This window comes from Hyaena hyaena, unplaced genomic scaffold (genome assembly GCF_003009895.1).
Source record: "Hyaena hyaena isolate Hyena2069 unplaced genomic scaffold, ASM300989v1 scaffold_160, whole genome shotgun sequence".
Lineage (NCBI taxonomy): Eukaryota > Metazoa > Chordata > Mammalia > Carnivora > Hyaenidae > Hyaena > Hyaena hyaena.
The window spans coordinates 2,114,602-2,256,809 of NW_024080793.1; the positions used below are offsets into that span (position 1 = coordinate 2,114,602).

At 45.1% G+C, this 142,208-nt stretch overlaps 4 protein-coding genes, 1 long non-coding RNA gene and 1 other non-coding gene across 18 annotated transcripts in view; 1 reads left to right on the forward strand and 5 right to left on the reverse strand.

Moving 5' to 3' along the window:
• The window catches only part of PDLIM7 (PDZ and LIM domain 7), an 18,086-nt gene extending 16,537 nt beyond the window's left edge, over positions 1–1,549 (reverse strand). For 7 of the 8 annotated variants that reach the window (XM_039239751.1, XM_039239750.1, XM_039239749.1 and 4 more), the window contains exons 1-2: positions 1,460–1,548; positions 401–507 (exon numbers count right to left, since the gene is read on the reverse strand). In XM_039239751.1, the coding sequence (XP_039095682.1) occupies positions 401–496 (96 nt within the window). In that variant the 5' untranslated portion in view covers positions 497–507; positions 1,460–1,548. Of the gene's footprint in view, positions 1–400; positions 508–1,459 lie in introns of all 8 variants that reach the window. The other variant, XM_039239752.1, reaches the window with a different exon arrangement.
• A 7,059-nt stretch (positions 1,550–8,608) lies between these two features.
• On the reverse strand, positions 8,609–13,899 carry DOK3 (docking protein 3). The gene is made up of 5 exons (XM_039239707.1): positions 13,786–13,899; positions 12,502–12,807; positions 9,935–10,034; positions 9,651–9,823; positions 8,609–9,532 (listed from the first exon to the last, which is right to left on the reverse strand). The coding sequence occupies exons 1-5, from the start codon at positions 13,849–13,851 to the stop codon at positions 8,834–8,836; spliced, it is 1,344 nt and encodes a 447-aa protein (XP_039095638.1). The 5' UTR covers positions 13,852–13,899; the 3' UTR covers positions 8,609–8,833.
• Positions 13,900–17,060: 3,161 nt separating this feature from the next.
• DDX41 (DEAD-box helicase 41) lies at positions 17,061–22,517 on the reverse strand. The gene is made up of 17 exons (XM_039239787.1): positions 22,314–22,517; positions 22,122–22,232; positions 21,716–21,875; positions 21,564–21,638; positions 21,394–21,454; positions 21,131–21,267; positions 20,667–20,739; positions 20,393–20,546; positions 20,179–20,315; positions 19,180–19,342; positions 18,867–18,998; positions 18,502–18,573; positions 18,271–18,367; positions 17,982–18,131; positions 17,826–17,897; positions 17,600–17,710; positions 17,061–17,416 (listed from the first exon to the last, which is right to left on the reverse strand). Exons 1-17 carry the CDS (start codon positions 22,338–22,340, stop codon positions 17,280–17,282), a joined length of 1,869 nt encoding a protein of 622 aa, XP_039095718.1. The 5' UTR covers positions 22,341–22,517; the 3' UTR covers positions 17,061–17,279.
• Positions 22,518–25,006: 2,489 nt separating this feature from the next.
• Positions 25,007–56,494, reverse strand: FAM193B (family with sequence similarity 193 member B). 5 transcript variants are annotated; one of them, XM_039239785.1, is made up of 12 exons: positions 56,209–56,294; positions 55,149–55,618; positions 43,467–43,529; positions 41,774–42,016; positions 40,748–40,976; positions 39,139–39,526; positions 36,815–37,016; positions 35,660–35,899; positions 28,613–29,633; positions 28,387–28,462; positions 27,442–27,539; positions 25,007–25,389 (listed from the first exon to the last, which is right to left on the reverse strand). In XM_039239785.1, the coding sequence occupies exons 4-11, from the start codon at positions 41,885–41,887 to the stop codon at positions 27,443–27,445; spliced, it is 2,367 nt and encodes a 788-aa protein (XP_039095716.1). In that variant the 5' UTR covers positions 41,888–42,016; positions 43,467–43,529; positions 55,149–55,618; positions 56,209–56,294; the 3' UTR covers positions 25,007–25,389; position 27,442. The 5 variants fall into 5 exon arrangements, with proteins under 5 accessions (XP_039095716.1, XP_039095715.1, XP_039095713.1 ...); XM_039239784.1 differs by lacking the exon at positions 43,467–43,529; XM_039239782.1 differs by lacking the exons at positions 43,467–43,529; positions 55,149–55,618 and having other exon boundaries at positions 56,209–56,494.
• A 132-nt stretch (positions 56,495–56,626) lies between these two features.
• LOC120236791 lies at positions 56,627–70,636 on the forward strand. 2 transcript variants are annotated; one of them, XR_005529771.1, is made up of 4 exons: positions 56,627–56,922; positions 67,302–67,489; positions 68,371–68,500; positions 70,336–70,636. It is a non-coding gene; the product is annotated as an uncharacterized LOC120236791 (long non-coding RNA). The 2 variants fall into 2 exon arrangements; XR_005529772.1 differs by having other exon boundaries at positions 67,302–67,369.
• Positions 70,637–83,540: 12,904 nt separating this feature from the next.
• Positions 83,541–83,647, reverse strand: LOC120236808. The gene has a single exon (XR_005529775.1). It is a non-coding gene; the product is annotated as a U6 spliceosomal RNA (small nuclear RNA).
• Between the last annotated feature and the right edge of the window lie 58,561 nt (positions 83,648–142,208).

The window sequence follows — 142,208 nt, forward strand, 5'->3', positions numbered from 1 at the left end:
ATTTCCTGGGTGGCAGTGAGGTTGAAGTGAGATCCTGCGGTCAAGAGTGCTCTGCCTGGAGCCTGGCTCCAAGCATTGCTCTCTCAAGCAGCTTAGATACTTCCTGGAGACCTCAGGCTCTCCCGCTGCAGACTGGGCATCCCCCAGGCTCCTCAGACTTGGCCCCAGTAGCTTTGTGGAATGGCATCAAGTACAAGGCAGTGCTGGGGAACTGTGGGTACTCGTCTCCCAGTACCCACCTGGTTGAGAGTCTTTGTGGCAGGTGCCTACATTTCTGGACCTAGATACCTCCTGCCCTATTGGACCTGGCTCACTCCTGCTCAGACTCTTCCCATCACCTCCCACAGACTTCAGCACCCAAAGACTACTGGGGGTAGCGCCTCCCCAAACCTTGGCTCACCCGGGAGATGGAGAGGGGCACATTGAAGTCCTTGCCCCCCTGCAGCCGAAAGCCCCAAGGTGCAGGCCCCTCCAGCACCACCTTGAAGGAATCCATGGTGCCTGCTCCTGGGAGGAAAGAAAAAGTGAGTGGACAGCATGGTGGGTATACAGGCAGGCTCAGCTCTGGATACCAGCCTTGGACTAGCGCCAGGCAGGCACGAGCAGCCTCTGAACACACCCAGGGCACCAGCAGGCATGCACCTTGTCAGGTGTGGCTGGGTTTCTGGCTGGCAGACCTCGCTTTGCAGATACAGGGGCAATCCCTCTCCCCCAGGGACTGGATGGTGGGGGTTCCCTTCACTCAGTCTTGCGGTTTTTTTTTTTTTTTTCATTCAGGAGTGGGCCGCAGGGCTAATTTGACATGGAGTCCCCCCAAGTTAGCCTTAAACCTCGGACAGACTGCGGGTGAGTCAGGGGCCGGCGTTCCTCGCCCCCGCCCCCAGGTCCCGACAGGCAGGCCTCGCAGAAGCCTGCTCGGACTATATAAGGCGTGTAAGCTGACACTGTGCGGAGCCAGCGGAGGGAGCACACGGGGGCTCGGGACGCGAGGGGGAGGGGTGGGGAGGGAGGCGGCTGGAGCGGGTCCTAGCCATTCCAAGACGGGTCGAGGCTTATGAGGACTCTGGGGCGCTGGGGGCGGCACAGAGGGTCCGTGGCCCCTATGTAAAGCGGAGAAGGCTAGGACTCCAAAGTGTGGCCAGGTAGGGGGTTCATCCTGGAGTCCAGTGGGGGTGGTGCCTCCCGCACAGGCCTACTACCATCCCGACATGACTCAGTTTCCCCCGTCCCCCACCCGGGCCCAAAGCATTGGCAGAGTCTCGGGCGCAGGAAGCAGCGCAGGCGCCAATCGGCCCTGCCGCAGCCGGCTTCGCCGCAGGAAGGCGGGGGCGGAGGCAGGGGCCCAGGCCCGCAAGAGGAAGCGCAACGCTGGCCTCGACCCCAGTGCCTTCCGTGGTTCCCAGGAGGCTCCTGCCCTCAGCCTGGCCCAGCCCGAGACGCCCCGCGCGGTCGCCAGTACCTGCTCGGCCCCGCCGAGGCGCTGCTCGGTGGCTGGCCCCAAAGAAACGCGCTGGGATCGGCCACCCGTGTTCTGACCCCGCCCCCACGGCCTCAGTCCGCTTTGAGCTCGCGGAAGGGGGCGGAGCCATAGGTCACGCCCCGCCAAAGCCACGCCCACGAGCGGCCACTCTACGACTGGGAAGCCCCACCCAGTCCTTCCGCCCCGCCCAATCGCGAAGTCCCATTTTACTTCGAGCTGGAAGGCCGGTGCTGCCCGGGATCCCTCGGTGGGGCGGAGCCCGGGGGGGACCTGGGCGGGGTCTGGGCTGCAGGTCGCCTAGTCTGGGAGCCGGCTAGCAGCTCGAGCAGTCCCATGCGCCTCCCTCTGGCCGAGCCTGAAGAAAGCGGCCTTCGGTACCAAACCCCTGGACTTTTTGAATCCTTAGTTTCCTTCTCAGAAAAATGGGACGCTAATACTCGCCTTGCAGCCCCATCGTGAGGATCAGCATTGTTCCCCATAAGGTGCAAGCCATTGACGACTCTAGAATTTCTAAATCGGAAGGACTTGCGGGTGTGGAGCACGTGGAGGTGGGGTCAGTTGAGTTGGGGACAAGAGATTTTGAAGCTAGGTTTGTAGAACCCTCTACAGAAGGCAGAAGATAATGGCAGGAGCGGAGAGTTGGAGGGACCCCCTGGCTTGGCTCTGAGCCTGACCTATGGGCCTTCTCATTCCCTGACCCCAGGCAGTCAACAGCCTTCTGCCCTGAGACAACCCCACACCGATGAAATGGGTTTTGCCTGGTACCCTACTCCACAGCAGGCAGCACTTGTGGCAGGGGTGTAACAGGGTGTCTCTAGCAGGGTGGCAGAGTCCCCACTTTGTCCCCATGGGTCATTCCAGACAGCCAGAGCAGGTGGCAGGGGAAATTGAGAGCCGGGGAGTATGTGGGTGAGTGAATAGGCGTCCACCCCTCAGCTCAATATAGGGCATGGCTGCTGCTGTTCTCCCCCTCTGCCATCATCACATTTCCCTCTTCTGCATCATTCCCCTCAGTACACAAACTGCTGTAAGAGTCATCTTTAAAGAAACCCTCTTTTGACCCGCTTCCCCTCCAACTATTGCTTTTTTCTTCTATTCCCCTTGGGAGTAGAATTTCTCCAAAGAGTTATCTATAGCCTTGTCTGCACTGCTTTCCTCCTGCTCTTTCTTTCTTTTCTAAAATGTTTATTTATGTATTTACTTTGAGAAAGAGAGATAGAGAGCGAGTGGGGGAGGGGCAGAGAAAGGGAGACAGAATCCTAAGCAGGCTCCATGCTGTCAGCACAGAGCCTGATGTGGGGCTCAAATTTACAAACTGCAAGATCATGACCTGAGCTGAAACCAAGAGTCAGACACTTAACCTTAACCGACTGAGCCACCTCCTGCTGTTTCTTGAACTCACTTCAGTCAGGCCATTGTTTCCACCAGTCCTCTGAATTGATTTTCTCTTCTCAGGGTCTCCAGTGACCTCCATGTCATCAAGTCAATGGTGATTTCTCAGCTTTCCTCTTACCCTGCCTGGGAGCAGCACTGGTGCAGGTGCCTTCCCTCTTTCCCCTGGCTTTATGCCTCCCCCTGCCCCACTGGCTATTCCTTCCCCACCTCCTTTGGCAGCTCCTCATCTGCCTCCCAACATGGCTATGCTATGTTCCCTGACTACGTTCATTCTCTGGGACCCCATCTTATCCTGTGACTATCAATAACACCTATATGCCAAGGACTCCCAAGTTATATGTCCAGTCCTGGCATCAGTCCGAGAACTTCAGGCTCTAACATCCAACATCATGCCCAACCTCTATTTGGAGGTTCACTAGATACCTCAACTCATCATATTCCAATTTAAACTTGTGATTTTCTGCCTTTTTCTTCACCTTAGTAAATGGCATCACAGCTCATCCACCTGATCCACTAAAAATGTGGCATTGTCCTTCCTTTCTCTGTTATACCACAGATTCTGCAAATTCCACCTTCAGAAAATGTTCCATATCTGGTCACTGCTGCCACTGTTGTTCTAGCCACTTGTCTTGTGCTGGGCATCTTAACAATCTAACAGATATTCCCGCTTCCATACTCCAGAATCTATACTCCAGAATCTCTGTGCAGCAGCCAAGGCGATATCTTAAGCAGAAATCACACCACATCACCTTCGACTTTTAGCATTCCAGTAGGCTCTTGTTGCACTTGAAATAACGCTAAGGTCCTTAAGATGTACATGGCATTAATTAATAAGCTCAGTCTCCTTCCCACCACTCTCCTCCTTGCTCACTCCAGGCACATTGGCCTCCTCACTGTTCCTCTAACACATCAAGCATATTCTTGCCTCAGGGAATTTGCACTTGTAGCTCCTTCTCCTTGCAACAGTTTCCCCTGATATCTAAACAACCGGCTCTCTCACTTTGTTCAGGTCTCTGCTCAGCTGTTGCCACCTCCAAAGGGCCTTCCCTGATCTCCCTATCTAAAACAATAACCCCCTGACACCTCACCTGCATCGGGCACTTAGTGCCTTACCCTGCTTTATTTTTCCCTGTATTACTTACTACCATCTCACATTATATTAGGTGCTTGTTTCTTCATTGCCCTTTGTCCCCATTAGAATGTCAGTCTCATTAGACTTGTCTGTCCTGTCCACCATTTCCCCAGTGCCTGTACACAGTGGATGCGAATGAATAGATGAAAGAAGGATTGAGAAAGTGAAACAGCAAATGAGTAAAGGAAGAAGCGGCAGTCTGGGGGTCCTGGCAGTCCTCTAGCAGAGGACTCCAGGGTCCCATTCTTTGGATTGTGCAAGGCTCAGACCTGGATGGAGCCACCAGTGTTCCCTGCATTGGGAGCCGAAGGGGAGGAACAGGCTCCAGGCAAGGACACAGTGCCCCCTAGTGTCCAGGATGCCTGCAGGTCTGGGGTGAGGCTCTAGAATCCTGGAGATCTGCAAAGACGTTCTCTTTCATAGACTGGTTGGGACCTCACAAAAACTCTTTTTGCCATAAAGCAAAGAGGCTTAGATTTGTAATGAAAAAGCATGCCAGAACAGAGACCCAGAGTCCTGGCTTCCAGTTCTGGCCATCACCCTAATTCTTTGGGTAACCCCCAGTGTGTCCTGGGACTTGCTGAGCTGTCATGGGCTGGCTTGTCACCGAGGGGTGGAGGGGGTCCCTGCTGTAGCCAGAGTGACTGGGGATCCCCCTGGCTTCAGCTTGCTCGATGGCAGGCAGCCCGATCGATCATCGGAAGACTTTCCCTGTCATGGGTAAAGTCACAGGAGGAGCTTCCGTAAGTGGGGAAGAAATCTATCTCCCCATGATTTCAATGTCCTTCCAGACTTTTCTCTCTGTGGCCAGCACTGCACACAACCCCCTGCCCACAACCTCTTTTCACACACTGTGTTTGGAGATGCCTTCAGACATCCGGAAGTCTAGTGTGCAGCTGGATTCTTAAATCTGTTGCTAAGGGTGACAGGTCTGTGCTGAAATTGTATCTTTGGGAATCAAAAGCACTTAGATGGTCTTTGAGACTGGGAGACAGAATTGGCTCACTTAGGGCAGTGGTTCTCCACCTTGGACTCACACTGAAATCACCTGGGAAATTGAAAAAACAGACAGACAGGCCCCACACAGAATAACGGAATCTCAGGTCCTGGGTGCAGACCCAGGCATGGGCATTTATTTTTATTTTTATTTTTTAATGTTTTATTTATTTCAGAGAGAGAGAGAGACAGTGTAAGTAGGGGAGGGTCAGAGAGAGAGGGAGACACAGAATCTGAAACAGTCTCCAGGCTCTGAGCTAGCTGTCAGCACGGGGCCCGACGTGGGGCTCAACCCACGAACCGCGAGATCATGACCTGAGCTGAAGTCGGACGCTCAACCGACTGAGCCACTCATGCGCCCATGGGCATTTTTAAAAAGGCTCCAGGTGGGCACTTGTGTGGCTCAGTCGGTTAAGCATCTGACCTTTGATTTCAGCTCAGGTCATGATCTCATAGTTCATGATTTCATGAGCCCTGCATCAGGCTCTGTGCTGACAATGTGGAGCCTGTGTGATATTCCCTCTCTCCCTCTCCTTCTGACTCTCCTCTGCTTGTGCACGCTCTCTCCCTCCCTCTCTCTCAAAAATAAATAAATATTTAAAAAATAAAAAATAAAATAAAAAGGCTAGGCGATTCTGTGTGCAGCCAGAGTTGAGCTACACTGTGTCTGAGGCCAGAGCCCAGGCCGAAGTGTGGCAGAAGATGGCCAACAGAGGCTGGGAAGGAGAGATTTGTGAGGAGGGAGGAAGACCAAGTGAAGTGTCAGCTACTGCTGAGTCGTCAGGGAGGCCAGGTTGCTTTTGTTTTGGGGAACAAGGAAGTGGGTGACCCTGATAAGAGCGATGTAATGGAGCAGGGGGCACCACAGGGAGACTTGAGTTGGTAAAAGGGAGAATAGGAGAAAGTGGAAATGAAAGTAATCAACAACTCTTTTGAGGAGTTTCGCTGTGAAGAGGAAAAGGGAATGGGGAGGTGTCTGAAACAGAATGCAAGGTCAAGGGGTGCCTGGGTGGCTCAGTCATTTGAGGCCATGATTTTGGCTCAGGTCATGATTTCACAGCTTTTGGATTTGCGCCCCGTGTCAGGCTCTGTGCTGACAGCTCAGAGCCTGGAGCCTGCTTCAGATTCTGTCTCCCCTCCTCTCTCTCTGCCCCTCCCTGGCTTATGCACACACTCTCTCAAAGATAAGTAAATAAAAACATTAAAAAAAAAAAAAGAATGTGAGGTCAAAGGTTTCCTTTATTTTTATTTACTTTTTGAAGTTTATTTATTGAGAGAGAGAGCACAAGCAGGGGAGGAACAGAGAGAGAGAGGGAGGGAGGGAGGGAGAGAGAGAGAATCCCAAGCAGGCTCTGCACTGTCAGCACGGACCCTCACTAACCATGAGATCATGACCTGGAGCTGAAATCATTGCTCAACCAACTGAGCCACCCAGGCGCCCCCAAAGGTTTCCTTTAAAGATGTGAAATTATGGAGCATGTTTACATGTGACTGGAATTATGATGATGGTGGTGGAATTCACTGGGCTGAAGAGAGGGGACAGCTCAGTGTGCCGAGCTGTGAGGTAAGAGGAGCTGGGGTTGGACTGCGGGTTGGGGAACAGACATTTCTTCCATTGCAAGGGTGGAGGGACATGGTGCAGCTGGCAGTGTCCTTGTCGATGAAGTGGTGGAAGGGCAAGGGCATTCACTTCTGTGAGCTGCTGTTTCTTCAGGATATCTTTGAGATGAGAATGGGTAGGGATGGAGAGGAGAAGGTAGGAAGGTCTTGGAGGAGGAAAGCATCTCTCTGGAAAGCCTGTCTATCTGAGCTTTGAGATCACAACATGAGAGAATGTGGTCAGCCTGGTTACGTAGTTTCCATGGCCATGGGCAGCTGCCAGGGTGCAGGCACAGAGGGGAATTGGGTTCATCTGAGGCTGGGTGCTTTGCCAGACAAATACGATGGAAGGAGAGAGGAGCACAAGGGGTCGCTCCATTGGTGGAGCACAGAATCTAAGTTGGACAAGAATGTGGACAGCGACTGCACAGATGGTGAGGAAAGGGTCATGTAGGTCAATGTGGGTGGAGAGGAGCTTTATGGGCCATGCTAGAGGAAGTGGGCTGGAAGGAGAAAAGAAGGTGGCCAGAGGTGGATGCTTGGAAACAAGATCAGTGTCATGAAGCATAAGGGAGGGAGCATCAATGTCATAAGAAGAAGTTCAGGATGTGCTAAGGCGCTAAGGGCATGGGCAGCGAGGGAGAATTGAGGTCAAGGGGCTGGGGAGCCAGGTTCTTTGGGGGCATGATGCTTTTGTTCATGGGGGCCCCAGGGATAGTGACCAGAGTAGCATGAGAACACTAAAGTCTTCAAGAGGTTTGCTGATCTCCCTATAGAATGTGGGCTTCTTGAGAACAGGACCTCACTGCCTTGAACATGGCTGTGTCCCCAGTGCCTGGCATAGAATAGGCACGTTGTGAAACTGTAAGGAAGGAATGCATGCCTGATTGGTAATTTAAACGCTGTCCTTGACAGCTGAGGAGACAGGCCCAAGTTTCCCCAGAAGTGTCTGCACATTTTTAAATTTCAATGGGAAGCAGGCGTTCTGGTTGTGCAGATCTTTGAAGCCCCTTTCCCCCATCCTCCTCCCTTACTTCCTCCCCAGCTCAGGCTTCTTGGCCTCCAGTTAGGCTCCCTCAAATTTGTTTTCCACACTGCTCCTTCCTTAATCTGTCTCTCTGCTGAAGATGAGACCAAGCTCATTGCAGGGTGGTCGGGCCTCTCCTGCTTGGCCACCAACTCCCTGTCAGCCTCTTGGTGCCATCTGTGACCATTCTTTTCCCTTCATCTCAGGGCCTGGAAAGCCCTGGGGCTCGCTGCCCATCTGGTAAGGCTCTGCCTGCCCTTCACTCTTAATTCAGAGGGCACCTCACCCATCGGCAAGCCCAATTTCTCCTGCCCTAATGTCCCAGTCATTTTTTTTTTTTTTACAAATAGTTTATTGTCAAATTAGTTTCCACATAACACCCAGTGCTCATCCCCACAAGTGCCCTCCTCCATGCCCATCCCTCCCCCCCCCAACATCCATCAGTCCTCAGTTTTTGTCAGCATTCAAGAGTCTCTCACGGTTTGCCTCTTTCCCTTTCTCCCACCACCCCCCTCCTTCTCCCCCTTGTTCCTCAGTTAAGTTCCTCCTAATCCTCTTATACATGCAAACATATATTTGTCCTTCTCTGCCTGACTTATTTCGCTCAGCATAACACCCTCAAGTTCCATCCATGTTGCTACACTTGGCCAGATTTCATTCTTTCTCATTGCCATGTAGTATTCCATGGTATAGATAAACCACATCTTCTTGATCCATTCGTCCATTGATTGTCCCAGTCATTTTTATTGCCTAGGACTACACGGGCCATAATGATCTGCACCCCACCCATCTGCTCGAGTGGACTTGAGCCCACGGGTCTCAGAGGTTAAGTCCAGCTTATGTGTGTCCCCAGAGCCCAGTACAGGGCACTGGTGTTTGCTGTAGTACACATGAGTGAGGGGCTGTGTGTCCATGTGGATCAGTGAGTGCAGTTGCCAGGAGCTGAAGGGAGGAGTATGTACTGTGTGCTACAAGTAGGACCAGGAGCAGAGCTGGGAGGTTTTATTACCAGCAAATCTGTACACTGTACACTGGTGGGGGGGCTCACAGGGCACATAAGGGGGTGCTCCCCAACCTGCCTGCCTTATATCCGCAGGCCAGAGTGGATGCACATGTGTGTCCCAGATGTCCATTGTTTGCCTGTCTTCCTGGCCCAGGGAGAGCACAGCACCTTTCTCTCCTGTTGCAAAGCCATGCAAGGCTTTCAGGGCCGGTCGCAGGGGGCTGGGCCCTTCCTCCGCTCGCGGCTCAGCAGCGTCACCAGCTTGGCCTTGAAGCCTGAGTGAGCACTGGGGCGGCCAGAGCTGCCCACTTCATCACTGTCACCTAGCTCCAGTTCCAGCAGTCGCCGGTACTGGGCCTCCAGGCTGCTGTCGTGGGCAGGGCTAGGCCAGCTCAAGTCCTCACTGTTATGATAGATGGGACTGGCCAGCGGGCTACGGCGGCTGGGACCCTCCTGCTCCGAGTCCCTATCCCTGGGCAGCACGGGACCTGCCTCCAGCATGCACAGGTTCTCATAGAGGTGCTCGGCATTGCCTGGGGGCACACTGGCCCGCTTGCACACTGATGCATAGATCCCAGGCGCTGGCTCATCGTAGGGTGCAGGGCTCAGCAGCAGGGGCAGGCTCTGGGGCCCGGGCTCAGCCAGGCGTGCCCTGCGAGAGCTGGGTGGCTCGGGCCCCGGGGGCACCTCACGCAGCTCTCCTGGTGGATCCAGTGAAGGCAGGGAGGTGGCCCGAGGCAGGGGACAAGGCGGGGACCCAGCCAGCTCTGGGAGCCGCTCCCGCTGGCGTCCGATGGCAGCAGCCACAGCCCTGCACAGGTCGAGGGCTTGGGGGCTGCTGAAGGCGAAGAGGCCCTCGCCAGAGTCACAGCGGCGGCCAGCTTCAAAGGAGAACACGCCCTGGACAGGGGGGAGGGGGTGGTTTGGGCGGATTAGAGGTGGAGGGACCCGGGCACCCCTTCACCTGCCACCCTTCCCAGCAGGGCCAGTGGGGTTGGGTGGCTGCCCAGCACCTCACCTTGTCAGAGCCAAACTTGCGCAGGAAGCGGTAGGGCCAGGTGTAGAGGGCCTGGGGGCTGGAGGGCTCCCTTAGCTGGATGGCGTCTTGGCCTAGCGCCAGGAGGTAGGGCCCCTTCAGCTGGCAGCGGGTGGCAGCCTCGGTCCTCTGCACCACTACTGGAAACTCGCCCTCTGCAGGCAGGACAGTGGTAAGGGCATCAGGTACAGCCCATATAGGTCCCCCAGAGGTCCCAGCCCCGGGTATAGGATGGCTGAGGCTGCACCTGCACCTCCCTGACTCACCCTTCTGCCAGGAGGAGTAGATGGAATTCTCCTCCATGGGGACCAGGCCCCTCTTGGGAGCCTCTACCTCCCCTGATCCTGAGGAATATTCTCCTGTGCCCTAGGGAATGAAAGAAGATCAGAAGTTAGAGCCGTCACCCCCACTCCTTTTCCCACATCCTTTCCCTGGGGTCAATAAACCAGACACCAGGACAAGCAAGAGCAACTAGGGACTTGGGTGCCACTTCCGGCTTTGCCCCTGATACACTGCATGACCCTGGGCACCCCTCTATTTTCCCACCTGCAACTCCAAGGCTCCCCCTTGAGGGTGCTGAGAGCTGTAAAGTAGTGGCACACAAGAGGATGTCCCCACTGCACCTGCACCTGCCTGTATGTGTCCCTAACAGCTTGGAATGACGAAAGGGCAGGAGCTTCAGGGATGGGACACACGAGCGAACTGGCTATGAGGTCCTCCCCAAGGCCTCTTTCTCCCCCTCCCCCTCCCAACCCCTCATCCCATCAATTCCTGAGCTCCGACCATCAGCACCTCCTCCACAACCGCCTTGGCCCACAGTAGCATGCCAGGGTCACATGCAACAGCTTCGTTACTGGTCTTCTTGCTCCTGTTCATTTTCTTCATTTAAAAAAAATTTTTTTTTAATTTATTTCTGAGAGAGAGAGACAGCACGAGCAGGGGAGGGTCAGAGAGAGAGAGGGAGACACAGAATCTGAAACAGGCTCTAGGTTCTGAGCTGTCAGCACAGAGCCCAAAACAGGGCTTGAACCCACCAACCGCGAAATCATGACCTGAGCTGAAGCCTGACGCTTAACCAACTAAGCCACCCAGGCGCCCCTGTTTTTTTGTTTCTTTTTTAAAAATTTTTATGTCTTTATTTTATTTTGAGAGTCAGAGACAGAGAGCAAGTGGGTGAGGGGCAGAGAGAGAGGGAGACCCAGAATCTGAAGAGAGAGGGAGATCCAGAATCTGAAGCAGACTCCAGGCTCTGAGCTAGCTGTCAGCACAGAGCCCGATGAGGGGTTCGAACCTATAGACTGTGAGATCATGACCTGAGCCAAAGTTGTACACTTAACCGACTGAGCCACCCAGGTGCCCCTTCATTTGTTTGTTTTAATTTAAAATATTGTGGTGAAATATACAACATAAAATTTATCATTTCACATTTTAAAGTGTATAATTGAGTGGTTTGGGTATAGTCACAAGACTGTGCAAGGATCATCTTTATCTAGTTCCAGAATTTGTTTCCAAATGGAAACCCAGTACCCATAAGCAGTCACTCTCCAGTTGCCTTTCCCGCAAGCCTCTGGCAACAACTAATATGCTGTCAGTCCCTACGGATTTACCTATTCTTGGTGTTTCACATGAATCGGATCATACTAATATGTGGTCTTTTGTGTTTGGCTCCTTTTACTTAGCATGATGTTCTCTAGGTTCATTTATGGTGTTAGCATGTATCTGTACCTCATTATTTTTTATATGGCCAGGAAACATTCTGTTGTATGGATGGACTACATTTGGTTTATCCATTCATTGGTTAACAGACATTGGATTGTCTGCGCCTTAGTTGTGAATAACACTGCTCTGAGTTTTCTCTTACAAGTGATATTTGAACACCTGTTTCAATTCTCTTGGGTATACACTTACTAGTGGAATTGCTGGGTCATATGGCAACTCTATGTTTAACTTTTTGAGGAACCGCCAGGCTCATTTCCTTTTGGTCCATCACAGACCCTGTGAACCTTTAAAGCTCTCAGTCCGTGGCTCCCCAAAGACTCTCCCCCGCCCCCAAAGGCTTCTCCTCTCACTCACGATAAAGCCCCAGACTCTGCATGTGGCCTAAAGTAGTTTCAGTGGGCTCCCACCATAGTCTCCAGTTTTGCACCCTCCTGGGGTTGCCTCCCATTCCTTACCCTCCAGCCACGCTGGCCTTTCTGCCCTTTTTTTTTTTTTTTTAATATTTTTATTTATTTCTAGGAGAGAGAGACAGCATGAGCAGGGGAGGGTCAGAGAGAGAGGGAGACACAGACTCTGAAATAGTCTCCAGGCTCTGAGCTGGCAGTCATTACAGAGCCCGACGCGGGGCTCGAACGCACGAACCGCGAGATCATGACCTAAGTGAAAGTCGGACGCTTAACCGACTAAGCCACCCAGGCGCCCCGTGGCCTTTCTGCCCTTTTAACACAGCAAACTTTTCCCTGTCTCAGGGCCTTTGCCCATGCTGCTCCCTCTGTTCAGGACACTTAGACCTTAGTGTCTAGATCGCTCTTCCCTCAGATCTTTGCCTGGTGGGTTCTTATTTGTCTCTGAGGACTCAGGCTCACTGTCCCTTCCTGAGAGACCTTCCCATCTAATGTCCCACCATTGACCCCTGGTCCTACCCGGGCTTCCATGTTCTCCATAGCATGTATGGCCAGCAGAGATTCATTCTGTGGGCTTCTGGGCTACTTCCTTAGGCTCATGGGTTCTGGCAGGGACTTGCCGAGTGATAGGATGTGAATGAGCATGGAGATGGGGGTCAGGTGGTCCACCCCTGGCCTCTGGATGCTCTGCCCACCCGCCTTATGCTCACCTGGAAGGCCAGCTGACAGATGGGGCCCATCCACTCCTGGCGATGCTGTGCGGCCAGTAGGTGACTTCGCTCTGTGGTGGTGAGCAGGAAGGCACCAGTGTCTCTGGGGCAGTTCTCACCGTCAGCAGGCAGCACAGACACGCAGTCAGCAAGGCGGATGACCCGCCGTTCCCCACGCCGGCCAGGTCCCGCAGACCTGTCACCTCCTGGCCCCAGGCCACCATCCCGGATCTCCCAGCTCTCCAGCCGTGCCACACCTGATGGGCCTCCTGCATACAGCAGACCCCATACCTTCCGCCAGGACTTCTGTGGGAGATGAGGATGGGGGATCAGACCGTTGGGTGGTGGTTCTCCCAGTAGCTCAGCTCAGCACAAGCTGCTTAGCAAATGCTCCTGGACACTCAGGCCAGCCTCTGCTTCCCCTAGATCCTCAGCGCCCCAGAAGAGGAGGCCTTGCCAGGGCCAGCCCAGCAGGGGGATGTCTGTGCTTGGGGGCAGTCAGGTATGGGCTCAAATCCACCCCACAAATTGCCTGTGAACTCCCTGGGCACTAGTGCCCTCGTATCTCAAAAAGTTATGAGAACACAAGGTTGAGGCTTCTACTGGATCATGTCTCAGAAGTATCTAATAGCTAAGCAGATCACCTGACACTACCATTATGTTGGTACCCCTAACACCCAAAGAAAAGGTCACTTGGGCCAGGGGGATAAGGGCTGGGGCAGGAGGAAGGCCTCAGTCTCATGATGGCAAGAAAGGAAACATGCAAATAGCGTAAAGCAAAGGAAACAGACTGTTTATCTGCCTGGGCAGCAGCTGCAGCTGAGCTGTGAGGGTGCAGGGCCTGCTGCCTGGGGAGAAAGGTGAACTACCCTGCTATGTCCCATAACAGAGCTGGGAGGAGCTGAGTCCTCTTCTACAGGGTGGGGCTCCTCCAGCTCAGCACCCCCCCCCTCCCCCACCTTCTCTCAAGGGGCCTCAGTGCCTCTACTACCCGGGGCGGAAGGCTGTTGGGTTAGCTAGCCTCGCAGCTCTGCCCTGCCCCAAGGTTTGGAGTCTTAGACCCTCCTCACTCTTGGCTTCCCCATCCGTAAACAAGGCAGACTGTCAAAAAGACCCACTCAGCCCAACCCACTCAAGCTGAGAATGGGGTTCTGTTCTACTCCCCAACACCTTGGTTGGGTCCCCCACCCTGACTCCCTTCCCCATTCTCCCAGGTCCTGGTAGGCTGAGGCTGGGGCATAAGCCTACTGTCCTGGGCAGCTGCCTGCCAGCCAGGGTCCCCACCTTTCCGAACTTGACGTGCTGCTGGTAGAGGATGCCGTCCTTGATGGGAGTCTCCAGAGGCTCCATGGCCGCAGCCAGGCCCCACGGCTGCCACTCCGAGGGCCCGAGGAGACTGGTGACAGGCCAGAGGGGAACTCCTCACACTTCCCCTTCTGGCCACTTCCCCCTCCCTCTGTCCAGAGAGGCAGCTGCAGGGCCTGGGGGAGGGGAGCCTGTCTTCAGTAAAAGAGCTAGGAATAGTGGGTGGGGACATCCTATATTTCTCCCTTGGGGTTCAGTTGGTCTAAGGTGCCCACGTGTGCCTGGCAGGGGCCTCGGACCACTGGACAGCAAATGACCTATGTCTGCACCTGGATCAGCTGGCTGTGAGTCATAAGCTCCAACCTCTCCTCCGTGCAGGCAGTTGTATACTCCAGCACCTGACATTCCCACAGCCCTGCCCCGGGACACCCCTCTAGCCAGACTGGCCAACTCCCTGCTTTCCCACTCTTGAGCCCTGGTTGGTGCTCTCTCAGTCCCACTCTGCTTGCCTTTTTTTTTTTCTTTTAAGTTTTTTTTTTAATGTTTATTTTTGAGAGAGATAGAGTGCAAGCAGGGGAGGGGCAGAGAGAGAGGGAGACACAGAATCTGAAGCAGGGTCCAGCCTCTGAGCTGTCAGCACGGAGCCTGATGGGGGACTTGAATTCACCAACTGTGAGATCATGACCTGAGCTGAAGTCAGACACTTAAGCAACTGAGCCACCCAGGCGCCCCCCACCCCCCACCCCCCGCCACCCTGCTTGTCTTTATCTTGGAAATATTTCTAATATTCGCTTGCTCCTCTCTGTCTTCACAGCCCGTGTCCATTGCCAGCCTCACATTTCCCCTTTGAATCATTGTCCCATAGGGCCCACTGTGGTCCTTTCTACTGACCCTAAACCAACCTGTCTCTTCCCTTCCCAAGCCTTTCCTGGTTTCCCCCTGCCCTTGGGTCTAGCCTCAGCTCCTCAGCCCAGCACTCAAGGTGCTGTGTTCTGGCCTCTACCTCCCTTCAGCCCAGTGTCTCCAGGAAACCCCCTACCACTTGCCACTCCAGCACTGGGGTGCCTCTTCCCCTGGGAGGCCCCCCTTGACCCCCATGCTGTCTGAGCACCAGTGAAGCCCAGTCCTCAAGGCAGGATCTGGTCATGTGAGTGTGGGCAGCATGCCCCAGCAGGCCCCTGGAGAGTTCACATGTTCTTTTTTAAACTTTGCTTCTTGCTGGGCACCTTTTTTTTTTTTTTTTTTGCCCCACTTTGCCAGAGACTAGTATCAGGGCTCTGAGTGTGTGTCTGAATTTTGAGGACAACCTCATGTCACTCATTCAATGCCACTTTTAGGAAGGAATGGGTAACCAGGCTGAGCAATACCATTTGGGATCACGTATGGGGTGCAGCCAGAAATCTTTCCAAGAGTCTCTCCACCTGGCTTTGTGTCCAGTGCTGCCCTGGCAGCCCTGAGCTCCAGCAGCCTGACACCATGTCCTTTGCATTCTCATTGCCATTTCAATGATGAGGAAATTGAAACATTAGGTAACTTGCCCCAAACCAAACACCAAGTGACAAACATGGCTTGAGCAACTGCTGTCCTGCTGGGATAAGCATGTGGTCTTGCACATGAAGTGCTGGGCACAGAGAAATCGTTGCTAGTGCTCTTCCTCTGCCTGCCCCTTGCCAGATGCTGAAATCCTGTTCCATTTGGCAGCAGTCTCCTGACCGCCACCCTGTTATTCATATCTGCCCCTCCCACTTACCTAGGAGCTTCCCAGCAGGCGTCTGTCTGGATTGCCTGGATCCTGAGCCCAACAGAGAGCAGGGCACAGAGTGAGGTGAGTGCTAGTGGCCTGAAGAGCAGTCTTGTGGCATCTGCTTATCACCTCAGTGAGGGGAACAGAGTGTTCTCTACTGGGAGCCTGTGTGGGCCGGCAAGTGGGCAGGGGGCCTGAGGCAGGAAGTGGCCTCCCAAGGGGCCCCAGGAGCCTCATACAACTGACAGGAAGAGGGAGGCTAGGGCAAGGCTGGAGATTGTAAGAGCCAACCAGAGACCAGAAAACCCAACCATTTCCCCTTGGCCCACTGTTGGGAGACATTTCTGAACTCACTAGTTGTGAGGTTAAGGTAAGTTTGCATGGACTCTTACCATCAGATGGTGACTGATATCCACCCCACTCAATTGTCTCTGCTTGAGCACTGACCCCCAAGGCACGTTGTTGATTGGGAGTGATTTATTCCGGCCTTGTTATGCTGATTGCACCTTGTGAAGGAAGTTGTAGCTTGGAAAAACGTTGATGCTTAGTAATCTGGAAATAGTGATCAGGACTGAGTAATCGATGACACGAAAAGGTCAGCTATTGCTTTCGGATTTAAATAAAATAATGACCTTGGTACAGACTGATGTACTATTCCTAGGCATGGATGACATTATAGGAACTATAAGCCCTGTGGCTGTTTAGATGTTTTCTTTTGTGGTTATGGGAGCAAACATTGCATTTCCTGAAAAACCTGTTTTTATTAATTTTTATTTATATATATATTTATATATATATATATTTATTAATACTTCCCCTTAAACGATAAACAGGCTATTGACCCCTGCTCACAAAGCACAAACTTTTGCCTTTACTATGCTAAAAACATCCTGTTTGTATTTGAATGTTAAAGATACCTTCCTTCCCCATATGATAAGCGTGAGTATCCTTATCTAAATCATAATAATGTTATGCATATCAATGTTCTGGAGAATTTTTACTGATCAAAGAATTTATCATCAGAATGCCACTTCTGGGTTGTTCCCCATACACCTATGCATATCAATGTTCTGGTAAGTTTCTACTGATCAAAAAAATCTATCATCAGAATGCCACTTTTGTGCCATCCCCCAAATACTAAATCAGAAAATAAAGTTGAGTCTCAGTGCGGAGAGGCTTGGCTGGTGACCAGAAAGAATCTTGTGCCTCTCTCATCCCTCCCTTACCGACACCGTCTATCCTTCAGGGACCCCTGGACCAGCCAGAGCTGGACTCTGGCAGCCCACCAATGCGGTCTCTGCTTGAGTCACAAGTCCAGCTAGCCCGGAGGAGATACCCAGAGCCCCCAGAAGGGGACCCCAGCTACATGGCTCCTTCCACAGCTAACAACCAGCAGGCTGGCTGAGTGCTGGCAGATGCCGATTTCCTGCCACAGAGGGGCTTTGGAAGTCAGAGGGTGAGGCCTGCCCAGGAAGCTGGGGTCAGGTAAGATGAAACACAGAAGCAGGGCTGGGCTGAGACCAGACGGGCTTGTGCTTTAATGACAGCTAGGGTAAAGGGGACCAAAAAATAGTAATTCTGGGGGACACAGGGAGTAGGCAGCCAGGCCCAGCCTGGCCCAGCCCAGGCCAGCTGGGCTGAGGATGCTGGCTTTTGTCCAAGGGGCTGGTGTGTGTATAGGAAGTTGCTGGAGATGGAGGCCTCTTGGAGACAAGGGGTGACAGATGGCTTAGAAGTCCATGGAGCTGTGAGCCAGGTAGTCCTTGCGGCCGATGTTGCTGACCTGCTTGGTCTGCATAGCCTCGAGTTTGGGGCAGTCCGTGATTCGATGGCCCAGGCCGCCACAGAAGGCACAGCCACGCTCTCCTGGAAGGATGGGGGTGAGAGTCAGCATGATTGCAGGGCCAGGCTCCGCACCCCAGACCTTGGCTCCCCCAGGACCTCCCTCTGGCCCTGTCTTCTGATGTGCAGCACGGACTTGTTTTGTGGTGTTCCTGTCATGTCTCCTCCCGCCCCCCACTGGACTAGTGCCTCCTGCTCCACAGTCACCTCCGATGTCCAGCATGGACTCATCTCCGCAGTGCAGCACTTGCAGCACGGGTGGTACCTTCTGCTTAGCCTCTAGCAGCAGGGCTTTGAGGTCCATCAGCACCGACTCATCTGTGGGGTAAGGATGGAACCATTAGGACCAACCCTGGGCCCTGTAGCCAGGACCTGGGTAGCCATATGCAGATGACCCAGGGGACAGCTGAGGTGGCCCTGGTGGCAGACTTACCACACGCCTTGTTGATGAAGGTCGTGGCGATGCCTGTGTTTCCTGAGCGCCCGGTACGGCCGATACGGTGCACTGCAGAGACAGGGAACAGATCCTCTAGCCCACTGCCTATGGGTTGGGGCCTAGCCCGCACCCCTGACCCCCCAAGCTCCTCACCATAGTTCTCGATCTCCTCAGGCATATCATAATTTATGACGTGCTGGATGGCAGGGAAATCCAGGCCCTTGGAAGCTACATCTGTGGCCACCAGGACATCCTTCTTGCCCTCCCGGAATGCTTCGATGGCCTTGGTCCGTTCCTCCTGGTCTGGGAAGGGTTAGGCAGAAGCCATCAGAGTGACAGCAGGAGTGTGGGAAGTAGTGGCAGGCCCACCAGGCAGGGACAGGGTTTAGGTGAGGGGCTGCGATGGCAGCAGAATCCATGCCTATGTGTGCACAACTCTGACCTTTGCCCCCATGGATGGCCACCGCCTCAACCCCCTTGAGCAGCAAGTACTCATGGATGGCATCCACATCTGCCTTCTTCTCCGCAAAGATGAGCACCTGTCCAGAGGACCAACTCCAGTCATGGGGGCTGACTCTAAATGGGCGTGCCCAACCTTCTCCAGCATGCCACCCCCCCTGCCCCCTCCCCTTCATCCCAGGAGTCCTGGGCCAGCCTGGCTGGCTGCACTCACGGGTGGGGGTGTTTTCTGTAGACACTCGAGCAGGTATACCATCTTGGCCTCTTCCTTCACATATTCCACCTCCTGCCACCACAGGGGCCAGGTCAGGTGGGCCTGTGAATGGGCTCACCAGCCGTGGCCCTGCCACAAAACCTGGGCCCCCCAATCCTGGCTGGGAGGGGACCAGAAGCCTATTGTCATCAAGGGCTGGCCACCCTAAGAATGTCTCCTGCTAAAGACTGAGGCTTTGGATAAAACCCCCAGTGCCCACAAAGTGGTCCCTCAACACTACTCTGACTGCTTTGATGGAGTTTAGCCAGATCCAACCCTCACAAATGAGACCCTAGAAGGTGTGCTCATAAGGAGTGCCTGCCCACCTGGATGACATCCAGGCTGGCGGCCCCGGCACGGCCCACATTGATTGTGACAGGCTTTACCAGGGCACTCTTGGCAAAGTTCTGAATCTTCTTAGGCATGGTGGCACTGAAGAGTAGAGTCTGCCGCTGGCCCTGAAAAAGAGTAGGGCTGGGACTGAGGGCATGTGAGGCCTTGGAAGACCAAGGAAGTGGGATGTAGCCCCCTGAATCAGGGCCAGTGGGTGTGCAGTGCAGGGCCTCAAGGCCTGCCAGGTTGAATGTGGTGTCCTAGGGAGGGTGGCCAGAAAGCCCTGGCCAGGCAGGGATGGGGCACCTTGAAGTAGGAGAAGATGGTGCGGATGTCGCCCTCAAAACCCATGTCAATCATGCGGTCAGCCTCATCCAGAGCCAGGTAGCGACAGATGTCTAGGCTGACCATCTTCTTCTGCAGCAGATCCATGAGGCGCCCAGGGGTGGCCACCATCATATGCACGCCACTGGGGATCAAGAAGAGACCCTAAAGTCAGGGCTACCTGCCCATCCCTGCATCTAAGGGCTGGCATTCTGCTCATTCTGCCCTCTGGCCTCCTTCCTGTCTCTCCTCATCTGTCCCCTCATCACTTCTGCCACTGTGCCCTACTTGTAGAACGTGTCTCTCCTAGAAGGGGCTACAGCCTCCTTGACCACTGCTCTGCTCTAGAGCTCCTCCCCAGCCATGAGTCACCTCTGCTTGCATATCCTTCCACGTTCTAGGTCACTCCCCTTGCCCCTAGAAGGGCTTATCTGAATCTCCACATAGGCCTCAGTTTGTGCTCCTGTAGCTCCCTTTGTAGGTGTTGATGGGCTCACTTTTCTGATACGATGAATAATCTTTTCTGTATCTGAGTCTTCCTTGAGACTGTCTTGGAAAGAAGGGCCTGGGTCTGTCCGGTCCGTGACCCCAGAGCCTGGTCCAGGGCATCTGGTATCTCCTGGGGACTGCGCTGTGTGGGAAGGCTGTGGATCCGGCCCTGCCCTAGAGCCACAGCTTCCATGATGGACCACACTGTATGACTCTGGCCTTTCTAGAAACCCTGGGTCTCCCACCTCTGTGCCTTCTGCCCAGAATGCCCTGACCCCGTGACCGCCAAACGTCCCCATTCCATCTGTTGTACTCCCACATTACCTTACCACATCCCTCTATCCCACCCCAACCGATCTCACCATTACAAGAAGCTCCTTGAGGACTAGGTCCACAGAAGGCTTTTGTAAGAGCATGTGGGGCTGGTTAAAGCAAAGGGCCCCATGGCTTGTCTAGGGACTCAGGGGAGGCCCAGAGGGGGCCAATGCTCACTGTCGGATGGTTTCCATCTGCTCTTTGACAGACATGCCCCCAATGCAGAGAGCGCAGCGCAGGAGTGGGGAACTATCCTCCTGTAGCAGGCGGCAATAATACTCCAGGATGCCGTGGGTCTGCCGGGCCAGCTCCCGCTGCAGGCACAGGGGCGGAGGTTACCACCAGAAGGCAGCCCTGTCTCTGCCCTGCCCTCCAGCCTGGTTTATCTTACTGAGGGACAGATGATGAGTCCGTAGGGCCCTTCACGCTTGGAGAAAGGTAACCTCTTTTCTTGTTCTAGGCAGAACATGATGACAGGCAATGTGAACACCAGTGTCTTGCCTGAACCCGTGAAGGCAATACCTATCATGTCACGGCCAGACAGGCTGTTGGGAGAGGACAGGCCTGAGGATCAGTTCTGTAGAATGCAGGGAATGGGTATCCAGGTGGACACCTAGTGCCTACTCCTCCCCATCACCACCCTCTTCAGAGCCTGCCATACTCACATGGTGGGGATGCCCTGGATCTGAATGGGTGTTGGGTGGTGGATGCCTTTCTTCTTCAGGCCTCTCAGGATGGCTATGGAAAACAACCTCAGCATCATCCTTGGGTCTCACCGATACTTTATCAGGCCCCCCAAAGCTGTAAAATTAGGACTGCCCTCTTCGAGTTACAAACGAGGCCCAGAGATAGAGAGAGAGAGAAAAATAGACTTGTCCAAGACTTCTAGGCTGAGTGGAGGCAGGATTTGCACGCATGTCTGTTTAAGGCTACTGTCACTTGCCCACTAAAGCTCCCTGATGGCAGAGCACAGTAAACAGGGACAGCTGGGGCAAATATAATTCAAACCTGCAGAAACCCTTCCTCAATTCCCTCCATCCTCACTACTTGACCCATCGCTGCAGATGCTAAGCTCAGGGGAGGCTGGGACACAAGCTCGCAGTTGCTGGACTATCAAAGCTCCCAGTACCTGCAGGAAATTTCATTTCCTTGAAGCTCTTGATGGGTGGTGGGATACCATCTCCTTCCACCAGGATGTGGTACTTCTTCCTTACGCGTTCATGCCGCTCTTCTGACATGCTCAGGACATAACGTGGGGGTGTCCAACTGTGAGTGAGTGGTGGGGGTCAAGAGAGGTCCCAGGCTCAGCTGGCTCTGGGGTGCCCCTGCCAGTCTCAGCACACACCATTCCAAGTAAAGATGATTGCTTTTCCACAGACTGGAAAGACATACCTGGTTTTGATTGGATCGTCATATGTGATTCCCTTGGCCATTTCCTTCACTGACATCAACGCTGAGGAAACAGATGTGGCTCAGAGATGGCTCTTGCTTCCCAGAGGCCATGCCTGGGATGCGGGGAGGAGGCTCAGCCCATCTCTCCCCCTGCCTGACTACAAGCATACCTCGGCCCTCGGCCACACTCTCCAGGATCTTCTCCTCTTCTTTCAGCTGCTTCTCCTTAGCCGACTCCTTGCGAGCTGAGAAAAGAAGCAGATGTCAGAGACGTGCCAAAGCACTGCACCAAGCTGAGCCTCCCCGCTGCTTTCCAGCACACCTTCAGCCTTCTCTTTAAGGTGCTGGTGCTGATCCAGGAGGCTGACGTTGGACTGAGGGCCCAGAGGGATGTCGTCCTCATCTCCGCGGGGCTCGCTGCCGCTGTCCTGCTGCTCTTCCTCCGCAGCTCCTTTGCGCCTTCGTTGCAGTAGCTTCTGGAGCTGAGGTTCCACCAGCGCCCCTCAGAGCCAAGCCCAAGACAAAGAGGAGTATCGGGCCCAGGGGGCTTACGTCAGGATCCTGGCTTGTGGGAGAGGGTCCCGTGCCCTGAGACATCGAGCTGCCCTACCCTCAGATCAGGCTGACAGTCCCAGGTTTGCCTGGGGGCCACGGTCCCGACTACCGACAGCTCACTCCACCAGACGCCAGCCCACGCCCTCATTCCTCTTCCGACCCGGGGCCCTCACCAACAGTTGCCGCCGCTGTCGCAAAGGCACGTAAGGCACGTAGTCTTCGTCGTCCTCATCCTCCGCCTCAGAGCGGCTTCCTGTGGCAGTCGCCTCATCTGTGCGCCCCCGCTACCGACACACACGAGTCAGGCCCAGGGCCCCACTTTCACTGCTGCTCGCCACCCGCGCAGACCCCTCTCTCGTTCCTACCTTTCGCTCAGGTTCCGAGTCCTCCATCCTTTGCTGCACGCACGCGCACTACGGTAAAACCCCGCCTCAACTTTTGCGTGAGATCCAATCAGATGTGAAGAAGCGGAACGTCGGCACCTAGCAACGACCTCTGAGTGCCGGATCGCGCAGAGGGACAAACTTTCCCGAGATCCTGTCAGGCAGTGAAGCGTCAAAGTCCCCTTGGGCGGCTGCGCATTTGTTGCCAGGGGCGAAGCGTCAGACAATGCATTATGGGACGCTGGAGGACTTGGAGCATGCGCTAAAAGCTCAAACTAGGCCTGGTGGAAGGTGCCGAGTGGAGACCTCTGATACAGAAGAGACCCGCCTACCGGAGGCCCAGCCTCGCCCAGAGCCTGACATCGTGTGGCACGTTCCGGGACTGGGCCAGCTGGGACTCCGCCCAGAACTCCGCGGTTTACCCCGCGGGTAAAGGAATCAACTTGCACTGTGGCTCTGACTGGCGTCCTCATTTGTTTGACAGCAAGTATGTTCAGAGTGGTGAGGGATAAATAATACTGATGACAGTGTGTTTTCGCTGAGGTTCTGTACTTATGTACGGAATGATTATTCTCGTAAACGTTGTGATACAGCTTAGAGTAACTCACTGCCTGGGAAACCACAGGCTTCGAGGAGACCTGGATCTGAGCTTCCAAAGTGTAGAATCTCAGAACAGGGAGGGAAGGAAAGGGAGAGAAGCCTTCTGATCGAGGGCCCTGCAGGAGTGAAAGTCTGGCCATGTGCAAGTACACCGATTCTTCAAGGAACAGGTGGATCACGTGGCCAGCTGCCGGGGAGGGGCAGCCAGAGCTAAAGCTGGATAGGTAGACTAGGACCAGAGCATGCAGCGCCGCGACTGTCAAAAATAACTTCAACTTCCCTGGGTACTTTTATTTATTTTGAGAAAGAGTGACCGTGCGAACAGGGAAGGTGCAGAGAGAGAGAAAATCCCAAGCAGGATCTGCAGGGTCACTGACGAGCCTGAGCTCCCGGCTCCAACCCACCAAACGGGAGATCATCGCCTGAGCCAAAATCAAAGGAGTCAGAGGCTCAACCAATTGAGCCACCCAGCCGCCCCCATTGGGGACTTTTGAAGAGGAGTGATGGGTCAGTACTATTCTTTCCTCATGTATTTAACATGAGCACGTGCTGGGCATTGTGCACAGTGCTGAAGCAAATGAAAGATGAACAAGACACAAACCTGGCTTGTGAGTTTATGTATTAGTCGAGACAGAAATATAATGGGTCTTGACATTCTGGAGAAATATTGTATGACAGATAAGGCAGTACTTTTTGGAAGCATGACAAGGCAAAGCAAACTGATTCTCATCGTAAAATGGCCTTTCAGCTGGAATGTGAAGGATAAGCAGGAAATGATAGAGGAAAGGTAACCTGGAAAGAAGGAAACATGTGAGTGAAAGTTGAGAGACCTGAGAGTGCCAGGCCTAGATGGAGACTGATGGAGTGAAGTGCCAGGAGACAGGGGCCAGTCATGGAAGGCTTTGAATGTCACCCATAAGTTTTTCTCTGTAGCTAAAGTAGATCCTTATCAGATCTGCAATTTTTGAATGATGAGGCAGAATTTTAGATAGTTATACCAGTTCAGCTCCAGGACCGGAGCCTGGTACAAGAGCTGAAAGGAAAGAGGAATGAAAGTAATACATATACGGAGACAGGTTTCACAGCAGAGTTTGGGTACTTCCTTGGGGATTAGGAAAGGCCAGGGGCCAGGGATTGTGGGCCAGTGGGTGATGCTTTTTAACTTCTTTAGAAGAGGAAGCTGGCACTGACTGCCCATGGTGGGGTTCAACCAGGGAGAAAGAGAAGGGGGCAGGAACAGTTTCTGATCCCAACCCTCCCAACCCTCCATAAAGGGCTCTTAGTGACTGTGTGGCCATAGCCTGCACTGCTACCCACACAAGCTCAAGTTAAGTGTCAGTTTGAGAGAGAAAATGACATTGGGAGCAAAGAGTTGGAAACACAAGTGTGTACGAGGAGGCATTTTTAACAAACCTATTATATTAAAATCTGAATTTAAGAACTAGATTCACTGTGGGGGGGGGTGGGGTAGGAATGAGGTAGTTTGCTTTACTTTACAGAAGGGTTCATTATCCTCAACAATCCAGTACTTAGGCTATAGGTCTCATTCCCATTCCCACTGGAAAGTCAGATCCAATGTATAGAAACTTCATTTACTCCACTTCTCCTGACAATGTGAATCATCCAGGTTACAGGTGCACAGTCCATAAGGCCTTAAGCCTTTCCCAGACTCCGTCTCACATCAGCTGCAAAGAGATCAAGTCTCACTCCTCCAACTCCCTGGTTTTGCAGGGAAAACAGACACATTATGGGGAAAGGGCTGCTCAAGTTTACATAACAGAGTCCTCCCAACAGGAGGAAAGAACACAGATGCTGTTATACAGGCCTATGCTCTATTTCTAGTCAGCCAGACTGAGTCCACTAAAGTCACTTTGCTGTCTTAGCGTTAGTTTCCTCATGTGTAAAATGGGATAACAGTTCCATTCAGAACTGCTGCAAGAATTAAGAGGAAATTACCAAACTGCTGACACATAGTATGTGCTCAGTGAGGTTAATGACTAAGGCAGAGCCCATGCTTCTGAGTACATTCCTCACCTCACCCCTGTCCCAGACCAGCAAATCACCAGCACACTGACTCTGTGTCCAAATGTTGCTTTATCTTTCGGCAGGAAAGATCTTCACAGTATCAAAAGTAAAGAATTGAAAAACAAGAACAAAAACAAAACCAAACACAAAGAGAGCAGTGTTGGGCCAGCAGTACCATCAGTCCCCAGCCCACAGGCCAGTCCAGCCCCCGGCCTCTGAGTGAGGAGGCTGCATAGCACCAGGAAGCGGCTCTGCGGAGGTCCTGAGGGGCCCCAGCATGGCACAGCAACCATTCAACTTTTGGTTGGTCCAGGATGGTGAGGAGCAGAGAGGATCTTGGGCAGGTGGGTAGGGATGTGGAGGAAGAAACTGTAGACCTTCGGCTGGCAGTTGGGGTCTCAGGACACCCTGAAGAAGCTTGACCCGGCAGGGGCTGAGGAAACAGGAGAACATGGCTGTACCGTGAGTGAGACCTTTGCCTTAGCTTCCCCACGTTGGCTCTGGGTTTCCATGGGTCCCCATGGGCAGGAACAACTGCCTGCTATTTTTGCTCCCTGGGCTGAAAATACCGAATAGACTTCCTTGATTAACTCCAGCAGAGGATGAAGGTTAAGACCCTCCCCTGTAACACCTCTTGCCAGGTCAGGGTAGGGTTATAGCCCAGCCTCTGGTCTTTGCTCTCCTACCGATGGGCAGGGGAGAGGCAGCATATGCATTCTGACTCCCGCCTCAGGCTCTGGGTACACAGCCCAGCCTACGTCCTGGATCTGTACCAGCACTGCTTTCTCACACATTCTCAGGGCTCCTAATCCCCCTCTGAGGAGGCTGGAAAAGGTCAGTGGAGAGCCCTTATGGTGGGAGTGAGACAAGGAGGGAACATCTCCGGTCTTGGTAAAGAGATCAACCAAAGAGGGAGTCCTTGAGAGAAGATGGCCGGATGAGGTTTCCTGGCTGACAGGGGCGCTGGGCTGTGGGAGATGTGCCCCCTTCTGTCTCAGAAGAGCAACAGATGAAAGTGCCTGGGATCCCCATAACTCCTGGATCCTGTGCAGGTAGAAAAAAAGAGGGAGGAGGACACCCTGGTCCTGGTAGGAGCTCCTGAGGGTGTGGACATTTCAGCTTGGCCAAAGACCAGGGAGCCTAGCCCCTTCAGGGGGAAGGGCTAAGGTGCGTCTAAAGACAGTCCTGACTCTGGGCAGCCTGAGGTGCCATCGGGAGCCCAGCCCCAAAGACGGTCCTAACTTCAGGCTCTCTGGGCTGTTCCTGGGGAGCAGAGGTCAGCATCAAGGGTGGGGAATCCTGACCCAAAAGAGGACAAAGGGACTCAGCTGAGGGTCCAGGAAGTCTGTTGCCCTGGCCCAGAGAGGAGTGGTCCTGGCACTGAAAGAAGAGGAGTACATAGGTGAGGACATCCTCCCAGGAGTCGCTGAGTTCAGCCCACATGCCTCAGTTTCTTGTTGCCTTAAGGGCAAGTTGTGTGGCTGCCAGCCAGAAAAGGCCTGATCCCACGGACAGAGCATGGGGTTAAGACAGGGCACTGCAAAGCCATTAGGCTGCAAACCCAGCACCAAGGCCTGTCTGCCAGCCAGCCTTCTCTCATGCACTATAGTTCTCAGCCCTTCTCAGTCTTCTGTTCGCAGTCCAGACCAGCATCTGATATGTTAGTATTTCAGGGGCACCTGGGTGGCTCAGTTGGTTGAGCATTCGACTTCAGCTCAGGCCATGATCTCACAGTTTGTGAGTTCGAACCCCACATCAGGCTCGCTGCTGTCAGAGCAGAGCCTGCTTCAGATCCTCGGTCTTCCTCTCTGTCTCTGTCCTTCCTCACTCTCTCAAAAATAAATGAAACATTAAAAAAATATATATGATATGTCAATATTTCAGACAAAAGGACCAGGGTAGGTGGCTTGGAGGGGAGGCCAGAGCCCAGCTCAGGGCCAGATCTCTTCTTCAGGAGGCAGCCCAGATATCAATTTCTTCATGGAGTTTGTCGTATTTGTGGAGTGTGCTCACCTACTCCTCCATGGCTAAATGACCTCTCCAAGGTCTTGGTCTACCTCATCTGCCCTCTCACTGGTCCTTTGGGGCTGGCCCCTTCTTGTATGGCTTTAGCTGGGAAGCCTACCAGGCCGGGCAAGAGAGATTCAACCTTGGGGCTAATAATGTCAGGGGTACGGGCAGTCCTCTGGGGACTACGGCTGCTTGAGAGGCAGATGCTATGGGAAGCAGAGGCCTGGTGGAGACAGTCCAAGGACGGCAGCACAGGAAGAACCCTTCAGCGGCACGCGCAAGAGGGCACACAGGAGGTCTGGCCCAGGATGTCTTCAGACGATGTAACTTGTGGTGCTGTCACCGTGGAGGTACAGGGGCCAGGGCTGGCAAGCTGCTAGGCTTGTGCCCTGGATCAGGAAGTGGTCTGGTGGGGGCACAGAGGTGACAGAACTTGGGGAGAGGGAGTACAGGCAACACTTAGGGGTCTCCATACCTCACTGAACTGTGCTGGGAGTGGTTTTCTTGAGGCTAAAGTTGGTCCAGTTCACAGCAACTTTCTGACGAGTTTGCTTTGCAGAATCCAAACAGAACCTATTGGTTTTGAGAGATACCAAAAAAGCACAATCAGAGGTTCCCACTGCTGGACCCCCCTTTTAGACCCATGTGCCCCGGTCAATAAAGGAACCAAATCAGCTCTGTACAAGCCCTTTAGTTCCAGGGCACTGCGATCTAGCAGGTTATAAGAGCTTTGCTGGCTTTCTGGACAGGGTGCCCACAAGCCTAGAGAACATGTGATAAGAGACTGGCACTGCCTCAGGGTACAGTGTTGCTCCTCACACTGTATTTTTACTGCAGCTACACGGGGCCGCCTTCTGCCCCCCTAGGTACAGCATGCTGCTTTCAGCTTCAAACCTCTGTACCTACTAGCTCTGCTGTCACGAAGGCCCTGTTTTACCTTGCCCACTTGTTCTTGTTTCTTATTTCTCAGGTCTCAGCTTGGGTCCCACCTCTACTAGGAGTGCTGCCCTGGCCTCGCCTCCGTTTCAGCTTGGCCTGCCACCTCACTTCTAGCTACCACCCCCACAGCCCCATGCCCTTACTCTTCCAACAGCACTCAACACTATGTTCATGGCTCTCTTTCCCCAGCTAGGCTGTGTCTGATTTGCCTCCACCCTAGTGCTCAGCCCAGGCAGAGCAGAGAATGTGCAAATGAATAACCAAGGTGAATAAAGCTGAAGAAAGCCCTGGTTCTTGGGGCCTGACATGCCTCCTTCTCCCTGTCCCTTACACCTTCCCAGATGCCCTGTCCTGCCATGTGGCCACCTGGGTCCCAGCAGATACACTGGTGGGAGAGAGCCTGCAGAGGCTCTTCCTCTGAGGGCGTCGGGCTGAGGGAGAGCCTGAATGTAGGTGGGCGAGAAGGCATCCCCACACCTACCTCTTGAAGTACTCCACCTCCCGGTCAGTCTCATCCATCTCCACCCCATCCATGTCCTTGGGCAGGAACACATCGTCTAGGAAGACACAGCCAGGAGGGCTCAGTGCCCACGGCCAGGCCTCTGGGGTCATACTCTTGGGGCAGCACTGCCCACACGCAAGGATTACCCTCCACCCTCTGGCCTGGCTGGGTGGGGGGTCAGCCACTCAATTCCTGGTGCACTCACCCAAGGAGGCAGCTGTCTTCTCCTGCTTGTTGCGGCTCCGGCGGCTGCGACCCTTGCCCTGTGGCAAGCTCTGTGGCCTTGCTGGGCCTGAAGGCTGCACAGACTCCTGCTCCAGAGGCCGTGCTTTGGCTTCACCTGGCCAGTTTCGCCAGGAGATGCCCTTCTCATCAGCTTTGGGGCCGGCAGCCCAGCCTGGTCCTGGCTGACTCCCCCGGCTCCCTTCTCCAGCCTCAGCACAGCTGCCCACTCTGGGAGGCTCTGAGGCCTTGCCTGGCTGCTTGGAGCTGGGGGTCTGGCCCTTGGCATTGGGAACCTCGAGGCTGGCAGGGGACCGTGGGGCGGGGCTCACCTCGTTCTTCTTGGCCTGACTGCCCTGTCTCTTGCCCTTCCGCAGCTTCCCAGCTGAGGCCACAGGCTCGGGTGGCTCCTGCTTGCAACTGGGAACCTCCTTTGGGCTTGGCTCCTCAGGGCTAGGGTTGCCTGGCTTGGGTGTCTTGACCCAGATCACCCGGGACAGGTTGGGCACAGCATTGAGTCTCCTCACTAGCCCATTCTCAGGGATGATACCAGGAGGGGGGCCCCTCACCTCTGTCCATGGTGGGTGGGAGCCTCTCATTTCTGTCCATGGTGGGGCTGGCTCACCTGGAACTCGTAACGTGTGGTTCTGAGAGGAGCCCAAAGTCAAAGGGGACAGGTCGAGATTAATGTCAGGCCGTTGCTCTGAGGAGCCATTGAGGTTTGAGGGGGATAGGCTCTGGGGCTCTGGGTCAGCAGCACCCTCCTTAGTGAATCCATTCGTGTCCATGTTGAGCTCACATACACTGAAGCTGGCACGGATAGAGTCCTTGACAGTGTTCTTGATCTCCTGCAGACGGCTGCTCAGGAAGCTATTGACTCGATCCAGCTCCTGGTCAGGCCACTCCAAGAGCCTCTCCCTGGCAGGCCTTGGCTCCCGGCTTCCAGAAATACTACGATTCACCTGCTTTAGAGCTTCTGCTGCCAAGTGGGCCTTCTCCTTTTCCTGCCAATATAAGATGCAGTTTCAGCTGGGGCCTGGCAGCTACCAGGCACAGTGTGACACCTGACACATCAGCCAGGGGCCGGCTCCACGGCTAACTGGCTAGAGGCAGGGTGTTGCCATCCTGGCCTGCTTACCCACCCTGCAGGAGTGAGGATGAACTGCAACCAGACAGGTACATGTCTTGGGGATGGAGACAGATCCACAGAGGACAGGGCTTTTATAGCTTGTTCATCCAGAGCCCCAGTGTCCTAGGGCCTAAGGACACTGGGATTCAAAGGGATAGGAATGCAGCTAATTGTACCTTGCCTTCCGGGCTTGGGCTTAAGCAGTTCAATCACTTGCTGAGTCTCCGTGGACTCATCTGCAAAAGGGGGACAATAATTCTGGAGTGAAGACCAAACTGGGGATGCATGTGAGGCAGATGGCTGCGACAGAGGCATTCTCTCCAATTCTGCTGGCGGTAGGGGAAAAAAGCTGTGATCTCATGGAAGAGGGCTTTCAAGATGGGCTGTGAGATCACATGGTAGGTCAGACTGCTCTGGATGGCAGGATTTTGTGTATGGGCACTATAGGGGGAAGTTCCCATACGAAGGCCACTCACTACTCAGCTGCCTCCAGTAATCAAGGCCATGCCTAAAGTGTGCCTGATGGCATATAATGGGCAGCCACATGGGGCCCCACAGCCAAGATGTAAAAGCAGCTCCTCTGCCTATGTGAGAACTTGGTGGCCGGACTGTTAATCAGTGTTAACAAACCTGGTTCTGGAGAGTGAAAATGAGAGTCTGTGGGTTCTGAGTCACCCCATTCCTTTGCTCAACCCCAAGTCATCAACAGGCCAATAAGCCTTTAGAGGGAGATGGGAGACAGATGTCAAAAGCCCACGGGAAGGAGGTGGTGGTGCTAGGCCAGGGGCTGGATGACTTCCATATTTCACATATGTCTAGCTGATGTGGGAATGGAGGGGAAAAACAGGAAAAGGAAACTGGGGAGAGAAAAGAGGGCTTGCAACCACTTCAGAGTCAACCTAAAGAAGGTGACTGTGCCCCAGCAAACATGCATCTGTTTTAAATGTGGCTCTGCAACTGACTAGCACCACAACTGTGGGACCTTGGACAAATCACTTTCTCTGAATCTTACTGTCCCCCTTTGTAATTTCGGGAGAAAGACTACCTACCTATACCTCACAGTGTTGCTACGAGGATGCCTGAGGGGGCATGTGTCCCTTTCCCCGGGTGCTGACAAGGCTGTGCCTTGGCACCATTGTGCTCAGGTGGGGAAGCAGCTCAGTCTGGAGCAGTGTTTCCAGCCACGTGCCATCGAGTTTAAGGCCATAGGATGGACAAAGTACTGAAAGGCCTTTCAAATCACTCCTCCCCTGCACCAGCCAGCTATTTCTGTTCGGAATGGAGGTTCTATGGAGGATTTCAAATCTGAAGATGAGTTAGAGGGAGTGATGTGGGATCATGTGTGGCTTGGTAGTGAGAAGAGGAGAGAGCACAGAACACTCACTTTCTGTTATGTGCCATGAGCCTGACCCTTCCCGCACACCGTCTCATTTAATCCTCACAGTGGCCCTTGGTGAACATTATCCTCAATTTGCAGATGTGACTTTGGAACGAATAAGGAACTGGCCCAAGGTTACATAGCTAGAGAGTGGCAGAGTTGGGACGGCACATCTGGATGTGATCTGCAGTTCCTATGGCTTTTAATCCTGTCTGACAATCACTTCTTGACTATCAACTAGGAGGCACTGGGCTGGGCTCTGGGCAATTTAGCTATGCATGAGAACTCTGCTGGGGGAGACAGGCATGTAGACAGGCTGTTTAATTCTGGGTGACAGTGACAAGAACTATAGGGAAGAAAGCACAAGATACTCTGGGAACCCAGACCGGGCCATCAGAGGTGCTTTGCACAGAGGAGGGTCTCTGTCTCCCTGGGCACTGGAGGGCGACTGGGATTGTCCTGGACAGTGAGCCTCGCACTTTCTAGGCAGAAGAAGGAGCAAGTATAAAGACTGAGAAATGGCACACATAATCTTTAGGGAATGCAAACATTCACAGGGAGAGCTGGAGTCCCGATTTCTTTTAGGAGAGTGGTGGGGAATGGTGAGCAGGAAGGCCAGAGGGGATAGACTGGAGAGAAAAAGCTGGTGAGCTAAGCAAAGGCTAGATCCTGAAGAGCCCTGCAGGCCATGCTCAAGTCTGGGTTTGATCCTGAGGGCAACGTTCGACCACTGAAGGCTTTTTAAGCAGCAGTAGGGTGGAGAGGTGGATGGTTTGAGCTGTCTGGGAGGTAGTGTGGCCTGGATTCGATGGCAGGCGGGGAGAGAACGAGAGGAATTATAAGAACGACACTGACAACCACTGGTGCTGCTGCAGCAGCTTCCCTGACCATGTGTTCTGTTGAACCTTTATATGCATCACTCCATTTCATTCTTGCAACCATCTGAGTTAGGTTCTACTGTTATTCTCATTTTGTGGATGAAGAAACTGAGGCTTAGAGGTGAAGTGATTTGCCCAAGGTCATCCAGCAAGTATGGCAGAGCCAGGTTTCAAACTGAGGTCCGATTCCAAGGCCCGCTGCTCTCGATCACCACGATGCGTTCCTCCCAGGATGGCATCCTGGGTTCTGGTTCAGGCAACCGGGTGGATGGTGGTGGCGCCATTAACTAGACAGACAATGAAGAAGTAAGAGCAGGCCTCTTTGGAGAAAGAAGACAAGCTCAGGTTTGGATGTGCTCAGTTTGAGTACTGGTAGGACATCTGTGAGGAGGGGCCCAGTAGTAGCAGATGTCAGTGTGAAGTGCAGGGAGGAAAAAGTGGACATAATGAACCAGCAACAACACTATTTAGATGGCTTCTCTTTCCCAGAAAGATGTCCTTGAGGGGGAGGGTCAGAAAGGGGAAGAGGAGTCCACAAAGGAGATAGAAGAGAGGTCAGAGAAGGTGAGAAATCTGGAGAACACGGCATTCCCATTGTCCTTTCCCTGTCCCCATCTGGCTGAAGACAGAGCCAAAGAAAGCATACTTGAAAAGAACAACCAAGACAAAATATGAGATGCTGCCTAGCTGACAAAGAAGGTGGGCCAGAAGAGTATGATTTGGCAACAAGATGTCTCTGGTGGCGCTACGGAGGGGGGCGGAGTGGAAAATAGTTTGCAAAGACAGTGCAAGGACAGTGAATGCAGATAACACTTTTCAAGAAATTTGGCAGGAAATAGGTGGGGTGGGGGAGAGAGAAAGACAGAGAGAGAGAGAGAGAGAGAGAGAGAGAGAGAGAGAGAGAGGCAGGCAGACAGGCAGGCAGGCAGGCTGTACCCTTGAGGCAGTTTGCTTTGAAAAGAAAGAGTACTGAGCACAGTGAAATGCTGGGAGACAGCCCAGAGGAGAGGCCAAAGCCAGAGCAGGAAGCTGAGGTTAGACTGAAGAGGTGGGAAAGGACTGCAGGGCCTTGGGCAGGAGAAGGGGTAACTCTTCCCTCACGACAAGAAGTCTGTCTGCAGGTGGGGTGGTAAGATGCCTTTTTTCCCCTGTTGAAACAGGATGTGAGGTCATCTAACATAAAAGAAAAGGCCAGGTGGAGAAGGCCTGGAGGTTGGACAAAGGAGCTGTGATGGACAGAAGTGATGAGGAGCAAGTAGATCAAGGAACTATGTCCGTTTGGCAATGTGAGGGCCCAGGCAAGCGGAAGACCACAGGGCTTTGGTGCCACAGATAGACCTGATATCTAGCACTTTCCTTGAGGTATAAAAGGGGAGAGGCAGGTAGGGGTCAAACCCAGGGCTGCAATTTTTCTGAGTGGGTATAACGGAAGAGCTGAACAGGGCAAGGAATTGAGACAGTAAGTGGATGCTGCTTAGGGGATCTCTATGGCCTGGGTAGAGGAGGCAGGGGCAGGTGACAGCCTTTGGTAGATGAACAAAAGTGGCTGGGGGGTTGTAGATGACAGAGCCAGGGTCAGTAGGGGTTAGTACATGAGCGGAAGATGGTCATGGGTCTGCAAATGATATAAGGGAGCAGAAAGACACTCAGCTTTATTGGTCTCCTGAGGTAGGAGAGAATGAGCAGTCTCCACTGGACGGCTCCCAGGGGGAAGCTGTGTTTGTGATGGACAGCCAGACTGTGGTTAAGTCTGAGGGAAAGGAAGGACACTGGAGATGAGGCTGATGTATAAACCGGTAATGACCATGACTGCCTATCACATGACCTTGCAACTGCCTGGTGCTGTGTTATATTCTGGCCTCTAGACCGGGCTGGGCAGACAGTGGCTGTGCAACAAGTTTCTGAAAGAATGAACAGCGTGATAAAAGGCAGTTGAGGGAGACGTGCAGGGAAGAGTGGCAATACAGTGGAAGGAGTTACCTGAGGAAGTATGAGCTTGGAAGGAAGTTGTCGGAAGGAAGAGGAGGGGAGAGAAGAGACTTACTGGCGTTACCAGCAAAGGGGTAGGGATGTATGAGCACAGATTTACGGAAAGCAGACAGGCCTGGGAACTTCAAGTGTGCTTGCTGGGACCTAACTGGAAACCACTGCCTTATGAGGCTAGGGAAGGCTAAAGACACTGCTGCTGCCCCCTAGACACTTCTGGCCAGGCAACACAGATGGGAGAAAGAAAGTGCTGACCATTTTCTGAAGGCAGCAGTGGGACTTCTTGGCTCACTACTTCAGGCTGCAGGGAAAGGGTCCTGGTTTGTCCTTTGGGCTGGAAAAAGATGTAGAACTGCTTTCCAGAGCACCAGGGCCGTTTGACCACCCAGGACCTGGAGTTAGCTGGCTGTCAAACCCAACTCTTCAGCTGCTGGGCTCCGGAGTGTGGCACTGTGCAGACGCAGCTGGGGGTGGGCAGGTGAAGAGGTAATAAGGCAGCAGGGGACGAGCCATCAAGCCCTGGGGCTCACCTGGGAGCAGGGCTGTCCAGAAATAGCTCACTGGGTTCTCTCCTCAGCCCTCTGAGGAGCTCACCCAGCCCATGGGCTGGGTCCTTCCCATGGCTTCAATTATACCTCCAAGCTGGAAACTCCCAGCCCGACACCTCCATCTCCACTTGGAGGTGGAGATTCTCCTGAGAATCTCCAAGTCAATGTGCCCCAAATGAACTTCCTGTCTTCTGTCAATCCCATCCTTGTTCAGTGAACGAAGGGCACACCATCCTACCAGTCATCCAAGCAAACACCTGGGAGAATTCTCCAACTCCTTCATTTCTGTTCTACACTCAGATCACAAAAGCTGGTCATGTCTGATTCCCCTGCTCCAGTCCCAGCATCAATCGGCTCTCCCTTGGCCCTCAGTATTCCTTCCTGGAGTGTCAACCCTCCAGGCTACCTTCCATATTGCCACACAGTCACGATAGAATACAGATCTGACCAAGCTCATCCTTTGATAAAAGTCCTGCAGGGACTCCCCTCAGCTATAGGATCAAGTCAAAGCTCTTCAGCAGAGCCTACGACACCCTTTCTCACCTCTACTAGCTGTCCTGCCTCTGCTCTATTTGAGCTCTGGGTACACCAAACTGCTGTGGATGTGCTATGCCTGCTGCCAGAATTCTCCTGAGGAATCTGAACTCACTCCCTACAACTCAACTCTCAAGCCAGCCTCTTGGTAATCCATTTCCAATTTCCCTTATCCCAGTGCTTGAGACATGCTAATATGCTCGTCCAGTTTTGTGTCAGTCTCTCCACTGGACCGAGCTTCTCCAGGGTGAGAACTTAACTGCATCATGCTTTGGTTCCCAGTATTTGTAGAAGTGTTTGCTGAAGGAATACGTGACTGACTGACGGAAGCAATTCCTGTGCTTAGAGGAATCCAGCAAGCAGCTTCTGAGGCCAGGACTCGTCTTTCCTCCAATCACTGGCCCCAGGTTCCCTGACCCTGATGCCTCCCAAACTCATCCAGACCTTCCCATAGCAGTGAGCTGTGCTAAGGCTTCTGGCAGCCAGCACTGTTCATGCCCCAGAAGTCTTGGGGGATTGGGACAAGGGATTCCTTAGGGAGGAGAGGTGGTAGAACTAGGCTCCCCCCCACACCCACCTTCTTTTTCAGCTTGTGCCGGGCCCGCTTGGCGGCCCTGGCGCTGTTGGGGACTTTGGGCTCCGTGCTGTTGATGAATTCCAGCAGCTCATCCACATCTCGGTGGTCCACGGCGGGCTCCCCAGGGATCCCGCCCAGGGTGCCCCCCTTCACGGGCAGCTCCTCTTTCCGCCTGGTCAGCCTCGAGCGGAGCTTCTCTCGGATCTCTGTATAATTCCGACTCGTCGGGGCAGCGGGTGGCTGGGGGAGGGGGAGGTGCTGACGTTACACCCTGGGCCAGGGAAGCCCGAAGCACTCCCACCCGCTGGCACCGAACACGTGGTGAGAAGCGAGAAAACTGTTCTTTCTACCACAGCCACAAAGGCCAAATGGCTTCAGCCTCGGCCAGGCCCAGAGCTGAGGCAGCAGTGGGCGGAGGGAGTGGGAGGTATGCAACAGCATGTGAGCCCACTGACTTGGGAGCCAGGGAAGCAGGTTTGAGCCCGGGCTTTGTCACTCAGAAGCTGTATGACCTTGGGCAGGTCACTTAGTCTTTGTGTGCCTCGATTTTATCATCTTTGAAATGAGAATAATAACTCCTAGCTCAAAGGTGACTAACAATGTGATTACTTTCATTTCTTCTGTCCTCACCTGCTCTACCCTAGCTGGCGGCCCTTTGCTCTTCACTTTGAGACTTCTGAACTGCTTTCGCTCTCTGTACAGGCAGCATGTACTCTGCCCTGAGCCTTCTTCCTGGTGCCGCCTGTGCTCACAGTCTGTCCCTTGCAGGCTCTCACACTTGGAGGAACTGAGAGCCTTTGCTTCCACTCTGCCTTCATCACACACAAGTGTTCACTTATCTGTGATTACACACGTATACATACTCATCAGAATCATAGCTTCCTTTCTACCATTTCCTTTCCTTTTGCCTAAGGAAAAAAAGTCAATCTTAAGAGAAACCAGGAAAAGAGCAAAGGTAGCAAAGTGTTGAAAAATCCCTACCTCAGAAATGTGCTGTAAGGATCAAGCGAGTGAACACAGGCTGCGAGAACTCAGAAGGTCCCGGTGTGGTTATAATGCCCCTGAGCAAGGGGAACTCTGGGGAGAGCGGGGTGTGCTCCTCTGGCTCACCTTGACTGGCCCCCTGCCCTCTCTGGCCTGGGCAGGCTCACTCACCGCATTGTGGCCGAAGAACTCACAGTAGCAGCAGTCACAGAACTTTCCATCTCTCTGGTGAGTGGAGGATGAGGTGCAGGAGCTGCGCTCTGAGCTGCTGTCCTCTTCCTCACCCAGGCCCTCATCTGCCTCGCAGGGTTGGGGCAGCTGGCAGGCCAGGCCACTGTGTGTAAACTTGTGCCCTTTGCACCCAGGGTCTCTGCTGTTGGGAAAGAAAGATAAGCCCAGAGGTGAGGGAGGGCATGGCAGAAGCAGGCTGCAGTAGGAGCCTGGGGAAGCATCCTCACCACTGCCGTCCCAACTACCCTTCACGTGCCTCATCCCACAAAGGCCGAGGCAATCAGATTATTATCAGTGCCTCTCACAAAAACAGGGCCATCACCCTATGGGCTGTGGGCTGATGGCTCTCCTGGAGCATCCAAAGGAGGTCGACAAGGTCAATCGTCCAGTGGGTGGACTGTCTTAGCTGCGGGGCCTTAAATCTGGGAAAGTAAATGTGCCTTGTGGGCCAGACTCTAAGAGCTACTGTACTGTTTGGGCCAGGTACTATATTTAGTATATTAATTCTAAGCATCTCCCAAGTCCTGCAAAGTAGATGTTGATATCCCCATGTTGCAGTGAAGGTAACTAAGGGTCAGAGTGCTTAGTTGCTTTGCCCAAGCAGTGGCTAGGGCTCAGCCTGCGCCTGCCTGTGTGCAAAGCTCACGCTCTCCACTGTACCACTCTGCCTCTGGACTTCAGGAAGCACTAGGGGCCTCATGTAACATAAGACTATTTTTCCAGGATAAGAAAAAGACACTGGCCTACAAAGTCCCACAGCTGGAGCCAGAAGAACAAGAGTCCTGGACTGGTCATCAGAAGCTGGAGTGCCCTACGGCTAAGGACATGGGGTGAGGCTGGGGTGGTGGGAGCCGGGAGAAAGCACAGGGCAAGGAGCAATGAGGAGGCTTGGCTCCCAGGGCAGTCTGTTGAGCAAAGGGTAGCAAAGGAAGGGAAGGAACCATCAGTGGTGCTCAGAGAAGCTTAATCCAAAATGATCATTCTTCATCTACAATAGCAAAATTAAAATAACCCATGCTCTTGAGAATATGAAGAAACTAGCACCGTAATACTGGTGGTTACATAAATTTGGAGAACATTTTGGAAAGCAATTTTTCAACATGTATTGGGAACCCTTCTCAAAAAAGACATCCTGATGTTCTTTAAACTGAGAACTTTTTTTCGTTCTGAGGGATCTGTTCCAAGGAGAAAAACCCAAATGAGGGAAACAGCTTTAGGCAAAGACAACTTTAGAGACATTATTTACAATGTTAAAATACTGGAATGATTTAAATTATCAGCAACTAGAGAACAGGGAAGTGTCCTATGGAGAATATTCTCCAGCCTTCAGCTGAGACCCAGAAGACCTCATAGGAACCATACAATAAATGCTATGTGAAAAAGGACAACAAAAACCTGTTAACTGTACAGATACCACCAATACTGTGTGGGCAAGACCTGTAGGGAAAGCTGCTAAAATTGGTGATGGTATGGGGGTGGTGGGATTTTAGAAGGAGAAAATACAAATGCATACTAAACACAGATCTGATTTCTAATACAAAAATATGCATCTTTCTCCTCCAAAAAACTTTCTCTTTCACATACATCTTAATATAAACTTCCTCAGTACTTAGAATTACTTTAGGGAATCATTAAGGCCATGATTCCTGATTCAAACACAGATTTGGGTACAAGGATGTTTATTACGGACTTGTTTTTTTAATGGTTAAAAACTAGAAATGCCCATAGAGCCTGCTTCAGATTCTGTATCTTCCTTCCTCTCTGAGCCGCCCCTGCTCATGCTCTCTGAAATAAATAAAACATTAAAAAAAAAAAAAAGAAATATCCAAATGCCCAAATGTCCAGGAATAGAGGAATGATAAAATACGAATTATGCTACAGCTATGCAAGAAGACACTTTGAAGCTTCTGGAAAGTTTTCTGAAGAATTTTAACTGGGGAAATGATCTATAATGTTAAAAAAATAACTCCACAAAAATATATAAACATGAACCTAATTTATATACAGAGACATCAAGAAGAAAATATACCAGTGTTAGAAGTTTATCTTTAGGTTTTGAGAAAATTTTTTCGTTAGATATCTCTGATTTTTTCCAAGTTTTTCAAAAAAACAAAAAGGAGTTACTTCCTTTAAGACTGTAAAAATGATACGAAAGACATAGAGTCTATCGTTCAATTTCTACCCCCAAAGGTATGCTCTGTCAAGTCTCTTAGAACTCAAAGTCAAAGTTAGGAGGGAGTATGTCCTTTGTGCCACTCACTTACCTGTGAGTGCCAGGGAGCTGCTGAGAGCTGGGAGGTGGGAGGAGAGGCCCGCTGCAGTGCCCGCCACAGTGCCCACTACAGGGGTGGCTGCACCCCGAGAACGGTGGAGGCATCTTCAGGAGCGGCATGCTGGTGGAGGGCAGGTGGGGAGTCTGACATGCCCCTGGGGTGTGTGGGGCAGCAGCAGCGGCAACAGGGCATTCTGAAGCTTGGGCAGGGAAAGGCGCTGCTGGGGTAGCAGGCGGCAGGTGTGGACGGGGTGGTGAGCCAAAGGATCCGGGGTGAGATGGGACCGGCGACGCGGGCTGGGGGTGGTGGCCAGTGGGGCTGTTAGGTGGAGCAGTGAGGTCTGAGTGCCGGTGGTGCTCCGAGAGAGAAAAAACCTCACCTGTGGATGGATGGGGAAGAAAGGGGTCAGAGTGAGAGCCAAGACCCTGGGGAGGAAAGCCCAAGGGCTCGCTGCTACAACATCCTGCTTTACTATGACCAGAGGGAACTTGTCTGGGGATAGCCTCTCTGCACAGTGGATCCTGTGAGCTTTTGGGAAAGTCTAACGGTGCCTTGGGCTGGAGAGATTTTCCTTGCAGGCAGCAACTTGGCCGAATAGGCTCGAGGAGCCCAGACCTGAGAGAGAAGACACCAGGAATGCCTGCCCCATGGAAGGCCACAGCACCTCTGCTGTGGAACAAACAGGGGATATGTGTTCTGTCTCTCGGGGTCTCTCTAGGACTTGCTTGTTCATAGGTATTCCTTGGGCCCAGGAAAGGGTCTACAGAAGCCAGTGGAGCAGCAGGCTAACGCTCTGCCTTTGGTCCATGAGGACTGAGGCAGCCAGGGTATGCCAGAGTCTCAGACGGCTCTAGATTTTTGAGAAGTGGGAAAAGGCTTTGAGGATTCACTTTCACTTATGCATCAAAATAAGTGGAATTCTACTCATTTCTCAGAATTCTGGGAGCAGCACCCCTTTAAAGAACTCAGGCCCTTAATTTAGTTATTTTTATTTTTTAATGTTAATTCCAGTGAGTTAACATATGGTGTTACACCAGTTTCAGGCACTCAATTTAGAAACAGGCAATAATTAGTATTTATATCATAACCTCAATAACCCAAGACTTTTTCTTTGGGTCTCTAGGGGTTAATCTCAGGATCGAAAGAAGGCTTATATATTTGTGAACTTGGCTAATAATTCTGGCAGCTTGCACCAACTTCTTGTGGATGGAAGTGCAGTGCCTTTATGCCTGTTCCTTAGGTGGAGAAAAGGAGGCCTGGGAAGACAAAAGCACCCAGGTCCTCTGTGCTGCTGCAGGGTGAGGTATTAGGTGACTCTAGTCCTAATTCCCTAAGGATGCTTCCAGACTCCACTTTCTGTTCAGCCAGTGTTCACGTCCCCTCCTGAATTGGATGGGAAAGCTACCACAGCCAATGACAGTTATTTTTTATCTTCAGGGTTGTGGGGAAAGGGGTGCCACGGAGACAGTCAAGGGCTTCCATCAGAACAGCTCCTTTTACTTATTTTAATAACTAGCCTCCTGATTGTCTAACAAAGTGGTTAGGAAAACGGCTCTCTACATTTATGTGGCCTGGCTCTCTCCCAAGCTTGGAGACTCACCAGGGATGGTAGGAGGACTCCCGAGGGAGCTACCCGGCACGGCCCCACTGGAGTGCGGAGAGTTCCAGAGGCCCGAGAGCTTATGTGCTGACAGGAAGGAGCTGGGATCCCAGTCTCCTGAGTTCCCATGGCAGGAGGAGGAGGACGAGGACGATGAAGAGGAGGACGAAGAGGAATGAGAGTCACCCCCACAAGACTGGGATTTGCAGGATGTGTGTGACAAGGAGATCTGGAGAAGGGGGAAGAAAAAGGCTCATGGTAAAACAGCAAACGTCAGAGCTGACCCTCTGCTTCCTTGGCTTACACAGGAGCGCCTCTTCCTCCAGGCCCTGTGCCATGGCCAAAGCACAAGTCCCACAACTCCAGGTGAAAAGGCAAACGTGGATCAGGCCTTTGTTGGGAGGGGCCCAGGTGCTCCCGGTAAATTGAAGTGTGTGGATACTGGTGACAGAGACTCTGGTAGGGATACAGATTGCCTGTCAACTGCGGGCCTTTGGGGAGTCCTGACAGTTGCCAAGGAAAGGAAGGGTTTTTAAGTCAAAAGTCCTGAAACTGACATGACCTTGGGTATGAGAGGGAGTGGAGGGGAATGAGAACCGAGGAAAGTCTGACTGCTGGGATTCAGGAGATGCCAGTGAGATGGCTCCTGGGCATCCTGAAGGCCTTCTAAGTGAGGCACTTGGTAGATCCTTAAACCAGCCTTTGCTCTCTGTATCATACTGGTTGGCTTTCAAGCTGCCATAGAGCTGAAGGCAGCACGGTGACATGTAAGGGGCAGGATCTCCATCGACCAGTACCTACAAGCTGGCCTCACACTGCAGAGACTCCCCTCAGGGGCAAGGGGGCTCCCTGAAGCCTCCTGGTTCTTGCCCCAATTGTGAACCCAAGCCGCGACCCCTCAGTGCTTGGGTGCAGGGTCTGCTGGAGGACAGCACCTGAGAGACCAGGGAAGGAACAACTCAGCAGCCTGATCTCTGGGCAGCCAGCCCTCCTGCATTCAGGGGCCCCTCCTCAGCTGTTACCTACCGCCACTGCATGTTCTCGACCTGTCTGCCTCTCATCTTCCTCCATGCTCTTTCGGCAACTCTGGCAGACCCACAGAGGCATCTCGCCTAGGAGATTCTTGACGAGCTTTGGCATGAAGTCAGGGGGCAGCTTCTCACCCTGCAACACCAGTCCATTTTGGGAAGGGCCTTCTTCCCAGCCTTTGCGTTCCCGATGACATAGCAGGCAGCAAGTCTGTATGGACTGGGTGGAGGTGGGGGGAACCTGTCCAACAGACAGAAACAGGGTTTCCCAGGAGGGGAAAGGTTCTGCTTAGAAACAGTATCAACAAAACTAATACCTTCACTTATTATGTGCCAGGCACTGGGTTAGGCACTTTATATGCAGAATTTTAGTCCTTGTGATAGCTCTGCAGACTAGGTGTTAATTTCTTTCTTTCTTTCTTTCTTTCTTTTTTTTTAAGACAAAGAAACCGATCTCAAGAAGTTAAGTAAGTTGCTCAAGGTCTTAGAGCCAGTGAATGGCCAAATTAGGAGTTGAGCCCCAGTGAGGTTGATTTCAAAGCTCATACTCCAATGCCCTTATGTCTCCAAATCTTGAAAGTTAAAGGAAGGTCCCCTGGGAGAGGCCACAATTCCTGGGCTGCCTGTGCAGTCCACAGACCAATCCTCATCTGGGGGGGGGGAGGGAGTGCTTTCAGTGAATGCTGAGTTTGGGAGAACATCTGGGTTTCCTGAAAGCTGCACAATTCCATTAAGATCACAGCAGCATTTTGGAGAAGGGGTTTGCATAGCTAATCAGAGAGTATTAATTCAATAAAAAACTGAGTTGGAGAATGGGTAAGGCAGACCCTGGTGCTTCTGAGAGGTAGTGAGGTATCGTGAAAAGAATCTGGACTTTGGGGGTCAGACTGACACACATTCTAATGCCTCCCTGAGCACACATTAGCTGGGTGACCTTGAATAAGTTATTCAACTTCCTGAGCTCTGATTTCCTACCTACCTCACAGAGTTGTTGTGAGACTCAGTGTATAAACAGGGAAAGTGCCTAGCCCTGTGCATGTTCAAAGCATAGACCCAATACACAGTAATTATTATTTGGGCTTTTTTTTTCCTTCTAGGACAAATGACATAGAAATAGAAGTCTATAGGTTTTTAAGTCACATTGAGGGGTACTGATTGGGAACCTGATTTCATTTAATGACCCCAATTAATGGCTTTCCTATATCCTGCAACTATGGAAGGCAGCTATCCTCACCATTATACCAATGTCACTGCTTCCAGGGCTATTCTGCAACTTTGTAGAACCCTCTTTTCTCTGACACTTGTTATGTCACTTTCTTTGGCCAGTGGGATGTTAGCAAATTTGCTGTCAGCGTAAGCTTAAAAGTGTGTATGCATTTCTACTTGCTTCTTTGCATGGCTGGGCTTGCTCGGTCTTGTACCTCTGCCTCCCATGAGAGCATGACTGGGCTAGCTGCTGGAGGGATGTGAGAGACATGTGGAGAAATCTGTATTCCTCGCTGACTGGTCAGTGGATCTGATAATATGAGTGAGCCCAGCTGAGATCAGTCAACCCAGCTCAATTGGCAGAAACACCCAGTCAACCCAGAGACTCATGAGAAATAATAAATGGTGTTGTTTTAAGCCACTAAGTTTTAGTGTGGTTTATTACATGCAATAGTTATATTAACTCATATACCTTCCAAACTTACCCACCACTAGGTAACAGGTGTTTGCAGAGGCCTAAGCAAAGGAATAAGGGGATCATCCTCATCCTACCAAGAAAATAAATGCCATCATCTTTCTTGAATAAAATCACCTCTCACAATAAATTGGCATCAGGGTAACCTTAAATCTGTAATGTTACAGTTACACTGAATTGGGTCTCTGGTTTCTAGGGGGAAAGAAAAAGGAACCTAATAGTAGTACTAGGAGTGTAATGAAACATTTGGGGTAGTACAAAGACCTTGGAAAAGAGTACCAGAGAAAGAGAAATCTTTTATGTGGAACTCATGTGAGATACTGCCTAAAAGGTTTCTGTCAAGGGAACATTTCAGTGGACAAGGCAACTGCGTAACTGTACCTGCATAAGGAGATAGCTCCTAACCCACTGGTGGTGAGCATCTTATGGAAAGGGTGGGAGTCTGATGGCGGAGGATGGTATTCTGAGAAGTTAAGGCAAAGAAGGCCTTTTTGAGAAGTATCCCCAGGAGACTTTTCAGAGCTATAAGGTGCCATAGTAACTCCGGAGGGAAGGTGAGGCCAACACCCAAATCTTTCCCTGTACTGATGGTGGGTGACCATATTCTTACATAAAATACCAGGACACGTTATTTTACTACAACAGAGTTTCATTTCATTTGGGTATTACGTTCTAAAGTTACTATGTAAGAGGAAAATCTCATATGAGTAAAAGTGTTCTGAAATTCTTTGTATGGATTATGAAGTACAATATATTATAGTTTTGGCACAACCAAGAAATCAAATGTATAACATATATGGCAATGTTCAATAAGTGTTTTTTTTTCCTCTTAAAAGCAAATACAGAATTCTTATAAGTTAAATGTGTGATCAGTGTGACTATACTTAGTACCTAAGTACTTGTGGGAGGCACTGGATGTAGTGGAAGTAACACTGGTTTTTGGCACTAATCTTGGGCCTCCACCACTTACCAGCTGTATGATGTTAGGCAAGTTCTACTCTGTCTCTTCATCTGTAAAACGGGATTAAGTCCTAACTTGTATGGCTGGCTGTGAACATTAAATGGACAAAGCACGTGCTCACTTTGGCAGCACATATACTAAAATGGACAAAACACCTACTCCAATGCCAGGCCCATAATACGTTGCTCAACATATGGCACTGATTATGAACATAATAGGAGTGATGGGAAACATTTAAAATCAAGCCTAAGCTTGAAAAATACAGAAAATATGTCACTATACTTTATAATGCAAGCATCTCTAATGTGCAGTGAATTTAGGTGACTTTTAGACATCTTAATCTCTGCCCTTTACCCCATGAAGTCATTCTTTAAGTTCTCCAAATACTCTCTATACTCTCCTACCCCTACCTTGTGCCTTTGCTAAAAGGGATCCTCTGTTTTAAATCCCTTTCCTTTCCAAGTTTATCAGTAAGTAGTTGGGCAGGGCTTAAATCCAACCTCATCCAAGCTTCCCCAGAGAGTCCCTGTTGTAATTCACCTCTCTTCCCATATCTCCATAGCACATTATGTCTTGGTTACAGCATCTGTGGCTTCCACTCAACTTATTTACCTGCATTTTCTGTCCCTTCTATTAGAATGTGCGCCTAGAAGGCAAGCAGCAGGTATGATTCTTGTCTGGATCTCTTAAAATGTACCATAGGGCACAGGATCAGCTGAGCACATAGTGGCTAACTCAGATTTGTTAGATGTCACTATGGCAATACAACCTAGTGAGACACTGCATGAAATTCTGAAATTATTGCTTCTCACAGAGAAAGGCCATCTCCCTACCATTGACCTTTACCTGAATGGTTCCAATCTCAAGCGTGGAAGAGTGGAAGATCATATTCCTTGGGGATTACAATGAGATGGCCTCATTTATGAAATAATGTGGCTCTCCCCAGAGCCAAACTGGTCGACATAATAAATAAGATTGGCCATCAATGGAAGTGAATTTACAGGACAGGCTGTCTTTCCAGTTAAAGAAAGAAAACACTGGGCATGGAAAGCTAATTAGGTTCTAACTAAAGCAGGGATGATACGACTTATACTGCATAAGGTTGCCTAGACAATTGACATTAGAGAACAAAGTTAAGTTCAAGGGATCCATGCAGTAGATACTCAATCTATCATCACTTAGGCCCTCTGGTTGTTCTGTTCTTAATAAATCTACATTGGAAACCACTTATCCACTGTCATGAGTCTAGTATACTTGAGTTCTTCTTTCTGGCCTGGCAATTCCTGGGGCTATCCTCAAAGCTGTCTTAATCCTAAACCTTGGTGCCTGCCCCTGAATACATGAGTGGTGGGGCCTGGGGACTTTTTTCCCTGACATTTTCGTCTCCACTGCCACAGGGTGGTGAGAATCCCAAGCCCTAGAGATGTTATATTCAGTCAGTACTACCACTGTTCCTACAAATTTTTGCTTTTTCAAAAAAGAAGCTCTTGGTTCAGGAGTCTCTTTGACTGCAATCTTCTGCCATTTTTCAAATGGATCTCTTATAATGTCTGGCAATCATGACCTCTTATGCCCTCAAGTCACCTCAGGCTTTCAAACTAGCTGTTCTCAAGGTGCATTTTTTATACTAGGCACAGTATCCCCACACAAGAACATGAACAATAAATGTTTACTGATGGAACACCCAACCATTTTTCTTCATCACAATGGCTAGGGAACTGATCCTTAAACCAAGGAGCCCTGGACAACAATTATTCCTTCTTACTTCAGTTTAATTTCAGAGCCTCTCCAACTAAAGATCTTGTTCTAGGTAAAAGGCGGAAGAGCTAGGGAAGGTTTTAGGGGTTTTCTAGATTTGGGATCTGCTCAAAAAGACTCCAAGATTAAATTCTACTTCACTCCAGACAAAACCAGAATCTCTGGAGTGTAGGGTTACTCACACAGGGTTCCATGTTTTAACATGCAAATTCCCAGAGCAGTGAAGGAGCCAGGTGAACCCTAGATTGCAGCCACTCCTAGCCTAGGGGGCAGGTATATGCAACCACTTTTGTCTCTGGTCTCACCTGATCAGGCCTAATACTTTTCTGTAGGCCTGAGAAACATTATGCTAGGGTATTCTAGATATTTCTGCATAAGAATAGTTAAAATCAAAGGAAAAGGAAGCCAATTTTTCTCATGGAACACCATTTTTACTTGAAAGAATGACTGACAAACTCTGGTTATTCAGACTTGGAAATTGCCAGACATTTTCTCAAAAAATTAACAAAATGAACCTGTCACGTCAAGGAAAACAACTTTTTACTTGTGGCCAATGATGAAATTCAAGATTTCAGTCAAAAATCAGAATTTTGGAAATTTGGAAATTAGAATTTTGTATCCATCATCATGAACTTAACATCTTCCCAGCCTTAGACTTTTCTGGTGAAAATGATTATAGTAACAAATGTTATTTTTTGATATTGTAAAGTGAAATTGAAAAACATCTGGAAGAGCTGCATACCTCAGTGAACCTATTTGCCAAATGAGCAAAGCATGATGTTTCAGAATCATGCATTGGTAAAAAAAAAAAAAAATCCATTAAAAGTGCTAGATAAACCGAAGATTTTAATGTAATGAGTACAAAGACTTCATTGAAATGGTCTCAGATTCCACACTGCAAAGAATGTCAACAATCACCTGGAAAGGCTTTTAAAATACTACTTCCTAGGGGTGCCTGGGTGGCTCAGTCGGTTGGGTGTCCAACTCTGGCTCAGGTCATGATCTCGCAGTTCATGAGATCGAGCCCTGCATCAGGCTCTGTGCGGACAGCTCAGAGCCTGGAGCCTGCTTTGGATTTTGTGTCTTCCTCTCTCTCTGCCCCTCCCCTGCTCATGCTCTGTCTCTCTCAGAAATAAACATTAAATAAATTTTTAAAAAAATACTCCTTCCTTTTCTAACAACGTTATCTGTTTGAGGCTGGATTTTAAAAATATACTTCAAGGGGAAGGAGGGTGACGGGCATGGAAGAGGGCACTTGTTGGGATGAGCACTGGGTGTTATATGGAAATTAACTTGACAATAAACTATGAAAGAAAAAAATAAAAAAATAAAATCAGTCCTTACTAAAAAAAATAAAATATACTTCAAAACAATATACTGCAGCAGACAGAATACAGAAACATATATGAGCATTCAGCTTCTTTCTATTAAGCCAGACAAATAAATTTGTGAAAATGAAAATGAGACCATTCTTCTATTATTTTTTTGGAAAATATATTTTCCATTAAAAAATTATTTATGTTAACATGACAGGTTTAATAATGTTATTCTTAAATGAATTAATAACTAAATATTTTTAAACTTTCTCAGCCTTAATACTTATTTTGGTAAATATGAACAGATAAAACCAACAAAAGAAAGGTCTTTTGGGTCCTCAATAATTTTCAGGAGTATAAGAGGGAGAACTGCTAATGTGAAGTCTCTAATGGTATAGTGCCTGTCACACGGTGGATACACAGTAAGCAATAGCGATTATTAACAATGATATAGTTCATGGCATATCTGGATAGCTCTTTGGGGACATAAATAAATTTCCCACCTCATCTTTCTGTCCACAATTTGGGAATTGCTGGAGAATAACCCAGGTTACCAGATCAGGCAGCTATCAAGGTCTGCTCTGAGGCTGGAGCTAATATCCAGCAGTAAACGTGTTCTCATTCCTCTCATGGTTTCCTTTTAATCCCAAGAGTTTGTATATGTTTGTAGAGAAGTCCCCCGAGAGATATGCTGTATCTAACCAGTGGCCCTGCAATAGCTTCCAAATTCTATTCTGAAATGGCCCATTAGAGCATTCATCTCTCAAGGCACCCAACTCCAAGAGCTTCCCTGTCACCAAGGCAGAAGAAGACAATAGTAGCAGCTAAAATTTCCTTCTACAAACAGAAAAAATTATTAATCCCCATCCTAGCAAAAGTCATCAGCTCTGTCATGGTCATTACTCTTCCATTCACTCACTCATTTCCTCATTCAGTGAACATGCTCAGAGCCCATTCTCATTGTGTTAGGTACTGGGAAACATCAAATGACATAGAATTTCTGCCTTAAGAACACATGCTTAAACCATGCAGGTTCATGCATGGGGTAATCAATACTCCCCAAAACCTAGATGCCTCATATACATTTTGGAGAATCAGGCAGGGACACAAATTAAAATAATACGCAATTAAAATTAACATAACAAAGTAATATACAAATTAAACCAAGCAACCAACCAACCAACCAACCAACCAGGACATGGGACTTCTCTACTTCATGTCAGCTTATTATGTGCCTTCTCATATACCTATTGAATTTGAGGATCTCCTTCTTTTAGCTCCTCTTTCCCACCTTGGTCTCTCTTTAATCTCCTGGCTCCTTTCTGGTTGAGTTCACTTTCTGGTCTCTGTGTTTCATGACTTGGCCTCAGCTGACCTCTCTATGCTTCATTTCCAATCTGAGAATCTCAGATTCTATTCATACTGCTCCTCCAATAAATACACCGTGCCCTGGAAACCTCAGCATCTCAGTTCCACTCCCCAGCAAATTTGTCCTCATGCCCTAAGATCTTGGTCAGAGGTCAATGCAGCTTTTGCTGGACCAGGCTGAGTAGAACTAATTCTTTTAGTACAGTACCTATCACACTGTGCCACAGACATATTTTGTCTGCCTCAAACCCCTGGTGGAATGAGGACTCTTTGGGAGCAGGGGGTGGATCTTGGTCATTTAAGTGTGCCCGGGAACCTAGGCTTGGCTTGGACCTGATACATAGCAGGCATTCATTGAATAAATGAATAAATGCTTAAAGAGCCCACCTAGCTCACATTTCAGTTGCTCTATATAAAGGACAGAGTCTAAAGACACAGCTAAACTAGCCAGTTCCTGGATATGCAAAGTTAAAAGCATGGCTTTGTCACTCTGGGCTATTGATGTGAGGGCATCAGTGTGAAGAATCTCAGACCATTCTGAGGCTGGCAAGCAGAGCTACAGTTAATTCTTAAGGAGGTGATATAACTGCACCTCAGTGCCCTAGAGCTTTCACCCAAACTCTCACTCAGTCTGTTGTCTCAGTTTCTTCCTAGATGAACAGCTGTTTCACACCAGCCAGTTTGTGGAGAATCCTCTCTGGTTATACAAGTTTGGCCAAGGATAGGGTAACGAGTCTCTCTGACCCCCGTGGCCTTCCACCCCCCAAGGTTAGCACATCTGTTGAACTTGCTTCCTGGGAGCAATCAGCCACAAGAAGGCCTAAACTTGCTTAATAACTTAGAACTTCAGGCAAATCATATAATTTACTCTGTCACCTGAGCATGGGTTTCTCATGGGTGGAAGAGTATGGACTTTGAGATAAGACTGTTGTGAGTTCAAAACCCAATTCTGCCATTTCAGTATGATCTTGGATTATTACTCAATTTCTTTGAGCCTCAATTTCCTCATTTATGAAATGAGAATAAAACCATACTTCACAGAGTTGTGAGGACAGAAGGAAATAAATTATGTAAAGTACCTGGCCTGGGCCTGGCACACAGTAGGTGCTCAATACCCGTTAGTTTCTTTCCTCTTCTGTCCTGGAAGAAATGACAGGGAAACTTACTAAGTGAGACTTGCCCAATCCAAAGTTATTACTTGAAGAACAGGACAGAGGACTAGACAGGTGACCTTCAAGGCCCCTTTGAACCCCCCATCCACAATCTCTGGCTACACCTTCCTAATAAGACCCTTCAATGCTTCAGGGTCCTTCTTACTGTCTCAGTTTTCCTGTATCACTTCTCAGAGTAGATGAAGAAATCTAAACATTTCAGAATGGAGAGAGAACCACAAAGGTAGCTGGAGAGCTGAGAGCCTTGAGGGACTAAAGGGAAATGGCCTAGGCCTGCAGCATGTTCATCCACCTACAGGCTGAAGGATGAGTGTGGAAGCAAGGGGATAGAACCAAAGGGTGTAAACAAAAGGCCCTTCCTGGGATACAAGACCTCTCTCTCTTCAGTCCTTTTCTGTTCTGCATATCCTGCCAGGAAGAACCATTAACCACTCCTTTCCTCAATATCCATTCTTTCCCCAAATATACAAAGCACTCACATCCTCACTCATGTCGTTCCCCTCTGCCTCTTCCTTTTTAGGCACAGGTAGAGTATTATATCCTTCTAAGTCCATAGGCAGAATTAACTGCTTTGCTCTGGGATGCCCTAATGCTTTCTTACATACCTCTTGAATAGAGCTTATCATATGTGTCCCAGTTTTTGAAACCTGTCTTCTCCACAACACTGAGAACACTGAAGGGCAGGACCTGTACCCCACAACTTGCTGCATCCTGATTGTTCAGCAGGTGGTATCATGTAGTGGGCATGGCTAAGTGTTTGGATACACAAAGAAGATTAGCAGTTGGAGAATATCATTAATGGGGCAACAACTGGGGAAAGTTTTGTTTTTTGCTTTTAAAACTAAGGCTGTTTCTCTTCCTGCTTTGGAAAAGCTCCCCTCTCCGGGAAGCCCTATTCTTTGAAGAATACCTTCGGCTTCTGCAAAGCTCCCCATACCATCCTCAACTCAGCAGTTCCCAGGCCCAGCCGCACACCAGATTCACCTGAGGCAGTTTAACAATAGATTTCTGGGCTCTGGACCTAGAGATGCTGATTCTGTAGATCTGGGACGGGATCCAGCAAAGCACAGAAGATGATTAGTTGGGTTGGGGTGATGAAGAGGTGGAACCAAGCAATCACAGCTGCCTCTTCCACTGAGAATTACTTCCTCTCATGCTATCAGAGAACTTACCCAAGAACATCATGTTTATTTTCCTACTTAAAAGCTTTCATTGACTCCTCACTGCCTGCAGGATAAAGCCCAAACTTCTTGCCATGGTTTTTTAGAACCCTGCTAACCTCTCCAGCCTCACCTCATGCTACTCTGCCTGAGTTGGGCAGTTCTCACCTCTGGGTCTCTACACTGCTTTCTTTGTTTAGACGCTTTCTCCCACCTTTTCTAAAGGAACTTCTACTCAACCTAGAAGCATCAGCTCTGAGAAATCTGTAGGCTCTCATATTTGTGCATCTTCAGCACCAAATATCTACAATTATCATAGCTACCACTTGTGCTAAGTGCTTGATATGCAGCACTTGCTGCCCTACTGTGAGCCTGGCATCACTGTTACACATGTGAGAAAACACACTAAGAGGGCTAGAACTCTTCTAAAGGTTGTGTACAAGGATCTAGGATTTGAACCTTAACTCAGAGGAAGTGATGCTCTTCTAACTACAATTAATATATACATGTGGGCAGGGACTGATTCACTTCTGTATCCCCAGCTAGCCCAGGACCTGGCGCAGATCAGGTGTCCATTAGTGTTTGCAGAATAAATGAACACCAGGTCAGATGAGAGGGAGACTGTGGTGTGTGTATAACAGGCCTAGATGAATAACTGCCTGGCCCAGCAGTAGAAGCTGGTAAGCCCAAAGTGGAAGAAACCTAACTTTTACTTCTTTTATTATAATTTTGTTTAACAGCCACTTATTGAGCACATAAGGACCATGCACACTAAATACCCCACAAATGAATTAAAATATAGCTCCTGCTCTTAAAACTTCTAGGTTCAATATATACAGTTTTTAGGTTCGTAATAGTTTATCTGATATCGATATTAAATTTATAGCTCTGAGATATTTTAAGGAAATTAAAAATTAAAAAAAATCTCAGCAGGTAAGTCTTCATCTCAAAGGCCTTTTAACATCTTTACATAGTGAATATCTACTAGCTTACAAAGAACCAGTGGTGGCAGAGATCCACCCCTTCAAGTATCATTTCCTACTACTTGCAGTGAAAGTGGCTAGGCCGGATGGGCAGTGATCTTAAGGAGGAGATTCCTGGGTACAGGGACTATCTTATTTATCTTTGTGCCCAAAGTAAAGGCCCTAGCACAGAGGTCATAATGCTTGCTCAGTGGATCAAACATAATGAGATGGTTTCAATAAAGATACTGACTAATCCTCTGCTCCAGTCTCTTGAGGGAGCAGGTTTAACTCTGAGCAGTGGGGAACCAGGTCTCTCGAGGCTCTTTAAACTACGCCCGGCAGGTCTCAGCAGGTGCTGTAGAGACAAGAGACGGGAAACAGAAGATGAGCTCAACCAGCACCAACTACTGGTTTAGAGTCTGGCAAGTCTCCTGAGGGTTTACTGAGTGTGCACCTGGACTGTAGGCTGAGTGGTCCAACAGAGACTGAAAGACAGAAGCAGAGCTAGCAGGTGAGAACACTCAGGCTCTGGACGGCCATCTGGCACAGTCCTCACTATCTCCAACTCCTGCTCTTGCCTGAGGAGTCTTGATATGTTAGGTGGGTTGCTCTACATTTTCTTATGATGTTGCTGATGAGGCTTAGGGAGGGGAAAAAACATGCCTAGGGATACAAAGCTAGAAAGAGACTGAGCTTGGAGGGTTTCACCCCAAGCCTGGAACACTAAACACTTTTTCACTATTGCCTTATTCAGCTGCTTTGTAAGGTTTTTTTGTTCTTTGCTAATAAGGCAGTAACAGTTTTAGTTTAGTAAATGAGGATTTGGATTGTTAGTGAACAGATCAATGCAGTTTAGTGACCTGAAACAATTGGAAGTATGGACTTTTGGGATCCCCAATAAGCTAGCTCAAGGTCCCACATTTAAATGTGCACAAATAATGCAAGGTGCCTCGGTGGCTCAGTTGGCTGAGCGTCTGACTTTGGCTCTGGTCATGATCTCATCATTTGTGGGTTCGAGCCCTGTGTCGGGCTCTGTGCTGACAGCTCAGGGCCTAGAGCCTGCTTCATATTGTGTCTCCCTCTCTCTCTCTCTCTCTGCCCCTCCCCGGCTTGTGCTTGTATGTATGTTCTCTTTCCCTCTCTCTCAAAAATTAAACTTAAAAAAAAAAGTGTGTACAAGTAATGCAAATGAATGAAGGGGTCTGGATGGAACCAGAGTGGCCTTCAAACCTGAATTCACAGTAATCATGGCTCTTCTAGCTTAACTGTGATTGCTGTATACATGTTCTCTGAACTATGAGCTCTTTGTAGGCAGGGACCATGTCTGATTCACTTCTGCATTCCCAGCTAGCCCAGGCCCTGGCACAGATCAGGGTGTCTTTCATACCAGGGGTAGACACTACTCAAAGACTTCATATTACTGCCTTGCAGAAATGTGGGCCCAGTGGCACCAGATTTTTAGAGTTTTAAAAAAATGGCACAAATCCAGTTTGTAGGAATCTTTTGGTTTTTGAGAAATTGGCTTAAAACCAAAACAGTATGTGACCTGGGACCTTAGAACCTATCTGTGGACTGGAAGTGGTCCTATTTGCTGTCTTGGGCATGCGACACCGAGTTTCACCTTACTCACCCACTCTGTGTAAACAGAGCTGTACAGCTCTGTGGGAGACACAGGTCCTCACCAAAGGCACGCTAGGGGGCAGAACAATGACTCCAACCCTTTCAGCAGGTGCTTTTCACCAAGGCACAAAAGCCTGCTTCTGGCATCCAGAAACCCCCTCCTCAACAAAAAAGTGGGGTACAATCAGAAAAGAATTTGTCAGTTTGTTTCACTTCTTTGTGGCTATAGTAAAAAAAAAAATGCCTTGTAAATCCACATAGTACACAAGAGTGTCCTTTTGGGGGGGCAGGAGGCACCTGAGACCCATAACGGGAGTTATTTGGGCTTATGTTGTTACATGGGCATTTGTTTCTTCATCTGAAAAACAGTGTTAATAGCGTTTATATCCTTCAGTTCATTAACATTTGTTAATCACCAGGCATAGGGTTACAACGGTAACTGACGTGGTTCCTGCACTCTCAGAGTTCATGTAGCAAAAGTAGACCAATAATTAAACCAGTAGTTAACTCATCACATTTGTACTAAGTGCTGAGGAAAGAAGAGGAGTGGTGGAAAGATTAGAAGTATGGTATGTAAAGTGTCTGGTGTGAATAAATTAATGAATTTGCAGGTCAGACAGTAGAGTAGATAATGATGATTATAGCTCTTAGGAAAGCTGCGTCCTAAGTAAAACCTAAATGGTTAAGCCCATTACCCAAAATTTTGGCCATGAATACTATAACCTAAGTGGCAGGGGACCCTAAAGTATTGCTGATCTGAATGGGAAGGAGAGAAAACAACAGCTCCCCTGGCTCTCCCTATCCTAACTCTCTCCTTTTGGACTCCCAGGACGGCCCAGAGAAAATAAAGAGGAAAGCTAGAGGGGGAAGCAGGTTCAGGGTCTGAAGTTAGACCAAGCAAGGGTGGGGTCCAACCTGGGGAGTTGCATCTTTGGAACCAGTCTCAGCCCAGGGGAGGGGGTGGGAGTGAAGGTGGGGCTTCTGACACTCAATAAGTGGTGACATTTTCATTAATTAAAAATTGTATTGTGTCTGAAACACAAAGGAGACCAGCATCAAAACTAGGTTACAATAAGCACAGGTTCTCAACGGATTCATTCTCTCTCATTCACCTACTTATTTCCACTCAGTGTCAGCAAGGCCCAGGGCTAGGCATGGAGGATCAGAGATAGATGACATAGTCTGTGCCCCTGCGGAGTTCACAGTGCAGTGCGGGGAACAGATACATCAACAGAATGTCTCACTGAAGAATAGGGAGTGCTACCAAAGGGAAGCACAGGGGGCTGTGGGCACAAAGGGGGACACCTCACGCAATTGGGAAGGTCAGGGAAGGCTTTCTGGCAATGGTACCCCAAATGACATCCCCACTCACATGCACAATTCCAGAGATTCTACTAGAAGGCTGTCAAGAGCCATGCCTTCTGGCTGCACCAGCCTCCCAGAGTCCCCTGCTGCCCGATGCAGTGTCTGCAGAGCCAAACGCATCTTCCGCCACGCCTCATCCTCATCCGGCGCTGCATCCGACCCTCCAAGACTCCTGCAGGAGCCTGCCTTCCTTGGCAGGCTCAGCCAAAAGACCAACTCAAAACTCTTTTGTCAGAGCAAGCTTAGGGCGAGCCACCCAGCCCCAGGTGCCACAACCCTCCCAGAGCAACTGTGGCTCATGCCACCCCGGGCTCTCAGTGAACACTGGCAGGGTACCTCCCATTATCTCCTTTGCTCGAAAGAAAGTGACCTTCTTCCAGGCGGCAAGCTGGAAGCTTTGTGGAATCCTGCTACTACTGCTCACTCTCAGCAGGATTCACCAAACCCAGAGATGGTCTGAGGGTTGAGGTGGGCCACCTTGTGGGTCAGGGGTATAGAGGGAAGAAAGGGAAGGCTTTGCTAGGTTTTCACTTCAGTGCAGGAGCCCCACTAAATAGTCTTCTAGGCTGCCTGACTGTCTGCTCCAACTGCTCTGCTGGGCAGGGAGAGGAGAGGCCCTAGGAGACGTACGCTGGGGGCACACGACTGCTGAAGGGGCAGTGGCTGCAGGCAGTGAGGGGAAAGGGTGGGGCCGTTCCCAGGGTGGGGGCAGAGGGAAGAGGCTGTAGAGCCCCAGGCTGCTCTGTGGGTAGGTGGTGAAGCAGGTGGGCCCAGGGGGAGAAGGGCAGAGCTGGGCTGTGGCCTCAGGATCAGAGCCCAGTCCCAGTGTGGGTGGGTACACGACCAGAAGGTCTAGCCACTGCTCCAGTCCGGAGGCGGCAGCCTGGTCACAGGACAGGACGGGCCATGCTTCGGCTTGGAGAGAAGGGTCCAGCCTCCACTCCCGCCTCGGGGGAGAAAGCCTCGGACCAGCTGGTGGAGGATGGTTCATCCCCAAGCTCACCCCGGCCCCCGCTCCCGGGAGGTGAAAGTGCCGGGTCAGCCGGACTCGCCTCGCTCGCTCCTACCTGCGGTCCGGGCGCCAACTTGGGCTCGTCCTCCTCCCTGGGGTCGTGGGGGTCCGGCTCCGCTGGCGCCTCCGGGGGCCCTGCACCCGGTCCGGCTTCCAGGCTCGGCGGCGGCGGGGGCTCGGGAGCCTGGGGCTTCTGCTGCCCCGCGCCTCGCACCCGCTCGCGCCGACCCGCGCCGCCGCTCGGCCTGCTCCGCCTCCGAGTCATGCCGCTGCTCGCGCCGATCCCTCGCTCCACACGCGTCGCCGCCGCCGCCGCCGCCGCCGCCGCCGCTCCCCTCGCAGGACAACAGCCAATATGGCGGCGCCCGGCTCCCCCCTCTGCTGCTGCCAGCAGGTCATAGGGCGCGGCGGCCGCGCCGCCGCACTAGCCCCCGAGGCTGCCTGCGCCATTTTGAATAAGGTCACCACCTGAAGTTCCGTGAGAGTGGGAACCTGATGGACTCGCGGGATGCGACCCATGCCGGGAAGGGGTAGTTGCTGTGGTAACCGTGCTGCACGGCCCTGGGCCTGTAATAATTGCCTGTTAAATGGATGAGTGAATTAATAATTTCTAGAGTACTTTCACACCTACCATCTGACTCCTTGTACTCACACGGGGAGGCAGGTATGGTCGTTCCCATTTGCAGTGGAGAAAATCGAGGCCACAGAAGGCGAAGTGGGCTGCTCAGCATCAGCCAGCCGGAACTCATGGGCTCCTGGATAGTTTGAGGTGAAAGGGAAGTGGGAATGGTCTGGGTCTTTATTTGCAAAGTATGGTCAGTGGGGAGTCCAGCATTCATTGCCTGAGACAGCAGAGCTCAGGCTCCTGCCCCAGTCTGGTGGGGAAATTGGATAGTTAAGTATACAGTTACAACCAGTGTGATGAGATGAAAATGACTGGGGCACATACTAGGTCAGTGTTGCAGCAAAAGTTGTATGTGCAAGAGAGGTTTTAGAGTGGTACACGAAGGAGCATTTAAAAATGTAATTATGTATTTAATTGTTAAAATGAGCTTTCCCTTCTTTTTGAATTTATGAGACATGCACATGGTGCATATTTTTAGAAAAAAATTTGAGTGCAATCTCTCATGCCAGGGCCAGTGAAACTATGTAGCGGTTATGTGTAGAGCTGCTCTTGATATCATTAAAGAGGCGGAATTATGACGTTAGCCTAATTAATGGGAGCAGGGCCTATTTTGAGAAGTACTACATGGCCCTGGAGCTTTCCTGAAGTGCCAGGAACCTAAATGAAAAATACTTCATCTCAGGTGGCCAGGGTGACTAGGTTGGTTGAGCACTTGACTCTTGATTTCTGCTCAGGTCACAGTCCCAGGGTCTGGATCAAGCCTCTGTGCTGAATGTGGAGCCTGCTTTAGATTCTCTTTCTCTCTCCCTCTACCCATCTCCCTTTCTCTCTCTCTCTCTCTAAAAAATGAAAAAGAAAATAGAAAAATGCTTTATCTCATTACAGGGATTAGTGCCATCATCAAAGAATTGAAGGATTTCAGGGTGATTCCCCCTACATCAATATGACCTCTTAGTTTGGCCAGAATAGACGATAGATACTATTTTTCCCATTTATTTGTTTTTATTGTGGTAAAATATGCCTAACATAAAACTTAATGATCTTAGACATTAAAATTTTTTTTAAACGTTTTATTTTATTTTTAAGAGAGTGCGCGTGAGCAGGAGGGGTAGAGGGAGAGGGAGACACAAAATCTGAAGCATGCCACAGGCTCTGAGCTGTCAGCACAGAGCCAGACATGGGGCTCGAACTCAGTAATGGTGAGATCATGACCTGATGAAGTCAGATGCTTAACCAACTAAGCGACCCAGGCACCCCCTAATCTCAGCCATTTTTAAGCATATAGTTCAGTGGTATTGAGTATGTTCATATTGTGTGCAGCCATTAACACCATCCATCTCCAGAACTCTCTTCATCTTGCAAAACTAAAACTCCGTACTTGTTAAATAATTACTCCTTATTATCCGCTTCCACAGCAGCCTCTGGCAACCATCATTCTACTTAAAAACAATAACAACAAAAAACTCTTTTTCTCTACACCTCAGCCTCTGGTAACCACTATCCTACTTTCTGTTATCATGATTTCAGCATTTTTTTTAGTACGCCACATATAAGTGAGATCATGCAATATTTGTCTTTTTGTGATTGGCTTATTTCACTTGGCAAAATGTCCTCCAGGCTCATCTCTGTTGTTGCAAATGATAGGATTTTTTTCTTCTCTTCCTCCTCCTCCTCCTCCTTTTTTAAGTTTATTTATTGAGAGAGAGAAAGTGCGAGCGCACAGAGCCTGCTCTGGGGCTGGAACTCGGGAACCATGATATCATGACCTGAGCCAAAATCAAGAGTTGGGCGCTTAATTGATTCAGCCATCCCACAATGTTTTTCTTTCTTTCCTTCCTTCCTTCCTTTCTTTCTTTCTTTTTAATTTTTTAATGTTTATTTATTCTTGAGAGAGAGATCGACAGCGTGAGCAGGAGAAGGGCAGAGAGACCCGGAGACACAGAATCTGAAGCAGGCTCCAGGCTCAGAGCTGTCAGCACAGAGCCTGATGCGGGGCTTGAACCCATGAACTGAGAGCTCATGACCTGAGCCGAAGTTGGATGCTTAACCAACTGAGCCACCCAGGCACCCCTGTTTTTCTTTTTTAAGGTTGAATAATATTCCTTTATATATATATTTTATACATGCATGTATTTTTATACTTACTTTTTATATGTATTTCATTCATATGTGTATATATATGTATATGCCGCATTTTCTTTATTGATGGAGAAGATAGGGGGTCTTGAAGAAAGACAGAGCATATGACAAACTTATTCTGGTAAGGACTCTAGTTGCAGGCACTTTTTCAGAGTGCTCATTCTTGGATCATGTGGGTGCAGTTGTTGGCCTCTAATAGACAACTGTAGAGTCTAGTAAGCGCTTTTTCTTCTATACCAAATCTCAGGAATAGTTTGTGTTCCTCTGGCAGGGACAATAGTAAACCTTTACTCTTTTGCTTCAGTAATATGTCATTCTCTGAACATACTTACTTTGTAGTGATTTTTCACCAAATCACTATTCTATTGGCTATCAGGTTAATCTACTATGACACCATTCTGATGGGCCTTGAGAATGGGAAGTAGGAGATACCATAGATGATGGTAAGCATGATGTATGTGCTATAAGGCAGATAATAAATTTCACAAATATACAGTGGTCTGTCCACTCAGTGCAGTATCCAGGGGTTTGGGGGTATATTGAGATATTCCCTATAAAATTAAGGACAAGTTACTGTACATCACACTCCCTATCACTAAAAAAAGAGGTACAAAACTTGGTGGGCTTTTTTAGTCTTGGGTGGTAAAATATACTGTATTTAGGTATGTTACTGAGTCACTTGAAAGCTGTCAACTTTAGCAGGGACCATACAAAGAGAGAAGGTTTTACTGGATCAGGTTGCAGAATAAGTAGTTCTGCCTTTGGTCTTTATATTCAGGCATTGGATTTTAGAACAAAGTTATGTCCTCCTTTGACAAAGAGCATCTCCTTTTGAGATGCTCCTGACTTGCTCCGGGAGTCTAGTGGGACTGGTTGCCTGACCATGGCATACCAGGTTACCAGGTGACCTAAACTACCATGTTGTCTGATCTACCCAGCCAGCAGCGCTCTATTACCAAGAGGGGTGACATACATGGCCTGGGTCCAAGCAAGCCCTAAAGGCACAAGTACAGTAGGTTGTCTGAGTGAGTTGTTTACATTTCTCTCCTGTCATTCATGGTCTCATGGGGAATTGTTTATGATAAGTTGACTAAGGAAGAAAAATCTAGAGCCCACTTTATAGATGGCTCTGTACAGTGTGCTGGCTTCAGCCAGAAGTGGATTACTGGGGTAATCCTCTAAGAGGGCCCAAGGGACTTCCTCTAAGAGGGCCCAAGGGACCTAGAAAAGGGAAATGTGCCCATAAGCCATGAAGTACAGGCACACTGATTCCTGGGCATTGGATAATGGTTTGGTCTGTTGGTCAGAGACTCAAATGGAAACACTGAAGGTTAGTGACAGTTAAGTTTTGAGAAAGATAAATGTGCATAAACTGCCCAAAGTGGCTTCGAAGCATAAAGTGATTTGTGTCTCAGGCGGACATTCACCATAAGGACCTCACTATGGAAGAACCTCTTCTACCTGGTGGACACTATGACACCTTCTGTGACTAACAGGCAGTCCCCTTCCCTAGCCATTCTGGGATTTTCTCAGCGGGTTTATGACAAAATTGACCCAGCAACATGGACTGCTCCGTCCCACGGCTGGCCTCGCCATTATCAGTGCGGAGTCCTCTGGTCAAGAAACCAGCCTAAGCCCCCAGGGCGGGACCTTATTTTGAGAAGACTGGCCAGCTATCTTCTGGTAGAGATTGCCTTGGACTGTGTATTAGTTAGGGTTGGCCACCTGCTGTAACAAACCATCCCAACATGTGAGGGATTTAATGCCATAATAGTTTAGTTCTTTTTCACATCATAGTCCAATGCTAGTCAAGGGGGATTTGGTTCATACACTTATTCAGGGATCCAGTCTCCTCCAATCTTGTGGCTGTCCCTTCATCTAGGTTCTCTCCATTCAACTAGAGGATAGAGAAGAAGATAGAGTGAGGGTTGCATGAGATATTTTTATGAGCAATACCCAGAAATGACTATACATCATTTTCACTCACGTTCTCTTGGTGAGATGTTAGCCATATGGCTCCACCTGATTGTAATCCATCCCCTCTTCCCGGACAACCACTGATCTGCTGTTTCTATGGATATTTTGCATTTCATATAGTATGAACTGTTTTGCCTGAGTTCTCTCCCTCAGCATAATTATTTTGTGACTCATCCATGTTGTGGTGTGTATCCATAGCCCATCCTTTCTTACTGCTGAGTGGTAGTCCACAGTGTGCAAGTACCATAGTGAACTTATCCATTACAGTGATGAGCAGTCATGACAAACATTTCTCATACATTAAGTTAGCTTATTATGCCACTCTGAGAACTGGAAGAAAATATATATATATTTTTTATATTTTTTTATTTATTTCTAGGAGAGAGAGAGAGAGAGACAGCATGAGCAGGGGAGGGTTAGAGAGAGAGGGAGTCACAGACTGAAACAGGCTCCAGGCTCTGAGCTGGCAGTCAGCACAGAGCCCGAAGCGGGGCTCGAACCCACGAACCGCGAGATCATGACCTAAGCGAAAGTCGGCCGCTTAACCGACTAAGCCACCCAGGCGCCCTGGAAGAAAATATTTTTAAATCAAGTATACCTATACTGGAGCTACATAATCTGCAACTGTGTATTTATATATACATATTTTTACATGCTAACTCAAAAATGTGTGAAAGCACGGCTAGCTTCCTAGATGCATAGCCTGTTTAGCCACTCAGGGCACTACCTTCAGAAGGGCTGTGAGCTTGGCTTAATGCCTTGCCTTTGTCTTCTTGAAATTAAAAAAAAAATTACTGAGATTTTTAATTCCACTACAGTTAACATACAATGTTGTATTAGTTTCAGTGTACAATATAGTGACTCAACAATTCTGTACATTACTCAGTGCTCATCATGATAACATACTCTTTATTCCCTTGAAAAACTTTTTAAAAAATGTTTATTCATTTTTGAGAGACAGTGCTACAAGTCGGGGAGGGGTGGAGAGAGAGGGAGACACAGAATCCGAAGCAGCTCTGGGCTCTGAGCTGTCAGCCCAGAGCCTGACACGGGGCTTGAACCCACAAACTGCGATATCATGACTTGGGCTTAAGTCAGGTGCTTAACCAACTGAATCACCCAGATGCCACAATCCCCATGAAGTTCTTAAGATTTGAGTAAGGGTCTTAGGTTTTCATTTTGCACTGGGTGTTACAATTTATTTTGCAGGTCCCATGTAAGAGAGTGTGTAATTTTTCAAACTGCTTTCAAGCAATCAAAAGTTTGAAGGCCACTGGCTTTGTCACTTTGGTCTGTAAGAGCTTGAGCATGGAATGCAAAACCCAGGATGGTTTGCCAGCTCTACCTTGTGACTTACTTTCCCTCTCACCCAATGTGGTGAGTACAGAACTAACTAATTCCTTGAGTGAAGAGGGGGGCTGGGGAAATTCTAAGGGCAGTGCAAAGTAGATTACCACCTTGGCATTATTTCCATCTGCACAGGTGATGTTGGGCACCAATGGGCCTTTCGCAGATGGGAAGCTAGCTTTAGCTTCAGCCAGCCCCAGTGCAGTTACTGAACCTCACCCAGCTCACCACCCTCATCCTGGCCACTTCTGGGAAGAAGTGGCTCCACCAGAGGAAAGCAGATCAGGGCGTCTTCCTCTCCTTGAGTCCTGTGGTTGGGCCTCAGACTAACTAAGGACTTTCTTAGCACTTTTTGAGGGGGGTAGCCAATTCTCCTTCCTTCTCCTTCAACGCTTCTCCATCTAAACTTGAGAATGGGCTTGCAACTTTGGGCAGGACAGCCTGAGGCTGGCTCTCCCCACTTGCCCCAAGAGGGAGAGGGGGTTTAGAGGAGAAGAACAGGTTGGAGAGGATGAGAGCTAGGGTCCAGTGTGAAAAGTCCTGAAATCCAGGGTGAGATTTGGACCTTCTATGAGGGTGGTAGAGCCTAAGCACAAAGGAAGAATGAAACAGGGGGGTCCAGATGAGGCACTCTGGGAAGGGAAGTGTGTTCCTCTGACCTTTTTCAGGCCCTAGAAGCCCCACTGTTACAGTGACTCTAGTACAGTCTGAATGGTACAATTCTAACAACATGTTTTTTCTAGGTAGTAAATAGAAAATATCTTTAAGTAGGTTGCTTTATTAGAGCAACTGGTTGTTGTTCCTAATCATTAATTGAGTGGGTAAGAACAATTGAACCTATGTTATGGGGCCATGAGAAGAGACCACCAGGGGGAGGAAGGAGAACTTTGCAGACAGTATTGAAGAACCTGAAGTGGCCTGGGGTGTTTGGGAAATAAATCTCTTAAAGGGAGGAAAGACTTTCTCCTCCTTACTATCCCATCATCCATCTGACCTCCAAGTCTTGTTGATTCTGCTTTCAAAACATTCATTCCAGCAAGAAGGAATCTGTTCATAAATTCACCTGTGCAAGAAATATAATTAAAGTTTTTTTTTATAACTCAACTTAATTTCTATTTTGAACTCCCATTTTGTTGGAGTGGCAGAAACTTAATCTCAGCTAATTGAGGGTTTTACCCCTTCCCTGGGGGTTGTATTTAGGGCCCTGGAGCCTTATCTAATACTTGGGGGTGTGTGTGTGTGTGTGTGTGTGTGTGTGTGTGTGTTTGTTGGGGGATCTAGTTCTCAATGTCATCTGTCTACACAGACATTCATGGAGATGTCATTGGTTCCGCTGGTTGCTGCTGAGACCTAGCTGTTCTCACCCACACATCTGCTACCCAGCTGTCTTCCTGCTGCTGGCTACTCTTGCCTGTGGGACCCTTGCTGAAGTTAGCTAAGGTCCTTTCTTGCCTAGAAGTGCCTTGGAGCCATCTCTGTGACCGGTGTTGCTGCTTCCCAGGGCAGTGTTCCTCTCCGCTCCTGGGTTTTCTGCCCTGTACTCTGGCCCCTGTGTACTCTCATCACTTCCCTCCATCCTCCTCTTCTGCACTCCCTTTTCTCCAGACCTCAGAAGCCCTCGTTTTGGGGGTCCCTGGAGGACCCCCCGTAATAGATGGCACTGTCTTCCTGACTAGGGTTCTAAACATACTACAAAATGAAGCAAAGGAGAGGCGGGTGAAGGCTGGGACATTGCCTTATTGCTGACAAGGGCCGAGGTGGAGCATTTGCTTAGTGTGGGCAACTGAACCCCTGAGCAAGGCAGACACCTCCCTGTCCCGCAGTCATGGCAGTGATTGGCTGGTTGGGCCTCCCTCCCAGAGGCCCTGAAGGGGCAGTGGATGTGGCAGATCCTAAGAGGAAGAAGGGCAGAGCTGAGCAGAGCATGCACTGTATTCTCCCCAAATACATGAATCAGATGAGTTTTTCTCTCTTCCAGGCACAGAAGTATCCTGTAGGCAGAGCATCTTCTCCTGGGCCAATTCTCCCTACTTCCTCTTGCTAATGAATTCCTCAGAACTTTTCAGCTAGATCTGAGATTTCTCTCCTTGTCCCTAAGTGCTTTTTGAAACCAAATCCAGTAATACTTAACATTTTTAAAATAAAACTAAAAACAAACAAACAAACAAACAAAAACCACCAGTCAAATGTAGACAGATTTCTATAGTGAATCCCTTGCAGCCATCTTTCAGCTTCCACAAACTCATGGCCAATCTTGATTCACCTAAAACCGCCCCCACCCCCCAGCTCCTGTATTATTTGAAACATGCCCAATACATCATACCAGAAAGACTTGTTTTCTGTCCTGTCACATCCCACTCCCGAGGGGCAATGATCACATCATGGACTAGCCATTTGAAAGGGGCTGGGGGATGAATTGCCAGAAAAAAGAAAAACAAAGGGTCACGTTATAAAAACAGTATCCTGCCATAGCAGTAAGGCTGTTTCCATTTTCCTTACCACTGTTGGAGTTCAGGACTCATCGTGTCTCTGGCAGCAACCTCATAATTAGTCTCCTTGTTGCTTCTCTCCCTCTGGATTATTCGTGTTTCTTCAAGTGATGATTCACATCAGAATCACTTGGAAAATGTTAAAATGCAGATCCCTGGGCCTCTCTCCAGCCTTGTTGAATCACACTCTTTGAGTGTGGGTTCCAGGTGTGTTTTACAAGCAGGCTGGGTGATTCTGATCCACACCCATCCTGAGAACTGCTGCTCCAATTCAGCCTCCATGTTGTCCCCAGATTGTTTTCAAATACCAGGTCTGACTAAGTTTCTCCAGCTTGGGACTGCCCAGGAGTCCCCCAGCCCCCAAAGGGTAAGTTGCAAGTCCCTAAGACTGGTATTTAGGGGCCCTCATGAGCTGGCCTTTGCCTATAGCAGTCCTCACCACTGTTTTCCTTGAACCCTGGGTTTTAGCCTTTCAACCCCATCTTACAACCATGTTGTGCTCAACACTGTATTCTCTCCTTTACTCCTCCTGGGTCTGATAAACTTGTACTGATCATTCAAGGACCAGTCCAAGGGTCTCTTCTTTGAAGCCATCTGTGACTCATTCCTCTGTACATTGTAGGCTTGGAACTCAAACAGACTTAGATTTCAGTCCAAGCTCCACCACTTACTGGCTGTGTGACCTCAAGAAAGGCCTCGATTTCTCTGAGACTCAGTCTTATCATGTAGAGAATGGGGATAAAGGTAGTGTCCCATGGGATTGTGACATATAAACCAAGACCACAGCAGTCTAGGGAGGCAAAACTTCACCTCCATCTTCTTAGGGTCTCCAGCTGGGCCACAGAACTAAATTGACATAGGACAGATTAATAAGAGAAAAGTATATAGATTCTCACATGTGCATGGGAGCCCCCACAGGAAAATGAAGACCCACAGAAGTGGCCAGACCTAAGTGTTTATATAGTAGGTAGAACAAAGAGAGGTAATTGTGGAAAAGTAACTAAAATAAATGGCGAGACTAAAGATAAGAATTATTTTAACAAAATCTATTTGTACAGATTTCTCTTGGCCTCAGCTCCCTGTTTCTGGTGATAATAACATTTCTCTGCTCCTGGTATGAGAGACCATCTTTCACATGGGAGTTTTAGCTCCTGCTTTCAGGAAGGGGATGTCAGAATTTCTTTCTTACACCTGCTGTTTTTCAAGTGGCTTTAGCTCAATAATCCTTATGCCAAAGAGGCATATTTTGAGGGTGGCATATTCTGCTCCTTTCAGTACAGAGCCTGGCACATATAGTATGGTGTTTGTAAACAAAGGTGTCCTAACAAGATCTTGGCCAAGAGAGAGTTAAAGGCCAGGGCATATTGAAATACTGTGATAACTAATATAGTCTGCCTGGTCAGAAGTCAGCTAATACAGTGATTTATCATGGAAACAACAATGAGGTCATCACCATTCTGTTGGCCAAAAACAGCTCCACTGCAGTGCATTCTGACTCTTAAGTTTGTCCCTCCAGTCCCCTGCCACCCACTACTCTAGAGAGAATTTTCTAATAGTATGATAATGTTGTAACTCCGGGTTCTAGTGATTTCCTTTTCCAAAGCGGCGTTCCCTGTCTGTGCTTTTGACCTCTGTTATTGTTTTTAAATTCTCTGCAGACACAGAAAGAGTCAAACTGAAGTAATAGGAAGAATTCTTCTACATCACTGGAAATGAGGGAGAGTCTCATCTGCACTCCTGAGAATGCATAGTTGTGGTAGGAAATCATTCAGATTAGGGCAGAGTATGGGTGGGGAGTCTTCAGGGGGCAGCCCACTCTCTCATTCCCTAGTCCCACTGTTATTTCTTGACTTCAAATGGGGCAAGCAGATGAGAGGACTAGTTGTCTGCAAGAGATGTGAGCTCCACTGGGCTTGGAACCCACACCCAGGGACCCGCGTCTGGGGGGAATAGGGATCCTACATTGTTCATAGCCACAATGCCCATGATATTGGCTTCTTGATCAGTAATTAATTCAGGGTGGCTTCCATGTAGCCACACAGTGGGTATGTGATGAAAGTTTCTGCCCAGGATGCAGGCAATAAGGGGTGTGTCTACAGAGAATTAAAAAATAATAACACCGGTTAAAAATTGGCCTATAAGAAGGTGGCTTCTTCGGAGTAGTTAATTGGCAAGAGGGACTGTTTTAGTAACAAATTACGCCAAAACTTAGTGGCTTAAAACAAAAATAGATGTTATCTCACATCATTTCTCTGTGGGTCAGGGATTTGGAGCAGCTTAGCTGGGTGTTCGGGCCCAGGGTCTATCATGAATCAAGATGTCACTCAGGATCACATCATATGAAGGCTTTGATGGGGCTGGAGGATCTTCTCCCAAGATGGCTCATCACATGGCTATTGGAAGGAGCTTTGGTTCGTTCCTCACCATGTGGGCCTCTCCACAAGGCTGGTGTAATGTCCTCCTGACTTGGTGGCTTGGTTTCCCGCAAGTAAGTGATCCAAGTGATAGAAAGGTAGAAGTGCAATGCCTTTATGACCCAGCCTTGGAAGTCACGTGTTCTTATTTCCGCAGCATCCTGTTGGTTGCACAGATCAACACTGTTCAGTGTGAGAAGGGACTACACCGGACCATGAATTCCAGTAAGGAAGAACCACTGGGGGTCATCTTGGAGGCTGGCTACCACAGGGCTGCTATTTCATGCATCTTTGGATGACCAAGATGGAGGAGAAAAGAAGAGGTCCCCCTACGCCAAACACAAAGTATTATATGAAATGTAGATACATTGTTCAGCTTGAGAAGAAGGAAGGGCCATCTTCAGGGTCAGGAGAAAGAGGCATATCATTGTAGCAAGTGAGCCTTGAAAGCCTGTGAGCAACAATGAGTGAATAACTTTAGGAGATGGAGTTCATACCTAACCTTATGATGCCACAGGATATATCCAGTCTCTGGGCAACAACTTCGTGCACAACAACCTTGACCTATGTGATGTCATGCTGATCTACTAAATGGATGACATCATGCTGAATAGGCACAGCTTAGATTCCACCCCATCCCCACCCCTCCCCCACAAAAAGTTGCGTGTCTTTTAATGTTCCTATTAATTGCGTTGGGGACCTACTTACCATCCCAAGAATGTCTTTCTTCCCATGATGGGTCCACAACTTGGTCACCATGATCATTCTTGGGTGAAGATGTTTACAGGACAGGACCCTGGAAAGCTTGAAGAATCTCCAGAAGCACCTTGATTTCTCTAGCTGTTTTTGCTTCCAGAGCCCCACTGTATGGTCAGAGTACTCTAGCGGTGGGGAAATCTGTTCTGGTGTAGCTAGAATGCCCTTAGGCCCTCAGAATGCTGGGTCTCTGCCACCATTGCTCAGACTGTTATTGCTGTGGCTCTGGGAGGGAGAGAGCAGTGGGTCCAGGAATCTGGCTCACCCTGGCCATCTCGTTGAGGAGAAAAGCAGTTCTTCTCTGTTAGAGCCTCCAGAGCCTCTGATTTGGGCTGCACCACACTGGTGGCCTTGAATTTGGGGCACTTCTTTTCCTCTGTTCTAAAGCCCACTCTCATTTTCTATCCCAGAGGTGGTATATCCCTTGAGGAGATGAGAGGAAGCTAATCTGATTACATTCTTTTCTGTAGATACGTCTTTGCAGTTAGTTACAAGGATGACAACCTCCCTTCAGAAATCTTTTCTTGGAGAGCACCTTGTGGTAGAAATGTCCTACGCTTCTAGCCTGGTCCTCCAGGGCTGAGGATTTCCACATCCAAGGTAGCTTTTCATAGAGCTTGGATCATGGAGGGGGCATTTTCTTTCTTTTGTTCTTCTTCTTTTTTAATTGTTTATTTATTTTGAGAGAGAGAGAGGGCAGGTCAGAGAGAAAGGGAGAGAGAGAATCCCAAGCCGACTTTGCACTGACAGTGCCGGGCTCGAACCCATGAACTGCGAGATCATGACCTGAGCCAAAATCAAGAGTTGGATACTCAACTGACTGAGCCACCCAGGCACCCCTACAGATAATTTTAAAACCACTCCAGTTATAAGTTGGTCTGCCTTTTATCAATCATCACCATGCTGGCAATTCTAAACAATGTCACATAAAGTACTACTCCCTGAAAAAATATCTCCTGAGATCTAAGTTCTAAACAATTGCTGAGGTTATTGATGAGTTTTAATGATAAACATATGTGCTTCAAATCAGCATGTTTGTATTGCTTATCTTTGAAGGAACATAACTACTATGCTCTACACGGAAGTTAATTGAGAGTACTCCCAGCTACAACATCACAATCACAGCCCCCCTGCCCTGCTCACCCCCCTCTAAGCCCAAGCCCATAAGCCTCTTTTGCACTGTAACAGTTTGGAATTGTTCCAGCTACATTCAAGGGCAGTCTATGTCTTCAACCCCTGCAGTAGTACCTTTTCTTGGGTTTAGACGGAAGATTCCAAATAAAGCTGGGCACTTAACCAACTGAGCCACCCAGGTGGCCTGATTTTTTATTTTTTAGATTGAGGCCAGGATGCCTGGGCTGCTCAGTCAGTTAAGCGTCCGACTTCAGCTCCGGTCATGATCTCATGGTTTGTGGGTTCTAGCCCCACATCAGGCTCTGGGCTGACACCACAGAGACTGGAGCCTGCTTCTGAGTGTGTGTCTCCCTTTCTCTCTGCCCCTCCCCTGCTCACACTCTGTCTCTGTCTATCTCAGAAATAAATATTAAAAAAATTTAAATTGTGGCCAAATGTACATAATACAAAATGTACCATCTTAACCATTTTTAAGTGTACAGTTCAGGGCATTAAGTGCATTCACGTTGTTATGCACCCATCACCACCATCCATCTCCAGAACTTTTTAATCTTACAGAACTGAAACTCTGTCTCCATCAAACAATAATTCCCAATTCTCCCCTCCTTTCAGCTCCAGTGATCATTGTTCTACCATTTGTCTCTACTAATTTGACTATTCTAGGTATCTTACATGAGTGGAATCACACAACAGATGTTTTAGTTTTATTTCAAATTTACTTAATCAGTTAATTTACTAACAATAATAACTGAGCAATTATTTACATACCATTTTATTATATCAGACTGTGAGAAAAACAGCTCTTGATGTCTGGGTGCTGGCCTGGCACTCACAGTTAGTCCCTGGTGTTCTGTTGAACCTGACCAATTTTAGAACGTCAATATTAGACAAGGTCAAGAAAGCAAGACCCTACCCAATAATCAGGTTTGACCACAAACAAAAATGTGAGCATTGTCCAGGCCTCCAAAATGACCAAGTAACCCCCTGTCCTGGCTCATGTGAGTCATGTGAGTGACTGCTGCTTCTTTACCAATCTCACCTTTTGCTGTCTTTTGTTCCTCCTGCCTTATACATAACATATGTTGAAATGCCCAGTCATAGAATTACCCCTGCTTCCTGACAGCATTCAGTCCAGAGCAAAGCCCCATTTCCTTGAATCCTCCTCCCAAACATCTACCATGTACCCATATCTCATAATAAATTATTTCCAACCCCTTCTTACTGAGATACTTCATGGTTCCCCTGTGGTGTGTGCTCTTCCTAACAGCAACAAGAAATAAACCCTGCTTGTTCAATTGCAGGTGAGCTCCTGGTGGTCTTGGCTGGAGGACATTGACAGAAGTGGAGATTTACCAAGATTCAGTAGAGCCCTCACTATTTGGACCACCTGAGTCAGTAATAGTGTGCACATGTGGAATCCCTGTGTCTTTACCTGCTTGAGGTATCACCCTGTCCATGGACTGGAGGCAACCTCATGCTGAACTGAGATCTGATATTTTGTTGAAACCCTTTGGCACTGAGTTTCTTTTGTTTTTAGGAATAAGGGCTTTTGGTTGTCTGATTTGATTTGTATCGTTCCTTGGTAATATTGCTTTCTAGCCTTCTAACACCTACTCTTTAAAAAATTTTTTAAAAAAATGTTTATTTATTTTTGAGAGAGAGACAGACAGAACATGAGCAGAGGAGGGGCAGAGAGAGAGGGAGACAGAATCTGAAGCAAGGCTCCAGGCTCTGAGCTGTCAGCACAGAGGCCGAAGCAGGGCTCAAACCCATGAACCATGAGATCATGACCTGAGCTGAAGACCTATGCTTAACCAACTGAGCCACCCAGGTGGTCCTAACACTTATTCTATGGTCTGTCTATCTGTCTTGTGTCTTGAGAATTTTTTATAACATAAAAATTCTTTTGTTGATATAATTTGTGTATAATATTGTATTAGTTTTAGACGAACAACACAGTGATTTGAAACATGTATGTATTGCAAAATGATCATGATGACGGTACTAGTTCATCACCACACATAGTTAGAAATTTTTTTCTTGTGATGAGAACTTTTTAAAAAATTTATATTGAGAGAGAGAGAGAAAGAGAGAGAATGCAGGCAAGGGAGGAACTGAGAGGGAGCGAGAGAGAGACAGAATCCCAAGCAGGCTCCATGGTGTCACTGCAGAGCCCAATGTGGGGTTCAGTCCCACAAACTGTGAGATCATGACCTGAGTGAGCCAAAATTAAGAGTCAGTTGCTTAAGCAACTGAGGCACCCAGGTGCCTCTCTTGTGATGAGAACTTAGAAGATCGACTCTATTGGCAGCTTCCAAATATACAAAACAGTGTTAACTATAGTCACCATGCTGTACATCCCATCCCCAGGACTTGTTTATCTTAGAACTGGAAGTTTGTACCTTTTGATCACCTGCAGACCCATTTTGTCCACCCCCGTTCCCTGCCTCTGTCAACCACCAAGCTGTTCTCTGTTATTTATGAGTTCTTTTTTTTTTTTAATTTATTAACAAATTTTTTAAATGTTTTATTTATTTCTGAGAGAGAGACACCAGTGTGAGCAGGGAAGGATCAGAGAAAGAGGGAGACACAGAATCTGAAGCAGGCTTCAGGGTCTGAGATAGCCTTCAGCACAGATCCCGACGCGGGGCTCGAACCCACGAACCATGAGATCATGACCTGAGCTGAGGTCAGATGCTTACCCGACTGAGCCACCCAGGTGCCCAATTTTTTTTTTTTTTTTTTTTTTAGATACCACATGTAAGTGGGATCATATGGTATTTGTCTTTCTCATTCTGACTTATTTTACTTAGCATAATGCCTTCTAGGTCCATCCATGTTGTCACAAAATTTCCTTCCTTTTTATGGCTGAATAATGATCCATTGTATGGTTATGCCACATCTTCTTTATCCATTCATCCACTGATGGACACTTAGGTTGTTTCCATGTCTTGGCTATTGTAAATAATGCTGCAGTGAACCTGGGGGTGCAGATATCTTTTTGAGATAATGATTTCATTTTCTTCAGATAAATACCCTGTGGTACTTGATGGATCAGTGATAGTTCTATTTTTAATTTTTTGAGAAACCTCCATGCTATTTTCCATAGTGGCTTCACTGATTTGCATTTCCACCAACAGTATGTAAGGGTTCCCTTTTCTCCAAATCCTCACCAGCACCTGTTATTCCTTGAAGATGAAAATTCTATAGGGAAAGATGGGCGTAAATCAGATAAGTCTTTTCTCCAGCTGGCCCTTTCGTCTTCTGGACTCAATTTGCCTTAGACCATCATTTTATGTTATTTATTTATTTTAAACATTTATTTATTTGTTTGTTGGTTGGTTTATTTTGAGAGAGAGAGAGAGCACATGTGTGCATGTGCAAGCAGGGAAGGCTACAGAGAGAGAGGGAGAGAGAAAATCCCAAGCAGGCTTCAAGCTCAGCATAGAGAGTGACCTGAACCTAAATCAAGAGTTAGACACTCAACCAAATGAGCTATCCAGGTGCCCCAGGTCATCATTTTAAAATCTTGTAAGAATTTTCTTCTTTGATCTTGTCCTTATGTCTTTGAGAACTATTTTGTTTAGTTTAGTCTGCCTGGATTTAAGTAGTTGGGTCCTGGCCCTGGAAGTAATGACTGATAGGCCTTTGGCCACACTCCAGAAAAAGAGACTTACACATGCACCATCCTTTTGGAGCATTCACTTCCATGCCTTCTTTTTCATTTAAAACTATGCCTATTTCAGGTCAAACCTACTTTCAGCATGTTTTCTCACTGTAATACCACCAACTTGTATACTTAGTTCTCTAACTGGTACAATTTCACCAGTTGGGGGGCGTCTGGGTGGCTCAGTCGGTTAAGAGTCTGACTTGAGCTCAGGTCATGATCTCACAGTTCGTGGGTTCAAGCCCTGCATCTGGCTCTGTGCTGACAGCTTAGAGGCTGAAGCCTGCTTCAGATTCTGTGAGTACCTCACTCTGCACCTCACCCCTGCTCACGCTCTGTCTGTATCTCTCTCAAAATAAATAAACATTAAAAAAAAAAAAAAACAAAAAAACAAGGGGCACCTGGATGGCCCAGTCTCTTAAGCATCCGACTTCAGGTCAGGTCATGATCTCATGGTTTGTGGGTTCAAGCCCCACGTCAGGCTCTGTGCTGACAGCTAGCTCAGAGCCTGGAGCTTGCTTCAGATTCTGTGTCTCTCTCTGTCTCTGACCCTGCCCTGCTCACCCGGTCTCTCTCTCTCTCTCAGAAATAAATAAAACATTAAAAAAAAAAAAAACAACAATTTCAGTAGTTGGAATTGCAGTGGCCATTTTGGGGAGAGTTTGACATTGAAAAGATTGTTCATTTTAGACATATTTTAATATTTGTAAATGACATATCAGATAAAGTGTTAGTATCCAAAATCTATAAAGAACTTATCAAACTCACACCCAAAAAACAAATAATCCAGTGAAGAAATGGACAAAAGGCATGAATAGACAGTTTTTCAAAGAAGACATCCAGATGGCTAACAAACACATGAAAAAATGCTTAACATCACTCACCGTCAGGGAAATACAAATCAAAACCACAATGAGATACTACTTCACACCTGTCAGAATGGCTAAATATAACAACTCAGGAAACAACAGATGTTGGTGAGGATGCAGAGAAAGGGAACCCTTTTGCACTGCTGGTGGGAACGCAAAGTGGTGCAGCCACTTTGGAAAACAGTACGGAGATTCCTTAAAAAATAAAAAAGAGAACTACTGTATGACCCAATGATTGCACTATTAGGTATTTATTCAAATGATTAAAAGTTGACTCAAAGAGGCACATGCACCCCAGTGTTTATAGCAGCACTATCAACAATAGCCAAAGTATGGAAAGAGCCCAAATGTCCATTGACTGATGAATGGATAAAAAAGATGTAGTATATATACCAATGGAATATTACCCAGCAGTCAAAAAGAATGAAATCTTGCCATTTGAACAACTTGATGGAACTAGAGTGTATTATGCTAAGTGAAGTAAGTCAGTTGGAGAAAGACAGATATCATGATTTCAGTCATATGTGGAATTTAAGAAACACAACAGATGAACATAGGAGAAGAGAAGCAAAAATAAGATAAAAATAGAGAGGGAGACAAATCATAAGAGACTTCAATACAGAGAATAAACTGAGGGTTCCTGGAGAGGTGGTGGATGGGAGGTTGGGCTAAATGGGTAATGGGCATTAAGGAGGCCACTTGCTGGGATGAGCACTGGGTGTTATATGTAAATGATGAATCACTAAATTCTATTTCTGAAATCATTATTACACTATATGGTAACTAACTTGGATTTAAATTTAAAGAGAAAGAGATATCTTAGAACAAAAAACAAAGGAACCCTCATGAAAAGATCCTCTTGCTTATCAAAAGATAATTTTATTTAATGTAGGAAGCACACCACTCCATTTCTGTACCTTGGAGACTAATAATGGCTGGCTTTCTAATTGTGTGGCTTGAGAAAATAGTCAGGGTCCCAAGTTACTGTCTGAACCAGCTGTAAAGCAGTTTCTTCTGTTTCTCTACATCTAAACTTTCTTCTCTCCCCTTGTAGAGGAACTATAAGCAATCTTTTAAAATGACAGCTTCATATTGGTCTAACGCCAGGTGCTTCTCACTCTTTTTGTTCCTCTCTCCTTGATTCTCTCTCTTGAGAAATTCTAAAAATTAACCATAAAGAAAAAAAAAACTGCAAAAAGCAAAACCCCCAGAGCATTCAGTTGTTACGCATACACTAGGAATATCTGATCCAAATAAAGAAAAAACAGTAAAAGATATCTAAAACAAAAAAAGAAAATGTTATCAATTATAGTTTTTGATGTGTGTGTGTGGGCACTCAAAAGTTTATGTTCAGAATAGCTTTTGTTACAAGGTAAGGAAAAGCTTTAATTCCAAGCTAAAAGAGCTTTTGGTATGGTTGAGTCTTTAAAAAGTAGTTTACCATATAAAAACACCGTTAGCACAATATTTTGGTTTGTACAAGACCAAGGTTAAGTTTCTCGTAAGTTAAACTTTCTAAATTTCCTGATTGATTTTTAAAAATATTCTTCATTTTATATTTAGTGTTTAATGATTCTTAAATTAGTCCCTGCACAACCCCCACCCCAGAGATCTTCTCTTCTGTGAATTTCTTCTTGTTGTCCCGTCCAGTTTAACTGTGGAGACACATAAAACACCTGTAGGCAACTGTAAATTCCTCTCTATATATTTTTTTAAATAATTTTTAAAATATTTTAAAAAATTTATTTGTTTTGAGAGACAGAGAACATGAGTGCAGGAGGGACAGAGAGAAAGAGAGAATCTGAAGCAAGCTGACAGCTCAGAGCCTGACATGGGGCCCGAACCAGCAAACCGTGAGATCATGACCTGAGCCAAAATCAGATGCTCAACCGACTAAGCCACCCAGGCCCCCCCTACCTGATATTTTAAAATCACTTTGGAGTATTTATTTTCTTTCTCTTGCTTATCTTTTTTTAACTTTTTTTTTTTTTATAGTTTATTTATTTTTGAGAGACAGAGTAAGACAGAGTACGAGCAGGGGAGTGGCAGAGAGAGAGAGGGAGACACAGAATCCAAAACAGGCTCCAGGCTCTGAGCTGCCAGCACAGAACCCAATGAGGGGCTGGAACCCACAAACACGAGATCATGACCTGAGCCAAAGTCGGACGCTTAACTGACTGAGCCACTCAGGTGCCCACTCTCTTGCTTATCTTCTCCAGAGATTCCAACTATGTGTCTAGTGGATCTCTTGCTCTACCATTTTTCTTTAACCCTTTTTCCTTATTTGCTCTTTTTCAATTCATCTTTTTTAATTTTCTCAGTCCTCTCCTTTCTGTCCCCGTTTATTATCCTCAATACCTCATCCCCTCCTCCTGGCCTCATGTGTAGCCTTTATTTCAGTGATAGTCAAATTCCTCTCTTTACCTTTTTCCTGAGCTCTGCTTGAAAATTTATTTTCCATTTCTTTCTGTTTCTTCACTGTTTGCTTGTATTTTGGCTTTGAGATCTTGCATAATGGAGTAATGATACAGTTAGTATATTCTGTGAGTTTTTGGGGAAAATCTTTGTTCATGATACTTATCTTCTCTACGATAAAATATTTTTGAGAGATGTTCTTCACTTGCTCCTTCATTTATCCTCTGTCTACCTCCCTGCCACTATGTCCCCTCCCCTCCCACTGTAGATTCTTTGCCTATTCATTTTGTGGTCAAATTCTTCTTGGATTAGCTGTTTTCACAAGCAAGGATGGGGTTGGGGAGAAGCCAAGTGATTTATACTGTCTCATGGGGAAGTCAGGTATTTGTGCCTAAGGCTGCCAACCTCACCTTTGCTGAGCTGATCAAGAGCTGCGGCTTCGGGGCTGTTACCTCCCCGAGAGCCCCTTGTTGCTCCCCACGTTAGCCAAGGCAGTGGTTTGCCAGGTGCTATATGCAGTCTCTTATCTCTCTAAGCACCGCGTCTCCTCCTCTACTGTATCACATGTGATTGTTTTGTTGTCACCCCCACCCCTGCCCCTGCTCCTAGGTGGGCCACACACCTGCATGGGTCTGTCCTGTGCTCCCCCTGCCTTAAAAGTCTCCCTGGATGGCCTGGTGTTCTCTGCCCTTACCAGTCTTTCTCATTTATTTTAGAGTTTGGAGTTAGAGGTTTTCCCTCTAACTTCACTTAAGTAAAGATAGGGAGTTGCTGTTTCTTATTTGGTTTGGTGGGTTTGGGGAAGAGGCAGAAAGGAAATTATGAAGTTATTTCTCATATGTACTTCTTTTTTTTAATAGTTTATTGTCAAGTTGGTTTCCATATAACACCCAGTGCTCATCCCCACAAGTGCCCTCCTCCATGCCCATCACCCCCATCCCCTCCCCTCCACCCCCATCAGCTCTCAGTGTGTTCTCAGCATTCAAGAGTCTCTCATGGTTTGCCTCCCTCCCTCTCCCCCACTATTTTTCCCCTTCTTCTCCACCTTGGTCCTCCGTTAAGTTCCTCCTAATCCTCCTATACGTGCAAACATACGGTATTTGTCCTTCTCTGCCTGACTTATTTTGCTCAGCATAACACCCTCAAGGTCCATCCATGTTGCTACACATGGCCAGATTTCATTCTTTCTCATTGCCATGTAGTATTCCGTTGTATAGATAAACCACATCTTCTTGATTCTCTTTCCTTCCCTAAAGGAAGGTGACCTTGACTGAAACAATCCACTCTTTCCTCTTCTGCCTATAAAAGCCTTCCATTTTTGTATAGCTCCCTAGAGCTCATTTTTCAACTGCTAGATGGGATGCTGCCCTATTCATGAATTGTTGAATAAAGCCAATTAGATTTTCAAATTTACTCAGTTTTTTAAAACAGCCTAAGCTGAGATTGGGGTGTCTCGATGCTACAGGCTCCTTCCTGCAATTTTGCCCTGATGTCCCTTTGAAATTCTCACTGTTTGGGCTCAGTACCCTCTCATGAGGGTATATCATGAGGATATTTCTCATCACACCCTGGAATTTTCTGGGGCTGTGACTCTTGGCTTCTGCTGTAGGCCTGGGAGGTTTTCAGGGTCCACTCTACTCTGAAGGGTTATCACTGTGCGTCTCCTGGATGCCCACAGCACATCATTTGCCCCCAGGCCAATATGGCCTTGGTCCCTGGCATAGTTCCGTTTATGTGTCTCTCCCACCCACTGGAAGATCCTCTCCTAAAAGAGTCTTATTCATCTGTGTCCCATTGTCAAAGTCAGAGTCATGCTCTTGATCAGCTCTAGGTCTGTTTTAAGAATAAACAAAAGACTGGAAGGAAAGCAGGCAGAGAAACAGTCTCTGCTCTCCTCTGCTGTACATCATGTCTCTGCCCCTACCTGGAAACCTTTCTCCATCTGCCATTTCCACAGGACACTTCCTTCCTCCTCCTCCTTCTCTCTATAGCCCTCATCCACCAGGGCAAGTTCTCCTGGGCCTGCTTTCTGCTCTACTTCTTCTTTCTGTTTAGGTTACGGGAGGCAGCTGGAGGCCTGAGTGACTGGTGGGGCAAGCCAGGGAGACGCAGGTGAGAATAAGTAAGGGTGTGCTGGTGCTGAGCCCTTAGCTCTCTTGCTGTCTGTAGCTGGTGCCCTACTCAGCAGCCTCTGCAGGGAAGGGCTTGAGTACTGATTCCTAAGGAAGCCTCAGGTAGGACAGGGAAGGGATGCGGCTCCAGAGAAGGTGGGGTGACTTGACTTTCCATTAGTGAAAAGTTCTGGGGACTGATGGAGGCCAAGCAGGGGCATGGGAAGAGGTAGAGACAGAGTTGGGAGGCCCAGGTTGGTGGTTTCCTCTATGCAGGTGCCTGTAGCTGCCTGCTGTACACTCTTCTGTTCCCTAGTGTCACAGATGGAGCAGACTGTCTAGGAACTTGCCTGGAACTGGAAAAAAGTGGGTGGTGGGTCAAAGAGTTGTATTTGACCAGGTCTAAGTCTTCCACCCATTTGTTCCTTTTAAATTATGAAAATCTGCAAACATAAGCAAGTACAGAAATTTAACAGTGGACTCACACACACCCAGTCTTTAGATTGAATAATTACCAAGATTGTATTGTATTTGTCACTTTTCTTTGTGTTTTTAGGCATTCAGACATTTTTGCTATTTCACCTTTAAATACTTTGATATATACATCTTTTAAAAATATGACCTTTTAAAAAATAACTGTAATGCCAATATTATATTTAACAAAATTAACAGTGGTTCCTTGTTGTCAACTAATATCAGTTCATAGATGAAATTTTTTAGTGCATTTTTTACTATTGTTTTACATGTAAGCCCAACATTTTGATGTGATCTCTCTGAGTTTGTTTTAATGCATCCCACACGTTTTGGTAGTTGTTTCCATTTTAATTTGTTTCAAGTTATTTTTTATTTCCTTTTGATTTCTTGATTTCTTCTTGATCCATTGGTTGTTGAAGAGTGTGTTGTTTCCTTTCCACGTATTTGTGAATTTTCTAGTTTTCCTCCTGTTACTGATTGCTAGTTTCATGCCATGGTGGTTGGAAAAGATACTTGGTACAATTCAGTCTTCTTAAATTTGCTAAGACTTATTTGTGACTTATCATGCTCTATCGTGAAGAATGTTCCATGTGTGCTTGAAAAGAATGTGCATTCTGCTACTGTTGGATGTTCTATATGTTGTGTTAGGTATATTTGTACTAACGTCTAGTTCAAATCCAGTGTTTCCTTTTTTTTTTTTTAAATTTTTTAAAAAAATGTTTTATTTATTTCTAGGAGAGAGAGAGAGAGACAGCTTGAGCAGGGGAGGGTCAGAGAGAGAGGGAGTCACAGACTGAAACAGGCTCCAGGCTCTGAGCTGGGAGTCAGCACAGAGCCCGACGCGGGGCTTGAACCCACGAACCGCGAGATCATGACCTAAGCGAAAGTCGGACGCCCAACCGACTAAGCCACCCAGGCGCCCCTCCAGTGTTTCCTTATTGATTTTCTGTCTGAGTGAACTACCTTTTGTTGAAAGTGGGGTAGTGTCTATTTCTCCTTTCAAATCAGTTAGCATTTGCCTAACATATTTAGGTGCCCTAATATTGAGTACATATATATTTGCAATTGTTATATGTTCCTGAGGAATTGATCCTTTTATCATTATATAATGACCTTCCTTCTCTTTTGTTACAGTTTTTGGTTTAAGTCTATTTTTTAATATATAAACATAGTTAACCTTGCTCTCTTTTGGTTTCCACTTACAGGAATATCTTTTTCTAGTCCTTCACCTTGAGTCTATGAGTGTCCTTAAAGCTGAAGTGAATCTCTTGTAGGCAGGATATAGTCAGATCTTGCCTTTTTTTTTTAAATCCATCCAGCCATTCTATGCCTTTTTAAAAATGCATCCCTATGTTTACTGTACCATTCACAATAGCCAAGACATGGAAACAACCCAAGTGTCCATCAACAGATAAATGGACAAAGAAGTTGTGGTATATAGATACAATGGGGGAACACCTGGGTGGCTCAGTTGGTTAAGTGTCTGACTTTGGCTCAGGTCATGATCTCACGGTTTGTGAGTTCGAGCCCCATGTCGGGCTCTGTGCTGACAGCTCGGAGCCTGGAGACTGCTTCGGATTCTCTGTCTCCCTCTCTCTCTGCCCCTCCCTCACTTATGCTCTGTTTATGTCTCAATAATAAATAAACATAAAAATATTTATAGATACGATGGAATATTTAAAATTTCTATTTTATTTGTTTGTTTATTTATTTTAGAGAGAGAGGGAGTGGGAGAGTGTGAGTGGAGGTGGGGGCAGAAGAGAGAGAGCGAGAGATACCTTAAGCAGGCCCCATGCTCAGTGTGGAGCCCCATGCAAGGCTTAAACCCACAACCCTGAGATTATGACCTGAGCCAAAACTAAGGGTTGGATGCTCAGCTGACCGAGTCACCCAGGTGCCACGATACAATGGAATGTTAATCAGCCACAAGACAGAAAGAAATCCTGAATTCTGTGACAACATGGATGGAACTTGAAGGCATTATACTAAGTGTGATAAGTCAGACCATGAAAGACCAAATACTGTATGATATCACCTACATGTGGAATCTGAAAGAGCCAAACTTATAAAAACCAAGAATACAATAGTGGTTACTATGGGCTGGGGTGTGGGGAAGCAGGAGAAATTTTGTTTAAGGATCCAAATGTTCATCCAGTAGTTAGATAAGTCCTGGAAATCCAATGCATAGCATATAGCAGATAGACAATAAGATTGTATTATATTCATCAAAATTAATAAGAGCCTAGACTTTGGTTGTTCCCGCCACAAAAAAGAAATGACAATTATATGACACAATAGAGGTGCCAACTATCACTGCAATGATAATCATATTACAATACATATAGGCATCAAATCAGTACTTCAAACACATAATGTTTTATGTCAAACATAATTCAATAAAAAAAGAAAGCTGATTTCCATCTTTCTCAAGTTTCAGAAGTGTCTTTGCCCCAGTATTACCAGAACTAGGCAAGTGGTGTATCTCAAACCTCAACCAATCCAAAGGATGTGAGTAAACTGCCATACATCTCACCCCAGTGGATGCAGGAGAAGATACCAGGAGAAGACACCTTTGGAATGAAAGGATGGGAGGAGTCTGGCCACAAGAAGAGTGAGTGCAGTCTTGCTCTTTGCTAATAGCATGACAGTAGTTTAATGCCTTTATCTTACAGGTGAAATACATTCAACTTGAAGAGTCTCCTGGCAAGAAGGTAGCTGTAAAATGTACAGGCCAACCCATGATGTCCTACCACGGATCCAGAGTGCCTCTCTGGCACTGCCATGAGGCTCATCTTGTTGCCCCCAGCCCTAGTGGTGGTTCTGTCAATGGTTTGGGAAGGCCCAGCCCTGGCCCGGGCAATCTCAGATCACTCCAACACCTTGGGGGCACGTCCTGGATAAGCTGAAGGAATCTGGAAACATGTTGGAGGACAAGGGCCTGGAAGCCACTAAAAGCATCAAACAGAGTGACGTTGGTAATACTGATCAGCTCTTTCACTTGCAGGATGACTGGGGTTAGGGTCCCAGCTCTTTTGTGAGGGTAATGTAGCTCACCAGCCAGCGTCAAACACACCAGCTCTCACATATACAAACATGCAGAGCTCATTGTTAACGAACTGTAGTAGACAACATCTCAAGCTTCCATGGCTGCCCAGTAGATCAGAGTCATTTTGGTAGTGGCTATTGATGACGTTTTCTGAAGGAGAATCTTGTTTTAGATGATAACTCTGGTACATTTGTTTTCCAGCCACTTCCTTCTCTTCCCACAGAAGGTCCTAAGGAAACCCAGCTGCTGTCAGTGTGGACATGTTTCCAAGGTGACCCGCAGCCAGGGTGATGCCTCCCTGGTGGGTCCTGAGGAAATCCAGCTCCTGTCAGTGTAGATGTGGAGGCAAGTCCACTCTATGCCATTCGATTAGAATTTATGATATAGGTAACAGAATCCAAGTTCCTTTAAAGCCCTCCAATAGTCCTGTTTGCTCCTCCCAGCCCCAGTCACACAGCTCACAACTCAGTACCCTGAACGGGACAAGAGAGAAATAAGCATGTTTGCCAGATTTCTGTACAGCCTGAGAAGCCAAGTGCTCACTCACATGCCCTCACTTTCCCCCTGCTGGAGAAATCATGGGCTGAGAAGGTGATTTCTTGGCACTGAGCTGTGCTGCTTGGGGGACAGGTGATGGAGGCAAAGTCAAATTGTTCCTCTTACCTTGTGCGTGTGCATACACATACACATTTTTTTGCTGCAAATATGTGCTAGAAGTTCTCTGGAAACCTGGACTTCTATAAAGGCTCTCTTCTCTGGGAGTAATCGTCTAAGACAGCGCTCTCCAGGATCTCCTGGACCATGGCTGACTGGGGATAGAGCTGATTCATGGGCAATTGCAGGGTCACAGGTGGGACTGAGGTCTGTTACTTGACACATGGGTGTTTGAGACTCCTCTTGGGTCCCCTGGCATGTGGTGCTGAACCCCAGAGCTTCCATAAAGGCATTTTCACCTGTGGGTGAATGTCAAGTTGTTGGTCAGGCATAGAAATCAGTGAGGGTTATTGTATTGGACTATGTTGGACTATGTTGGTGATATCACTCTAAGCCCTCTTCTGTGCCTCATGTTGCTTCCAGGAATTAAGGTGAGGGTAGAATCATACATCAGCCTCAGAAGAGGGGGGAAATAATCTGCCTTTTCCGATGAAACTTTGGAGGCCATCTTAACACCAAGTACCTTGTCCTTTCCCCAGGATTTCCTGGAGGTACAAGGGATGGGGCAAGGAGGAATGTCTAGTTCAAGGCTGGCCCTCGGACTGTTATTCAAGTACCTAGTTTAGACTGGTGGAATCATTTCTTCTGAGCAGACCCTGTGGCTGAAACTGGGGTCACTGAGTGTGACAAATCTAGTAACAGGAAAGAAGAACCTCGTCTGCAGGGCAGTGCACCTGTTCTCATTAACGACTTCTCTGCCCTGCTCTGGGTGGGGCCAAGGCTCCTTGGGGCCTGGCATGAGATTGGACTGCGGGAAGTTCAGCCTCTAGATAATTCTTTTACTGTTGTGAGCTGGTCATAGCCCAGGAGTTCCTGCTGAATGGGTAGTGGGAGTATGTGAGGCTGCCTATGTGCATGATGACAAGAGAAAGTAGCATAGGACCTACATTCAGCTATGGGAAGGGGTCTGGCTGGAGCAGCAAGATGGTGGGAGAAACCGGTGTCCATCCCTCTCTGCCTAGCTCCTCCCTGTGGTCATTCATTCATTCATGAAATATAAGAGTGTCTACTGGTGACCTGGGCCTGTGCTGGAATCTGGGAACATGGAAGCGAATAAGGGCATATGAATGTGAAATCAGAATTTATTATTTTATTTATTTTTCTAGTGAAATGCCACAATTTCATTATTCAGTGTTGCATGCTGTGCTTTGACTCACATCCTTTCCTCTGAGTTAATCCACAAAGGGTGGCAGTTTGTTGGAGAACTGCACAAAATATGGAGTACTTCATGAATTTGCATGTCATTCTTGCACAGAATCCATGCTAATCTTCTCTGTATTGTTCCAATTTTAGTATACGTGCTGCTGAAGTGAGCACAGAAATCAGAATTTAGATGCCTTAAGATCAGTGTAGGTTGGGAAGGGGTGATCAGGGAAGGATTTTTTTTTCATGTTTATTTTTGAGAGAGAGTGTGCATGTGTGCATTTGTGTGAGTGGGGGAAGGGCAGAGGGAGGGGAAGTGGGGAGGGGCAGAGAGAGAGAGCGAGAGAGATAATCCCAAGCAGGCTCCATGCTGTCATTGCAGAGTATGATGTGGGGCTGGATCTCACTAACACTAACATAACTGTGACATCACGACGTGAGCCAAGATCAAGAGTCAGACACTTAACTGACTGAGCCACCCAGGTGCCCCTAGGGAAGGATTAATATGAGAGTGAACAGTAGAGTCCTCCAGGATTAAAGCAGAGCCTGATGAGGACAGAAAATCAGGGAACTGAGACTCTAGGCCCTGTGTGTGCCCTTTGTTGGTGGGGGGGTGGCAAGAGTCATGGTAGGAGTGTAGGAAGATGGTGGAGCCATGTGCTATGGATCTTAAGGGGAAGAGGCTTTTATCTCTGGGGATCAGAAAGAATGCACATCCCTCTCTAGGCCTGGAATTCAGGGCAGTTGGGGAATGGGAAAGCCTAGCTTGAGAAGACACAGGGAAGAAGGGTCGTTGAAGGAGATCCATGTTGTGGTTCAGGCAGGGTTGGAGGGAAATGCATCGAAGAGACTGAGTGCAGAGATTTGTTTCTTGTGGACCAGGGGATCCAGAGGCAAAGTGGAGAGGTTGATGTGGTGAGCAGCTGAGGGAGATTGGATCAGAGTGGGGAGAGGAAAGATACTGGATTGTATTGGAGTTGGGGGGAGGGTACTAAGGAGATCCTGAGGCTGTGGTGAGGATGGCAAGGTCATTTAGTCCCAATAGTTTATTTTAGCTTTTATTTCCCTTGCCTCGGGAGACATATCTAGAAGTGTTGCTACATCCCATGTCAGAGACATTACTGCCTGGGCTCTCTCCTAGGATTTAATGGCTGCAGGTCTCACATTTAGGTCTTTAATCCATTTTGAATTTGTTTTTGTGTATGGTGTAAGAAAGTGGCCTGGTTTCATTCTTTTGCATGTAGCTGTCCAGTTCTCCCAACATCATTTGGTGAAGAGACTGTCTTTCTCTCATTGGATATTCTTTCCTGCCTCATCAAAGATTAATTGACCATATAATTGTGGGTTCATTTCTGGGTTTTCTCTTCTATTCTTTTTTTTTTTTAAATGTTTTATTTATTTCTAGGAGAGAGAGAGAGACAGTGTGAGCAGGGGAGGGTTAGAGAGAGAGGGAATCACAGACTGAAACAGGCTCCAGGCTCTGAGCTGGCAGTCAGCACAGAGCCTGACGCGGGGCCCGAACCCACGAACTGCGAGATCATGACCTGAGCGAAAGTCAGACGCTTAACCGACTAAGCCACCCAGGCGCCCCTCTGTTCTTTTGTTCTATTGATCTATGTGTCTATTTTTGTGCCAGTACAATATTGTTTTGATTACTACAGTTTTATAATATAACTTGAAGTCTGGAATTGTGGTATCTCCAACTTTTCTTTTTTTAAAGTTTATTTTTATTTTGAAAGAGTGAGAGAGAGAGAGAGCAAGAGAGAGCAAGAGAGAGAGAGAGAGAGAGGGAGGGAGAGAGTGCATACAAGCACTAGTGGGGGAGGGGCAGAGAGAAGGAGAGACAGGATTCCAAGCAGGCTCTGCACTGACACTGACTGATGTGTGGCTTAAAATCAGGAACCATGAGATCATGATCTGGACCAAGATCAAGAGTTGGATGGACACTTAACTGACTGAGCCACCCAGGCACCTCTCCAGATTTGCTTTGCTTTTTCAAAATTGCTTTGGCTATTTAGGGTCTTTTGTGATTCTATAAAAAATTTAGGATGTTTTTGTTCTAGTTCTGTGAAAAATGCCTTTGGTATTTTGATAGAGATTGTATTAAGTGTGTAGATTGTTTTCGGTAGTATAGATATTTTAACAATATTCTTTCAATTAATGAACATGGAGTGTCTTTTCATTTCTTTGTGTTTTTTTTTTTTAGCTTCTTTCATAAGTGTTTTGTAGTTTTTGGAGTACAGGTCTTTCATCCCTTTAATTTGATTTATTCTTAGGTATCTTATTTTTGATGCAATTGTGAATGGAATTGTTTTCTTAATTTCTCTCTGCTGCTTCATTATTAGTGTATAGAAATGCAATGGGTTTCTGCACATAGATTTTGTATCCTGTGACTTTACTGAGGATTCATTTATTAGTCCTAGTTTTTTGGTGGAGTCTTTGGCTTTCCTTATATATAATATCATGTCATCTGCAAGCAGTGAAAGTTTTACTTCTTCCTTACCAATTTGGATACCTTTTATTTCTTTTTGTTGTCTAATTGCTGTCTCTAGAACTTATAGTACTATGTTGAGTAAAAGTAATGAGACCTTGTCTTGTTCCTGACCTTAGGAGGAAAGCTCTTAGCTTTTTCTCACTGAGTATGATGTTAGCTGTGGGTTTTTCATACATGGCCTTTTTTATGTTGAGGCATGTTCCCTCTAAACCTACTTTGTGGAGTTAAAAAAATTTTTTTTAATGTTTTATTTATTTCTGAGAGAGAGAGCGAGAGAGAGAGAGCAAGAGAGCATGAGCAGGGGAGGGTCAGAGAGAGAGGGAGACACAGAATCTGAAGCAGCCTCCAGGCTCTGAGCTAGCTGTCAGCACAGAGCCCGATGTGGGGCTCGAACCCACGAACTGTGAGATCATGACCTGAGCCAAAGTCAGACACTTAACCAACTGAGCCACCCAGGCGCCCCTGGAGTTGTTGTTTTTTTTTTTTTTGTTTTGTTTTGTTTTTTTGTTTTTCAAATGATAATTGGTCGTTGTACTTTGTCAGATCCTTTTTTTGCATTTATTGAAATGATTGTATAGCTTTGATCTTTTCTCTCATTGATGTGATATATCATGTTGATTGATTTGCAAATATTGAACCACCCTTGTATCCCAGGAATAAATCCCACTTGATGGTAGTGAATGATATTTTTAAAGTATTGTTGGATTCTGTTTGCTAATATTTTGTTGAGGATTTCTGTATTTATGTTCCTCAGAGATATTGGTCTGTAGCTTCCCCCCCCCCCTTCTGTGGTGTCTTTATCTGGTTTTGGTATCAGGGTGATGTTGGCCTCATAGAGTGAATTTGGGAGTTTTCCTTCTTCTATTTTTGGAATAGTTTGAGTAGGGTAGGTATTAACTCTCCTTTAAATGTTTGATAGGGGCACCAGGGTGGTTCAGTTGGTTAAGTGTCTGACTCTTGGTTTTGGCTCAGGTCGTGGTTTCATGGTTTGTGAGTTTGAGCCCCGCTTGGGGTCTACACTGACAGCTATGAAACTGCTTGGGATTCTCTCTTGTCTTTCTGTCTCTCTCTCTTTGTCCGTCCCCCGCTTTCTCTCTCTCTCTCAAAATAACTATAGCAAAAACTTAAAAAAAATATTTGGTAGAATTCGCCTGTAAAGCTGTCTTGTCCTGGACTTTTGTTTGTTGTTAGTTTTTTTTATTACTGATTCCAACTCCTTGCTGGCAATCCATCTGTTCAAATTTTCAATTTTTCTTGTTTCAGTTTTTGTAGGTTATATGTTTCTAGGAGTTTATTCATTTCTTCTAGGTTGTCTAATTCGTTGCCATATAGCTTTTCATAGTATTCTCTTACAATTGCTTGTATTTCTGTGGTGTTTATTGTTATTTTTCCTCTTTCATTTGTGATTTTGCTTAGTTGAGTCCGTTCTCTCTCTAATGAGTCTGGCTATGGGTTATCAATTTTGTTGATCTTTTCAATGAAATACCTCCTGGTTTTATTGATCTATTGTTTTTTAGTCTCTATATCATTTATCTCTGCTCTAATCTTTATTATTTCATTCCTTCTGCTGATTTGGGGTTTTGTTTGTTGTTCTTTTTCTAGATCCATTAGGTGTCAAGTTAGGTACTTTATCTGAGATATTTCTGTCTTCTTGAGGTAGGCTTGTATTACTATAAACTTCACTCTTAGAACTGCTTTTGCTGCATCCTGAAGGTTTTGGACCATTGTGTTTTGTTTTTGTTTGTTTTCATGTACTTTTTGATTTGTGCTTTGATTTCTCGGTGGACCCATTCATTGTTTAGAAGCATGTTATTTAACCTCCATGTATTTGTGGTCTTCCCATACTTTTTTCTTGTGGTTGATTTCTAGTTTCATAGCTTGGTGGTATGCATGGTATGACTTCAATCTTTTTGAATTTGTTGAGGCTTGGTTTGTGGCCTAATATGTGATCTATTCTGGAGAATGTTCCATGTGCACTTGAAAAGAATGTGTATTCTTCTGTTTTAGGATAGAATGTTCTGAATTTATCTGTTAAATCCATCTATTCCAGTGTGACATTCAAAGCTACTTTTTCCTTGTTGAGTTTCTGTTTGGATGGGGTGTTAAAGTCCTCTACTATTATTGATTAGTTCCTCTATGTTTGTTATTAACTGTTTTATGTATTTGAGTGCTTTCATGTTGGGTGCATATGTATTTATAATCGTTAATGTCTTCTTGTTGGATTGTTCCCTTTATTATTTTTTTATTATTAAAAGTTTTTAAAATGTTTTGTTTATTTATGAGAGAGAGATAGAGACAGCATGAGCAGGGGAGGGTCAGAGAGAGAGGGAGACACAGAATCCAAAGACAGGCTCCAGGTTCTGAGCTAGCTATCAGCACAGAGCCCGATGCAGGGCTCAAACCCATGAATTGTGAGATCATGACCTGAACCAAAGTTGGACGCTTCACTGACTGAGCCACCCAGGCACCCTGTTCCCTTTATTATTATATAGTGCCCTTCATCTCTTTTTACAGACTTTGTTTTATTTATTTTTTTTCAGACTTTGTTTTAAAGTCTTTTTTTGTCTGATAAAAGTATTGCTACTCTGGCTTTCTTTTGACCTCGATTTGCATTATAAGTGTTTTCCTCTCCCTTCACTTTCAATCTGCAGGTGTCTTTAGGTCTGAAATGATTCTCTTGTAGGAAGCATATAGAGGGTTTTTTTTTTTCTTGTCCATTTTGTCTTTCAAAGACCCTATGTCTCTCAATGAAGCAGTTAGTCCATTTACATTCAAAATAATTATTGATATATATGTATTTATTGCCACCTTGTGACTTGTTTTGTGGTTGTTTTGTAGTTTTTCTCTGATCCTCTTCTTTTCCTTTTTTATGTTTTGCTGGTTTTCTTTGGTGATATACTTGGATTCCTTACTCTTTATTTATTGTATATCTACTACTGGTTTTTTTAAGTTTGCGATTATCATTTAGTTTACACATAACATCTTCTGCATGTAGCAGTTTATATTATCACTTACTTTTGAACCATTCTTATTTCTCTCCCCTCCACGTTTGAGGTATTTGTTATCACTTTTTACATCCTTTTTATTTTGTGCTCCTCTTGATGGATTTTTACAGATACGCTTACTTCCACTGTTTTTGTCCTTCCTATTTTTCTTACTCTTACTTATGGTTTCCCTTTTCCACTCACAGAGTCCCCCTTAACATTTCTTGTAGGACTGGTTCAGTGGTCATAAATTCTTTTAACTTTCATTTGTCTGGGAAACCCTTTATCTCTCCTTCTATTCTGAATGATAGCCTTGCTGGATAGAGTATTCTTGGCCACAGACTTTCCCTTTCAGCACTTTGAATACATCATGCCACTTCTTTCTGGCCTTTAAAGTTTCTGCTGAAAAATCATCTTGCTTTAGGGCTTCCTTATGTGCTCCTTCTTCTGGCCAGAACAGTCTTCCTTCAGCTAACTCCTATTATTAGTCATGGTTCTAAAAAAAAAACAGTTTTCTCTGACCGTCTAGACTAGGCTAGGACTTCTGTCATGTCTCCCCTGGCCTCTGCCCTTCTCAGAAACATGATCACTCTTATGTCTTGTTCAACCTCCTGCCTCATTTGGTGTCAGACTCTGTGGGCAAGAATGTGCCTGTTTGGGTCACTGTGTTTCCCCTGTAGTGGAGAGCAGAGCACCTCACTCTCAGCTTTAGGTGAGGGAAATGGACTCTAAGGTCACATTCTCTGATCAGAGGTTTCTCTCTCATGGTTTCTACCACCCCACTCCCCTCAGCTTCAATTAAATCCCATTGATACTTTCAGAGACCAATTTTAGCCAGACCCACAAATGAGCAGCATCCTTGAGATTTGCACTCATCCCTCAAGAGTATCCCAGGGGAAGGTGAGTGTCTTTCAGGGGCTGAGAGCTGAAGGCTGTCATGGCTCACCCTCTTCATGTGGAGTCTCCCTTTAATGACATCCTTGGCTTTGACAGTTTGGACTTGATTTTGTCGAAGGTGCTAGCCAGTGAATTTCCTTATAACAGAAAATGTCAAATTCAAATGAGAGATGATTATTTTCCAAAAGGGCAACTAGCACAAGGTTCGGTAACATGTGGGTGAGATCAGGCAGAAGCAATGGGGGCATAGATGCCTGGTCATCACCTGTGTGCACATGTGAAGATTGAGTTACAGGGGATGCTGAATATGATGGAAACAGTGACTTAGAACCATATAAAAGCAAGCATCTCCTGAAAAAATGTAACCAATGACATCATAGAGACCCAGATTGACTGAAAAATAATAGGAAAAACAACATGCTCATCTGATCTCCTGGAAGAAGCCCGAAGTCAGGGTGACTGAAATGGAATAGAACATGAACCTGGCTGGAACTCAGAGAGAGGTATAATATCATCACAAGCACTCAGGTCACCCAAAAGATGAGCCCAAATTGGACTTTTCTGGAAAGAGCTTTCCACATGTTTCTGAGGCTTCTGGGGCACATCTCTTCACCCCAGCCATTTTGAGATCAGTTCTTGACCAGTGCATACAGGACTTCATGTTAATATCTGGTTAGACACAGAAAACCCCAGAATGAATTGCAGCATAGGAAGCAATAAACATTTAGGTTAGAAAGTCTGCGGTTTATTTTCACTCTTATTTCTCCATCTTGGGATAGTTCATCCATCCTGTTTAACATGGGGTTTGGGAGCACCCTTAACCCCTTTCTCCTTAGCATCATGGAGTCACAAAGGAGTCTACAGCTTCTCCCATCCAAGTGTCTCCAACTGGAAACCCATTCTCTCCCCAGTGCTGGCCAAGAAACCAGTTCTGTCCTCCTGCAGATGGCAAGGAAGCCCTGTAGGGTTGGAAGCAGTGGGGAAAGCCATGACATAGACCAGGCCAGACCATTTCCCGTCAGTGGGGCCCATCTACACCAGCTTCTTGGCTTTAAGGAAGCTCTGGAGGTACTGTATCTGCCAGATGCCAATGGCCACAAGGATGAAGGTCCATAGAATGGACCACAATGTCACCCACTGATTGGTACTCTTGCTGGTCTGCTGGAAGTGCTCCTCTTGCCACTGTGGTAGGGGAGAATGGAGAAGGTGCCTGGCTAGACTGAATCTACCCCCTCTCTCAAGAGGTAGAAGACTCACTCCTTGGGAGGTTACACATCCCTTGTCCCAACTGGGCTGAGCCCCTCACGCTTCAGTATGCCTGCTCCTTCTGGATCTGCATTGTCTACTCCACCTGCTCCACTAGCTGCTGCATGCACAGATGCTGCCAGGTTAGCTTGTCATTGGCCACAAATTCTGCATAGTCACTAGTATGTCCACCCAACTGCACGTCCAAGTGAATGGCCTGGGGAACAGGGAAGCCAAATGTGGGGGTCAGGGACCTTGGCTCTACATAGTGCCTACATAGAGCCTGCCAGAAACCCAGTTTTCATGCCCCAGTGTTGGCCTGAACTAGCAGTTCAGTTCCTTACACTTATTGACTTGGGGACTGGTGCTGAGAACCAGATCAGGACTTGCCTGGTTGGAGTTCCATGTTGGAATGACAGAAGGGATGGGACAACATATGCAGAGAAGTAGAGGTATGACTCAAATGTTTGAGACAGATGTTACTAGAAGTTCTGTGTTGGTGGGAGGTGACCATGGAGAGCCTGGGAGCACTGAGATGCAGAATGGCTCTGCTGAATTTCACATTATGAAGCTTGGGCTTTACATTAGGGATGGTAGGGAAACAAGGGATGATTTTTAGGTCAGAGTGATTCCCTCCTGGGGTTCCCTCTCATTCTCATCCACTCTCTGTATGCTTACTTCTTATATCCCCTTACTTCCTATATCCCCTTATTTCCCCAGTCCTCCTCCTCCTACTCCAGGCATCACCTGCTGCACCCTCCTTACCCCAGAGACAGAGGTGTTGAGCCCATAGGACACTGGAGCTCTTACCTGCTGCACTCACCAGCTTGCCAGCATAGAGGAGGGTAAAGAGGATGGACTCGAGATGAAGGCAGAGTTGGTTCTCTTGGGGAGACTTGGAGGTAGGTGATGGTGAAGCTGCCCTGAGCGCTATACTGATGGACCAGAAGTTTCTAGAGGACCCAGCTTCCAGTAAGCACATGTATCTGCTTCTAGGAGAGGAAATCCAGGTGTATCCTAGGTCTAGACCCCCATCGATCAGGGCAGAGGGGAGGGTGTGAAGGAAATAGCATTAGTTTGGGCTAGAAGGTCTCACATCCCAGCATCGCCAATACATAGTATTCTGCAGTTTGAAAAGAGCATAGCCCTCCCTGAGCTTTCCTGCCTGTGAGGGGACAGGCCCTCCTTTGAGAAATGGAGGACTAGGCATTGATGCTGAAGGCTTGTGGGGCTTCAAGGAGTTAAAGCCCACCTTACCCTGTTCTCAGTGTCCTTCACAAACATGAACTCCACATGATCTACTGTGGAGAGGGCTGCTACTTTTCTATAGAGGGCTCTTATAGTTACATAATGGAAAAACAGTACAGAAGTTCCTCAAGAAATTAAAAATAGGGGCACCTGGGTGGCTCATTCGGTTAAGTGTCCGACTTCAGCTCAGGTCATGATCTCACAGTTCCTGGGTTCGAGTTCCTGGGTTGGGCTCTGTGCTGACAGCTAGCTCAGAGCCTGGAGCCTGCTTCAGTTTCTGTATCTTCCTCTCTCTCTGACCCTCCCCTGCTCATGCTCTCTCTCTCTCTCAGAAATAAATAAAACAGTAAAAAATATATAAAAAAAAAGAAATTAAAAATAGAACTACCATATGATCCAGCTTTCCTACTTCTAGGTATATATTAAAAGGAAATGGAACCATTATCTGGAAGAGATATCTCTACTCCCATGTTGATTGCAGCATTATTCACAATAGCCAAGGTATGGAAAAAGCTAAGTGTCTGCCAATGGATGAATAGATCAAGAAAATGTGATATATATATTATCTCTCTACATAATAGAATATTATTCATCCTTAAAAAAGATGGAAATCTTGTAATTTGCTACAGCATGTATGAAACTGGAGGGCATTATACTAAGTGAAATAAGCCAGACAAAGAAAGACAAATACTGCATAATAATACTTATATGTGGAATGCTTAAAAAATAAAAAAGGTCAAACTTATTGAAACAGAGTAGAAGAATGGTTGCTAGAGGCTGTGGGGTGGGAGAAATAGGGATACTTGGGAAAGGAAGAAGTCAGGTACTAATATGCCCATGAGTGGCTAAAAAAGAGCCTGAGTCCTGTCGTTATAGAAGAGAACAAAACACAAACTCTGCATGGTTTGGGAGATCCTAGAACAGAATGACATGTGCTCCTTTCCCAGGTGGAGCCCCAGAGGGGCAGCCTGGGAAGAACGGTGGGGTCGTGTGCATAGGCAGGTGGGGCTCAGTGTAGTGTAGAGCAGCAGGAGAGCTCCAGAATCAGCAGTTATATACCAGAACTGAAGCAGTTGAAAACAAGCAATGAAGGACTCAGAAGTGACCTGTTATTTGACAACCAAGGATCAGAAACTCCTTCCCACACTCCCTGATGACTTGACACCCTTAAAGTCCCCCAGAACTTAGAAGCAAGCTTAGGGATGGACTAGGGGGCCCCTAAATTCACTGAGATTAGGTTAGAGGGAAATTAAATCCCACACATCCGTGGAATGAAATCTGTTCCTACCACCTGAAGTTTAAGTAATTGTAAAATTTCTTCCAGCTCTATCATTTGTTACACACATAATTATATATACATCCAACAATACATATTTTGCTAATACTCTGTCTATGTATCTACTTAGTGATCAGCTTAAAATGTGTATTAGTAGGTTAGCCACAAGGTGGTACTAGAAAGCTATCTTTGGCTTTTGGTCCTTGGCTTTGAAAGTCACTGATTTTACTATGTAACTGTAAACTACTGTAATAATGGCACTAATCATAATAAAAGTTGAGACGGAAGCAATTGGGTTCATGTGAGGCAGTATTTGTATTTAAAAATTATAAAAATAGACTCTCTAGAAGATGCTATCAACTAGTTTGTACTCTTCCTTTTTCTTACCCGCTATCATGTCATCATAGAATAACTCAATCATTACCCAAAGCATCAAACGTTAATATATTCAGTACTCATACAGAAAAATATAAATAGACACGCCCTCTTAAGCCTTAGAGTTTAACATTTAAATGGATATTTTTATAAAATATGCCTCAAAACCCTTTGGAATACCCTTTAACCATCTTCCAAACACTAAAAACCTCAGCCCACAAATGTGGAACACAATAGGTTGGCAAATTCATCCTGTAACTTCTAGAGCACTTGCTCTCATGCTATGAATGACTGAGAGGAGGGGAAGCTCCGTTTCCTGGTTTATCTCTTTCTTTCTCTCTTTGTTTGGTCCTTGTTTGCTATTTTGTTTCTTAAATACCTCACATGAGTGAAATCATACCATATTTTTCTTTCTCTGCTTGGCTTATTTCCCTTAGCATTGTACTCTCCGGATCCATCCATGTTGTTGCAAATGCGAGATTTCATTCTTTTTTATGGCTAATATTCCATTGTATATATACATATACTACATCTTATTTATCCAACTCTTAACTATAGAGAACAAACAGATGGTTACCAGAAGGGAGGTGGGAAGGGGAATGGATGACATAAGTGAAGAGGATTAGGAGTACACTTCTCTTGATGAGCACCAACTAACATATAGAACTACTGAACCACTGCATTGTACACCTGAAACTAATATAAACAATATGCTGACTACACTGGAATTAAAGTTAAAAAAAAAAAAAAAGGTAAAAAGTACCTCTTTCAGGCAGTCTTGCTAGGTCCCCTCCCTCCACCCAGTAAATGTAGTTTTAAACAGATGTCCAATAAAGGGGATAGAAGAGGTTTGGAAAAGGTCACAAGGAATAAGTTTCTAGTTACAGGTTGGTAGAGAAGAGAAAGAACCATTTCACAACCCTGAAGCTCACTCACTGGGAACATGAAGAGGTAGTTGGAAGGAAGCAAGGAAGAAAGCAGTGACCCTTATGTGAGCCATGGGAGTCTAGTCTATGGTCTGGTAGCAGAGAAAATTTACTTTCCCTGGAATTGGAACCACTTTATGGATTTAAAGATGGAAGTGACATAAATATGTCATTGTAGAACTTAAAGGAAACCATGCTGTTAGGATGCTAGTCTAGGGTAGGCTTTAAAAATCAAGTGTGGAGGGGCGCCTGGGTGGCTCAGTCGGTTGAACGTCTGACTTCGGCTCAGGTCATGATCTCGTGGTTCGTGGGTTCGAGCCCCATGTCGGGCTGTGTGCTGACAGCTAGCTCAGAGCCTGGAGCCTGCTTTGGATTCTGTGTCTCCGTCTCTCCTCCCCTGCTCATGCTCTCTCTCTCTCTCTCTCTCAGAAATAAATAAAATATTTAAAAAACCCCAAAAATCAAGTGTGGAAATTATGACACTTTAAGGATTCAACTGTATTTGTAAAAAGAATCAGATGGGGACTCTATCAGAGGGTGCAATAGGGTTGGAGGAGTAATGCCCCTAGGTTTCTCCTTCAGGAGACTGCTAAGAAGGACTTGGATATGAAGAAGGGGAATCTGTCTGTCCATGGAGCCCTCTTCTGGGAAGGGCCCTCTGAAGAGAAGGAAACAAACCTGCTGAAAGAAAAAAGGTTTATCTCTGAATATTGAATGTTTCCATTTTATTAAAGAATCTAGTTTTTATTTTTTAATTAAGTTTTAAATTTTACTTCCAATATAGTTAATATACAGTGCTGTATTAGTTTTAGGTGTACAAGTGGTTCAATACTTCCATATGTTACCCAGTGCTCATCACGAGGAGTACACTCCTTAATCCCCATCATCTATTTAACATGTCCCCACACCCGCCTCTGGTAACCATCAGTTTGTTCTCTATAGCTAAGAATCTGTTTCTTGGTTTCTCTCTCTTTTTTTCCTTTGCTCATTTGTTGTTAAAGAATCCAGTTTTGTTTATTTATTTATTTATAAAGTTTATTTCCTTTTTTTTTTTCTTGAGAGAGGGAGAGAGAGAGTTCAAGTGAGTGAGGGGCAGAGAGAGGGAGAGAGATAATCCCACACAGGCTCTGCACTTTCACCATGGAGCCCCAAACAGTGCTTGAGCTCATCCAGTGCGGGACTTGAACTCAAACAGTGAGATCATGACGTGAGCAGAAATTGGATGCTTAACCAACTGAGTCACCCAGGTGCCCCAAGGATCCAGTTTTAAAGCTTAGGTCAGATTTACCCTTGCATGCAGTTGAGGAAGGATTAGACACATTCTCCTATAACTTAACAGTGTATTTATATCCCACAAAATAATGAGTTTATTTCCCCTATGGCACATTTAGTACTTTGTAGATATAATGCTTTGTTTCTCACTGGCATTTTCCTTTAAAATCTTCACAGGCAATCACTGAATCTGAGTGGTAAATATATGGATGCTCTTTGTACTACTCTCTCTACTTTGGAGTATGTTTGAAACTGTTGATAATTTTTTTAAAAATCATTAAAAGTCTTTCCAACTTTTCCACACCTAGCAAGTAGGTAACCTATTTCTCATGTGGGATAGGTCAAGAGAGAGGTTCCTTTAGGAAATGCAACCACCTTGTCTGATTGGAGCTTCCAAAAGTAGTCAGAAAACTTCTTGAGGCCTGAGAAGTGCACTGGATTCATCTAAAAACAGCACCAGCCTGGCAGTCTGGCAGAGAAATAATGTTTAAGAATATTCCCTTGCCAGATGTTTTGGGGACATTTCTTTCATGCATGGTTTGGCAAACTGACTCATGGCTAACACTGGAAGAGAAGGGGGCCCTGTGATTAAAAGGAGATTGTATTAGTCAGCTCAAGCTGCTGTGCCAAAATACCCACAGACTGAGTGGCTTAAACAACCAAAGCTTATTTCCTCACAGTTCTGGAGGCTGGAAATTCCCAGATTAATGGCTGGCAGCATCCGGTTCTGGTGAGAGCTCTCTTCCTGGCTTTACAGATGGCCACCTTCTTGCTGCGTGTTCATGGGAATTTTCTTTGGAGTGTGTGTGTGGCCAAGAAGAAGAGAGCAAGCTCTTTTGTGTGTCCTCTAATAAGGCACTAATCCCATCGTGGGGACTCTCATGGCCTCATCTAGCCCTAATTATCTCCCAAAGGCCTCATCTCCAAATACCATCACACTGGGGCTTAGGGTTTCAACATCTAGATTTTGGGGGTGAGGTGGAGACACAAACATTCAGTACTTAACACAGATGTAAGGAACCTCCGAGTCATGTGCTAAAATTCACATGGACTGCTACTGATTCAAGTCCCTCAAACTATTCTTCAACCTTAATCTTTTCATATTTCATTTCCTGCAACAACTGGTCCCCCACTTGGGGTGGTAGAGCCCAGGAAGTGCACTAGATTCACATCAGTGCCTTCAGTCTTCTTCAGTTCCTTCTACTATCCACAAGACCTATCTATCTAATGGACTATTTCTACAAAGTTTTAAATGAGTGCTAAGGGCTGAGTAGTCTTCCAGGGGCATTTCCATTTTAATAGGGAGTCTTAAAAAGGAACCTCCAAAATGCAAAGAAAAAATCTCTTCTAGTGTAGTTTCAGGAAATGCTAAAGCTAGCGAGGAGTTTGCAAACGGGATTTCATCTCATTATGCCCTAAATCACCACAAAATAGGGGCGCCTGGGTGGCTTAGTCAGTTAAGCGTCCGACTTTCGCTTAGGTCATGATCTCGCGGTTCGTGGGTTCGAGCCCCGCGTCGGGCTCTGTGCTGACTGCCAGCTCAGAACCTGGAGCCTATTTCAGAGTCTGTATCTCCCTCTCTCTCTGACCCTCCCCTGCTCACACTGTCTCTCTCTCTCCTAGAAATAAATAAAAATATGAAAAAAATAAATCACCACAAAATAGTCACTATTCTCTCTGCTTGTGAGACTGACCCTTGTCAAGAAATAGGTGATACATGAGCCAAGGACAATTCTACCTTACTGATAACTTGCCAATAATGGGTGAATGAAACTTTATGGCAAATAAATAATGGGATTTTAGAAGTATCAGCCAGATCATGTTACAGATGAAGAAACGAAAGTATAGCTTAGCTGGGTGGATTGCCCAATACTACATAGTAACTTTAAGATCTAGCATTAGAACACCTTTCTACTATACCATTTCATGTCATTAGACATCTCTAGAGCTGTTAATGAGGAGGCAGATGAAGGGGCCATTTCCTTACCAGCAAGTCTTTCATTTCATAGCCCTAAGCAAATAATTCTATGAGTTTCATGCTGTGTTAGGCCTCAAAGATTAGTTTGTGACTTCTTCTTAAAGCAAACCACACATGTTGAATTGCCAGCTGTTGCCACCTTACCTACTCTATTCATAATTCAGAACATCAAGCACCTTCCATGTAGACACAAGTCTTATTGTCTTAATTATCAATGCAATGAAATAACAAGCACAAGTTTCTTTTAGACCTGGGAAGGTCTGACATCACAGAGCTCTGTGGGGTTATTGGAGAGATACTGGATTTAATACATGTTTCAGACACAAAGACCATCTCTTTCTCTTAGATCCCTTCTGATTGCCTGGTGTGACTATGGCAGATAGGGTGCTCCTGGACCATCTTCAGGACTTGGCTGTTGGGAGCAGCCAGGAATGTGGAAACAGTATAGTCAATTCATTGTTTCCATGTTGGTTAGACAATATTGGAAAAGGCAATATTGTCTTTGGATAGATTAATAACAAGGAGGAGTATTTTGAGGCATTTGTGGAAAAATTTTACATGCCAAGTAAATAGACTATAATGAATCCCCATGTACCTATTGCACAGCTTCAACAATCTGCCACTCTCTTTTTTAAAAGAATTTTTAAAATATTTATTTATTTATTTTGAGAGAGAGGGAGAGAGAGAGAATCTCAAGCAGGCTCCACACTCAGTATGAGGCCTGATGTGGGGCTCGAACTCACGAACTGTGAGATTGTGATCTAAGCCAAAATCAAGAGCCAGACTGCTAACCAACTGAGCCACCCAGATGCCCCAACAATCTGCCATTCTTGATCCATCTGTACCTTTGCACACTTCTTAATTATTATCATTTAAAAAATTAAAGTATATGTACATTGAAATGCACAATTTTTATTTTTATTTTCCTATAATTTATTTATTTTTTATAGTTTACATCCAAGTTAGCACATGGTGCAACAAAGAGTTTAGGAGTAGATCCCTTAAGCCCCTTACCCATTTAGCCCATCCCCCCTCCCATAATCCCTCCAGCAACCCTCTGTTTGTTCTCCATATTTAAGAGTCTCTTATGTTTTGTCCCCCTCCCTGTTTTTATATTATTTTTGCTTCTTTTCCCTTATATTCATCTGTTTTGTATCTTAAAGTCCTCATATGAGTGAAGTCATATGATGTTTGTCTTTCTCTTACTGACTAATTTCACTTAGCATAATACCCTCTAGTTCCATCCACACAGTTGCAAATGGCAAGATTTCATTCTTTTTAATTGCCAAGTAATAGTCCATTGTGTGTGTGTGTGTGTGTGTGTGTGTGTATATCCATGTATATATATATACATTACATCTTCTTTATCCATTCACCCATCGATGAAGATTTGGCTCTTTGTATACTTCGGCTATTGGTTTTTAAAAAACATTTTTTTTTACATTTATTTATTTATTTATTTTGAGAGACAGAGTGAGACAGAGCATGAATCAGGGAGGAAAAGAAAGAGGAGACACAGAATCCGAAGCTGGCTCCAGGCTCTGAGCAAGCATTTGGCACAGAGCCCGATGCAGGGCTCAGACCCACGAACTGTGAGATCATGACGTGAGCCGAAGTTGGACACTTAACCACCTGAGCCACCTAGGTGCCCCTACTTTGGCTATTGTTGATAGTGCTGCTATAAGCAATGGAGTGCATGTGTCTCTTCGAAACAGCACACCTGTATCCCTGATACATACATCAGCACACCTGATAAATACCTAGTAGTGCAATTGCTGGGTTGTAGGGTAGTTCTATTTTTAATTTTTTGAGGAAACTCCATACTGTTTTCCAGAGCGGCTGCACCAGTTTATATTTCCAGAAATGCACAATTTTTAGCTATATAACTTGGAAATGGATACACTCATGTAACCCATACCTTTATCATCTCCTTTTGGCGCATTTAAAATATACGGATTGGTAGATAAGGTAATAGTTGGTATGTTTTAGCTTTTCTCATTTTCAAATCATGAAACATTGTTGTGAATGTTCCTCATTTTGGGGATTCTTCCTTTTGCCTCCTGCCCTCCCATTTTGACACTGCAAGATCAACCCTTCCTCCTTCACCCTGTGTCTGACTCTCCCTCTTTCTCTGCCCCAATTCCTGCTCGCACTCTGTCTCTGTCTCTCAAAAATAAATAAACATTGAAAAAATTTAAAAAAATAATAGTTAAGTTTCACTGGAGTCTTTCTGGTGACCTATATAGTGAGTTTTACATGAATTATGTCCTCAAATTTGTACAATATTCCTATGAAATAAGTAATACTATAACCTCCACTTTACAGATGAGGAAACTGAAATTCAGAGACATTAAGTAATTTTTAAAAATTTTTTTATTTAAATTCAACTTAGTTAACATGCAGTGTAGTATTAGTTTTGTAGAACCCAGTGATTCATCGCTTACATATAACACCCAGTGCTCATCCCAACAAGTGCCCTCCTTAATGTCCATCACCTATTTAACACATAACCCCCACCTCCCCTTCAGCAACTCTCGGTTTTTTTCTCTGTAGTTAAGAGTCTCTTATGGTTTGCCTCCCTCTCTGTTTTTATCTTATTTTTGCTTCCCTTCCCTTATGTTCATCTGTTGTGTTTCTTAAATTCCACATATGAGTGAAATTGCATATTTGTCTTTCTCTGACTGACTTTTTCCCCTTAGCATAATGCATTCTAGTTCTGTTGAAACTGTTGCAAATGGAAAGATTTCGTTGTTTTTAAAAAAGTGCTTGTTTATTTGAGAGAGAGAGAGAGAGAGAGAGAGAGAGAGCGAGCACAGGAGGGGCAGAGAGAGAGGGAGAAAGAGGATTAGAAGCAGGCTCTGTGTTGTCAGCAGAGAGCCTGATGGGGGCTTGAACCCATGAACAGTGAAATCATGACCTGAGCTGAAGGTAGATGCTTAATTGACTGAGCCACCTAGGTGCCCCAAGATTTCATTCTTTTTTGATTGCTGAGTAATATTTCATTGTGTGTGTGTGTGTGTGTGTGTGTGTATCTCACATCTTCTTTTTTTTTTTTAATATTTTATTTATTTCTAGGAGAGAGAGAGAGAGACAGCGTGAGCAGGGGAGAGTCAGAGAGAGGGAGTCACAGACTGAAACAGGCTCCAGGCTCCGAGCTGGCAGTCAGCACAGAGCCCGACGCGGGGCTCGAACCCTCGAACCGCGAGATCCTGACCTAAGCGAAAGTCGGACGCTTAACCGACTAAGCCACCCAGGCGCCCCATCTCACATCTTCTTTATCCAATCATCAGTCGATGGACATTTGGGCTCTTTCCATAATTTGGCTATTGTTGATAGTGTTGCTATAAACATTGGGGTGCATGTGCCCCTTAGAATCAGCATTTTTAAAAATATAATTTATTGTCAAATTGGCTAACATACAGTGTGTAAAGTGTGCTCTTGGTTTATAGGGTAGATTCCCGTGGTTCATCACTTACATGCAACACCCAGTGCTCATCCCAACAAGTGCCCTCCTAATGCCCATCACCCATTTCCCCCTCTCCTCCACCATCCATTCACCCTCAGTTTGTTCTCTGTATTTAAGAGTCTCTTATGGTTTGCCTCCCTCCGTCTCAGTTTCTAACTACTTTTTTCCCCTTCCCTTAGAATCAGCATTTTTGTATCCTTTGGATAAATACCTAATAGTGCAATCGCTGCATTGTAGGGTAGGTAAAAAATTTCTTAATTTTTTGAGAAAACTCTACACTGTTTTCCAGAGCGGCTGCACCAGTTTGCACTCCCACCAGCAGTGCAAAAATGTTCCCCATTCTCTGCATCCTTGCCAACATCTGTTGTTTCCTGAGTTGTTAACTTTAGTTATTCTGACAGGTGTAAGGTGGTATCTCATTGTGGTTTTGATTTATATTCTCTGATGGTGAGTGATGTTAAGCATCTTTTCATGTATCTATTAGCTATCTTGATGTCTTCTTTGGAAAAGTGTCTATTCATGTCTTCCGCCCATTTTTTCGCTGGATTATTTGTTTTCTGGATGTTGAGTTTGGTAAGTTCTTTATAGATTTTGGATACTAACTCTTTATCCGATATATCAATTGCAAATATCTTCTCCTATTCCATCGGTTACCCTTTAGTTTTGTTGATTATTTCTTTTGCTGTGCAGAAGATTTTTATCTTGATGAGGTCCCAGTAGTTCATTCTTGCTTCTGTTTCCCTTGCCTCTGGAGACATGTCTAGTAATAAGTTGCTGTGGCTGAGGCCAAAGAGGTTGAGGCCTATATTCTCCTGTAGGATTTTGATGGTTTCCTGTCTCACACTTAGGTCTTTCATTCATTTTGAATTTATTTTTGTGCATGGTGTAAGAAAGTGGTCCAGTTTCATTCTTCTGCATGTTGCTGTCCAGTTTTCTGAGCACCATTTGCTAAAGAGACTGTCTTCTTTCCACTGGATATTCTTTCCTGCTTTGTCAAAGATTAGTTGGCTATACATTTGTGGGTTTCTATTCTGTTCCATTGATCTATGTGTCTTTGTGACAGTACACACCATACTGTCTTGATGATTATAGCTTTGTAATATAGCTTGAAGTCTGGAATTATGATGCATCCAGCTTTGGTTTTCTTTTTCAATATTACTTTGGTTATTCATGTCTTTTCTGGTTCTGTACAAATTTTAGGATTGTTTGTTCTAGCTTCATGAGGTTAACTAATTTGTCCAAGATCACCCAGGAAGCAATCAGCATAGTCAGGGTTTGAACTCAGGTTTTCTGATTCTGTATGGACACAAAGATGTGCTACTTGATTCCCCTTAAGAAAGGGCTTGTTGCTTCAACTTCTGGGAGTGGTGTCAGTGGCAGCCTTCATCTGTTAAACTGTTTAGGGATTGATTCAGCCCCAAAGAAACTCCTTGGCCAGGGCCACAAACTTCTTGGAGCAGTCTATATCCAGTAACTGGTTGAGGTGGATGACATGCCAACCATGACAAGCCAACATAGGGCAACTCTGAAAGATCGGTTTAGCTCTAGAGCTCCCTATTAGATCATCTAAGACTGTCATCAGGTCTATACTAAGCTGTAGTTCTCTCTCTGCCCAGTCTTGCCTCCTTTCTCTTTTTCCCACATTCCTTTCCAGCAGATTCCTTAATAGATATTCTGCACACCAAATTCTTTCTTTGGCTATGCTTCCCTGAGAAACAAAACTGTAGCAAGTGAAAATCCTCCCAATGGGCAGATCTTCAAGTTGTCATTCACTTTGTATAAGGAGAAATGGCCCCAAATTAGAATATGTATAGACTCATAGGACATGACAAATGGCTTAGTGAGCTGGTCAGGAACATGTAAGGAAGAAGAATGGAAGAATAGGGAAACAAGAATGACTGGTTGGAGACATGGGAATGGGCATATGGCAATGGATGAAAAATGTGTAGAGCTTTCTACCATGTATTAAAGTCCACCAAAGAGCATCTACCACAGAAGAGACACTAAGCAACTAAGCAGACAAAATGACTCAACAAGATGATGCCAGTTGGGCCCTATTATCAGCCATCAGTGCCAGCATAATGGGCATAGAATAAAGTAGCCTTGGTGACAGAAGTGGAGACTATATATGGACCCAACAACATGGGCACCAGCTTAACAAGGCTGATATCGCTGCTACTGCTACCAAATGTCCAACCTGCCATTAACAGAGACTAATGTTGGGCCCTCAACATGGCACCATTCTCTGGGGAGGCCAACTGACCATTTGATGGCAAATTGAGTACACTGGGTCACTTCTTCTCTGAAAGGGCCAGTGATTCATGCTGACACTAGACTTGCCTTCCTGGTATAGTTTTGCCTTTCCTACCCGCAGGGCTTCAGCCAATATTACTATCCAAAGGCTTATAGAGCATTACTCTATTGACATGGAATCCCATACAGCACTGTGTCAAATCTTGTAACCCACATAACATGAAGTGCAGGAATGGACTCGTGACCATGGAACCCACTGGTCATATTACATACTGCACCCCAAGAAGCTGCTGGAAAGAGAAGTAGAACAGCCTCTTAGAAGCACAGCTGAAGTGTCATCTTGAAGGTGATACTTTATGAGGATGGTGAACCACTCTCCAGGGCTCAGTATATATACTGAATCAAAGACTTCTATAGTGCTGTGTCCCCAGTAAGAAGTTTACATGGGTCTAGAAACCAAAGGGTAGAAGCAGGAGTGACCACACTTGCCTCAACTCCCTAATGGGAAATTATCCATTTGGGAGATTTGTGCCTCTTTTCCCCAAAGCTCTTGCCTCTGCAGGGTCAGAATGTCTGTTCTCCAATGGAAGAGTGCTTCCACCAAGGGATACAGACAGCAGTAGACGAGAAGAGTCACTATCTTGCTGAAGTAATCGACACTGATCATCAAGAAGAGGCAGTGCTACAATTAAATAATAGAGACAAAGAGGAATAGGTTTATACCTCTTTGTTCTCCCTTCAGCTGTGACAGCAAATGAACAAGTGCAGCAATCAGAGATGAGAATCTGGGTGGTGTCACCAAGTAAACAGCCTAGGCTCTTGAGGGTGAGGGGATCTTAACTTGCTAGTAGAGGAAGGGGACAATGAGTAGCATTTGGGACCCTAGGACCTAAGCAGTGGTGGCTATTATTTTCCCACTAAACTTTCTCTTCTAAGATTCCCCCTGAAAGAGATGCTCACCAGAGTCTTGGAGGAGAGGCTCCCCAAATATATATGAAGGAGTAGATCCAATGGCTCAAGAAGTAACCTGTGATGAACAAGAAAATGTACCACAGTTCTCCCTTCAAGAAAGGACTGTTGGAGTGCCTGGGTGGTTCAGTGGGGTAAGTGACTCTGGATCTTGGCTCGGGTCATGAGCTCATGGTTCATGTGTTCGAGCTCCGTGTCAGGCTCTGTGCTGACAGTGCAGAGCCTGCTTGGGATTCTCTCTTTCCCTCTCTGTCTTCCCCTCATCTCCCCCTAAATAAATAAATAAAAATTAAAAAAAAAAAAGAAAAGAAAGACTTGTTGCCCTAAGTTTCCAAGAGCGCTGTCAGAAAACAACCTTCAGCTGTCAGTCCATCGGGAACTGACTCTTTACTTGGGCATACTACTATTAATTTTTTTGGATTTACTCCCCTTCACTTCCCTCCCCCCACTATAAATAAGGATGATGTATACCTCCCCCCACTCAATAGCATTAAATAAGGTATTTAAATATTTAAATCAGTTCTTAATAATCTGTGATAACGGCTCAATAAATGTTCATTGAGCTCCCCCAACTCTACCTTACTGTTTTCTCTCAGGAATTTACAACTGTATTTAATAATAAATAATTGGTACTGTGGGTAGGGGAGGCAAATCACCATTACGCTATATGATTCTACCCTCAAAATGTGTGCTTCAAGCTAAGAGAGCTCTTAGGATATCATTGTGACCTGGGGAAGTAAAGGAAGACTTTCTGAGAGATATAGGAACTTAGCTGGCTCATAAAAACACCTTAGAGAGAGAAGGGTGTGTGAGTGTGTCCTCATTCCAACTCTAGCATGTGGTCCTAGTTTAGGTAAAGAGAATTTGGAATGGCAAGCACCAGGTAATCAAGTTTTCACAGCGTTACAATGGTCTTATTTGTTTTAACTGGTAACTTTAGACATGAAGGACAGTATATCTAATAATGTACATGGTGTATTTTGAAATGTGTGACATAAATATGAAGTGTTATTATAACCAAGAGGAATGTGAGGAAAAAAAAACTGGATAAGGACGATGTTGAGCTATGTGCTCATCTGGGATAAATACATAAAACCTTTGGAATTATGACATAACCAGCACTGTTAGATTTATGGTCATGAGTATTGCTCTCATTCCAAGCTCCTACTTTACATTTATCATCTTTATATTCATCTGGCATCTCTATTTTCAATGTCTTACAAATTTCTCCCTCTCCTAGTAACCTTTTCAGCTGATATTTCGTATGCTTCGTATTAGTTCAGAAGCAAACTCTTTTCTGGAAGGTTGAACCTATCTGTTCAGCCATTTCTGAATTACCCAAGCATGAGCAAATGTTGCTTAGGAAATTTGTCAAGATCCACTTTTTGTGTGTTCAGATTTAATTCAAGATGGTTTAAATTTAAAACTTCAGAGCTGTTATGCACATATTCTCTCAGGAGAAAAACATTCTTTGCTTTGAAATATAATTGGTTGAGGTTTACACTCTGCTTTCTGTATATATGAAGTGTGGTTATAAAGAGATCTACTCAAATCCTGGAAAATCCTTTGGGTTTCCAGACCCTCCATACATGTGTATTTAGAAAAATGCCTTTTTCTTTCTTTTTCTTATTTTTGCCCCCAAACTATCAACTGTCTAGAAGGATTTTAGGGTAACAAATCCTGTCTGGTTTATTGTCAGACAGTAATAAAAGTTTTATTCTATGAAAAATGAGAAAAAGATTCTAAATACTTGTTTATTTTTTAGAAACTTGAGCATTGGTCTTTGTTCTAATGTAGACAGGAGTATTTGTGTTGAGAGTAGCATCTTTTAAGCAAATACTATTGGATATACTGACAGAATTTTTCTAAGATGACATTTTATTCAATGTATGAATTATAAGTACCTTGAAGTCCTGGGAACTTGCAGAATTATAGAGAACTGAAGTAGGATGGAGTGGATGGGGAAGAAAAGGGAAAGAAGAGAGCAAAAACAGTTTCCTTCTGACCTGGCAGGCAATTCCAAGACATATGGATGTCTTCTGGTTCCATTGCTGCATGACAAATGACCTCAAAACTTAGTGGCTCAAAACCACAACAGTCCTTTTATTATTGCCATCGTATCTCTAGGGGTTGGCAGGGCTCAGTTGGACAATTTTTGCTCAGAGTCTCTGGCATCATCTGAAGGCTTTCTCATTGACTGGTGTCTGGCACCTGCGCTGAGAAGGCTGGAACATCGAGGCTCCTTGGACATCTTTCTGTCTTTACATGATCTCTCCAGCATGGGAGCTTAGTGTGGACAAATTTCTTTCAGGGTAGCTTCCAAGGTCCCTGTCCTGATTGAGGGAGCCAAATGGAATCTGTAGTGTCTTTTCTAAACCAGGCTCAGAGGTCAAGAGAATCACAAGGGCCCACTCAGTTTCAAGGGGGAGACAAACAGACTCCACCTCCTGATGAGAGGTGCATCAAAGAATCTGCAGATGTGTTTTAAAACTACCACAGGAATTCTCAGACCTCTGACAGAAAGTCTGGGACAGAATAATGAGTCATTCCCTAAACCACAAATTGGTTCATTGTGGTTCCCTTTCTGCTGTGGTGGAAGGATACTGTCGTGTTTAAGGCTTCCTGCTCCAGTGTTAGACTGCCTGCCTAGACTAGCTAGCCTCTGTCCTGACATTTACTAAGCCTGGAACCTTAAGCAAGTCTGGGTGCCTTGGTTTTCTTATCTGTGAACTGGGGATAATGAGAGCTAACATTTATTGAACACTTAGTTGGTGTCAAGATATTGACCTAAGTGCATTAATATACTATCTTATTTTATAATCAAGATACTATATGAGGTAGTTATCTACCTCCTAAAACACAGGGTTGATAATAATAGAGATATCTTTCAGGTCTGTGGTGTGGGTCAAATGAGACCATCTATTACATTCGCTCTTGCTGTTATTAAAACTGTTGGGGCAAATTCTAGTGACCTCAGGTCAGGAGCTGTTTCTAGAAATAGACTAAACAATGCCACACAGGAGAGCGGATTGTTTCCAGTATGGTGTTGAAGATCAGCCAGAGTTAAGGAGGGTCAGATTCCTTGACAGGTGTTAAAAATGCACAAAATCCCAGTCACTAAAGGGTCTCATTAAAGTGTCTCATCTGGGGCGATGGGTACAGAATCCCTCTCAGTCTTGCGCAGTATGCAGCCTGGGACCAGAACACTCGCTCTGAGTTTGCAAAAAGGAAGTGTTTACCTTTTTCCTGAAAAGAAATCCAGGACGCTGGGCAGTTGGAGGAGTTCTGCCGGGAGCACACTCCCTTCGGCTTGAGTCCCCAAGTGTCAAGGGTCCGCGTCGAGGTTGGATGCACGGAGTTGACACCCTTCCAGGGGACCGCCTGTGTACTCTGCCTCTCCTCCCGTGCCCTCTCGTCCCCTCGCCGTCCCTGGCTCCCCGGCTCCACGATCCACCTTCCCTTCCTCCCTCTCCACTGAGGTGCCCACTCCTGCGATTGCAGGGCGCCCATCTTCCCAGCCCGGGCAAAACCCGGAGAGCTGGAATCCCGCGCCCGGAGCGCCCCGGCGGCCACTGGGCATGCTCCGTTGTCAGGCAGGTTCGGGGCTGCGAGTAGCTTTTGCGCCTCGCGGATTCCTCCCGCGGCCGCGCGTCCTCCTCCTCCCAAGCAGGCAGCGGGCGCATGATGGCGGCGGCGGGGAGCGCCAGTGGCGGTGGCAGCAGCGGCGGAGGCGGCGGCAGCAGCAGCAGCGACACATCCAGCACAGGCGAGGAGGAGCGGATGCGACGCCTCTTCCAGACTTGCGACGGCGACGGCGACGGATACATTAGCAGGTACTCGGGGAGGTCCGCGGAACGCGCTGGGGCGCGACCAGCCTCTCCGCGCTGCCCTTGACCCCTCCTCTGCCCCCTCTCCCCAACTTCCAGCAAGTTGCTCAGAAGCTCTCGGGAAAAGTTGGCTGCGACTCTGAGAGCGCATCGCTGGCTCGGCCACTGAAGCCGAGGAGGGTGGGGGGGATCCGCTCGCCTTCTGGTGGTGCTAGTTGGTCCAACTTTTCCCAGCGCTCTCTTTGTCTGGACGTCGGGAGACATCTCTTTAGGATGCAAGTCCTTCCCGGGTCGTGGAGCGTTCGTGCCTTGGGGAATGAGTTTTGGTCACCTGTCCCAGGTCCGAGGGGCTGCCCTGCAGTCTCGGGCTCCTAGGTGTCAAGGTGCTTTGGCACTGGGCAGTGATCAGTCCGGCTGCTCAGTGGACAGCCCCGGGGCCAGATCAGGATAGGGATGCGCTCTCAGTGACAGCTCTGGACGAGAAAACAAGCTGCGAAGAACTTTGGGGTGCTGCAGAGCCCTCGTGTTCCAAACCCACAGAATGGACATAGCTTGCCACTCACTACTGATTTAAACCTGTTAGTCTGTGAGGAACCAAGTGTGTAGGCTCAAACTGGGGGTTTAGAGGTGAGTCTGGAATACAGACCCGACTCCCTACCTCAGCTTCACAAGCTAACCAGGTGAGCCTCCAGTGGGGTGTCAGGACGCCTCTGCCTGACTACTCATAACCCTCCCTGTGTTTGCATCTAGATTCCCTACAGGAGCTATGTTGCGGCTCAAGCCGCAGGGCTTCTTGGCAAAATGATTACTCCTGCCCACATTTTTATCATTTATCATACACTGGTGGTGAAGAAGGCAGTGTAATGTCTTATAGTATGTTTCTTTGAAAGGTTGACACAGGGCACTGAAGAACTTCCACGCTGAAATTTGAATTGCCTTCTAGGAAGAAGGCCATCTAAGTTGTATATGACATGTTAGTTTAGCCTTTGTCTTGGTAATAGTTAAGATCTCTAAAAATCCTGGGCTGCCTCCTGCTGATTGTCCTTGCCTACTTAGAGAAAAAAAAGTGTGAAGAATTTCCACACACACACTCCCACCCCTCAACTTTTAAAAGATCTCAGAATCAGGTAATTTTGACATGTAAAATTTTAACAATTAAAAACATAATTTATTTGGGACTCTATTCAATTATGATAATTCTTGGCTGAATTTTATTACTTTTCTAGAGTTTCTTTGGGAACCATTAGAAAGATACTAGAAAACTTTATGAAGTAATTCCATTCTGAAATGAAAAAAAAATTAATTCTAGTTAACCCCACATAGATTTTCATCTGAAAGTCTTTACCTGTTTTGGTTCTGTGATAAAAAAATTTCATCACATAGTTTAGATTTTTTTTCCTGCTTGAAAAGCATACTTGAACTTCCTACCTGAATGGCCATTATGTTATTTGCAACAATAAAAACAGACTACATTCTTCACATTAGGATGCACAAAGAATTTAATTTCACATGGGCAAGGGTGCATATAGAAAACTAGTAGAATTCTCTCCTTCTCTTCCTTTGATTTGGCCTATTAATATGTTGCTTTATCTGAACTACACTTTTTGTACAAATGTTCATATTATTTTGAATGGTGGCTGTCTCCACCCCAAAGGATAATGAATTCTGTAGGCATAATTTGAGGATTTTGTTTTGGAGAATGAGGCATTGTATGTAAGGGAGTAGTAGTAAAGAAGAGATTTCAGATTAAAATAGAAATCTGCTAAGGCAAAAGTGGAAAACACTGTATCATTTTTTGAACCATATCACTTTAATATATCTGCTTGAAAGATGAAAGGTGTGCTCAATAATGAACCCTAAGTCACAACTTTGTCTGTGGGCAGAGTTGCTCTGGAAGTTATTTTATGCTATGACAAAGTTCCCATTTAAGAGGAGTTCAGGGAGGGCAGTCTCATTGAAATGAGGCACCAAGGGTCTTCTCTAGAAGTATGTTTACATAGCAAGCACTGTTTTATCTGAAATATATGTATATTTGATATGGCTTAGGAAATGGGGTTAATGAAGTTAGGTGGCATTAAATGACTCCCTCTCTGAAGCTGCTCCTTTGTGCTCCCTTTGTTTAATGACCTTTACTGACCACTCTACAGTAGGTGATAAGGGGTGGAATGCTGTGAATTTTCTCTTTTATAAGCTTGAGAGTTGGACTTTCTACATTAAGACCTCAAAACTCTTGGATTATTTAAAAGATGTTAAATTTATGCTTGTGGTACACCACTGTATTTGTTAGGATTTCAGTTGGCTATATATAATGGAAAACAAACTATATTCAAATAAGGACAGACTTTCTCACCTAGAGGTCTGGAGTTGGTTCATTCGGGCTGGGACAGCCATTCCACAATGGCGTCAACACCCAACTTCCTTCTGTCTCTCTACATCATTATTCTTGATGTAAAATATTCATCCTCATGATTATCTCATAGTCTTAAAATGATTGCTCTGTCTCCAGCCCCATGTACAGGTTCCAGGCAGGAAGGTACAAAAGGAAGATGAAATGAATAGTGCCTAAATCATTAAAGCAGAGCTTTCTCAAATCCCTTAATTGAAATCTTATTGGTCAAACTATATCGCCTTACCATGCTGTCTTGCAGTAGAGTTCAAGGAAGCATATAATTTGATTAGTCACATTGCCTCCTAAACAAAATCTGAGCTCTATTACTAAGAGCAGGGAATGGATATTGAGTAGGCAAGAAGCAACCAAAACATATAATAAAACTTCCATGGTAACCCTCATTCAACTATATTGGCTTTGGTCCTTCGCTTAACTCTCATTCTCAGACAGGAGTGGGCTGGAGATCTCATGTTTAGAGGAAGGCTAGTGAAAGAAAGATTGAGACAAGGAAGGAAAATGTCAGAGCACACCACTTCAGGAAGTGGGAAGTAAAGGGTAGGACTTTGAATCTTCAATATTCTCTTGGTCAAAGCTTCTGTAGCAGCTTTGCTATGGACAAAAAAGGCACCAGCTAACTGGAGATTTCCTGGAATTGCTGCCTCTGTCCAGGAACTTCCAGCGTGCCACCAGGACCCAGAATAATCTTCAGGGATAGTTAAGCTGGAACAGACAACTCCTGTTAGGTGGAGCCAAACTGCAGCTTGGACAGGGTAAAATTGGGACTGTATAGTAGGACCACAGCAGGCTCTTCTGGTGCATTTCATTAACTATGATGACTTAACCCCACATTTTACGGTATTGGATTTTTTGGATCCTATTTATAATGGTAAAGGAGGAGGTGGGGTTTCTCTATTTGCTCAAATTAATTTCCCTTTGGAATTGTAAAGCTTCTTATTTTTACCTTTCAGCTTAAGAAACTATCTTGAACCTTGACAAATATTAGAAACCACCATTTACCTTTATATCTAGTTGTCAATCCTCAACTGAAATGTTGGTGTCTTAGAGAGCTTCCTGGCCCACTGTATCAAAGTAGGTTAGCTCTTCCCCACCATTATTCTCTGTCATAGTACGAAGGGCTTTCTTCCAAAGTACTCTTTACAACTTGTAATTGCATTTCTATTTCCTACTTTGTTTGCCTGTTCATTGTCAGTCTCCCACTAGTTGTAGCTTCATGAGGGTAGGAATCATACTTATTTTGTTAAAACAGCACACTCAGGATCTAGCACAGTATTTGCCTAAATCATTCAATCAGTAAATTCTGATGAAGAAATGACCAAGAATAAATGTTGGTATGCTCATGCGTTTTGAAAAATCTTTCAAGCATTTTCATTTCCAAGCATATTCCATGTTTATAAAGTATTTTAAACGTGAGTGTATTTTACTAAAGAATATTTTCCTTTTAAAAAAAACTTCTTTCTAGGGGTGCCTGGGTGGCTCAGTTGATTAAATGTCCAACTTTGGCTCAGGTCATGATCTTACAGTTTGTGGGTTCGAGCCCCACATTGGGCTCTGTGCTGACAGCTCAGAGCCTGGTGCCTGCTTTGGATTTTGTGTGTGTGTCTCTCTCTGCTCTTCCTATGCTCACACTCTGTCTCTCAAAAATAAATAAACATTAAAATAAAAAATTAACTTCTTTCTGGTTATATAAAAGATATTCTTTGTTGACAAATGGGAAAATACAGAAATGTTTAAAAATAAATAAAAAGTATCCATTATCCCATAACTAAGGTATATTATTTCTATTTTCCTGGTGACATAGCTACATCATATTATTCCTCTTATACATTAAAAAAGGATTGGATAAAAGGAAAGAATCCCATATTCACAGATAGGAAGATTTAATATTGTTATGATGGCAGTGCCCCCCCAAATTGATCTACAGATTTAATACAACCTTTCTCAAAATCCAAGCTGCCATTTTGTGCAGATATTAACAATTTGATCCTAAAATTCATATGGAAATTCAAGAGGCCCAGAGTAATCACAACAATCTTGAAAAAGAAGAACCAAGATGGAGGATTCATACTTCTCAATTTCAAAACGTACTGCAAAGCAGTGATAATCAAGACAGTGTGGTAGTGGCAAAAGGATAGACTTATAGATCAATGAAATAGAACGGAAAGTCCAGAAACAAACCATGTGTCTATAATGAATTTTATTTATTTATTTATTTATTTATTTATTTATTTATTTATTTAAAGTAGACTGGCATAGAGCTCAACATGGGGCTTGAACTCACAACCCTGAGATCAAGACTCGAGCTGAGATCAAGAGTTGGATGCTTCACCAATTGAGCCCTCAGGTGCCCCACTATAGTGAATTTATTTTTAAGAAGAGCGTGAAGACAAAAGTTTCAAAATCAAGGGTAAAATAGGGAAAGAATAGGCTTTTTGACAAATGGTGCTGAGGCAACTGAATAGTCACATGTGCAAGAATGAGCTTGGACACTTTCTTCACATACAAAAATGTATATGTTCCTCATATACAAAGTGTATATAGTTATCACATCCCTCATATGCAAAAATGAACTCAAAATGGATCAAAAACTTAAATGCTAAGAGTTAAAACCATTAAACTCTTAGAAGAAAATGTAGAACAAAATCTTTGTCACCTTGGATTTGGCAATGGTTTCTTATATATAACACCAAAACATAGGCTACAGAAGAAAAAATAGATAAATTAGGCTTAATCAAAATTTTTAAAAGTGGTGCTTTAAAAGGCACTATCAGAAAAGTGAAAGACAACCCAAGGAATGGGAGAAAATATTTACAAATCATATATTTGACAAGAAATTTGTATCTAGATTATATAAAGAACTCTTACAACTCAATAATTAAATGATAAATAACCCAGCTAAAAATGTGCTAAGGATCTGAATAGATTATTCTCCAAAGATTATATGTAGATGGCAAATAAATACATGAAAAGGTGCTCAACATCATTAGCCACTAGGGAAATGCAAATCAAAACTACAATGAGACACTGCTCTGTATCCAGTAGAATGGCCATATCAAAAAGTCAGATAATAACATGTGCTGGCAAGGATGTGGAGAAACTAGAATTCTCATACACTGCTGGTAGGAATGTAGAAAGGTACAGCCACTTTGGAAAATAGTCTAGTAGTTCCTCATAAACTTTAATATAGAATTACCATATATGTATTCCAGCAATTCTATTCCTAGGTACATATGCAAGAGAACTGAAGACATATGTCCTCACACAAACTTGTGCATGAATGTTCACAGCAGCATTATTCATATAGTCAAAAGATGTAATCAATCCAACTGTCTATCAACTGATGAATGAAGAGGCAAGATGTGGTCTACCCATACAATGGAAAATTACTCTTTTGTAAAAAGGAATGAGCTACTGACACCTGCCACAACATGAATAAACCTTTTTAAATTGTTTTTTTAAATTTATTTTTGAGACAGAGAGACAGAGACAGAGAGTGAGCAGAGAGAGAAGCAGACCCAGAATCTGAAGTAGGTTCCAGTCTCTGAGCTATTAGCACAGAGCCCAATACAGGGCTTGAACTCACAGACTGCAAAAGCATGACCTGAGTTGAAGTCGAATATTTAACCAACTGAGCCATCCAGTCATTCCAACATGGATGAACCTTGAAAGTACTATGCTAAGTGAGAAGATCCAGTCCCAAAAGACCACATAATATAGGATTCCATTTATATGAAATGTCCAGAATATATAAATTTATAGAGATAGAAAGTAGATTAGTGGTTGCTTTAGGGCTGGGGGAAATGGAGGGTTTGAAGGATGATAGCTAAAGAGTGCAGGATGTCTTTGAAATGATGAAAATCTTCTGAAGTTGGTTGTAGTGATAGTCTCACAATTCTGTGAATATACTAAAATCACTGGATTATACACTTGAGGGGGTGAATTTTATGGTAAGTGGATTATATCTCAATAAGCTATCACCAAAATAAAAAAGATTGGAAAATGTGATTCGTAATTGTAATATTCCATTATTTATTTATTTATTTGATTATCCTTCACTTGTTGGACACTTAGATTTGTTTCCAGTTGTTTGCTTTGGAATTTCATTAAATCTAAGTGCTACTGGTTGGGACACACCATTGCTTTCTGTACCAATCACACTACGATAAGATACATATCATTGAATAGATTTTTAATTTTAATTTAATTTAATTTTTTATTATTTAATTTATTTTTTAAATTTACATTCAGGTTAGTTAGCATATAATGCAACAGTGATTTCAGGAGTAGATTCCTTAAGCCTCTTACCCATTTAGCCCATCCCCCCTCCCACAACCCCTCCAGTAGCCCTCTGTTTGTTCTCCATATTTAAGAGTCTCTTATGTTTTGTCCCCCTCCCTGTTTTTATATTATATTTGCTTCCCTTCCCTTATGTTCATCTGTTTTGTAGCTTAAAGTCCTCATATAAGTGAAGTGATATGATATTTGTCTTTTTCTGGCTGACTAATTTTGCTTAGCACGATACCCTCTATTTCCATCCATGTAGTTGCAAATGGCAAGATTTCATTCTTTTTGATTGCCGAGTAATACTCCATTGTGTGTGTATATATATATATATACCACATCCTCCTTATCCATTCATCCATCGATAAACATTTGGGCTCTTTCCATACTTTGGCTATTGTCAGTAGCGCTACTATAAACATTGGGGTGCATGTGCCCCTTCGAAACAGCACACCTGTATCCCTTGGATAAATACCTAGTAGTGCAATTGCTGGGTCATAAGGTAGTTCTATTTTTAATTTTTTGAAGAACCTACATACTATTTTCCAGGGTGGCTGCACCAGTTTGCGTTCCCACCAGCAGTGCAAAAGAGATCCTCTTTCTCTACATCCTTGCCAATTTCTGTTGTTGCCTGAGTTGCTAATGTTAGCCATTCTGATAGGTGTGAGGTGGTATCTCACTGTGGTTTTGATTTGTATTTCCCTGATGATGAGTGATGTTGAACATTTGTTCATGTGTCGGTTGGCCATCTGGATGTCTTCTTCGGAGAAGTGTCTATTTATGTCTTTTACCCATTCCTTCACTGGATTATTTGGTTTTTTGGGTGTTGAGTTTGATAAGTTCTTTATAGATTTTGGATACCGACCCTTTATCTGATATGTCATTTGCAAATATCTTCTCCCATTCCATCAGTTGCCTTCTAGTTTTGCTTAATTTTATTTATATTGGAAGTTCTGCCTTAAACTTTTTTAGTCATAGACTTTATTTTAAATTTTTTAATGTGTATTTATTTTGAGAGAGAGAGTGCACGCAAGTGGGGGAGGGACAGAGAGAGAGGGAGAGAGAATCCCAAACAGGATCCACACTGTCAGCATGGAGCCTGATGTGGGGCTCGATCCTACACACCATTAGATCATGACCTGAGCTGAAATCAAGAGTCGGATGCTTAACCAATTGAGCCACCCAGGAGCCCCATTAGTCATAGATTTTATATTTTACTGTTGTGCATACATAAAAAAGGAAAATAGGCTATAGTATTGTTTAAAATAATCCTAAAACTTCTTCACATTTAAAGTGCAAGTCTTCGAAATCACTTTTTGGTTCAGAGTATTGATGTTGGGTTTCAATATCCAGTATCAGCCTCGGTGGCATAAAAATATCCATGGATGCATTTCTTTAAAGGAGGCTCCACTCTTTTCTGCAGGATTGTCATTTAAGATGCTGACACCGTTTGGGGTGCCTGGGTGGCTCAGTCCGACTCTGGCTCAGGTCATGATCTCGTGGTTCATGAGTTTGAGCCCTGCATCAGGCTCTGTGCTGACAGCTCAAAGCCTGGAGCCTGCTTCAGATATTGTGTCTCCCTCTCTTTCTGCCCCTCACCTGCTTACATGCTTTCTCTTTCTCAAAAACAAATAAAATTAAACAAATTTTTTAAAAAAAGATCCTGACACCTTTCTGCAATCATTGACATTGGTATTTCTGGTCTTACCAGAAGGTGTCAATGGAAGATTCTCAGACAGTAGCCAGGACTTGAATTCTTAAGGAAGCATGAGAGTTATCTAGTCATGTTGCCAGGAATAGCAACATAATTCACACTACACAAGCAATTCTAACTGTGTCAGCACCAGGCCAACAGAATTATAAAGAAACATTCAGATTTTGCAATATTAAACTATACATCTTAGAAGTTTGAAATACGGTATTTTATATCATGCTAGAGTAAACACCTTCACTGTTCCATGTACTGTATTATTAAAGAATGAGTCAAAAGTGGAATTATCAGTGTGATGTATGAACTAGAATTGCTTTGCAAACATTTTGCTTCATCTTCTTTGAACAATAACAACAACTACAACAAGAGGTTTTCAGGTCAAATGGAGAATACTGTAATGTTTAAAGACTGTTACAGACTTGCATATTAAACAGACTATATCATTCTTCCCCTGGACAGTTAGCAGAAATCTGGTTTAGGGAGTATATAGAGAGGAGTCATTTGGCTTTAAAAGTTACAGGAGACACTTAAACAAAAGGTAAGTGGAGTAGAAAGACTATGTCTTCTAGATTACTTCTGTCATGGCCAGGTAGATCCCATGACATAAGTATTATTCTTAGAGATGGTAACTCTAGAACATAATTTTTTAAAAAGTTTTATTTATTTATTTTGAGAGACAGAGAGAGAGAGAGAGAGAGGAGAAGAGGGAGAGTAATTGTCAAGTGGGTGGGGCAGGGGCAGAGAGAAGGAGAGAGAGAATCCCAAGCAGTCTCCAAGCTCAGCAGGTAGCCTGAGGCAGGACTTGATCCCACAACCATGAGATTCTGACCCGAACCCATATCAAGAGATAGACGTTCAACCTACTGAGCCACCCAGGTGCCCCCACAATTTTTAAAAGAGAGTCTTTGGTGATATTCAAAGAATAGTACAACCAAAGCCAAACTTTGAAGAAACTGAATAATTCTGAAAGCCTCAAGCTATAATCAAATCATAATGTCACTTGGAAAGGCACAAACTGAACCTAACTGAGGGAAAAAAGGAAATCCATTATAACTCATATGAGGGAGAAAATTTTGAATGGGAAAAATTTGGCACCCAGTCATCCAGAAGAGCCAACTCTGATACACAATATTTCCTGAATCAAAAATCTTTCATATGTAAAGACTCTTAAGAATCATGTCACCTAGAACTTCCCAAACTTGAGTCATTCGTCTACCACATTTATGATCTTTCCATATCACTGGCCACAACCTCTCCCTTAAATTTAAGGAATATGCAGTAACTGCATATTTGACTTACATGTCTGAAGGGATCTCAAACTCACCATGTACAAAACAAAATTCCTGACTCTCCTCCCTAACTCTTCCTCCCTCCGTTTTCTTGATTACAGTAAATGACTATTCCCTTGCTAGATGCTCAAGTCAAAAAATAAAGTCATCCTGCATTCTTTTTTCTCTCAGTACATTCAGTCCATTAGCAAACCCACCAATTCTGCTTTTAAAATATAGCTTCTTGGGGCACCTGAGTGGCTCAGTCAGTTAAGCATCTGACTTTGGCTCAGGTCATGATCTCATGGTTTGTGAGCTCGAGCCCTGCATCGGGCTCTGTGCTGACAGTGTGGAGCCTCCTTGAGATTCTTTCTCTTTCCCTCTTTCTCTGTCTCTCCCCTTTATCTTTCTCTCTCTCTCACTATATATATATATATATATATATATCTCACAGTTTTTCATTACCTTCCTACTTAGCTCCAAACAATCACCCATCTCACACTGAGATTAGTACAATAGGCTCCTCCTTCTGCCCTTGCCTCCTCCGCCCTCCACACACTTAGATCATGCATATTGCAGCCAGGTGACCTATTGTAAGTCAGATCATGTTATTCCTCTGCAATATAGTGGAAAGGGCACTGGATCTGAGTCAGGAAATTTGGGTTCACCCCAGGCTCTGCTACTAAGTAATTATGTGACTTGGTACCAGTCCCTGCCTCCATCTTGGTTTCCTTACCTATAAAGTGAGATGATAAAACACTTATCTGTGTTTTCTCTTGCTTGGGGTTTGTTGACATTCTTGAATATGTAGATTTAGTTTTCATCTAATTTGGAAATTAACCAGTCATTATTTTTTTCAAACATCTTTTCTGTCCTTCTCTAATTTCTTTTTAGGACTCCAATTATGCATATATCAGATTGCTTGATATTTGCCCACTTCTCATTGAGGCTCTGTTAATTTTTTCCCTATCTTTTTTTCTTTCTGTGTTTCCTTTTGGATAGTGTCTATTGTTATATCTTCAAATTTTCTGATCTTTTCTTCTGCAATGTCTAAGCTGCTATTAATCCCATTCATATTTCACTGTATTTTTCATTTCTAGAAGTCCCATTTGAATATATGGGGTGTATTTATAATAGCTACTTTAACCTCTTTGTCTATTAATTCCATCATTTCTGTAATTTCTGGGTCTGTTTCTTTTTTTAAAAAAATGTTTATTTATTCTTTGGGAGAGCACAAGCCAGGGAGGGACAGAGAGAGAGGGAGGAACAGAGAATCTGAAGCATGCTCTGCACTGACAGACTGACAGCAGCGAGCCGATGTGGGGCTTGAACCCACAAACCTCAAGATCATGACCTGAGCTGAAGTCAGATGCTCAACTGACTAAACCACCCAAGTGTCCCTCTAAGTCTGTTTCTACTGATTAATTTTTCTACTGGTTATGGGATTTATTTCTGTTTCTATGAATGCCTGATACTTTTTGGTTGGAGGTAGGACATTATAACTTGTTGAGTTCTGGCTTTTGTTGTGTTCCTTTACCTTGTTCTGGATTGTGTTGACTTTGGATCTTTTGGGAGCTTGCCTTTAAGCTTTGTTAGTCAGGATCAGAAGAACCTTCAGTCTAGGGTTAATTTAACCTCTGCAGATCTCTGGAGCTCTCTCTTTCTGAGACCTTCCCTTCTCTTCCCTCTGCACCACAAATTCTATCCACCTTGGATTTCCTGAACTTTGTTCTTTATCTTCTCAACTCAGTGGGACCACTGGGTGATGTTGGATCATCACCTCTACTGCTCTGCAGCCTGTAAATTGCCTCCAGGCAGTAAGTTGGTCTACTGGTTTACCTTTACTCGGGGAACGTCTAATCTCAGGAGCTAACCAGGGTCGGTTAGTACTTGGATGGGATTCCTTTACTCAGGGATCATAGTCTTGTGCTGTCTGTTATATAATGTCTGAAAATCATTATTTCTTATATTTTGTCTGGATTTCTAGTTGTTTAGATAGGAAAGTAAATCCAGTCTCTCTGATTTTCTAAAGACCTGAAGTGGAGTCTTGATTTTTCTTTTTGAGTGTCTTAAAGTGGGCTTGCCTATTTGGAAGCACTCTGTTTATTAAGTTTACATATAAATAATTTTACAATAACATTAACAATATCTAACTATTTAAAAAATTATTCATTTTTAGAATGTTTTTAACGTTTTATTTTATTTTTGAGAAAGACAGAGTGTGAGCAGAGAGGGACAGAGAGAGAGGGAGACAGAATCTGAAGCAGGTTCCAGACTCAGCTGTCAACACAGAGTCTGGTATGGGGCTCAAACTCACAAATGTGAGATCATGGCCTGAGCCAAAGTCAGATGCTTAACCAACTGAGCCACCCAAGTGCCCCAGTATCTTACTATTTTTAAGCCACTACATAGAGGCCCACATATCTTTTTTTTTTTTTAAACAGCTAACATTATTGAGTGCTTACTATGTGCTAGGCTGTACGCTAAGCCAATACCTTGTATACATGACCTCAATTAATATTTACGGTAGCTCCTTTGAAAAAAGAATTATTATTACATGCAATTTAAAGATGAGAAAAACAAGCTGAGGGATATTGTTATTTGCTCAAGATTCCACACTAGCAAGACCCGAAATTCAGCTGATATCTCTGGTTCTCAAATGAAAGCTTTGACTGCTATTCAATGCTGCTTTTTACGTTTGTGTCTTTCAGATATTTTCTAACAGGTTTATTGAGCTATACCTTGCATGCTATACAATTTACCCACTTAAAGTGTTTTAATTCAATGGGTTTTTTTTTTGTATATTCACAGTTATACAACCATCATGAGAACGAGTTTTAGAACATTTTTATCACCTCAGAAAGAAGCCCTGTACCCTTTAGTAGTATCCATCCATATTCCCCCAATCTTCCCAGCCCTAAGCAACCATTAATCTACTTTCTGCCTCTTATAGATTTGCCTACTATGGACATTTCATACAACTGGAATCATACATTATGTGACTTTTTGTTGCTTAGGTTTTGGTGACATATCTAAGGAGGCTTTGCCCAATCCAAGGTTACCTATGTTTTCTTCTAAGAGTTTTACACTTTTAGTTCCCACACTTAGGTCTATGATCCATTTGAGTTAATATTTGTGTTTGGTGTGAAAAGGTATCCAGGTTCATTCTTTTGCATGTGGATATCCAGCTGTCCTAGAACCATTTGTTGAAAAGACTATTCTTTTATCATTTTCTTGACACCCTTGTCAAAAATCAAATGACCATATATGTAACAGTTTGTTTATGCACTTTCAGTTCTTTTCGATTGCTATAGATGCCTGTTCTTGGACAGTACTACACTGTCTTGATTACTGTTGCTTTGTTTTGAAATCAGAAATTTTGCATCCTTCCAACTGTTTCTTCTGTACTTTTGGATTGTTTGGCTATTCTTAGGCCCTTGAGTTTCCGTACAAATTTTAGGAGCAGCTTGTCAATTTCTTCAACCTAAGCAGCTGGGATTTTTGATAGGGACTGTAGTGAATCTATAGATCAAATCTGTTCAAATTCATTTTTAGTAACTTAATTTTTCAGGGTATTTTGTTTTTCTTCCCTGCTAGCTCACATTTTAATTTTACAGTCTTTTTATTTTGGTCAGACAGTAAATTAGTGAATGTCTATATAATGGCATATGTTTATGGAGGACTTTATAGTTTATAATCAGTTAGTCTACACATTATCTCATGTAATCCTTGCAACAGGAATTCACATCTCTATTTTAAGACAAGGAGCCATGATAACAAAGCCTCTTGGAGAAGGATGAATCTGTGGCCTTACCTGAGGGCCTTTTCCATCATACATGCTGCCTAGCTAACACAAGAAACTGTATTTTCCCCAAAGCTTTAAATTTCTTTACTGTTTAATTTACCCAAGGTCTATGGTGGGGTGAATTTTCATTTTATAACTGGCTTCTTAGCATAAATGGGAATGGCATTTAAATACTTGGTACAGAAGGTGAGACATTTGCATGCTAAATGAAGTTCCCTGGGAGTCTCAGCTGGAGAGACCCTCTGTTGTTCCGCAAATTGAAAATCTCTTGAAGTGTTAGTCCCAGAGTAGAAACCATATGGAGAGAAAGGGCATTTCCTTAGAGAATGGTTAATTGTCAGCTTCTCATTGTCATTTCAAAATGTCAGCTTAAATATGTAAATGAGTAATTACTCAGTTCATGCCATTGATTGTTGCTGACTTTATCTGATGGGAGAAAAGTTGGGTAAGCATGCCTGGCTAAGGACTCCTGGCCCTATTCATTTTTCAAACATTTAGATTCCTAATGAGGTGACAATGTAAATGGAACACGTTTCTGGATTGACCAATAAGCGTTACATGTGTCTGTCTGATGGGACAGATGTTAGTTGAGTTTAAGTGTAGCCCTCAGTTGGATACGTAGTTGGGAAATTTGTGCTTGAAAAATTCTAGATAAATGAGCTTCATGTTCATTACTATTACTATTTTTAACATTCACAACAGCTAAAATAGATGTAGAAGATACTTGAAAACACATTTTATTTTAGACTTGATGTTGGTGTTAATTAGGCATCTCTTCAACATAATGGCAAGTGCTTTTAGTTATACCTGCTGTCTATTGTTTAAAACATCAGTATATGCAAATTTGTGATACAGAGGAAAGAATTAAAAAATAGGTGGGGTGAAGGGCAGTATTTTTGTAAAAATGTGGCTGCATTTCCTTAAAATGTCAGAATTTTTCACTTATTTACAAAAATTTAGAACTTCTTTCTGGGAAATAACAAGCTTACCAGAACACTCTACGTTTGAGGGTAATGCATTTAGGTAACGGGATTATCATGACAATTTTATGCATGATAGATTCTTAACCTGAGTTTATTTCATGATATTAAGTAGGATGAAAATCAATGTCAGAATATTTGGGGAAGTATTTATTCTTCTAAAAAATGTGATGGCAGTTTTATATTTATTATAAGCGAAGAGTGACATTAGTGCCACTCATCCTCCTCCACCTTCTTGGTTCCCTAAATTCATTCATTCCTAATCAGTCATTGTCCTAGTGTTCTAGCCTGTAGGCTCAGCCCGTCCAGGCCTCTCTACATGGACATGAAAGTCATTTTTCTCTAACGTTTTTCTATAACTGAGTAGGAAGCTCTTCTTTTTTTTTTAAATATGATTTTTTTAATGTTTTATTTATTTCTAAGAGAGAGAGACAGAGAGAAAGAGAGAGAGAGAGAGAGAGAGAGAGAGAGAGAGAGAGACAGCATGAGCAGGGGAGGGTCAGAGAGAGAGGGAGATACTGAATCCAAAACAGGCTCCAGGCTCTGAGCTAGCTGTCGGCACAAAGCCCAATGTGGGTCTCAAACTCACAAACCGTGAGATCATGACCTGAGCTGAAGTCGGATGCTTAACCGACTGAGCCACCCAGGTGCCCCAGGAAGCTCTTCTTAAAATCCTTCGACAGTTGCCCATTCCTTATGGATGAGTTCAGACTCCTAGGAGGGTTTAATTTAGGGCCCTTGGCCATCTGGCACAGTGAGTATATCTCTGTTCAGCATGACCTGCCCCAGTCCACCTTCCAGCATGCCTGCCCAGCTGTTCCAAGTATCATGCTTAGCACACACAGCTCCTTCTGTAAGTACCCTTCTTACCTCCATGTCTACTTGATGAGCACCTTCTTATTTTTTTCTAGACTCAGTTCTTATACAACTCTTTCTCTGAAGAGTTCCTTGATGCCTTAGGATCTTATACACACTCATGAGCCAGCATTGCTCACATTTCATATTTTCACTGTTTCCATTTGCTTCCTCGCCATACCTAACATAGCAGGGACTATACTTTTTTTGGTCTTTTGTCTTTGTAAGCTTAATGCCCAATGTTTAATAGAAACTTACTAAGTAAATAAAAGTATTCATTGAGTAATAGTAATTTCAAACACTTAAGAATTTTTTAGAAAAAGATTTTTCAGGATTTGTGTAGTTCAGAAGAAGCTGAGGAATTTATATTTGAAAATGAATATTGTATGTATTTTACCATACACATTCTCGCATTAATCTAACATACCAGTGTGATGGGGATTCAGTACCCTTGCTTCTAACTAGTTATGTGACGTTAGGCAAGTCACACAATCAGTTTCTAATCAGTTTCTTCTTCTTTAAAATAACTTTAACATCTTTTCCAGGACTGAAATACCTTTATTTTGTAGACTAAAGGTCCCAGTTAACAGAATTTTGGTGGTAGCATATTCATGGTGTTTAAACATCTCTGTTGGGCAACTGTTTCATGTTTGCTTATAAACTAGCCCTGATGAATCCATAGTTTCTCTACATTAGCAGCTGTTTTCATCCAGTAGCCTTTAATACCATCTAGTAAGTAGTATTTTCTTTAAAAAATTTTAAAAATGTTTATTTAATTTTGAGAGAGAAAGAGAGAAGAGAGAGAGAGAGAGAGAGAGACAGAGTACAAGCAGGGGAGGAGCAGAGAGAGGGAGACACAGAATCTGAAGCAGGCTCCAGGCTCTTAGCTGCCAGCACAGGGCCAAATGCGGGGTTCAAACCCACAAACCGTGAGATTATGACCTGAGTCAAAGTTGGATGCCCAACCTACTAAGCCACCCAGGTACCCCAGTAAGTAGTATTTTCAAAAGCAATGAACTGTTGGTTAGGGTTTCTTTTTCTGTGCATCCCTAAGTACAGGTTATGAGATGAAGTGAACCTAAAAACTATTCTTACTTGTATGTCCTAGCTATTAAAAAGTTGATGGACAGTAGTCTGCGTGATACTATCCTGACTCTTTCAGGGTGTATAAAAATGTTTATAAAGAGAGGATTTTCAAATTAATATTTTATAGCTCATTTTTCTTAGGCTATTCCTCTCTGGTTAGTGGGTATTCACAGTAAACTAACATTTTAAAGTAATGATAGAGGGCGCCTGGTTGACTCAGTCAGTTAAGCGTCCAACTTCTGCTCAGGTCATGATCTCACGCTTCGTGAGTTTGAGCCCTGCATTGGGCTCTGTGCTGACAGCTCAGAGCCTGAAGCCTGCTTTGATTCTGTGTCTCCCTCCCTCTCTCTCTGACCCCCACCCCCAACTCACACTCTGTGTCTCTCTCTTTCAAATATAAACATTAAAATAACAAGAGAATAAAAATAAGGGAATTTGCCCAATCTTAACTTGTATTATAGTAATTTCAATTTAATTCTTCTTGCCTACCAGATTATAAACTTCGTGAATGTGGCAACCATGCCTTTGTATCTCTCACACCACCCAACACCATCCCTTTGTGCATAGATGCCATATGTACATAGATGCTAATTCAGTGTTGAATGAATGAACTGATGGATTATTACTACTTTGAGATAAAATTACATTGCAGCTTCCATACTCAAAAGATATGATTTTGGTTTTTATCATTCCTAAAATAGAGAAAAGCTCCTAGGCCCATGTTAACCTGTCTAACTGTATGCTTCCGTGCTTCCAGAATTACCACCTGTGAAACAACATGGGATAAGAAAATCGCAAAGGATTTTGTCTTTTGATCTTGTAAGCTAATTTGTTAAAGTCCCCTCCCTATTCTGATATAAAATACAGGTTCCCTTGAAGGAATAATTTCTATTCACCATGGTTTGTCACTTTCTAGATTTTCTTGTGAATCTTCAGTACTCATAGTCTCTGAAAACTATCATAGAAGAGCGAGTTTAAGAATACTGGTTTCTACTAACAATAGAACTCCCCTATGACCCAGCAATAGCACTGCTAGGAATTTACCCAAGGGATACAGAAATGCTGATGCATAGGAGCACATGTACCCCAATGTTCATAGCAGCACTCTCCACAATAGCTAAAACATGGAAAGAGACTAAGTGTCCATCAACAGATGAATGGATCAAGAAGATGTGGTTTATCTATACCATGGAATACTACATGGCAATGAGAAAGAATGAAATCTGGCCATGTGTAGCAACATGGATGGACCTTGAGGGTGTTATGCTGAGCGAAGTAAGTCAGGCAGAGAAGGACAAATATATGTTTGCATGTATAGGAGGATTAGGAGGAACTTAACGGAGGACCATGGGAGAGAAGAAGGGGGGAAATGGTGGGGGAAGGGAGAGAGGCCAACCATGAGAGACTCTTGAATGCTGAGAAACAAACTGAGGACTGATGGATGTGGGGTGGGAGGGGGGTGATGGGCACGGAGGAGGGCACTTGTGGGGATGAGCACTGAGTGTTATGTGGAAACTAATTTGACAATAAATTATTTGTAAAAAAAAAAAAAAGAGAGAGAATACTAGTTTCTAATGGGCACCTGGATGACTCAGTTGGTTGAGCATCTGACTCTTGATTTTGGCTCAGGTCTTGATCCCAGGGTCATGGGATTGAGTCCTGCACGGGGCTCATGCTGAGTGTAGGGACTGCTCAAGATTCTCTCTCTCTCTCAGGGCACCTGGGTGGCTCAGTCAGTTAAGCATCCAACTCTTCATTTCAGCTAAGGTCATGATCTCATGGGTGGTGAGTTGGACCCCCCCACCCCCAACCTGTGCACGTGTGTGCACGCTCTCTGAAAATACATAAATAGACTTAAAAAAAGAGATTCTCTGTCCCTTTTCTCTGTTTGTGCTCCCTCTCTGAAGAAAAAAAAGAATATTTATTTTCATTTTTAGACATTCATTGAATACCCACTGTATGCATGGAGGAGTACAAAGATAGGTGTGTTATAACTCCTGCCCTTAAGGAGTATTTGGTCATATGCAATAAGTGACCCATATGCAATAAGGGACACACATGACCAGAAACAAAGAAAAGTGCAATTATGCTTAAGAAGTTTCCAGAAAGGAGAAAAACAACCAACTGGGCTTTATAGGAGGTTAGTGTTCTAGTCAGGGCTGAGTTTGTTGTGAGGAATATGAACCAGGCCCAGAATGGCCACTTAGCTTCACTTCTTCTAGATCATGGCCTCTTTATTTACTTCAGTCAGAATGGCTCTAGTGATTGCTCACATTGTTCCCTGCTTCCCCTCTGCCTCCCGCAGACCAAAGAGCACTGACAGCAGGGAGACCACCCTGCAGAGGCTAATGCTATGTTGCTGCCTGGAAGAGTCAGGTGCACAGCCCTGAGGTATTGTGGAGGTCACACCCTGAGGGGCAGCATTTGGCTGCATAGGGCCTGAGCCTAACTGAAAAAAAAATTCATTCACTAAGGAAAAATATAAAGAAAATGAGATTATTCTTAATCTCATTCACTCAAAAGGGGAAACACACCAAGAGATACACACACAAATGTGATGTAGTGTCCATTATTAGTTGCCCCCATGCCTTCTATCCTCACTTTCCTTCTTCCCAACAGATCCCTAATGGAAATTCAGGCAGCCACTCCCCCTACAAGAAACCCTGGTGTTGCAGGGTCCCACTTCCAAATGTAAGGGGATGCCTGATTGTCTAAGGTAATCCCAGCCTCTTAGCAACAGTTGTGTTTGGAATGGGCATCTGATGCATCTTGGACTAATGAGTCTCTAGAAAAAGTTTGCCGGAGATTTTTGGAAAAGTTTTCCACATCCTTCTGGTAGAGTTTCTGGAAGCAACTCCTTTTCTCCCTCCCTTCCAAGTTGGACATGGACATGAAGAGGATACGAGTGCCCTTGATTGTCAGTAGCAGCCACCCACAGATCCAAAGGGAAGTTAATCCTAGGATGAAGACCACACTTGGAAGGGAGAGATCAGCATGGAAAAAGCTAGAGCCTTGATTGTGATCGAACCACTGAAACCTACCCTGCCTCTAGCCTTCTTATGGTATGCACCAATACACTTCTTTATTAAAGACTGCTTGAGTTATGTCTTTTTGACTTAGACCCCAAAGCATCCTAGAACACTCACGTGTTTATGTAAATGGGATTTTACTATGCATGCTGTTTTATAACCTGTTATTTTTCACAAACTGTATCATATAAACCTTCTATGTAAATATAGATCTTATATCACCATTTAAAATTAAGTATTCTATGGTGTGTGTGTTGTGTGTATAAAACTTGATGTATTATGCTAGTTATCTCTCTATAGAAATTTAATTTTACTTTCTGTCTTAGTTATTTGTTGCTTACCCCAAAACTCAGTGACTTAAAACAACATGTATTTATCATCTCAGTTTCATGGGTCTCGAATCCAAGCAGAGCTTAGCTGGGTCCTTTGTTTTAGGGACTCTCATGAGGCAGCAGTCAAGGTATTGGCTACAGCCAGAGTCATCTTCAACTGAGCATGTAGGATACATTTCCAAGCTTACTCAGTGGTTGCTGACAGGATTCAGTCCCTTAAGGGCTGTTGGATGAGGGCCTCAGTTCCTCGTCACCTTTGACCAGAGATCACCCTTACCAAGTTCCTTACCAAGTGTTCCTCTTTACCAGAGCAAACACATGAGAAGCTAGAAAGAGAGAGTGCCATCGAGACAGAAGTCAGTCTTTATTTGGTTTTGTTTTGTTTTATTTTTAAGGTCTATTCATTTATTTTGAGAGAGAGAGAGAGTGTGTGTGAGCTTGTGTGGGTGAGTGCAAGCATAAGCAGGAGAGGGGCAGAGAGAGAGAGAGAGAGAGAGAGAGAGAGAATAATCCCAAGCAGACTCCACACTGTCAGCACAGAGCCTAAAGTGGGGCTCAATCTTATGAATCATGAGATGATGACTGGACCCAAAATTAAGAGTCAGACATTTAACTGACTGAACCACCCAGGCACCCCAGAAGTCAGTCTTTTGGAACCTGATCTCAGATGTGACATCCCATCACTTCTGCTGTATTCGGTTCTTCAGAAGCAAGTCACTAGGTCCAGCTGACATTCAAGGGGAGGGGATTACACAAGGGTGTTGTGACAACCACCTGGCAGGGATGATTGGGAGCTATTTTGGAACGCTGCTCCTCACACTTGTTTCTATAAACAGTGTTGTGGTAAATATTCCTATACTTGCTTCTTTGGAAACTCCTGTAATGGGCTGAATTATGTCTCCTCCCACCTCAATTCATATATTGAAGTCTTAACCTCCAGTACCTCAGACTGTGCCTGTATTTGGAGATAGGGTCTTTCAAGAGGTAAATAAAGTTAAAAGAGGCTTTGGGGTAGGCTCTAATGTAATATAACTGGTGTCCTTATAAGAGATTAGGACATAGATATGGCCATGGATATGACCATGTGGGGACATAGGGAGAAGACAGCCATCTACAAGCCAAGGAGGGAAGCCTCAGAATGAAACCAGCCTGGTAGCACCTAGGCTGGGACTTCCAGCCTCCAGAACTGTGAGGAAATACATTTCTGTTGTTTCAGCCACCCAGTCTGTGGTACTTTGTTATGGCAGTCCTAGGAAACTAATAAATTCTTCCATTAATATCTGGGCTAATGTATTACTAATTGCCTTCCAGAATTTACCTTGCCATCAGCAGTCTATAAAAGTGCCCATTTCCTCACATATTCAGTAACATTAAATGTTATTACATTTTTAAGCTTTCATAAAGTTGACATCTGAATGATGGCATAATATGACTTAATTTTACAATTATTTGAATCCCAGTGAGTTTGGACCTGTTTTTCACTTATTTATTGACTACCTGTATTTCCAATTTGTGAATTTTCTCTATGTTCATTTTTTCTGTTAGGGAATTTGTGTTTTTCTTTTTGATTTATAAGAGGACTTTGTATCTTAGGGACATTAATCTTTTGTCAGGTTGTAAATGATTTCCCCCAGTTTTTGCTTTCTTTTAAAATTTGTGTGATCTTTTGCAAAACATAAGTTTTAAGTTTTTATAGAGCCAAATCTGTCTCTTTCTTCTTTTACTTTTGTTCATGTGAAGACTATTGAACTCAGGAGATAAATGTTGATATTATTTTCTTACAGCTATCTTATGGGTTCATTCTGTAATTAAATATCTAATCCCTTTGAATTTATGTGCACATGATTTACATGATAGGAAACATCATTCCACCCTCCCTTGAATGGTTAGTAAATTGTCCTAATCCCATTTAATGAATCCATCCTTTCCCTACTGATTTGAAAGTACACATTTTATTGTGTACTAACCTTAAAAATATTAATTTTCATCTGATTATAGAGCCTACATTTTCTTTTATTGTTCTCCATGTTCTTGTATTAATACTATTGCTTTATAATATTGTTCAGTATTTCACATGAATTGCCTTCCTACATGGTCTCTTCTAATTCCCTCCTCTCCAAAAAAGTCATCTTGGCTATTTTCAGTCAATTTTTCTTCCCCAAAGAACTTTAGAAATTCCACTGAACTTTAACTGGGATTTTGATACCTTTCTAAATTAATTTAGAAAGAATAGATATCTCTGTAAGCCAATTGTTTCATAAGAGGGATTATATGCTCTCTAGTCAGGTTTTTAAAAAAATGTTACTCAGTGGGTTTTTTCTCATATTTATGCCTTATTTTTTGTTTTGTTTTATTTCTTTCCCTCCAAATTTTTTTGCTGTCATGAATGGAGCTTAAATAATTTTTTTCTAGTCAATAACTGATGGTATTATATGTATTTAAGCTACTTTTGTTCAAATATTATATTCATTCAAAACATATTTATTGAACACTCACTATGTGATATACACTCTTCTAAGCGCTGAGAAACTAGCAGTGAACAAAACAGACAAAATTTCCTCCCATTAGGAAACTTAACCATTCATTCAGTGAGGGGTGGCGGAATGAGATAAATAGTAAACACAAAAACAAAACATGACCTATCAGATGGTGATAAATAAAATAAAATGAAATAAATGACATGAAATAAAACACAGAAGGGAATAGTAGGTGCAGGTGTGAGAGGTTAACTTTAGTACTAAGTAGGGTAGTTAGGGGAGACTTTACTTGGGAAATAATTTTTGAGCAAAGACCTGGAGAATTAGGGAACAGTCTTTTATTTATGAGGAGGAATAAGGTCCATGATTGAAGGAACAGCAAATACAAAAGCCATGAGGCAGAAGCTGGTGCATTTAGAGTGAGGAGGTCAGTGTGGCTGAGTGAGAAAAGGAAAGAGCATTAAAAGACAAGTAAGGAGGCAGATTTTACAACTTTGTAGATTATTGTGAGGCCTTAGGGTGTTAGCCTGAGTGTTTCCTACTTAATTCTGGAAGATTGTACTTCCTCCATTTTCTTACTTCTCCTAAACTCCTTGATCCACTCAGTTCTTGCATCTGTCCCCCTCATCAATCCATATGGTCACTCCATGGAAACAGCGCTAAGTTCACCAGCCACCTTCTTGTCAGTAAATATAACGGGCATTTTCAGTCCTTGCCATGTATCCCCTCTCAGTAATTGATTGTGTTGACCATTGTTGGCCTCTTGAAGCACCCTCATTTCCAGGCCCGCCAAGCCTACAGTCTCCTTGCTTTCCTCCCATCTCTGTGGCTCTTTTCTATCTCATCTTCAGGTTCATCTCCTCTCCCTGGCTATTGAGAGCCAGGATTTCTCAAGGCATCAACTTTTCCATTCCTCTGTAGGCATTTATGTGTCACTTCTCCTGTTACAGCTTCACTTATCATAGTAGATGCCAGTAATTCCTCCAGCAAATGTCCAGCTCAGACTTCTCTTCTGAGCCTCTAGACCTACATAATTAAGGCACTCAACCGCCTATATATCATCTCCCACCAGATATTTCTAAAACATCTTGAATTCCACTGGTCAAATTTTGGATTTATGATCTCTCAGCACAAAATCTAATCTTCCAGTTTTGCTATCTCAGTGAATGTGACCACTATACACTTATATACACAAGGCAGGAGAAATCTTGGCATCCTCTTCACCTCCCATATTCATTTCATCACCAGGTCCTATTATTTTCCATCTTTGTTACTACTACCCTCATTCTCTCACTTAAAGTACTGAAATACCCTTTCTGACTTCCTGTGTCTCCTTAGGAGCTTCTCCAGTCCAGTCCCCACACTGTAGCCAGAGAGTTCTTTCTGAAATGCCAGTCTGCTCGTACAGCCCCTGCTTAAATCCTTCTAAGTGAGGCAAAATCCTCAATTTGGCCAACAAAGGCCCTGAGTAGTTCCACCTCCTCCCTGCTCTCCCGCCTTATCTTGTTCTCTCTTCTCCTGGCTCTTCGTCCACCAACCACTCAGGTCTTTGAATGTCAGTTTTTCCAGTGTGTTCTGGTCTCAATTCCCAGCTGATTCCCGTGCAGCTGGATACATCCAACTTTTCCTGAACTTGTGTGCTCAGCTTGAGGGGCAGTCTTTCAGCCTTGGTTCAGCCTCCCAACTTCTTTGCCTTCAGAGCACTTATTTCAGTTTGTAATGATATGTTTATTTGTGGGAATTCTTGATTAACGTCTTTCTGGCTTACTCAGCCATGAGCTCCATGAAAACAGGGACTGTGTCTGTTTTTGTTCACCATTGAATGCTCAGTCCTAGCTCAGTAACCTGGCACATTGTAGGTATTTAGTAAATATTTGTGGAAAGAATCAATGTATCCCCTTTTGCTTAGAATTATGCCAAAAAGGTACATTTTTGTATAACTGGCACAGTAGTACATTTATTTTATTTGCATAAGCAATTTATTTCCATAAATATAAAAAGTAGCCTTTTTGAGAAGTTTCCCCAACCCTACCAACTCTGGAGTTGCTGGAGAAGAGGATCTGATATAATTGCCCTTTATCCTTTGTGCATACCAGCTGGGCTCAGGATTGAGTAAATGCAAAGAGTCTGTGCTAATAGCTATCCAACACTGTTAATGCTATTTCCAGATATGTTAAAGATGTTGTTTTGACTCAGGTGAAATCCACTTTCTGGAGGCTTCAGGAAATGATTGAAGCCTGCAGTGCTTTTCCCAGTTTCTGCTGAGGACTGCTCTGGAGACCATGAGACAGGCAGCCAGGAAAACCCAAGTCTGCCCAAACTGAGATCAGAGCTATGAGGTGTTTGAAAAGGAGGCAAGGCCCAGAAGTAGAAAGTGGGTGAATGGCTGGGTCGGCTGCAGTCACATCACCACATGGACAGTTCCAGAAGGCCAGAGGCCCAGCTCCACGGAAGGTCAGCAACTAGTTTATTTTTTATATTTATTTATTTTTTTAATTTCTAGGAGAGAGAGAGAGAGACAGCATGAGCAGGGGATGGTCAGAGAGAGAGGGAGTCACAGACTGAAACAGGCTCCAGGTTCTGAGCTAGCAGTCTGCACAGAGCCTGACGCGGGGCCTGAACCCACGAACCGCGAGATCATGACCTAAGCGAAAGTCGGACGCTTAACCGACTAAGCCACCCAGACTCCCCTGTCAGCAACTAGTTTTAAAGTATTTTGATGTGACTTTGACAAGCCAAGAAAAGTACCACTTAAAAAAATTTTTTAAAAACTTTTATTCAGTATTGAGAGACAGAACATGAGCGGGGGAAGGGCAGAATCCCAAGAAGACTCCAGGCTCTGATGCAGGGCCCAAACTAATCAATGGTGAGATCATGACCTGAGCCAAAGTCGGCTCCTTAACTGACTGAACCACCCAGGCATTGCAGAAAAGTACTAATTTTTAAATTTATTTACTTCTCTTAGTTTCTAATGCCTTGTGTAGGCATTAACAGGGGAAGGTTCTCAGGCATGTGGGTTAAACTTTTTTACTTTACTATTCAGACTGAATTTCATTACAAAAGACATTTTTAAATGTATCACTAAAGTGTAATCATTTTTGTTATTTAATTGTATGCCCTCTGTTTAGTAAGCTGACACTCCTGCTTATCTTAGATGCCTGATTGTCTGAAGGGAAAAGTAAAACTATTATTCTGAGATGACATGATCATGATCATTTAGGTAGAAATTCCAAAATAACTGACAAAAAAACATTGAAATTAGTATGCATTTACAGCAAAGTTGTGGGATATGTGTTTAATATATATTCATCAAGAGCTTCCCTATGAACTAGTATTGAACAAGTAGGATGTGAAATAAATAACACTATATAACTTACATTAGCACCTAAAAATGGAAATGCTTAGGTATAAATTGAATGTAATATGTGCAAGATCTATATAAGGAAAACTATAACACTCTAATGTATGAACTTAAGGAAAAACTAAATAAATTGAGAGATATTTCATGTTTATGAACCAAAAGACTCTCTCTCTTCCTCTTTTTTCTTTCTTTTTCTTTTCTTTTCTTTTTTTTTTTTTTTTTTTTGCTTTAAGTTCAAGGGGGGCCTCAGTGGCTCAGTCAGTTAAGTGTCCGACTTTGGCTAAGGTCATGATCTCATACTTTGTGGGTTCAAGTCCCATGTGGGGCTCCATGCTGACAGCTCAGAGCCTAGAGCCTGCTTTGGATTCTGTATCTCCCTCTCTCTGTGCCTCCCCCCATCTCAAAAATAAATAAACATTTAAAAAAATTTAAAAATAAAATTTAAATTTAACTTAGTTAATGTATAGTGTAGTATTGGTTATCTGATTGTCTAACGAGAAGAAACTGTTTGCTTCTTGCAGCCCTTCCTGAATTAAGAATTCTTTTGGTGCAAAGAATCTCCCTGGGATTCTATAATCTGTAGCTTCCAGAATAGTTGCTGTTTTAAACACCTGTGGGTATTTTTCTCTGATGCAAAGTGTCCATACTTTCATATATGCTCTAATTATCTCTTGTATATCTCCAAGAGGTAGGCAGCATAGGATTGTGATATACAGAATGGATTCTGGAGTTCTAATCCTGACTCCATCATATACCAGCTATGTGACCTTAGGCAAGTACTTAACATTTTCTTTTTTTTTTCCTTTCATAGTTTATTGTCAAGTTGGTTTCCATATAACACCCAGTGCTCATCCCAACAAGTGCCCTCCTCCATACCCATCACCCCCCTTCCCCTCTCCCCCACCCACATCAGCCCTCAGTTTGTTCTCAAGTACTTAACACTTTCATACCTAGGCTTCCTGATCTATAAAATGGGGGTACAATAGTACCTATCTAGTTTACTATTATAAATGGGGTTATTTAGGGGTACCTGGGTAGCTCAGTCGGTTAAGCATCTGACTTCGGCTCAGGTCATGATCTCATGGTTTGTGAGTTCAAGCCCAAACTCGGGCTCTGTGCTGACACCTCAGAGCCTGGAGCCTGCTTCAGATTCTGTCTCCTTTTCTCTCTGCCCCTCCCCAACTTGCGCTCTGTCTGTCTCTATGTCTCAAAAATAAATAAATGTACAAAAAATTTAAAAAATAATAAATGGGATTGTTCAGAATGGGAAATGAGTTTCTATTCGAAAGAGTTGTTGTTTTTAAGAGTGCTCAGCTTATAACAATTACTATGTTTCTGGGGCGCCTGGGTGGCTCAATTGGTTAAGTGACCGACTTTGTTCAGGTCATGATCTCATGGTTTTTGAGTTTGAACCCAGTGCGGAGCTCTGTGCTGACAGCTCAGAGCCTGAGCATTCTCTCTCTCTCTGTCTCTGCCTCTCCTTTGTTGGTATTCTCTCTCTCTCTTAAAAATAAATAAACACTTAAAAAATTAAAAAAATAATTACTATGTTTCTTAAATAGGATAAATGTGATAAAGTTCCAGAAACCAGTACTTGTTAAATTTCAGTGTGTAGACATCATTTCGGGATATTGTTTAACTGCAGACGCTGGCTCTGCAGTTCTGGTGTGGGACCTGAGATTTGGCATTTCTTTCTTTTTTTGAGTTTATTTATTTATTTTGAGAGAGAGAGAGCATGCGTGTGTGCACACTTTCAGGTCCAGAGGCAGCAGCCAATGTAAGGCATCAAGCTCTATCTTTCTCCAAAATGCTGCGCGGATGTGACAAGCTGCATTTATAAGAAGCAGAGGTTTAAAAAAGATCCTCTCTCTTGCAGCTCTGTGGGCACACTGCACACAGTGTAGAGCGTGGGGCTGTTAGGGGGGCTGGAGCAGAGTGCAGCCTCCCAGTCTTCCCGTAGCTCCTAGTGGGGCAAAGCCATCATCCTTGTTGCTGGAAGTTAGCTCTGCGATCTGCTGGGAGTAAGCCGCTGATGCAGTGTGTGTGTTACGCGTTTCAGAGGGAAGAGAAGGAAAAGAGGAAAGAATGCTGATGAGAAAATTCACAGGAAAAGAGACTCCGATGTAAATATTAGTTGAATGAAAAGTAAGCACACCTCCGTAGAGAGTTCTTGTGTCTCTTCCGTTGGGGGAACCACATTGACAGGTGCCTCAGAGGATGTGTCAGAAGCCTCAGTCTTGCCTCTTACCCGCCTCCGGATTGTGAGAATTTCCAATGGAAAGAAGGTTCCCTTCACTGAAGATGTTCCCCAAATCCACCAGTGGCAATAATGAAAAGCTAGAAATAACTTCACCTACAAACACTTGGGAGGTTCTTTTTTTTCCCCCTTTACTCTTTCTTTATCACTGAGGTGTAAACACTATATCTGTTTTCATGCAAAGGACACTTAGGCAACCTGCTTCATCTCTCTAGCTTTAGTTACTTTCCCTTTTTCTCAGCTTTCTCAAATATCCTATGAACCGGAGCATGTGTTTACAACCCAGTTCTCTGGCCCAGAATGTGTAGTTCTGCTTTATCTGTATCCACAGATTGGAACCAATGTGGATGTGTGCTTGTGTGTGTGTGTGTGTGTGTGTGTGTGTGTGTGTATACAGGCATGTTTCCTGTAGTGATTCTGAGTTTTGTTGTTTTTTTTTTGAGTAGATGTCTGGGTGCTCCAGTTTTGTTTGAAGTGCGTCTGCCTTTTGACTTCCAGATTAGTGACCACCTTGCGGTGCTAAAGTTAAATGGTCATCAGCAACACAGGTTTGTGAGGTAGCCATGATTACTGGATACTTCTACAAAAGGTGCTTCAGAATCCTCCTCACCAGTCAGAGAGTAGAAGAATGTTCGTAGGTCAAATAAGAGTCTGCGAACACAGAATTCTGATTTTATTTTCAAAAGATTTATTTTTCTGGAATCTTCATTCATACACACACATGGTCGCACACACGCACACACAGCCCTGGTCTTGGACCTCTTAGCTTGCCCTGAATCTTCTTGAGCAAGTAGTCTGGAACTCCCTCATATCTGACAGCTTTGGGATGTTTCTTTTCAGGATGAGGGTCCGTGAATCGGTAACTTTCTCACAAAGGCAGTTCCACTTTGCTGAAGTGAAAACTCTGTCGTCATCTAAACTTTGATGTAGGTGAGTTGAAGATTCCTCTGATCAATTCTTGTGTTCAGGCCCCTGAAAGTGAGATCTTATTAAACAAGCCATGCCACTTTGGCTTTGTCTGTGGATAACCACACCAGGCCCTCACTGGTCAGGGCCTGGGGTACTCTCTCTGTGGGTAGCCCTGATAGCCTTCCTCTCTAATTCCTTCTAATTGGCCCAGCAGTTCAGATCAGGGAACAGCCCCAGCTCCTGGTATGCTGGCCTCATGGAGCAGTACACATCAGTCTGTTCTGGTCTTGCAAACCATTTAGATATTTACCTGAGGTGACTTATAAAAGAGTCTTCGTTCATTTATACCTCAAATTGCATCATTTTTACATCTTGGAAGCAGTATGACTTTGTTCCTCCCCTCTTTATTCCCCTTGATATTATGAAAAGGACTTAATTTCCCTTGATGTGATCTCTTGGGCCCCACCTGAGAACCTGACATTCAAAGCCATTAAAATTCAGCCTGTGTAACGGCCGTAAATAACTCAGCCTTAGCTTGCCCAGGAGTGCTGTGCCCAAGGAAGGTGGTAGTTAAGATCAGGATTCATCTCTGTAAGTTGGGTAGCAGGTTAATTTTCATTTTGTTATTTTAATTATTAGGCATTAATTTACATATGTCACCTGTATTATTTTGTGTGTATCAAATACGACATCATTTAACCTTTTTACAAATTTAATGTAGAGTACTGGAGTTGGGTGTTGAATTCTAGTTTATTAGCTGTATGATTTGGGGCAAGTTATTTAACCCTTCTGTGGCTGTTTCTTCATTTCTACAATATATAGGGACCATTGTGCAGCTCCATACTCCTCTATTAGTATTTCTTAAATCCAAAAAGCTCTAAAACTGACAGCTTTTTCATAAGGTTGCTGCAAAGTCACTAGGAAACAAAACTTGACCTGAAATGACCAGAGTCTATTTATTGTCCTTATTTATATCACTTAGTGTGATTATTCATATGTGTAACTGATTGTTTGACTGTTGGCCAGCACTGATACTCATATAATTACCAAGTCTCTTTGGGGCTATTATATATACTCTTCAACACAACATACTGCCTTTCTAAAATTCAAAACTTTCTGAAGTTCAAACCGTGTCTAACTCTAAGAGATTTGGAAAAAGGCCTTCAGATTTGTACTTTCCACCTCAGAGGGCTGCTGTGAAGATTAGATTGATTGCAGTTTGTGCCTATCATATAAATTATGTTAGTTGTTACAGACCCCTGACATATGACCTTATTTGCTAAATAATTATCTATCTATCATCTATCTATTATTGTTTACTTATTTTTGAGAGACAGAGCATGTGCAGGGGAGGGGCAGAGAGAGAGGGAGACACAGAATCCGAAGCAGGCTCCAGGCTCTGAGCTTCTGCACAGAGCTGGACACAGGGCTTGAACTCACAAACTGTGAGATGATGACTTGAGCTGAAGTCATACACTTAACTGACTGAGCCACCCAGTCACCCTTGCTAAATCATATTTATTGAATTCTGACCATGTGCCAAGTGTGGGTGGAAGGTGGTAGAGGTGATGGGGATGCAGGATAAAAGATGCCACCTCTGTCCTCAAGGAGTCTGGTCCACTGAAGGACAGGCAGCGAGGCAGGATGACAGGTGACCTTGCAGGCTTTGCTCGTTAAGGAGGGACCTGGAATCTTCTAACATGGGGCATCAGCTGAGCCACGTGCTGGGCATGAAGGCTTTTCTGAGTAGAGGATAAAGGATTTGAAAGAGTGGGATCAGAGTACTCTTGGGGACTGCAAGAAGTCATGGAGGACTAGAGCTGTGGCAGTGCAGAGAGGAGGCAAATGGGTGGGAAGCAGGGGGCAACATGAAATACTTGGTGTGTCTAGTGAAAAGGGTTTGGATTTTACTCTGGAGGCCATGGACAGACAGCAAAGGATGAGTGACAACTCTGAGTGTGTGTATGTCTACATCCTCAGGATGCAATTTATTTTAGTCAGTTACTATTTGCTTAATATTATTCAGTGTATGAATCTATGTGTGTGTGCACGCATATTATTTCCACTCTCAGTTTAATGTTTTTTGTATATTTTGTGTAACAATGTATCTGTCCTTCTCATAGAGCAAATTTCAGTATTCCCAATAAATGAGGATTGTGTAGGAGCATCTTTTGAATTTATATGCTCTTCTTATAATTTTTGTTGATGATTCTTTTTGAAGTCTATTGACATAGTTAAAGTAACTTAAAATGTTTAGCTCAATTAGTTTTCCTTAAGGTTTTATTATGACTGATATCCAGCTAGAAGAATGACACTTTATCAAGGAAACCACCCATCTCCCTTGGGCCCTGGATTCTGCTACAAAATCTCCTCAACTACATGAAAAAAAAAGACGAGCTAAGCAATCCTTTTTAAGTAAGGAGGAATATGAACAGATTTTTAGGGGGTTCTTTAAAAAATATTTTCATTTTATATTTAGTGCTTTAATGATTCTTACATTAGTCCCTGTACCACCCCCACCCCAGAGATCTTCTCTTCTGTGACTTTCTTCTTGTTGTCCCGTCCAGTTTAACTGTGGAGACACATAAAGCACCTGGGAGGCAACTGTAAATTCCCATATATATATATTTTAATTTTTAAAAAAATTTATTTATTCAGAGCATATGAGTAGAGGAGGGACACAGAGAGAGAGAGAGAAACACACACAGAATCTGAAGCAAGCACCAGGCTCTGGGCTGTCAGCACAGAGCCTGACATGGAGCTTGAACCCACAAAGCATGAGATCATGACTTGAGCTGAAGTCAGACGCTTAACCAACTGAGCCACCCAAGTACCCCTGTAAATTCCTTTATAAATCAGGCCTACTTTCACATAGGAGGAAAACACCTTTGTGATGGTTTAGAAAACCAGAAAGGGCATTGCCAGGCTTGCCTGTGGCTGAGGAGGTGGAAGAACCACAGCCACCGCTGCCTGGTGACTGCTTGTGAAGCACTAGTGGTGACAGACCATGGCACTCCAAGGTGGCTCTGGTTACTTCCCAAGATTTGTGAAAATCTTATGGAAAAAGTGTCAACTTTAATTTTCATCTATTTAAACTAGCCGTTTTATAGCATTTCTAACGATTGATCAGTGTGTGTGTGTGTGTGTGTGTGTGTGTGTGTGTGTGTGTCTGCATGCACAGGTGTGCGTGCAGGACTGGGACAAGTAGGTGTGTTAGGTGAGTTAGGCACTGGGGGAGTGTCATGCCTAAAAATATCTCAGCTGTGACAATGTGTCTGTCAAAGGATAGGTTTGATGGGATGACCGCTAAATGCGTCTTCATGCTGGAAAATTCAAGAAGGCCATGAGTCAGTCACATAGACAACCTTCTTCCCTTGATTTGTGTTGCCAAGTGGCTCTTTGCCATTACCATTCATCAGCAAGTAGTCATTGTTCTGCCAGTTGTTTGTCATTGAGAACACTAGCATTCAGCAGATTAAGTCAAATCAACAGACAATTATGTATGGGCCTTGTTTAATCTCTGCCTTCCAATTAAATGACATATAAAGGCATAGTTGCAGTCATGCCAGGACCACTTGACAGCAAGTGGAGAACTACTTCCCTGCACCTGTGTATGTGTCTGTGCTGAAACCATAACCCTTGACTAGAACATAATGGCATCCTTACTGGTCTTTCTGAGTCCCAGCTATACCCCTCACAGTCTGGTAAGTTGTCTGCAAATGTAGGTGCCCATGATTCTTCCCATTCCTGTGCATGCTTGTGGCTTCTCCATGAACAGACTGAGTCTACTTCCTTCCCCTTGAATCTGGTTGGTCGTGGCTTGCTTTGACCAGCATAAGAAGTGGCAGTGATTCTGTATGGCTTCTAAGCCTACCCTTAAGAGACCTGGCAGGTTCCATTTTTGCTCTCTTGAAAGTCCTGCCATGTAAAGAAGTCTGGGCTATCCCATTAGAGAGACTATGAAGAAAGAGATCTTGGAAGATGAGAGGCCCAGTGGAAGAGAACTGAGGTGCCTTGCCAATGGCCAACCAACGACAGTGAGGCCATCTCAATTTTTCCAGCCTCAGCCAACCTCCCAGTTGGTGCTTTGTGGAGCAGGAGAACTGCCCAGCCAACCTGGTTGACCCATGGAGTCATGAGTAATTATAAATTGATTTGTTAAGCCACTAAATTTTGGGGTAGTTTGTTACATAGCAGTAGATAACTGAAACACTTGGTATGTAGCTTGAGCAAATGATTTGACAGTTATAAACCTCAGTTTTCTTAACCTGTAAAATGGACATTACATAGGTGATACCTGCCTCACAGGGTTGTCATGGTGACCGATAAGGAAATAGAAGTAAATGTTCTGGATAAATTATGAATTGAATTTAAAAAGCTAGCGGTTGAATTGCTATTCTTTTTTAATCTCCTGAAGAATCCCTTGCTTTACTCTAGGGCCTTTTGTAATAGTACAGAGGGAAGGAATGCCCCCATGAAGGGTCAACATGTAAAGAAATACAACCTTAGTTAAGGTATTTAAAACATTTTTCTTGGTGTTTTCTCTACCTTTAGCCCTTTCTCTTCTGTCATTTTGATATGTATATACATCTGTATGTGTTTATTTATTTGCAAATATAGGAACATGTCAGTGTTTGAGAAGAGGCTCACCTCTAAATTTCTTCATGCAGATCATACAAATGACAGGGTTTGGACTTGGAGCGTAGTCATTTTCTGCTTTGAAGTATGCAGCTGAAAAAGTATTAAAGTATGGAACTTTACATAAAT

Coding starts and splice junctions, on each gene's coding strand:
- DOK3 (XM_039239707.1), bottom strand. CDS start 13,851: ATGGAGCCTCTGGAGACTCCCATCAAGGACGGCATCCTCTACCAGCAG. Junction 10,035..12,501: donor TCTGTCAGCTGGCCTTCCAG/GTGAGCATAAGG, acceptor TTCATTCCCTAG/GGCACAGGAGAATATTCCTC. Junction 9,533..9,650: donor GCAAGTTTGGCTCTGACAAG/GTGAGGTGCTGG, acceptor CCCCCTGTCCAG/GGCGTGTTCTCCTTTGAAGC.
- DDX41 (XM_039239787.1), bottom strand. CDS start 22,340: ATGGAGGACTCGGAACCTGAGCGAAAG. Junction 21,876..22,121: donor GACAGCGGCGGCAACTGTTG/GTGAGGGCCCCG, acceptor GTGGAACCTCAG/CTCCAGAAGCTACTGCAACG. Junction 18,132..18,270: donor GGCCATCCATGGGGGCAAAG/GTCAGAGTTGTG, acceptor AACCCTTCCCAG/ACCAGGAGGAACGGACCAAG.
- FAM193B (XM_039239782.1), bottom strand. CDS start 56,418: ATGACTCGGAGGCGGAGCAGGCCGAGCGGCGGCGCGGGTCGGCGCGAG. Junction 42,017..56,208: donor AGTTGGCGCCCGGACCGCAG/GTAGGAGCGAGC, acceptor TCTGTTGGACAG/GTTCCCCCCACCTCCACCCA. Junction 39,527..40,747: donor GAGTCCTCCTACCATCCCTG/GTGAGTCTCCAA, acceptor ATCCATCCACAG/GTGAGGTTTTTTCTCTCTCG.